The sequence below is a fragment of the Triturus cristatus genome, chromosome 7, assembly GCF_964204655.1.
Source record: "Triturus cristatus chromosome 7, aTriCri1.1, whole genome shotgun sequence".
Lineage (NCBI taxonomy): Eukaryota > Metazoa > Chordata > Amphibia > Caudata > Salamandridae > Triturus > Triturus cristatus.
This window is the reverse complement of record NC_140590.1, coordinates 1,682,884,090-1,683,028,268: the sequence shown is the minus strand read 5'-3', so window position 1 is coordinate 1,683,028,268 and position 144,179 is coordinate 1,682,884,090. Positions and strand designations below refer to the sequence as shown.

At 47.5% G+C, this 144,179-nt stretch overlaps 1 protein-coding gene and 3 non-coding genes across 6 annotated transcripts; all 4 read left to right on the top strand.

Annotated features, from left to right (window-relative positions):
• Nucleotides 1-52,009: 52,009 nt before the first annotated feature.
• Nucleotides 52,010-141,016, top strand: NCAPD2 (non-SMC condensin I complex subunit D2). 3 transcript variants are annotated; one of them, XM_085619824.1, is made up of 33 exons: nt 52,025-52,142; nt 54,846-54,951; nt 55,787-55,912; nt 56,003-56,078; nt 62,415-62,473; nt 62,907-63,088; nt 67,174-67,313; nt 67,403-67,530; nt 73,131-73,254; nt 73,940-74,087; nt 75,639-75,836; nt 79,380-79,514; nt 79,973-80,060; nt 80,158-80,341; nt 80,418-80,536; nt 81,381-81,632; nt 82,356-82,530; nt 111,064-111,148; nt 112,987-113,120; nt 113,663-113,795; nt 117,015-117,099; nt 117,282-117,452; nt 117,584-117,798; nt 122,405-122,510; nt 125,302-125,425; nt 125,502-125,657; nt 125,995-126,172; nt 126,272-126,366; nt 127,014-127,094; nt 138,089-138,272; nt 138,576-138,711; nt 139,999-140,151; nt 140,727-141,016. In XM_085619824.1, the coding sequence occupies exons 3-33, from the start codon at nt 55,795-55,797 to the stop codon at nt 140,813-140,815; spliced, it is 4,251 nt and encodes a 1,416-aa protein (XP_085475950.1). In that variant the 5' UTR covers nt 52,025-52,142; nt 54,846-54,951; nt 55,787-55,794; the 3' UTR covers nt 140,816-141,016. The 3 variants fall into 3 exon arrangements, with proteins under 3 accessions (XP_085475948.1, XP_085475950.1, XP_085475949.1); XM_085619823.1 differs by having other exon boundaries at nt 54,846-54,962; XM_085619822.1 differs by lacking the exon at nt 54,846-54,951 and having other exon boundaries at nt 52,010-52,142.
• LOC146812716 (small nucleolar RNA U85) lies at nt 62,527-62,832 on the top strand. The gene has a single exon (XR_014967133.1). It is a non-coding gene; the product is annotated as a small nucleolar RNA U85 (small nucleolar RNA).
• On the top strand, nt 68,238-68,520 carry LOC146812715 (small nucleolar RNA U85). The gene has a single exon (XR_014967134.1). It is a non-coding gene; the product is annotated as a small nucleolar RNA U85 (small nucleolar RNA).
• LOC146812714 (small nucleolar RNA U85) lies at nt 73,329-73,630 on the top strand. Its single transcript, XR_014967132.1, has one exon. It is a non-coding gene; the product is annotated as a small nucleolar RNA U85 (small nucleolar RNA).
• Nucleotides 141,017-144,179: the final 3,163 nt, after the last annotated feature.

Below are 144,179 nucleotides of genomic sequence, written 5' to 3'. Positions count from 1 at the left end.
GTCAAGCCAAGGAATGCCCTGACTTGGGTCTGGGTTGTTGGAGCTACCCAGTCCAGGATGGCCTGGACCTTGGGTTGTTAGCCTCCACCTACAAGGTGGCCCAAGTATACCACAGTACCCTGCCCTATCTGGCATTTGGATGCCTTGATAGTGAGCCCTGCATTTTGCAGAGCCTCTAAAGCCTTCCCAAGGTGGATCAGGTGATCCTGCCAGGTGGAGCTAAAGACAGCAATATCATCAAGATAAGCTGCACGAAAGGATTCCAACTTAGCCAGGACATGGTTCACCAACCTCTGGAAGGTGGCAGGGGCATTCGTTAACCCAAAAGGCATCACAGTAAACTGATAATGCCCATCAGGTGTGGAGAATGCTGTTTTCTCTTTTGCACCTGGGGCCATGCCAATCTGCCAGTACTCTGCAGTTAAGTCAAAGGTACTGAGGAATGTGGCTGCCCCCAATTTATCTATCAGTTCATCTACTCTTGGAATAGGGTGAGCATCTGTCTTGGTGACAGAGTTGAGCCATCTATAGTCCACGCAGAACCTCATCTCTCTCTTTCCACCCTGTTGATGAGGTTTGGGGACCAGAACCACTGGGCTAGCCCAGGGGCTCTCAGAGGGTTCAATAACCCCTAACTCCAGCATCTTGCTGACTTCCGATCTGATGCTTTCCTTGACTTGGTCTGACTGACGATAGATCTTGTTTTTGACAGGTGCACTGTCACCAGTGTCCACATCATGGGCACACCAGTTTCTCAGACTAGGGGTCAGGGAAAAGAGGCTAGCATACAGTTGCAAGACTTGCTTGCAGGCAGTCTGCTGTTGGACAGAGAGGGTGTCTGAAAAGACTACACCATCCACTGACCCATCTTGTGGGCTGTAGGAGAGGAGATCAGGGAGAGGTTCACCCTCTGCTTCCTGTTCCTCATCAGTCACCATCAGCATGGAGATGTCAGCCCTGTCATTGTGGAGTTTAAGGCAGTTCACATGTATAACCCTTTTGGGTATCCTGCTAGTGCTCATGTCAACTAAGTAGGTGACCTCACTCTTTTTTTCTGGGATAGGGTAAGGGCCACTCCATCTATCTTGGAGTGCCCTTTTTGCCACTGACTCCAAAACCCACACCTGTTGCCCAGGTTGAAATTCAACCAGTGCAGCTTTTTGGTCATACCAGTGCTTCTGAAGCTCCTGGCTGGCCTCAAGATTTTTGGATGATTTTTCCATGTACTCAGCCATTCTGGACCTTAGGCCAAGCACATAGTCCACTATGTCTTTTTTGGGCTCTTGGAGAGGCCTCTCCCAGCCCTCTTTTACAAGACAAAGTGGTCACCTCACAGGATGACCAAACAAAAGTTCAAATGGTGAGAAACCTACTCCCTTCAGTGGCACTTCTCTGTAAGCGAAAAGCAGGCATGGCAACAGGACATCCCATCTCCTTTTGAGTTTTTCAGTGAGTCCCATGATCATGCCTTTCAATGTCTTGTTGAATCTCTCAACAAGGCCATTGGTTTGTGGGTGGTATGTTGTAGTAAACTTGTACTGCACTCCACACTCCTTCCACATGTGTGTCAGGTAAGCAGACATGAAGTTGGAACCACTGTCTGAAACCACTTCCTTAGGAAACCCTACCCTGGTGAAGACACCCAGGAGGGCCTTGGCTACTGCAGGGGCTGTAGTAGTCTTAAGTGGAATTGCTTCAGGGTACCTAGTAGCATGATCCACTACTACTAGAATGAATTTGTTCCCTGAGGCTGTGGGAGGTTCAAGTGGACCCACAATGTCCACACCTACCCTTTCAAAGGGCACCCCCACCACTGGTAGTGGGATTAGGGGGGGGCTTATGGTGGCCACCTGTCTTGACAGGTAAAACAGGAGCTGACAAACTCCTTCACCTTTTGGTGCATCTGGGGCCAGTAAAAGTGACTAACTAGCCTTTCCCAAGTTTTGGTTTGCCCCAGATGTCCAGCTAGGGGGATGTCATGAGCCAAAGTTAGGAGGAACTCCCTGTACTTCTGTGGCACTACCACTCTCCTGGCGGTTCCAGGAGTGGGGTCTCTTGCCTCAGCATACAGCAATCCCTATTCCCAATAAGCTCTGTGGGTACCACTGACATCTCACTTTGCTTCTGAAACAGCTTGCTGCCTCAGGCTTTCAAGAGTGGGACAGTCTTGCTGTCCCTGGCACAGCTCTTCCCTAGAGGGTCCCCCTGGGCCCAAGAGTTCAACCTGGGAAGGGTCAAGCTCCATGGGCTCAGTTCCGTCAGGGCTATCCAAGTCCCCTCCCTGTGGAGAGGGGTCCTGAGTGGTCTGCTGTACAGACGCTGGTTCCCCAGTCTTCTTACCTTTTCTCTTGTTTGGTTGGGCCATTATTTCAGGCTCCAGACCTACTTTTTCACCCTTCCTCTTGCTCTGTGCTATGGTTTGCACACACACCAATTCAGGGATGCCCAGCATGGCTGCATGGGCCTTTAGCTCAACCTCAGCCCAGGCTGAGGTTTCTAGATCATTTCCTAGCAGATATGCAGCTGGTAACTTTGGAGAGACCACTACCTGTGTTGGAGAGAGATTTATTGAGGGTCAAGAGGGCAGGGGGCTGAGCCCAGGGCTCAGGGAACCTTCCCTGTATGATCGAGGGAGTGAGTTAGGGACAAAAGGGGCACCTTAATTTGAGCCGGGGTGTCTGGGAACGCTCACTCTAAAAATGAAGGAAACAGACATGTGAGCCATGGAAACTGATACTGAGAGTTTTAGCAGTTTAATTAAGAGGGTGCAACTTCAAAAACTGCAAGACAAAGGCATAAAAATACAAAATACAAATATAGTGACCTTGCATGAATCAGAAGGCATTGAACTCGTTTGAAGAGAGACACTTCAGAAAACCTCAAAGACATATTTATAAATGCATTATGAAAAACATAAGTTAAATCAAGGAAAATGTTCTCCGAATGCAAAACACACTTGATCTAAAATACTGAGAATACTCACGTACTACCTAAAACCTAAAAGAAAGCAGCCTTGCAAATGTAATACAAGTATGAAATGCTCAGTAAGAAAACACCAATTTAAGGACAAAATAGCATAGCAAAATAGCATACATAGCATATACAGCAAATATATTGGCAAGTTAAATTGTATTTTAAAAACAAAAAATAGGAGATCTTGGGGAGCACCCACACCCGCCTGCCATCTACTAACAGACGGGTGGGGTAGTCCGCCGAGGACTGTGTGAGCTCCCTTTTTATACATTTTAAGGCTATGAGAAGTGCCTACAGTAACGTCATCTCATGCCACTTCTACCCACGTCACCTAGTGCATGGTTTGCAAATTTTATCAGACGTGTCGTGTCTATCCTACTAAATGCGGAACGTAGACTAGGTGAAAGGTTATATTCTCAGGCCAAGCGCTCGTCGTAAATTGCATAGGGCAGGCAGAAAATATGTAATGCAAAGGAATAAAATATACATATATGGATATGTGTCTTGGTTATTCATCACTCCAGCTTGACGCGGCTGCGGTGGGAACTTCTCTATTTCTCATGTACAGACCCAGGATGTGATGTGCTATATGTCGACAGAATAGAGAAATGGTGAACTCTACGCTAGTGAACTTTGCACATGGGTAGGGTGGGGGCTCTTTAGTTTGGAGCAGGAGGCCTCGCTGAGAGAGGCTGGCAGTGATTTTGGTCAGACAAGCCTAGGGCCTGCTGTTCAGTAAAGATGGTTACAGGGCTTTGGTCAACTTAACAGAAGGCTTACAAATTGGGCTGGCAGGGCCTACGCAGGTGGTTCATGCTTTGCTGAGTGACAAGGGTGGCTCAGGGTATTAGTTATATAATAACACAGGACTCTCCGGTCAATTTAACACGGCCTACAAATTAGGCTGGCAGGGCAAGGACGAGGGTCTCATACCTCAGGTGTGGACAGAACGGGCCTGGGGCACCCTATGATATAAAATAGACCATCTCTCATTCCCTCCTATTGTTCACTCTTGAACAAAATCCTTACAGCATACCTTTCAGGTCTTTGAGGTATTTGGTAATGGTAGCAGGCTGCATTTAGTGTAGTCCTATTGTTACTTCTACAACTTCTATAAGTGCTAAGTTATTCACATTCCCTGTTCTATCCTTGTTCTCCCTTTGCTAATTCTGCTTTACCAGGAGGTGCAACTGCTACGTACTCGGTGTGCTTACTGAAGAGCACATTGTACATTAGGACAAACAGGTATGACATTGTAACACATGCTACTTTGTGTCGGTAGGCCGGTGTGGGCAAACATAACATCCTGCTCTGTCAACTGTCCCCCTGTCCCATCTTTATCAATGGCAATTTATTCATTTTGGTACACTATCTCTTCTTCATGTAAGCAGTATCTCAGGTATAACACTGTGATCACAATACACTATAAGGAGCGTAGTCATTACAGTGGTAGCAATGGGGGTCAATGCTGCTAGTAGCACCCATGATCATTTTCTCTAATTGTTCTGAAAGTCTTGAGCAAGTCTTAAGGCGTTGGTGCGTGTGGCTAGTGTTACTAGTTATATGAATGTCTTATCTTCTGCTGAACTTTTAATCCATAAAAAAAGTCTGCTGAGTAATAATGTAGAGCCTCAGAGATGATACCTGTAAACAGAAAAAGAAACCGTTGGTGCCTGTCTTCAAGTAATTTGAGAGGTTTGCAAGCACTTCTATTACTTAGGCACATTCGATATGAAGAAAAGAAAGTGAAGAAAAGGTAAAGATGTCTCGTTGTCACAACTTGTAGACTGAGGGGTTGGGACGTCGATGTTTCCAGACGTTCTTTAGGTGATGTATCCTTGGGGCCCACTTACACACTCGTCCTTTCTCTTCTGTGTAGCACGTGCAACCCTCCAAGATGAGCTTGGGATACCATTCCCACTTGGTAGTTTCCGTGGAACACATGTAGTTTATGTGTGGCTCTTTGCCCCTTGCACAACCCCTCAATCACATGTGAGATGAATGCCGGTCCATTTTCAGAACCCAAAAGCATAGGTACTAAAAAGCGCAGTATGAACTCTTTCAGGAGGCATTTGGCAATAGTTTGTGCATTGCTGTTCTTGAATTGGCATGCCTTAGTCCATTTGCTGATCATGCATACAATAACCAACACGTACTTGTAGTTTTAGTAGGGGGTATGTTGATGAAGTCCATTTAATGTGGGGAAATGAAGTGGCCTGAGGCAGTGGAAATACAGCTTTAGGAAAACAGTTTGATCTTCCTATCACGTCGTACAAGGGATGAACCATGAAAAAGACGGGCCATGGGAGCAAGCATTATCGTTGGTAAACATTTCTTTCCATTTGGGCACAGTCATATCCCTTTTCTGGTTGCATACATCCTCCCCTGTTCCCTTCTTCCTTTTCTGCCACCCAGCCCTTTAATAATATATTTAGTGTAATATGCTATTCTTTTTTGTACATCTGCATCAATAAATTCTTTACCAATTGATACACAGTCCTTGGGGGAGGTGTGTGTAGCACATTCTACAATTGAAACTTTGGTAGTAACAGGCCTTGCAATAGTTGAGCTATTAATGGTGCACGCTGCATGTGTTGTCTAGCTGAGGTAAAGAGGGAACTCCAAATGAAGGAAATAACCTAAAAATTATATTGGCATCCCTGTACAAGACTTTAAAAAGAAATTCATTATCTCCAAAAGCAAAAGAAGAATTAAATGATTGTACTATAGCTTGACCCAACAGCAAACACAGATGAAAATCTCTGTCACAGTAACACCTTTAGGAATCAAAACACTCATAGTTGTCAAACTGTGCCCAGGGATGTGGACTCCCCGTAGCCCCACTCCCAGGACATATTTTCTTTTAGGTCAAGGGCGACAAGTTTTCATGCTTATTTCGTCTTTGGGACAAGTAGTCCCAATCCCTACAGCACAAACCCTTTGGCTGCCATTTTAAAGTACCACATTATGGATCAGGGAAAGGCATTGTCTGCAATAAAGGTAATATTTGTGTCCATGTGTTAATGCTGTTCAAACTTGTATTTTTTGTTCATTAACACAAAGGCTTTATTATTAGGGTGAGCGCTGTAAGTAAATGTTGTAAGCTCAGACTGCACTACTGACTTTTTCAATTTTTAGCAATGTGAGGCTATGTATACTGCTCTCAGAATGCTCTCCAATTAGATGCAAATATTTGCAGAAGCTTGAAAGCAAAACTGATAATTCCTTGCTTTTAAAATAAAATGTTCACAAAAAGAATGCAAAACATTTAGCTAAACTACTGGAATAACGTAGGTACCATTTCTTTGCAACATAAAAATAAACAAACATTGGTAAAGCCAATGAAATTGTTGTTCAGCCTTTTGGCTTTCTCAATGCACAACTTGTTTTGGCAATATTTTTGTGAAACCTCATTGGTGTGGGAGCTGCTGGGCCCTCACCACCATAACAAACATTGGCAAAAGCAGAAATTGTTGTGGTCTCAAAAATCACACATTGCACAGTAGTTCCTGGCACTGGATAAAACAACTGTGTGTGGATATGCTCCTTGTGAAAGAACAGAATGAAGTCACTCACAGTGAAGCTAGCCACGAGATGGAAGGAGAGACAACATTTTACTAAACATAAAAGGTCATTGTTAATGCCAGACCTAATTAGGGGCCAAATCATGAAATAAAGTGCACCCATGTCCTTGCATTAAGTGCAGATATACAACTGTTGTAAATTCACAAAACTACAGTAGGCCAAGAAATAGTACTCCTAGAAGATATTTGTGAGCTGTATTTAAGCATGAGCAAATATGCAGGTGTACTATATTGCTCCAAGCAAAAATATGAGCTATTACAAGTTCACTTTTCCTTCAGCCACCTTTTTTTGTTGTTGTTTTTTTTGTGAGCCAGAACTGTTGCTTACCATTACCTTCAACCCCAGTATGTAGATCTGCGGAAACGTGGCAACATAAGTGAATCATTAGTATTCAAAGCCTACTATGGAAGGAGTCCTAACATAATCAGAGAGGCTACTTCAGAGCTCTCATATAATGACATTGCTGCCATAATTTGTCGCTGCATTACATGCCACAAAAGGGACAAGTGTATTTCGTTACAGGACAAGTATATTTAAGAAGCAACCTGCCCCATGAACAAGTAGATATTTCATTAAATTCCACACCCCTTTGTGCCAATCCCTACACCTTGAAACCTATTTTCAAACACCCTGAAATATTGCACCTATATATCAAAACACACATTAAATCTGCACACATTGTATCCTTGAAACATTATAATACGAAGCACATGATTACAAATGATCAATACCTAAACATAATAAAAACACAACATTACTACTTTTCTTTACTACTATCCTCTGTGTCCCTGACGAATGCACTGCATTTAGAATGCATTTTAGCACATTCCACCTTACACTGTAATTTATTACTCCAATAGTCTCTCCAACTCTAAAGAACATCTGCTTGTGAAGATGGCGTTCCTGTTGTGGCTGATCACCTGTCCTCTTCTTCTTTGGACTCAGGGATGATGGGGCCCTTCTCCTTCTGCCTGAATACCTTAGTAGAAAAACACTTTGCAGCGGCTGTTCATTTATACAAATATATGCCTTCTTACATAATTTCAATGCCATTTGTGAGTGAAAACAGAGTGATCAATGGGCAATAAACTATTTTTGCTTTCTCTCAATTTATTACCTTTAAACAGTTCGTTCAGGCATTGCTGAAAGTTGTTGCTGCTTTTATATCATAATGGACACATGGTTTAGCTGTCATCCAAACGTGTGGGAAAATGTGGTAGGCCTGAGCCTGCGGTATGATAAATTTTCCTATTTGTATTTTATTTCTAACCAGACACGAGGTGATGAAAACAATAACATTCAGCCTATGTAAGCAAACATCCCGAAGACAGGAAATCCAATACACTTCTTGGAGACGCAGGGAAGAATCTAATAATAATAACCTCTAATCATTCATTAACTAAGAAAGCGAACGAAGAACCCAAACAGAAAATAGAAACTTTTAAGAGAGATAAAAACTGGTAGTGGTCGAACTGCGAAATATATGCAACCACCTCTAAAATCTGCAACTCTACTTTTAAAAGCCCTCTTTAAATTCACACCTTTTATTCTGACAACACTGCAATACTGAGCAATGCTTACTCTATGCATACCGTCCTTTAACATTGAGATCTACTTTATATCTGCACGTATTATTTATTCTTTTGTATTTTCCTAGTACTGGGGCATGTGGTGGGTACCTGAGGTAATCTTATTCCTACGAGTCTCTGATTGTCTCATATTTTGAAGGCTGCACACAGCTGTGCATATCCGAAAACTTATTCCTCACTTCCTCTCACCCATCTGCATATAAACACATACATATTCCTTCACTGAACTGCACCACATGAAGCCTGAAACACTGTATTCAATCTCGGCTTCCACCGTTACTAAATTGTGTGATTCTAGGCAACTATTCCTCTTACTTCACTTCCACAAACACAAATATATTTCTACACATACATTTCCTTTCTACTAAATCCTGTGTTCACTGCCAACCACAGGAAGTCCCTTTCCTGCCTGGCTCAACGCCCAGAATCTGTGGTCGGCCAGGAATGCTACTTCTGAAGGCAGCCTCAAAAATCTGTTAACCCTTCAACACTATGTAATATCCAGACACGTGTTGTCTTTAATTGTACGTAAAATATAGCTTATTTTAAAATAATATGGCTTTTTTGTAAAGCGCACTTTTACTCAGAATGGTATTGTGGCACTAAATAGCAAATCTTTATTGTTCCCCTGACTCAATGGTACTTATTTTATCCAACTTGGAAAGGTGAAAGGCTGTGGAGACCTAGCAGCATTTGACGTGTGCCCATGAAGTCAAGCCATGGGTATATCTAGCGTGCATTCCACTCCATCATTTTATCTCCCCTATTCTGTGCACAAGAAATTGGAAGGGAACAGTCTCCAGTGTTAACTTGCTTATTCCAATCTTCTGTCTAATGTTCACCATCTGCTCCGACATTTACGTTGCTCTAAGTCTAGTGTCACTAACTTTCTTGGCCGTGAGACACAATTTCAAATTTTCCCTATTGACTAACCCCAACTGTGTGCTCTTTGTGGCAGCACTTACTGGATCTGCCCTAGCATGATGGGCTACTGCTTGTGCCTGCTTCAGTTGCTGCTGAATTTGGAACGCAGGTAGGAGTAAATTATTCTGTACTTTGTTGCTCAGTACTACAGCATTTGGTATAATCTTCAGTGTGAATTATAATTGGCCATCCAAATAGAGAGATATTAATATGCATTTGAAACTGAAAGTATCTCCTTTTCCTGCCAGGAAACTATATTACTTATATTGATGGCATTCTTAGTCTTTTTAATATTGTGGGCCATGATCCAAAAATATCAAAAGGAACAGCTCCATTTAACCTGGTATTACATCTTCTATCATTGTGTTCTGGGTGGTAAGGGACGGCAGTCCCTGACCTCACCCTATTATGTCACTCTTCCTTTTGTGTGGCTGGTCTATCATTTGACGCTGGGCCTAGTCTAGGGTGTAATAGCAACCAGAAAACGCAAAAAGGTGCTGTGTGTTGTGGCGAGAAATGCATGCAAAAAGCCCTCCTCCCCCTCTTCCTACCACTTTACTGAATATTCAAGTGGGAGGATCCTTTACTATGGGTGCAAGCACGCCAGAAAGGTGAGATGAGAAGCGTGAGGTGTCACTGTCAAGGAACAGAATGTACTTAATTTAGCGTGTAATCACTTAAAATAGGGGAGCCCATTTAAAACTGTGCTCAAAAAGACGCAATTAATAGTCGTGAAGGCAGCTACTTGGAAGCTAGACCCAGTATTCACTGGATGTACCGCGCACCAGTTCCTTGGTCTCTAGTTGAACCTGTCTCAGTTAAAGTGGGTGTGCTTGGCACATACCCAGATGCTCCTGCTTATCACTTCTTACTGTAGTGCACAAGAGACGTACACCTATATATAACATCTCCTGTGGTACCACTATGAGAGAAAGAGATGAGGAGGGCCCATAAGCAAAATAAGAGATGAATGGTAAGTATTTCCCTTCTAAAAACAAAAGTCTTACGTTGAAGTGCCACTTCTATTCATCAAATCATTAACACAGCAGAGAATATATTCATCAGTTTGTTAGCTCCAGAAAGACTATTCAAAACTACAATTGTAATCCGCCAAAAATAGTAACACAAGAATAGATGTTTATGACGCACAAGTATCTAGAAGGCAAACCCTTAAATGAGAAAATGAATCGTGCAAGTATTTACAATTTCAAAATACATTTAAAGGCAATGAAAGGGTGAAATTTCATGGTCCTGGGGCACTGGACCAAGGCAGCATAATTTGAGGGGGTGCTTCTGCAAAAGTATGACAAAATAGACATGTGAACGATAGGGAAAAATAGCTGTCTGATTTATATGAAAGAAGAACCCCTTTTAAAAAAAAGAAAATTCAATATATAACCTGGAAGTTTTAACAAAGTCCTGGCATTTAAAGACACATTTCTGGAGCGAAGCACAAACTCATGTAATGCAAATATATTTTAAGTCAATGGAAATACTTTCAAAATGCAACATACACTTTACTGCAATGCTAGGAATGCACACGTCAAGTTTAGGAGGGACAACCATTAGTGCTTTTCAATAATGTTTTAGAATAAGGACAATGCAGAGGAGAGAGAAAAAGACCATTTCAAAGTACAATAAGAAATTAGAGCTTCAGCCAAAGATGCTTAGCTAGAGGGCTAAAGGAGACCACACAGGCGTCAGTGACCAAAGGGGTCACTGCAGCAGGGTAGTCCGTCGAATGGATTAAGGAGCATATTTTTATACTCTTTTAATGATGAACTATTGACCACAAAAGGACAACATTATCAGGTGCCTCTGACCTATAGGACATGACGCATTGTGGTCCCTTCTGGGCCATATTTAAGAAAATAGAAGTGCCACCCATGCTACAAACACTTTCTCAAAGGTCACAGGATTCTTGACCATGGATCATAATGAAATTGAGCACCTATTGAACAGGATTTACCTCACTTCAGGGAAAAAGGCCTATAAGCCTGGTAAGAGAGGGAGAGACGCTAAATTGAAAATCGAGAGAAGGTATCAAACATTATATCTATTAAAGTACACCGCATGTAGCTGAAAAAGGAGAAGAACAGAGGACACCCATTACAATATGGAGAGAGAAGTCGAAAGGCGTTGGCCACTGCCAGGCCTGAGATAAGAAACCACAATGCGATGTGATGAAGAAAAATAGCTCCCCTGTTGGAAGCACGCAGTTGAAAAAAAAAAGACACTGTTAAACTCAATGCGATAAGATGCCTCCCATTCCCTGCAGAAATAAAGTTCAAACAATACAATTTACACCAAATAAGTAATCAAAATTCAAAACAAATGTGAGCTGCCAGACGCAGTCCCATAAACATGTATTTGTTGCACAAAGTGAGAGACGCCAGACACAACCTCCTGTCACCAAGTACATGCTTCAAAATATAAATGTGAGGAAATAGTTAAACTATTTGAGATATATTGTTGTGCACTACGTGGTCAGTTATCTGAAAATGATTTGTACTTATTAAATGTGGTGCTGCGCCACATAGGTCAGACAGGGCCTGGGGGGGCAAGGGGCAACTATATATTCACAAAAAGGCAACAGCTTTGCCTTAAAAAACAGTTACAATCCTAGTTATTATTGGTCTTACCAAATACAAGAAAGGTTGGTGCGCCAGGCACAGATGCTTAAAAAGACAACCATAATGCATGCTAAAAAAGGCCCATAATAAAAAGACATTTGACCGTAAAAGATTCGCACTTCAGTTATACAAAATGTGAAGCATATTATGTACACGTCTATTTATATATATAAACCCACAGCGCTAATTGCGCATTCTCCTCTGCTGGCCTAAATGCGTACAGAAGGGTGTATTAAAATAACATAGCAAAAAATAAACGTCTTTACATTTCATTTTAACACAGGAAGAGAACAGAAAACCACATTGGAAGGTGTTCTGTTCATAAACCATAATCACACAATACTCATGTTGACTTTCTTTGGAAATAAAAATATATACTGACAGTCCCTCGCAAAAGCAGAGGAAGTCTGATAACTGCTTATCATAAATCCTCATGTGCCAGTCACAAGACGTATAGTGGCACATCTTATCCGGGACTCGGAATCGCTCCTGAGCCCGCAAAAAGCTGAGATTTGCATTATGCAAACTCCTTGCCTTCCGGCACAGGCGTTAACTCTATCTCCGTTACACAAAATACATCTCCATAATATTTAAAAAAACCATAATGTAAGTCCTAAAAGAAACCAATGCTTAAGCTAGCGAAAACATAATAGCTAATAAATCATCCCGGGGAAACCACTTGTAATCCACCCTAAAACAGGAGATACCCCTAAGCTCGTTAGCTACGCGAGCCAGGATAATCAGCCTCTTCCCTATTGGTACTGAAATAGGGGCCCCCACTGAATTATCAGTGGAGCACTGGAAATAAAAACACATAAATAATTACTGAAAGATTGTAAATGCAACCCTTCCCTCCCTGTCAGGTGGTCCCTTTTGACCTCCTGGGACAGAGGCCCTCTCTTGTTTACTATATGTCAAGAGGCACCATAACATGCTATAACAATAATAGTAATAAAATGAGCACCACTGAAAGACGCCAGACGCAGTCTTTCCCTTGGCTATTTTTTTTTTCTTTCTAAAAAAAAGGCACGGTAAGAACTTATAACATCAATGAAGCAAAGTGAGCCCTTGGAAGATGCCAGGCGCAGTCTTTCCCTTGGCTCTACGAGAGGCACAACAATAACAAACGTCTATTCATAGCAAGAAAAACACATAAATCACCCAACTTCCTAACTTTACTCTCTAGCTCAGAATTCCATTTCGCACACAAGCTTCCTCAGCTTTAGAATGTCCTTTAGCGAGACCAGCCAGACAGGGAAGAAAAACTGAAAGGGAGAAGGAACGCAGAGGTCTCACAAGCGCACCTCTCCTCTCCTAAACTGTTACCAAAAGACACAATCACGGCAGGCAGCACTCATAGTCTTACCCGAGTATTGTTCTCTGAGGCTTCAGTCAGAAAGGAGTCACGAGTGTTTAGTCTGCGTCCTCTCAGTCCCAGCTGTCTCAGCCGTCTGCTGGTACTGCCAATCCGAGTCACACGGCACCAAAATGTTGGAGGGAAGATGTATTAAGGGTCAAGAGGGCAGGGTGCTAAGCACCGAGTTCTTGCCGCCTTCATGGAGTGAGCAAGGGAGCGAGTTAGGGAAAAAGGGGCACCTTAATTTGAGCCGGGGTGTCTGGGAACGCTCGCTCTAAAAATGAAGGAAATAGACATGTGAGCCATGGAATTCGAAGTAAAGTACTTTGGCAGTTTAATGAGAAGGTACAACTTCAGAGAAACTGCAAGACAAAGGCATAAAATACAAAATACAGATAGGCACATGGATTAGTTGGTATTTCCGTATTAAAACTATTGTACTGCCTGAGAGAGAGAAAGACTAAACCTCAAAGACACAATTATAAATGCATTATGAGAAACATAAGTTACATCAAGGAAAATGTTTTCAGAATGTAAAACACTTTTACCTAGGAACACTCACGTTTACCCAAGAGTGAGCAATCCTGCAATTACAATACAATACATTTTAAATGCAAAACTGAAGCGAACAATGGTTAACATCACATGACATTTCATATAGGTAAAATAGAACAAGATACTTTAAGCAAAGCAGAGCAAGACACTTTAAGCAAGACAAGACAAGAGCTCTTAGCTCTTGGGGAAAAACCTACACAGCCTGTTACCTACATACAGACAGCGAGGTAGTCCACCGAGGATTGTGTGAGCTCCCCTTTTATATGGTTTTAGGCTATGAGAAGCGCCTATAACAACGTCATCTCACGCCACTTCTACCTACGTCAGTCTACCCCAAAAGCTTGGCCTGTAATTTTTATCAGATGTCTAGACTAGGTGAAAAGGTCAGTTTCTCAGGCCAATCGCTCGTCGTAAATTGTATGTGCAAGCAGAAAAATGTGTATTGTAAAGGGATTCTGTATCAGCTTGACACATCTGCGGTGGCAACTTCCTTAAAAGTATGTACCAGCCCAGGATGCAGTCTGCTGCACGTCGAAAGAACAGGGGGATGTTGAACTTTGCGCTAGTGAACTTGGCCCACGGGTAGGGTGTGGGCTCTATAGTTTGGAGCAGGAGGCCTCACAGAAAGAGGAGCTGGATACGATTTGGATCAGACCTGCCTTCAGCCTGTTATACAGGAAAATGGCAGAACTATGGTCAACTTAACAAAGAGGCCTACATATTGAACAGAAGGGCCTACACAGGGGTTTTATGCTGGCTGAATGGTAAGGATGTCCCAGGGTATTTGTTATATAGTAACACAGGACCGGTCAATTTAATACGGCCTACAAATTAGGCTGGCAGGGCAAGGACAAGGGTCTCATACTTCAGGTGTGGACAGAACGGTCCTGGGGCACCCTATGAAATAAAATCTACCCTCTCTCAAGTAGATATTTCATTTAATTCCACACCCCTTTGAGCCAAACCCTACACCGTGAAACCTATTTTCAAACACCCTGAAAGATTGCACCTATATATTAAATCACATATTAAATATGTACACTTGTATCCTTGAAACATTATAATACGAAGCACAGTTATTCAATGCACACTATCCTTCTGTTTTGGCATATACTCATTACTAATGATCAATACCTAAACATAATATAAACACAACATTACTACTTTTCTTTACTCCTATCCTTTGTGTCCCTGGCGAATGCACTGCATTTAGAATGCATTTTAGCACATTCCACCTTACACTGTAATTTATTACTCCAATATTCTCTCTAACTCTGAAGAACATCTGCTTGTGAAGATGGTGGTGTTCCTGTTGCGGCTGATCACCTGTCCTCTTCTTCTTTGGACTCAGGGATGATGGGGCAGGCTCTTCTCCTTCTGCCTGAATACCTGAGTAGAAAGAAACTTCGCAGCGGGTGTTCATTTATACAAATATATGCCTTCTTACATAATTTCAATGTCACTGTGATGGCTAGTTGATGTGACCTATACACATATTAATTGTTCAGGGAGAAGTATATGGGGCGTTACGTTGTTGTCAGAACATTGTAATATTTGTGAGTGAAAACAGAGTGATCCATGATAATAATGTTGCAAAATCTCTAATCATTGATTAACTAAGAAAGCGAAAGAAGAACCCAAACAGAGGATAAAAACTTTTAAGAGAGAGTAAAACTTGTAGTGGTCGAACTGCAAATTATATGCAACCACCTCTAAAATCTGCAACTCTACTTTTAAAAGGCCTCTTTAAATTCACACCTATTATTCTGGCAATACAGCGATACCGAGCATTGCTCACTCCATGCATACCTTCCTTTAACATTAAGATCTACTTTATATCGGCACGTATTATTTATTCTTTTGTATTTTCCTAGCACTGGGGCATGTGGTGGCTACCTGTGGTAATCTTATTCCTACGAATCTCTGTTTGTCTCATATTTTGAAGGCTGCACACAGCTGTGGATATCCGAAAACGTATTCCTTACCTCCTCTCAACCATCTGCACATAAACACATACATATTCCTTCACTAAACTGCACAACGTGAAACCTGAAACACTGTATTCAATCTCGGCTTCCCCCGTTACCAAATTGTGTGATTCTAGGCAACTTATTTCTTTTGTTCACTTCCACGGACACAAATATATTTCTACACATACATTTTCTTTCTTCTAAATCTTATGTTCGCTGCCAACCACAGGAAGCTCCTTTCCTGGCTGGCTCAACGCCCAGAATCTGTGGTCGGCCAGGAATGCGACTTCTAACAGCAGCCTCAAAAATCTGTTAACCCTTCAACACCATGTAATATCCAGACACGTGTTGTCTTTAATTGTATGTAAAATATAGCTTATTTAAAAATAATATGTTTTATTTTTGTAAAGCGCACGTTTACTCAGAATGGTATTGTGGCGCAAAATAGCAAATCTTTACTGTTCCCCTAACTCAATGCTACTCATTTTATCCAACTTGGAAAGATGAAAGGCTGAGGAGACCTAGCAGCATTTGACGTGTGACCATGAAGTCAAACCATTGGTATATCTAGCGTGCATTCCACTCCATCATTTTATCTCCCCTCTTCTGTGCACTTCCGTGCACAAGAAATTGGAAGGGAAAAGGCTTCAGTCTTAACTTGCTTATTCCAATCTTCTGTCTAATGTTCACCATCTGCTCCGACATTTACGTTGCTCTAAGTCTAGTGTCACTAACTTTCTTGGCCATGAGACACAATTTCAAAATTTCCCTATAAACTAACCCCAACTGTGTGCTCTTTGTGGCAGCACTTACTGGATCTGCCCTAGCATTCTGGCTACTGCTTGTGCCTGCTTCAGTTGATGCTGAATTTGGACGCAGGTAGGAGTAAATTATTCTGTACTTGGTTGCTCAGTACTACAGCATTTGGTGTAATCTTCAGTGTGAACTATAATTGGCCATCCAAATAGAGAGCTATTCATATGCATTTGAAACTGAAAGTATCTCCTTTTCTGCCAGGAAACTATATTACTTATATTGATGGCATTTTTAGTCTTTTTAATGTTGTGGGCCATGATCCAAAAATATCAAAAGGAACAGCTCCATTTTACCTGGTATTACATCTTCTCTGCGCTCTGGGCGGTAAGGGACGGCAGTCCTTGACCTCACCTTATCATGTCACTCTTCCTTTTGTGTGGCTGGTCTATTATTTGACGCTGGGCCAAGTATAGGGTGTAATAGCAATCAGAAAACGCAAAAAGGTGTTGTGTGTTGTGGCGAGAAATGCATGCAAAAGCCTTCCTCCCCCTCTTCCTACCACTTTACTGAATATTCAAGTGGGAGGATCCTTTACTATGGATGCATGCACGCCAGAAAGGTGAGATGAGAAGCGTGAGGTGTGACTATCAAGGAACAGAATGTACTTAATTCAGTGTGTAATGAGTTAAAATAGGGGAGCCTATTTAACCTCTACTATGCCCATGACGAGATAGTCTCGTCATGGAGCACGGTTGCGCTGTGCCCATGACGAGACTATCTCGTCATGGACCCTGCCCGCTAATGAAAGGCCCGGCACAGGAGGGGGAAAGGGCGGGGCACTGAAGGGGTTAAAACCATGCTTAAAAAGACGTAATTAAGAGTCGTGTAGGCAGCTACTTGGAAGCTAGACACAGTATTCACTAGATGCACCGTGCACCAGTTGCGTGGTCTCTAGTTGAACCTGTCTCAGTTAAAGTGGGTGTGCTTGGCACGTACCCCGATGTTCCTGCTTATCATGTCTCACTGCAGTGCACAAGAGACGTACAAAATTTACGTGAGAAAATTAATCATGCAAGAATTTACAATTTCAAAGTACATTAAAAGGCAATGAAAGGGTGAAATTTCATGGTCCTGGGGCACTGCACCAAGGCAGCTTAATTTGAGAGGGTGCTTCTGCAAAAGTATGACAAAATAGACGTGTAAACGATAGGGAAAAATAGCTGTCTGATTTATATGAAAGAAGAACCCCTTCTTTTTAAAATTCAATATATAGCCTGGGAGTCTTAGCAAAGTCTTGGTATTTAAAGACACATTTGTGGAGCGAAGAATAAACTCATGTAATGCAAATATATTTTAAGTCAATGGAAATACTTTAAAAATGCAACATACACTTTACTGCAATGCTAGGAATGCACACGTTAAGTGAGGAGGGACAACCATTAGTGCTTTGCAATAATGTTATAGAATAAGGGCAATGCAGAGGAGAGAGAAAAAGACCATTTCAAAGTACAATAAGAAATTAGAGCTTCAGCCAAAGATGCTTAGATAGAGGGCTGAAGGAGACCACACAGGCATCTTGGGTCACTGCAGCGGGGTAGTCCGTCGAATGGACTAAGGAGCAGATCTTTATACTCTTTCAATGATGAACTATTGACCACAAAAGGACAACATTATCATGTGCCTTTTACCTATAGGACAAGACGCATTGTGGTCACTTCTGGGGAATATCTAAGAAAATAGAAGTGCCACCCACGCTACAACAAAATTTTTCTCAAAAGGTCACAGGATTCTTGACCATGGATCATAATGAAATTGAGCACCTATTGAACAGGATTTGCCTCACTTAAGGGAGAAAGGCCTATAAGCCAGGTAAGAGAGGGAGAGACGCTAAATTGAAAATCGAGAGAAGGTGAGAGACATTATATCTATTAAAGTACACCGCATGTGGCTGAAAAAGGAGAAGAACAGAGAACAACCATTACAACATGGAGAGAGAAGTCGAAAGGCGTTGGCTACTGCCAGGCCTGAGATAGGAAACCACAATGTGATGTGATGAAGGAAAGTAGCTCCCCTTTTGGAAGCACACAGTTGAAAAAAGACACTGTTAAACTCAATGCGATAAGATGCCTCCCATTCCCTGCAGAAATAAACGTTCAAACAATACAATTTACATCAAATAGGTCATCAAAATTCAAAACAAATGTGAGCTGCCTGACGCAGTCCCATAAACATGTATTTGTGGCACAAAGTGAGAGACGCCAGATGCAATCTCCTGTCACCAAGTACATACTTCAAAATATAAATGTGAGGAAATATTTAAACAATTTGGGGTATATTGTTGTGCAAAACGTGGTCAGTTATCCGAAAGTGACCTGTGCTAATTAAATGTGCTGCGCCACATGGGTCAGACATGGGCTGGTGGGGGGGCAAGGGGTAACTATATAATACTACCTATACACAAAAAAGGCAACAGCTTTGATATAAAAAACAGTAACAATCCTAGTTATTATTGGTCTTATTAAATACATGAAAGGTCGGTGCGCCAGGCACAGATGCTTAAAAGGACAACCACAATGCATGCTAAAAAAAGTCCATAATAAAAAGACATTTGACCGTAAAATATTCGCACTTCAATTATACAAAATGTGAAGCATATTATGTACACATCTATCTATCTATATATATATATATATATATATATATATATATATATATACACTGACGAAAGCTACGGCTGAAACGCGTCTGTTTGCACCAATAAATCCGAACTGGGATTGAATCTGACTGGAGTGCTGGTCCTTTGTTCTGGTTGTGGAACTTTTGGAGCGTTATATATATATATATATATATATATATATATATATATATATATAAAATGCGTACAGAAGGATGTCTTACAATAACATAGCAAAAAAATAAACGTCTTTACATTTCATTTTAACACAGGAAGAGAACAGAAAACCACATTGGAAGGTGTTTTGTTCACAAATCATAACCACACAATACTCATGTTGACTGTCTTTGAAAATAAAAATATATACTGACAGTCCCTCGCAAAAGCCGAGGAAGTCTGATAACTGTTTATCATAAATCCTCATGTGCCAGTCACAAGACATAGAGTGGCACATCTTATCTGGGATTCGGAACCGCTCCTGAGCCCCCAAAAAGCTGAGATTTGCATCATGCAAACTCCTTGCCTTCCTGCACAGGCTTAAACTCTATCTCCGTTGCACAAAATATATCTCTATAATGGCAAAAAAACCATAATGTAAGCCCTAAAAAAAAACAATGCTTAAGCTACCAAAAATATAATATCTAATAAATTATCCTGGGGAAACCACTTGTAATCCACTCTAAACAGGAGATATCCGTAAGCCCGTTAGCAAGGCGGGTCCGGTAGTCAACCTCTTCCCTATTAATATTGAAATAGGGGCCCCCTCTGAATTTTCAGAGAAGCACCAAAAAAACACATAGATAATCACCGAAAGATGCCAAACGCAGCCTTCCCTTCCCTGTCAGGTCTTTGTGACTTATACAGAGGCCCTCTCTTAGCTATATGCAGAGAGGCACGGTAACAACTTATAATAATGAATACCACTGAAAGACGCTAAACGCAATCTTCCCTTCCCTGTCAGGTCCTAGTGACTTAGACAGAGGTCCTCCCCTTGCTATATGTAGAGAGGCATGGTAACACGTTATAACAATAATAAAGCAAAAATGAGCACTGAGAGATGCCAGTCACAGTCTTCCCTCTGGCTCTAAGAAAGGCACAGTAATAACCTACGTCTATTTATAGCAAGAAAAAGTACGTAAATCACATAACTTCCTAACTTCACTCTCTGGCTCAGAATTCCATTCCGCACACAAGCTTCCTCAGCTTTAGAATGTCCTTTAGCGAGACCAGCCAGACAGGGAAGAAAACTCAAAGGGAGAAGGAACACAGATATCTCACAAGCGCTCCCCTCAAACTGTTACCAAAACAAGACACAAACACTTCAGGCAGTCAACATAAACTTACCTGAGCGTTGTTCTCTGTGGTTCAGTCAGAAAGGAGTCACAAGTGTTTAGTCTGCGTCCTCTCGGTCCCAGCTGTCCACTGTCTGCCGGTACTGCCAATCCGAGTCACGGCGCCAAATGTTGGAGGGAGATTTATTAAGGGTCAAGAGGGCAGGGGGCTGAGCCCATGGCTCAGGGAACCTTCACTGTATGATCGAGGGAGTGAGTTAGAGACAAAAGTGGCACCTTAATTTGAGCCGGGGTGTCTGGGAACGCTCACTCTAAAAATGAAGGAAACAGACATGTGAGCCATGGAAACTGATACAGAGAGTTTTAGCAGTTTTATTAAGAAGGTGCAACTTCAAAAACTGTAAGACAAAGGCATAAAAATACAAAATACAAATATAGTGACCTCGTATGAATCAGAAGGCATTGAACTCGTTTGAAGAGAGACACATCAGAAAACCTCAAAGACACATTTATAAATGCATTATGAAAAACATAAGTTAAATCAAGGAAAATGTTCTCAGGATGCAAAACCTAAAATACTAAACAAAAAAAATCTAAAAGATCTAAAATACTGAGAATACTCACGTACCTACCTAAAACCTAAAAGAAAGCAGCCTTGCAAATGTAATATAAGTATGAAATGCTCAATAAGAAAACACCAATTTAAGGACAAAATAGCATAGCAAAATAGCATACATAGCATATACAGTAAATATATTGGCAAGTTAAATTGTATCTTAAAAACAAAAAACAATAGCTCTTGAGGAGCACCTACACCTGCCTGCCATCTACTAACAGACGGGTGGGGTAGTCCGCCAGGGACTGTGTGAGCTCCCTTTTTATATACATTTTAAGGCTATGAGAAGTGCCTACAGTAACGTCATCTCACGCCACTTCTACCCACTTCACCTAGTGCATGGTTTGCAAATTTTATCATGTTGTGTCTATCCTACTAAATGCGGAACGTAGACTAGGTGAAAGGTTATATTCTCAGGCCAAGCGCTTGTCGTAAATTGCATAGGGCAGGCAGAAAATATGTAATGCAAAGGAATAAAATATACATATATGGATATGTGTCTTGGTTATTCATCACTCCAGCTTGACGTGGCTGCGGTGGGAACTTCTCTATTTCTCGTGTACAGACCCAGGATGTGATGTGCTATATGTCGACAGAATAGAGAAACGGTGAACTCTGCGCTAGTGAACTTTGCACATGGGTAGGATGGGGGCTCTTTAGTTTGGAGCAGGAGGCCTCGCTGAGAGAGGCTGGCAGTGATTTTGGTCAGACAAGCCTAGGGCCTGCTGTTCAGTAAAGATGGGTGCAGGACTTTGGTCAACTTAACAGAAGGCCTACAAATTGGGCTGGCAGGGCCTACGCAGGGGTTCATGCTTTGCTGAGTGACAAGGATGGCTCAGGGTATTTGTTATATAGAACCACAGGACCCTCTGGTCAATTTAACACAGCCTAAACATTAGGCGGGCAGGGCAAGGACGAGGGTCTCATGCCTCAGGTGTGGAAAGAACGGGCCTGGGGCACCCTATGATATAAAATAGACCCTCTGTCACTTGTTTCAGGCCAGTAACCCCCCCCCCCCCCAGCCTAATGTCACCATGACCATGGGATGACTAGTGGTGACACTGTCAGCATTGGTGACTGGGTAAGTTTTCCCAATCAAATATTGCTCAGGGGAAACCAGTGTGTCTCTCACCAAGTGACACTGGTACCTATATCCCTCAGAACTTCTACCCTAGTTCCATTCACCCAGGGGTATTGCAAATATTTCTTTAAATTGGGTGGCCACACAGCTACAGTGGCAAACTCCACTTCCCCCAGTGAGACTAGACTTGCCTCAGTGTGTCCCTAGATCTGCTCAGGGCACACTTCTGATCCCATCTGTAAACTTGCTGCCCCAGGAGTAGCTGTATTGGGTGCCTTAGGGGCTTTGTTGTGGGGGCAAGATTTATCTACAGTTAGATGTCCTGACCTCTTACAGTTATTACACCAGGCCTTCAAGGGATCACAGTTCTTCCCCCTATAGGGTTGAGGCGCATAGGCAATAGTTTGGGTCCCATCCCCCTGAACAGGTTTTTGGGGCGCTTTGAAAGACTCAGACTTTTTATCTTGGGGATTCTCACCACCTTTCCCCTGGGGAGGTTTTGTGACCACCTTCTTCTGGTCACCCCCAGTTGCTGTCCTTGTCACCCTAGTATTGACCCAGTGGTCTGCCTTCTTTCCCAATTCTTGGGGAGAAATTAGACCTAGGTCTACCAAATGCTGATGCAACTTTTCGTTTGTGCAATTACTTAATATATGTTCCTTCATGAACAAATTGTACAATCCAGTAAAATCATGCACACCATATCCAGTTAACCAACCATCCAGTGTCTTTACTGAGAAGTCCACAAAGTCAATCCAGGACTGGGTCTGGATTTTGTGAGACCCCTGAATCTAATTCTATACTCCTCAGCAGTGAATCCAAATCACTCAATCAGAGTCTTCCTCATGAGGTCATAGGACCCTGCATCTGACTCAGAGAGGGTCAGACACCTGTCTCTGCAGTTACCAGAGAACAGTTCCCACAGGAGTGCCCCCCATAGAGGTTTCTTTACTCTTCTTATTTCACAAGCCCTCTCTAAGGCTGTGAACCATTTGGTGATGTCATCACCTTCCTTAAATTTAGGGACAATCCCTTTGGGGATTTTAGGATCAGACGTTTCCTCTCTATCCTTGTTTTTATTATTGCTGCCACCATTGATGGGTGCTAAACCCATCTCTCTCCTTTCTTTCTCTAGTGCCAGGAACCTGGACTCTAGACCCAACCTTTTGGCCAGCTTTGCTAAAAAGCTGTCCTCTTGACTGGTGGGTTCCCCAGTGAACTCTCTGGTATCTGGTTCACCTGTGTGATCTCTAGGTTCCCAGATGCTGATTCTTGGATTCAAGGGTGTGGAGGCCCTTTCTTCCCTAGGGATTAATTGAGGGGGGTTATTATCCTCCTCCTCCTCTTCCCTTTCCTCATCTGACTGGCCATCACCATGTTCAGATGGGTGGTCCTTATCATACTCAGCCAAGAGCTCCTGGAGCCCTAGTTTGGTTGGATGCAGGCCCATTGGTATTTTTTTAAGTTTGCATAGGGACCTCAATTCCTCGAAAGACAAATGTAAGTAAGGTGAGAGGTCGAGCTCCTCCACCAGGTCCTGCATGGTAACATTTTCACTAATAGCTGGGTTTATTTGAGTCATTCTAACCTGACAGTTTTACTCCTCTATCCTGACTATAGTGACTTTTATTTCTCTAAAATTCTAATGGGACTTTAGCAAGGCCCTGACAAGACTTTTAGTATTTTGGTAAAGACCAATCAGAATTCTAAAGGCAATTTTAAGAGTTCTGTTGTGTGATCAGATGGTAACCAAGTAGTCCAACAAATGCAAGTTTGTATCCCACCGCTGATCCACCAATGTAGGAAAGTGGCTCTGTATATACTGTTCCCAAATAGGTACAGTGTGTACAGAGTCCACAGCCCCCAGAGGTTTGGCAGAGGATAAAGTTAGATATAACCTTACTCTCTAAAGTGGTAGCTTGGTCGAGCATTTGTTGTACACACTCAGCCAGCAAATGGTCTCACACACTCAATAACTGAACTCTAGTCCAATGGTTTGCAAGCGGCAATTGACTTGGAATGTAAAAGGTACAGTTTGCTGCAATAGGCAACACAATTTCAAACACAATAATACATTGAGCTCAATGGGAATTTTAAGTTATATGCAATTGATTACTTTCAGTACTACTTTTCTAACTCCAGGACTGGATCCTAGATTCAGTCCTGGGACAGTTCTTGGAAACAAGTGAGTAAATATGTTTTAGTTACTGTTGTGATTTTTAAGCAATATCTTGCTACTTTAAAAGTTGACACTTGGAAACGTTTTCTAATCAAATTACCAATGTTATCCTATGGGAGGAAATTCACTTAGCAGGTAAGTAGGGTTATGGTTACTTTTTCTAGGTCAGTGTTGGATCCTGGATCCAGCACGAGTGTACCACCTGTAAGCAGTTGAGAAACTGCATTTAAGTTATACAGGCGGTTTTTAACGAATATTTATAAGTTTGCAAAATCAACACTTAGAAGAAATTTCACAGAAAAACAGTCAATGGTTTCCTATGGAAGAAAATTCAAATCACGGGTAAAGTATGCTCTCGTTACTTTTGTAATCCATTGCTGGGCTCCTAGGCTCAGTACTGGGACATCTATCTAAAATAGGTAAGTAATTGCGTTTTCACATGTTGGTACGATTTGTAAAGAATATTTGTAGTTTGCAAAAATCGACAGAAGAAATTTCACAGAAAAACAGTCAATGGTTTCCTATGGGAGAAAATTGAGTTAGAGGTAAGTACGGTCGTAAGTACTTTTCAGGGTCAGTGCTGGGCACCAGGATCCAGCACTGGGATCTCTCCTAATAGCAAGTGAGTATTTCCGTTTTCGTTATTCGGTTGATTTTAGGTGAATATTTTAAGGTTTAGAAACTCCACACTTAGAAGAATTTCCAAGTGAAACCAGTCAATGTTACCCTATGGAAGAAAAGAGAGTTATCGGCTTTTGGGTAAGTACTCGACTGGCAGAGTTGAGGTTCTGGACATAGACTCAGGGGTCTTCCAGGGTCAGGTAAGTATAGTTGTTACACCCTCAGTGGCACGGGGGCAGCCGGGTGCAGAGTGAGTTAGGCCCAATGTTATCCTATGGGAGGCAGGGGGCCCTTGGTTGGTGGCTGCTGGCTAGCAGGCCACGCGGCTGTGGGAGCTGGGCTCCTGGTCACTTGCTCAGGGCAATTGGGGAAGTAGGTAGGAGTAGAAGTTGCACTGCCAGGGCCACTCGGGCGGCTGGGTGCAGGGTGCTTTTGAGACCTTCGGGCGCTCAATGGATTGCAATGGAAAAGGTCAAGGACGAACAAAGGCTGCAAGCTCGGGGACGAAGATTCTTCCGGTGTGACCACCACTTCGAGACGTAAGTTGGGTAGTTGGAGGATAGGTAGTTACCCAGGAGTCGGGCAGAGGGGGCCGGAGGGTGCCGGGTGCAGGGGTGCCTTTTGGTGTCGGGAAATCTATCGTGGTTGGGGGGGGTTCCTGGTTCTGAGGCTGCAGGCGTCGTCAGGAGCATCGAGGTGGGTCCTTGGGTGCCGTACTCGGGGTCACAGTTGCCAGGGGGACATCCTCGGGGTCTTTGTCCACTCCAGCACAGGCCAGGCTTGGCGGGTGCAGAGTGTGCATGGTTCGCGGTTCCGGGCTGATGCCAGGGGTTAGATACTTGCTTTGAGCAGAGCCACTGCTTGTGGGAGTCCCAGGTGCTCAGAATGACAAGGTAGGCAGGTCCTCTGAGGTTTGTGAGGTTGCTGGCCACAAGAGGTGCCGGGATTTAGCAGGATTAGGTTTGAGGGTCGACAGGCCAGTAGGGCTGGGGCCAAAGCAGTTGGTGTCTTCCTCTTCTTAGCAGCTGCACGGCAGGTCTTCTTTCTTCTTGATCTTCTTTGCTGTTTTAGAATCTGGAATCTGAGGAAAGAAGGTTTAGGGTGCCCCCAAATACTAAATATAGGGGTGTTTACAGGTAGGTAAAGGGAAGAGACCACTGGGTCCCTGTCCTGGGGTGGGTACACCCCCTATCCTGCCACTCTCCTGTGGGAGGGGGGGGCAGTGGCCTAGTCCTGATTGGGCAGGGCTCCCCATCTTCAAGATGGCGAGAGCCCGGGGATGTGTTTCACCTTGCCTCCCCACCTGAGGGGTGGGGTTGGCAGAGGCTGGCACACCTTGGCGAACCTTCCTTGGGGTTTCTGGCCAGTCTCCCTGCCAGAGTGGGGGTTTAGAACCGGTAAGGGCCAGTTGCTGAGTACAGCAAGTGGCCTGGAAAAGCTCACAAAGGCAGCATGCCTTTGAAGATTCCCCTGCCCATCCTGGGGGAGGAGACTGTTGTATATGTTTAGTATTATCTATTCTGTTAGCCCTTCCTTTGTAAATCTAACCTTCAATCTAGACATAGCATCTTTGTATACATCTGGTGATGATTGGCCACTAGCTTGTAATGCTTGAGGGAGATATTTGAAAATTCCTTGTGCTTCTTTACGAAGTGCGCTTAATAATAATGCTTTCTTACGCTTTGCAGGAAATTCTTGGCCATCCATTGCATCAAGATAGTTATCAACCATAACTATCCAGTCTTCCCACGGAATTTCAGGTGTACCTGGCTCACGTAGAAAGGGTGGGGGAAGTGCAACAGTGACTTGCTGTGCCATTTTTATACAATTACGACATTATACACACCTCAGTGAAGTCAATGAATATTAATAACAATAATTACCCCAAAACTATATATAAATAGTGAGTCACCAGTTTATCCTGTAGATTTCAGCCGAAATCGCTGTGTAGGCGATGTACTTGAAGACGCTACAATATAAGCAAAGATGAGCACATCACCGTTCCTTTCGTTGCGCACCAACCGATAAACAGGAGTCAGCGTTTTAGCTATTGGATGTCAAAATGGCTGCCACACGTGACGCTCTGACGTTACAGCCTTACGCTGAGTCCGGCGTGGGCGTTCTGTGATGAATGTGCATGAGCAACGCGAATCCAGGCAACCCTCAACTCGCGTAAACCTTCGCGCATGTGCTGAAGTCTTCCTACCGTTGATGACGTGGATGCTGCGCTCCTCGATAAAATATGACACGCCAAAGCCCTTGCAAGTGCGGAAACAGGCTCCGTTGAAACAGCGCTACGAGTCAGGCACCGTGACGCGCGGGATCCGTTGTTGGAAAGAAGCTTCCGTCCTGCCGATGCTCTGAACCACACTGTAGAACACGCTGGAGTCAGGGTCCGGTAAGCTGCTTAAATCGTCGTCAAAATGATGTAAATGAATTCGTCGGAGACAAGATGTCGTCTACAGGTAAGCATGTGGATTTATTCAAGAGCACAGGAGACAGCAACCGCTTTCCAGCTGACCAGACACATAACTGCCAATACTAGAATACAGCTGGGTAAAGGAACACGCTAAGAACACCGTAAAGCTCTAGAGTGATACTAGGGGAAGGACACAAAGGAATGGCTAACAGAATAGATAACACTAAACATATACAACAGAGACCTAGCACCTCGCCCAGGATGTGCATTGTTGCAGGCCCAGGAGAGCGGATGGCTCTCTACCCAGGGGTCCAGCAACATGTCTGCTGTGTGGCAGCCTAGGCAGCCCCTCAGACAAGACATGGATTGTAGGTTAGGTTCAGGGGGGCATCTCTAAGATGCCCTCTGTCGTGTATTGTACATTAAATCCCACACTGGCATCTGTGCGGGTTTAATGTGCTGAGAAGTTTGATACCAAACTTCTCAGTTTTCAGTGTTGCCATCATGGTGCTGTGGAGTTCGTGTTTGACGAGCTCCCAGCACCATATACTGTTAAATGGCAGCACTGCACTTACAGTGCCCAGGAATGGACCTGGGTACTGTAGGGGCACAGGGCTCATGCTCCTGTGCCCACACCACTGGCATAGGGCACCCAGCTAGAGGGGTGGCTGATGTATGCCAGGGCAGTGTAGGTTGTGGGCATGGCACACAGGGATGTGTGCCATGTCGACTCTCTGTTTTGTCCTGTGCCCAGACACTCAGCCTGCAAGGGCAGTGTGTTTGTGTTAGGGTACAGGGCCTGTAAGGGTGGCACAATAAGTGCTGCAGCCCTTAGAGGCCTTCTCTGGTCAAAAGGCCCTGGGTACCTAGGGTACCATTTACCAAGGGCTGACATGTGGCAAGGGTTTTCCAATTTGGGTTTTAGGTTTCAGGGAAGGAACATAGGCCCTAGGCACCTGATTGGCAGGAGTCCATGGCACACTCAGTCAAAGTACATTCAGCAATTCAGCAAAGAGTGGGGGCATACCATGCAAGAAAGATGGCACTTTCTCACACAACCCCCCCCCCCAAACGAAAGGTGATGAGACTAACCTTGCCCTATGGAGTCTTCATTGTCTAAGTGGAAGAACCTGGAAAGACCATCTGCGTTGGCATGGGCAGTCCCTGGTCTGTGTTCCACTTCAAAGTCCATTCCCTGTAGGGAGATGGACCACCTTAGTCGTTTTTGATTTTCACCCTTCATCTGCATTAGCCATCTGAGAGGTCTGTGGTCAGTTTGAACCAGGAAGTGAGTACCAAACAAGTATGGCCACAACTTCTTCAGGGACCAAACCACAGCAAAGGCCTCCCTCTCAATGGCACTCCAACGCTGCTTTCTGGGGAGTAGCCTCATGCTTATAAAAGCAACAGGTTGGTCTTGGCCTTCATCATTGGTCTGGGATAGGACCGCTCCTATCCCTGGCGCAGAGGCGTCAGTCTGCACTATGAACTGCTTGGCATAATCTGGAGCTTTTAGAATTGGTGCTGAGCACATTGCTTCTTTCAGGGTGTCAAACGCCTTTTGGCAACTAACTGTCCAGTTAACCTTCTTGGGCATCTTCTTGGAGGTGAGTTCTGTGAGGGGAGTCACAATGGACCCATATCCCTTCACAAACCTTCTGTAGTACCCAGTCAAGCCAAGGAATGCCCTGACTTGGGTCTGGGTTGTTGGAGCTACCCAGTCCAGGATGGCCTGGATCTTGGGTTGTAGCTGACCTCCATCTACAAGGTGGCCCAAGTATACTAAAGTGCCCTGCCCTAGCTGGCATTTGGATGCCCTGATAGATAGTGAGGCCTGCATTTTGCAGACCCTCTAAAGCCTTCCCAAGGTGGATCAGGTGATCCTGCCAGGTGGAGCTAAAGACAGCAATATCATCAAGATAAGCTGCACTAAAGGATTCCAACCCATCCAGGACATGGTTCACCAACCGCTTAAAGGTGGCAGGGGCATTCTTTAACCCAAAAGGCATCACAGTAAACTGATAATGCCCATCAGGTGTGGAGAATGCCGTTTTCTCTTTTGCTCCTGGGGTCATGCCAATCTGCCAGTACCCTGCAGTTAAGTCAAAGGTACTGAGGAATTTGGCTGCCCCCAATTTATTTATCAGTTCATTTGCTCTTGGAATAGGGTGAGCATCTGTCTTGGTGACAGAGTTGAGCCCTCTATAGTCCACACAGAACCTCATCTCTCTCTTTCCACCCTGTTGATGAGGTTTGGGGACCAGAACCACTGGGCTAGCCCAGGAGCTCTCAGAGGGTTCAATAACCCCTAACTCCAGCATCTTGCTGACTTCAGCTTTGATGCTTTCCTTGACTTGGTCTAACTGACGATAGATCTTGTTTTTGACAGGTGCACTGTCACCAGTGTCCACATCATGGGCACACCAGTTTGTCAGACCAGGGGTCAGGGAAAAGAGTCTAGCATACTGTTGCAAGACTTGCTTGCAGTCAGTCTGCTGTTGGGCAGAGAGGGGGTCTGAAAAGACTACACCATCCACGGACCCATCTTGTGAGCTGTAGGAGAGGAGATCAGGGAGAGGTTCACTCTCTGCTTCCTGGTCCTCGCCGGTCACCATCAGCATGGTGATGTCAGCCCTGTAATTGTAGAGTTTTAGGCAGTTCACATGGATAACCCTTTTGGGTGTCCTGCTAGTGCCCAGGTCAACTAAGTAGGTGACCTCACTCTTTTTTTCTAGGATAGGGTAAGGGCCACTCCATCTATCTTGGAGTGCCCTTGGTGCCACTGGCTCAAAAACCCACACCTGTTGCGCAGGTTGAAATTCAAACAGTGCAGCTTTTTGGTCATAGCAGTGCTTCTGAAGCTCCTCGCTGGCCTCAAGATTATTGGATGCCTTTTCCATGTACTCAGCCATTCTGGACCTTAGGCCAAGCACATAGTCCACTATGGCTTGTTTGGGCTCTTGGAGAGGCCTATCCCAGCCCTTTTTTACAGGACAAAGTGGTCCCCTCACAGGATGACCAAACAGACGTTCAAATAGTGAGAAACCTGCTCCCTTCTGTGGCACTTCTCTGTAAGCAAAAAGCAGGCATGGCAACACGACATCTCCTTTTGAGTTTTTCAGGGAGTCCCATGATCATGCCTTTCAATGTCTTGTTGAATCTCTCAACAAGGCCATTGGTTTGTGGGTGGTAGGGTGTAGTAAACTTGTACTGCACTCCACACTCCTTCCACATGTGTGTCAGGTAAGTAGATATGAAGTTGGAACCACTGTCTGAAACCACCTCCTTAGGAAACCCTACCCTGGTGAAGACACCCAGGAGGGCCTTGGCTACTGCAGGAGCTGTATAAGTCCTAAGTGGAACTGCTTCAGGGTACCTAGTAGCATGATCCACTACTACTAGAATGAATGTGTTCCCTGAGGCTGTGGGAGGTTCAAGTGGACCCACAATGTCCACACCTACCCTTTCAAAGGGCACCCCCACCACTGGTAGTGGGATTAGGGGGGCCTTTGGGTGGCCACCTGTCTTGCCACTGGCTTGACCGGTTACACAGGAGCTGACAAACTCTTCACCTTTTGGTGCATCTGGGGCCAGTAAAAGTGACTAACTAGCCTTTCCCAAGTTTTGGTTTGCCCCAGATGTCCAGCTAGGGGGATGTCATGAGCCAAAGTTAGGAGGAACTCCCTGTACTTCTGTGGCACTACCACTCTCCTGGTGGCTCCAGGAGTGGGGTCGCATGCCTCAGCATACAGCAATCCCTCTTCCCAATAAGCTTTGTGGATACCACTGACCTCTCCCTTTGCTTCTGAAACAGCTTGCTGCCTCAGGCTTTCAAGAGTGGGACAGTCTTGCTGACCGTGGCACAGCTCTTCCCTAGAGAGTCCCCCTGGGACCAAGAGTTCAACCTTTTAAGGGTCAAGCTCCATGGGCTCAGTTCCCTCAGGGTTATCCAAGTTCTCTCCCTGTGAAGAGGGGTCCTGAGTGGTCTGCTGTACAGAAGCTGGTTCCCCAGTCTTCTTACCTTTTCTCTTGGTTGGTTGGGCCATTATTTCAGGCTCCAGACCTACTTTTTCACCCTTCCTCTTGCTCTGTGCTCTGGTTTGCACACACACCAATTCAGGGATGCCCAGAATGGCTGCATGGGCCTTTAGCTCAACCTCAGCCAAGGCTGAGGTTTCCAGATCATATCCTAGCAGACATGCAGCTGGTAACTTTGGAGAGACTACTACCTGTCTCAGGCCAGTACCCCCCCCCCAACCCTAATGTCACCATGGCCATGGGATGACTAGTGGTGACACTGTCAGCATTGGTGACTGGGTAAGTTTCCCAATCAAATATTGCTCAGGGGAAACCAGTGTGTCTCTCACCATGGTGACACTGGCACCTGTATCCCTCGGAGCTTCTACCCTAGTTCCATTCACCCAGGGGTATTGCAAATATTTCTTTAAATTGGGTGACCACACAGCTACAGTGGCAAACTCCACTTCCCCCAGTGAGACTAGACTTACCTCAGTGTGCCCCAGATTTGCTCAGGGCACACTTCTGATCCCATCTGTAAACTTGCTGCCCCAGGAGTAGCTGTACTGGGTGCCTTAGGGGCTTTGTTGTGGGGGCAAGATTTATCTACAGTTAGGTGTCCTGACATCTTACAGTTATTACACCAGGCCTTCAAGGGATCACAGTTCTTCCCTCTAAAGGGTTGATGCACATAGGGAATAGTTTGGGTCCCACAGGTTTGTGGGGCCCTTTGGGGGACTCAGACTTTTTATCTTGGGGATTCTCACCAGCTTTCCCCTGGGGAGGTTTTGTGACCACCTTCTTCTGGTCACCCCCAGTGGATGTCCTTGTCACCCTAGTCTTGACCCAGTGGTCTGCCTTCTTTCCCAATTCTTTTTTTTTTTTTTTTTTGAAACCGTTTATTACAAATCTCAATAAGATACAATTATGGGCCCACAACCTTCCGGCCGGCCGCTAGGAATGGCAGAAACATATGGCATACGTTCATAGAACCCTTGGCATTACAAAGGAGCATAATCAGGAGTCATCAACATCATGGGCCACAGCCATAATACGTCACAGTGCGGTTTCATTTTATACAAACAACAAAAAAACAACACCCACAAGGCTACCCTACAGTCGAAAGTAACAGCACGTGCTCCCAAAAGGGGGAACCCCAACTATTAGAGGAGTCCAAAGAGGGGAAGGGAAACAGAGCGAGGACTGGGGGAACCTGTACCCGGGGCTAGGGGAAGGGGTCAGCTAAGGGGACGGGGCTGGTGAGGCAGCAGGCAGCAATGGTGGCGCGCAAATACTCCCACGGTAGGCGTTCCAGGGGCCCCACACTTTCACCCATGTCGCAGGCTTACCCCTCGCCACATACACCACCTTTTCTCGAAACATGCACCAGTCCATGTGCTCTTTCCAGGCCGACACCGTCGGGGGGTTCTGGGATCCCCACAGTTGCGCAATGTCACGCTTAGCAATCATATATCCCAGAGTCACCCACCACGTTTGCGGAGCCGAGTAGTCAGTTGGTTCCCACACATTCAGCAGGCATCTCCTCGCTTCCGGCAGCAGCGCAACACACGTAACCACTCGCAGGACCTCGTGCACACCGCGCCAGAGTCGCTCCACCCTCGGGCATTCCCATAAAATGTGCAGGAAGGTCGCCACGGCACCACAACCACGCTTACACAAACCATCCACAGTGTAGCCCATGCGCAGAAGCCTTGGCCCCGTCATGTAGACCCGGTGGAGTATTTTGAGCTGGACGAAGCGAAGGCGAGCCGGTATAGCCACCTCCTTCGGAGAGGCCACCGCGGAGATCCAGTCCTCATCGTCCAATTCCAGACCGTCAGCAACCCAAGCCTCGCGAAGGCCAACCAGCAAGCCCGATCGATCATTAATCAATTTTTTATAAATAAGGGAGATCGTACTATCTGGGACGTGGCCATCTAGCACTCTATCCTCCAGGGGGGAAGACTCCGGGATGGAGGCGACGTCTGGGAAGACGGAGCCCAGTGCATGACGGATCTGCAGGTATCGAAAGTATTCACTACCCTGCAACTGAAACTCCGTCTGCAGCATCTCGAATGTTTTAAATCCTCCCCTCGACCAGAGATCCCCCACTTTACTGATGCCTATCATGTCCCATTTCGCGAAGCCCTTCGAGGTCCAGAGAGAGCCCAGCTTCTCAGACGCATACAGCGGTGACGCCCGGGTCAAACGGTCCTTCCACCCCATAGCTGCATTAGCCGCATGCCATACTCTGATCATGACACGCGTAGGTCCCGTCAAGCGAGCATCGGGCGCGCCAGAGTAGAGCGCTCGATTGTAGTCGCCACCGGGCAGTAGCATCTTGTCCATCTCAAACGCCGGGTTCAAGGCGGGCCCATAGAGGCCATGGTTAATTGCAGCTAGCTGGGAGGCCCAGTAATACCGTTTAATGTACGGGAGGGCAATCCCCCCGTCATACCATGGGAGCGTCAACTTCGCCAGAGCAATCCGCGGCCTCCCGTCCCAGAACAGGCGGCGCTGTAAACTCTCCACCTCACGGAAGTAGCGCGCCGGGACTGGATCCATAGTGTTCTGGAGAGCGTATAAGAAACGTGGCAACGACATCATCTTAAACAACGCCGCCCGGCCGAGCGGCGAAAGCGGCAGGCGCCGCCAACGCACGACGTCCTCCTTCAAGCGCTGGAGAGGGGGAAGCAAGTTCCGCTCGTAGCGAGCCTCTGGGTCCAGAGTAATGTAGACACCCAGGTATCGAAACCCCTGAGGGGCAATCTGAATCGGACAACCCCGCGGAAGGACCGGAGCCTCCCCAGTGAGCACATACACGCATGATTTAGCCCAGTTGATGACAAGGCCTGAGTTCCGGCCGAATGAACGTAAAACATCAACCAGGACTATGAGTGACTTACGTGGGGAGGCTAGATACAAAAGGATGTCGTCAGCGTATAGGGACACACGGTCCTCATACTCGGGGGTCCAACGGAGACCACGGATGGAGGGGTGCCACCGCAGCCACTCCGCCAGGGGCTCCAAGGCCAGCGCAAACAGGAGCGGCGACAAGGGGCAGCCCTGTCGCGTGCCCCGACCCAGCTCGAATGGGGCCGAAACTCTTCCATTCACCACCACCTGCGCCAATGGGCCCGAATACAACAGTTTGACCCAACTGATGAAGCCCGGGCCGAATCCAAACTTCGCCAGCATCGCCCAAATGTATGGCCACTCCAGCGTGTCAAACGCCATAGTGGCGTCTAAGGACGCCAAAATGGCCGGCTCCCGCACGAATGGGACACGTGCGAGCACCCCGTGCAAGCGCCGCAGATTAAGGGCTGTGTTGCGATGGGGGATAAAGCCGGACTGGTCTTGGTGGACCAGGTCGCCCACCACGCCGACCAGCCGATTGGCCAGCACTTTGGCGAGAATTTTGGGCTCCGCATTCAAAAGCGAGATAGGCCGATAGGATGTGACCCGGTCCCGAGGCCTCCCCTCCTTGTGGATCACCACGATAGTAGCCAGACGCTGGTCCGGCGGGAGGGAGCCCAGCGAGTGGGCCGCCAGGAACATCGCGCGGAGGTGGGGCGCCAGCACATCTGGTCGCAACTTATATAACTCGATAGGGATGCCATTTGGGCCCATGGCCTTGCCAGAGGCAACCGAACGTATGGCGAGGGCAATTTCGTCGGATGTAGGAGCGGCATCCAGCGACACCCTGTCCTCCTCCGAGAGGGAAGGCAGCGCGATATCCCTAAGCAGGGAATGGGAGTTCTCCTCCGAGCAAGGAGAGACCGGAGAATACACCTCGCGGAAATAATCCGCGAAACAGGAGACAATTTCTTCTGGCTCGGTGACACTCACACCATCCGTCCTCTCAATCAGCGGGACCACACGATTCACTCTCTCCTTTTTATCCAACCACGCTATCAGCTTGCCCGCCTTATCACCCACATCATACAGTCGCCCCTGCTGCTCCCTACTGAGGCCCCTGGCCGCCTCCGTAACGAGGGCCCTGTAGGCCGCCTGCTTAAGTTGTAGGACATGCAGTGCAGCATCCGTCACTCCGCCCTCTAAATCACCCTCCAATTCAGCAATTTCGGCCTCCACCCGGGTAACCTCCTCCCGCTCGCGCCTCCGGGCATGGGAAATGAGGGACAGGGCCTCTCCTCTGAGAACTGTCTTGAAGGCTTCCCACAAGGAGATAGCCGAAGGAGTGGACCCCACATTCTCATCAAAGTATCGCTGCAGGGATTTAATCACAGCAGCGCGAATAGTGGGGTCGCGCAGGTACCAGGCATTGATGGGAACTACCCTGCCCTCACCCCTCGGAAGGACATCAAAATGGAACAGGAGCGGGGGGTGATCTGAAATACCCCGCGCCAGATGGCGCACCTCCCCCATACTCCCAGCATAGGCCGCCGGGACAAGGACATGATCAAGCCGTGAGAGGCTACCATGTGCCCCCGAGTGGAAGGTGTACTGCTGCTGCGTGGGATGTTTTAAGCGCCAGCAGTCCACCAATCCCAGTGTATCCAAGAGGCCAGGTAGCCACGCCTGGGCCCGGGGGAGGACCCTAGGGGGGTGACGATCCAGAGTCCCAGAAACCACCGCATTGAAGTCCCCCCCAACCACTAGGAATCCCCCCGGAAGGCCCAGGAGGAGGCGCCCCAGGTCTGCAAAAGTGGTCGCCTGCAACCCCGGTGGGACGTATACCGATACAAAAACCACCACTTTGCCTTCCATTCTCCCCACTAAAACAGCATAGCGCCCCCTATCATCATGGCGCACCTCATCAATTTCCAACGGGAGCGAGTTCTTCACCATAATGCCCACACCCCGTGAGCCCGACGTGAAGCCCGAGTGGGCCACCAAACGATAGCCACGCCGATTCATGGCGCAGAAAGAGTTTCCAATAAGGTGTGTCTCCTGCAGGAAGACTACATCGGGTGAGATTCGTTTCAAATACAGCAGGACCACACCTCGCTTGATCCTATCCCCCAGTCCATTGACGTTCCAGGACAACAAAGTCAACTCCCTACCCCCCATAACACACAGAAGCCATCAATCGTCCCCCGGAGAGCACCTTAAAAACAATACAGAAAAGGGTTTGCCTTGTGGTGAAAACGAACAACAACACCCCACCCCAACTCCCCCCCCCCAACAGAACTCCCCCCTCCCTGCACCCCTGCATGAGCCCAAACAGCCCCCCCAAAGTGCAGTGTGCCTGTCGCCCCATAGATGGTGAAACTAACTAAACCCCCAGAGGAGGAGGGAGAACCCCCAAGAGACCCCACACGACCTCCACAGGAGGAGACTTACTCAAACAGGTGAACAGTCTAACGTGACATCAATGTTGTCCAGAGCGAGGCATAATATTAGGCCCTCAGTCCTGATCCGGCGGGCCCTCTCCCCCCACCGCTCCCCCCCCGCCCCCCCGATCCCCAGGCAAAGTATCTAACCAGTCCCCGGCTGCTTCAGGACGATCAAAGAAGTGCGTACGGCCATCCAACTCCACCCGCAGCTTAGCCGGGAAAAGCATAGCGTACTTGAGATTGAGGTCCCGTAGACGACGTTTGACTCCGAGAAAGCTTAGTCTCTGCTTTTGGACCGCTGGGGTGAAGTCAGGATAAAAATTTATATCCATATTGTCGAGTCTGACCGGCCCCTGTAGTCTGGAGGATTGCAGGATAGCGTCTCTGTCTCGGAAGTTGAAAATCCGGGCGATGAGAGGCCTCGGGGGGGCTTCGGGCTTAGGCCTTCCCCCGGGAACCCTGTGGGCCCGCTCCACCGCGAAGAGTTTACTCAGTCCCCGGGGCTGGAGGTGGGTAAGAATCAAGTCTTCCACGAATAGATCCGCCGCCGCCTCCTCCCGCCCCTCAGGCACCCCGAGAATACGGACATTGTTCCTCCGGGCCCGACCCTCAGAATCCTCCAGGCGACGATCCATCAGCGCGCTCGCCTGGCCAAGCCGGCGCACCTCCTTTTGGAGGGCTGCCACATCCGTCGTGAGGCCCGATGTGGTGTGGGCCAACGAATCAACCCGGTCATTAGTCTTGGATAAATCGGCCCTCACCAGGCCAACATCCACAAGGACCGAGTCAATTTTCTGCGCCAGTGTATCAAAGCGCTGGTCCACCGAGGCCTTCATCTCAGCGATGGCGCCCATCACGTCTCGCAGGGTCAGGTCCGCGGGCAGAGCAGGAGCATCAGTCGGGCCCTCCGGGGACTTACGCGGCACCTCGGGAGATCCCTTCTGGAGGGTGTAGCGGTCCATGCTGTTAGACTGGGGGACTGCGCCACGTCGGGTCGATTTCACCTTTGCCCGATCTCCATCTTGCTTTGTGGACATGGTTCCAGTCCCACGGTCGTGCCAGGCACGTCGTAAAGGGCGGGCAAGCCGGTTCACGGGATCCGGGGGGGGGTTCACCACAGGGCCACGGGGCAAGTCACAGCCGGCGGGCCGGCAGGGCACCCCAACGGGGCCACACTACCTCACAGTGCCCCGCAACCCAACCTCGCCGAAACAGCAAGGAGGGTGCAAAAGCGAAAGTGAAAGTGCGGGGTACGCGAGCCGCCGCGCCCAGCCCGCCGCTGTTGTTGACTTTGCCTCCGGATCACCCCACAACTCCAATCCGGGGTCCGGCGTGGAGAAGGCCGGAAATCTCAAACAGCGCTACCGCCGGAGTCCGAGGTCCAATTTGGAAGCGGAAAGCAGGTGCCACCTCAGCTCTGGCTCACCAACACAGTCCCCTCATCTAGAACAGGATATTGTCAGGATATATGTAGGAGGTCGCGGAGGTCCTCGGGAGCCTCGCACCTACGCGGCCATCTTGGTTGCGCACTAGGCTCCTCCCCCTCTTTCCCAATTCTTGGGGAGAAATTAGACCTAGGTCTACCAAATGCTGATGCAACTTTTCATTTGTGCAGTTACTTAATATATGTTCCTTTATGAACAAATTGTACAATCCAGTGAAATCATGCACACCAGGTCCAGCTAACCAACCATCAAGTGTCTTTACCGAGAAGTCCACGAAGTCAATCCAGGACTGGGTCTGGGATTTGTGACCCCCCTGAATCTAATTCTATACTCCTCAGTAGTGAATCCAAATCACTCAATCAGTCTTCCTCATGAGGTCATAGGACCCTGCATCTGACCCAGAGAGGGTCAGAAGCCTGTCTCTGCAGTTATCAGAGAACAGTTCCCACAGGAGTGGCCCCAAGAGAGGTTCCTTTACTCTTCTTATTTCACAAGCCCTCTCAAAGGCTGTGAACCATTTGGTGATGCCATCACCTTCCTCAAATTTAGGGACAATCCCTTTGGGGATTTTAGGATCAGAAGTTTCCTCACTATCCTTGTTTCTATTATTGCTGCCACTATTTTGATGGGTGCTAAACCCATCTCTCTCCTTTCTTTCACTAGAGCCAGGAGCTTGGACTCTAGAGTAAACCTTTTGGCCAGCTTTGCTAAAAAGCTGTCCTCTTGACTGGTGGGTTCCCCAGTGAACTCTCTGGTATCTGGTTCACCTGTGTGATCTCTAGGTTCCCAGATGCTGATTCTTGGATTCAAGGGTGTGGGGGCCCTTTCCTCCCTAGGGATTAATGGAGGGGGGTTATTATCCTCCTCTTCCCTTTCCTCATCTGACTGGCCATCACCTTGTTCAGATGGGTGGTCCTTAGCATACTCAGCCAAGAGCTCCTGGAGCCCTAGTTTAGTTGGATGCAGGCCCATTGGTAATTTTTTAAGTTTGCATAGGGACATCAATTCCTTGAAAGACAAGTGTAAGTAAGGTGTGAGGTCGAGCTCCTCCACCAGGTCCTGCATGGTATTATTTTCACTAATAGCTAGGTTTATTTGAGCCATTCTAACCTGACAGTTCTAATCCTCTACCCTGACTATACTGACTTTTGTTTTTCTAAGATTCTAATAGGACTTAAGCAAGGCCCTGACAAGACTTTTAGTATTTTGGAAAAGACCAATCAGAATTCTAAAGGCAATTTTAAGAGTTCTGTCGTGTGATCAGATGGTAACCAAGTAGTCCAACAAATGCAAGTTTGTATCCCACCGCTGATCCACCAATGTAGGAAAGTGGCTCTGTATATACTGTTCCCAAATAGGTACAGTGTGTACAGAGTCCACAGCCCTCAGAGGTTTGGCAGAGGCTAAAGTTAGATATAACTTTACTCTCTAAAGTGGTAGCTTGTTCGAGCAGTAAGGCAGTATCAGAGGACAGTGTAAATCATCGGTTGTACACACTCGTTCAGCAAATGGTCTCACACACTCAAGAACTGAACTCTATGCCAATGGTTTGTATATAAAAATATATGGTTGTTTTACTTTAGAACCAACAATAGGTATCAAATATACTTTCTCAGAATGAGATGCTGTAGTTAAATACTTTGCAAGAGGCAATTGACTTGGCATGCAATAGTTACAGTTTGTTGCAAAAGGCAACACAATTTCAAACACAATAATAGATTGAGCTCAATGGGAATATTACGTTATATCTAATTGATTACTTTCAAGATTACTTTTCTAACTCCAGGACTGGATCCTAGATTCAGTCCTGGGACAGTTCTTGGAAACAAGTGAGTAAATATGTTTTAGTTACTGTTGTGATTTTTAAGCAATATTTTGCTATTTTAAAAGTTAACACTTGGAAACTTTTTCTAATCAAATTACCAATGTTATCCTATGGGAGGAAATTCACTTAGCAGGTAAGTAGGGTTATGGTTACTTTTTCTAGGTCAGTGTTGGATCCTGGATCCAGCACGAGTGTACCACCTGTAAGCAGTTGAGAAACTGCGTTTAAGTTATACAGGCGTTTTTTAACGAATATTTATAAGTTTGCAAAATCGACACTTAGAAGAAATTTCACAGAAAAACAGTCAATGGTTTACTATAAAAGAAGAAAATTCAAATTACGGGTAAAGTATGTTCTCGTTACTTTTGTAATTCAGTGCTGGGCTCCTAGGCTCAGTACTGGGACATCTATCTAAAATAGGTAAGTAATTGCGTTTTCACAGTTGGTGCAATTTTGAAAGAATATTTGTAGTTTGCAGAAATCGACAGAAGAAATTTCACAGAAAAACAGTCAATGGTTTGCTATGGGAGAAAATTGAGTTAGTGGTAAGTACGGTCTTAAGTACTATTCAGGGTCAGTGCTGGGCACCAAGATCCAGCATTGGGATCTCTCCTAATAGCAGGTGAGTATTTCTGTTTTCCTAACTCGGTTGATTTTAGGTGAATATTTTAAAGTTTAGAAACTCCACACACACAAGAAATTTCAAGAGAAACCAGTCAATGTTACCCTAGGAAGAAAAGTGAGTTATCGACTTTGGGTAAGTACTCGACTAGCAGAGTTAAGGTTCTGGGCATAGACTCAGGGGTCTCCCAGGGTCAGGTAAGTACAGTTGTTACACCCTCAGCGGCACAGGGGAAGCTGCGCAGAGTGAGTTAGGCCCAATGTTATCCTATGGGAGGCAGGGGAGCCTTGGTTGGTGGCTGCTGGCTAGCAGGCCACGCGGCTGTGGGAGCTGGGCTCCTGGTCACTTGCTCAGGGTGATTGGGAAAGTAGGTAGGAGTAGAAGTTGCACTGCCAGGGCCACTTGGGTGGCTGGGTGCAAGGTGCTTTTGAGCCTTCAGGCGCTCAATGGATTGCAATGGAAAAGCTCAAAGACGAACAAAGGCTGCAAGCTCGGGGACGAAGATTCTTCAGGTGTGACCACCACTTCGATAGGTAAGTTGGGTAGTTGGAGGATAGGTAGGCACCCAGGACTCGGGCACAGGGGTCCCGAGGGCACCTGGTGCAGGGGTGCCTTTTCGTGTCGGGAAATCTTACCCTCTGTTGATCGCGGTTGGAGGGGTCCCTGGTTCGGAGGCTGCAGGCGTCATCAGGAGCGTCGAGGTGGGTCCTTGGGTGCCGGACTCGGGGCGACAGTCGTCTGGGGGACGTCCTCGGGGTCGTTGTCCACTCCAGCACAGGCCAGGCTTGGTGGGTGCAGAGTGTGCAGGGTTCGCGGTTCCGGGCTGATGCCAGGGGTTAGATACTTGCTTTGAGCAGAGCCACTGCTAGTGGGAGTCCCAGGTGCTCAGAGTCACAAGGTAGCCAGGTCCTTCGGGGTTTGTGAGGTTGCTGGCCACAAGAGGTGCCGGGATTTAGCAGTAACAGGTTCGAGGGTTGACAGGCCGGTAGGGCTGGGGCCAAAGCAGTTGGTGTCTTCCTCTTCTTAGCAGCCTCACGGCAGGTCTTCTTTCTTCTTGATCTTCTTTGCTATTTTAGAATCTGGAATCTGAGGAAGGAAGGTTCAGGGTGCCCCTAAATACTAAATTTAGGGGCGTTTACAGGTAGGTAAAGGGCAGGGACCACTGGGTCCCTGTCCTGGGGTGGGTACACCCCCTATCCTGCCACTCTCCTGTTGGAGGGGGGGCAGTGGCCTAGTCCTGATTGGGCAGGGTTCCCCATCTTCAGGATGGCGAGAGCCCGGGGATGTGTTTCACCTCGCCTGCCCCACCTGAGGGGTGGGGTTGGCAGAGGCTGGCACACTCCCTGTCCTTCCTTGCGGTTTCTGGCCAGTCTCCCCGCCAGAGTGGGGGTTTAGAACCGGTAGGGGCCTGGAGAAGCTCACAAAGGCGGCATGCCTTTGAAGCTTCCCCTGTCCATGCTGGGGGAGGAGACCTAGCATCTCGCCCATGATGTGCATTGTTGCAGGCCCAGGAGAGCGGATGGCTCTCTACCCAGGGGGTCCAGCAACATGTCTGCTCTGTGGCAGCCTAGGCAGCCCCTCAGACAAGACGTGGATTTACGTTAGGTTCAGGGGGCATCTCTAAGATGCCCTCTGTCATGCATTGTACATTAAATCCCACACTGGCATCAGTGCGGGTTTAATGTGCTGAGAAGTTTGATACCAAACTTCTCAGTTTTCAGTGTTGCCATGATGGTGCTGTGGAGATTGTGTTTGACGAGCTTCCTGCACCATATACTCTTAGATGGCAGCACTGCACTTACAGTGCCCAGGAATGGACCTGGGTACTGTAGGGGCACAGGGTTCATGCTCCTGTGCCCACACCACTGGCATAGGGCACCCAGCTAGAAGGGTAGCTGATGTATGCCAGGGTAGTGTAGGTTGTGGGCATGGCACACAGGGATGTGTGCCATGTCGACTCTGTTTTGTCCTGTGCCCAGACACTCAGCCTGCAAGGGCAGTGTGTTTGTGTTAGGGTACAGGGCCTCTAAGGGTGGCACAATAAGTGCTGCAGCCCTTAGAGGCCTTCCCTGGTCACAAGGCCCTGGGTAACTAGGGTACCATTTACCAGGGGCTGACATGTGGCCAGGGTTTTCCAATTTGGGTTTTAGGTTTTAGGGAAGGAACATAGGCCCTGGGCACATTGGCAGGAGTCCAGGGAACACTCAGTCAAATTAAATTCAGCAAAAAGTGGGGTCATGCCATGCAAGAAAGATGGCACTTTCTCACAATACCCCCACTTTTTGCTCAATTGCTGATGTACTTTGACTGAGTGTGGCTCCTGCCAATCAGGTACCCAGGGCCTATGTTCCTTCCCTAAAACTGTGTTGAAACCTAAACCCAATTGGCATCTCTGGCCACATGTCAGCCCCTGGTAAATGGTACACTAGGTACCCAGGGCAATGTGACCAGAGAAGGCCCCTAAGGGCTGCAGCACTTATTGTGCCACCCTTAGAGGCCCTGAATCCTGACACACACACACACTGCCCTTGCAGGCTGAGTGTCTGGGTGCAGAACAAAACAGAGAGTAGACATGTCACACATCATTGTGTTACAACATCATATATGGACAGGTTGCACTCCATTCTTCCTAGAGTTATTCCAATTTTAAACATCAGTTTCTTCATGTTGCGTGCTCACTGTCGACGTGCAAAGCCCAAACAGCACGCTTAGAACCAAACAACATCAAATTTAGGGGCAGCTTGTTGCCCCTACCAGTGGCGACAGCCATTTTTTTATTTCTGCATTTGCATCTATTCTTTAAACTTAATGTTCTTTCCATCATTTTGTAATCCGTTATCATCTCTCTTATTTTAAACGTTCATATCCTCCTGCAAGGTTGTGCAATTTTCCAAATTTCTCATGTTATGGTGGGCCATCCGAACCTCTCTCCAAAAACACGTACTGAAGCAAAGTTCATCAAGAGCAGTTTATTGTAACCCAATGCATTTCAGACCCCACTGGTCCTTCGTCAGGGGTAACTGTAAATAACAATCAGACATACTTTAAAACCCAATATACGTACATCACCTCCTTTTTATATACTTTAACTGTGAATTACGCCGCTCATTTGACCCAACAGTCACCAGCATGTTATCAAATATTTTTCAAAGGATGACCCTCTTTTTATATAAGGCAAAGCTCTCCCCTCTTTCTCCTACCTACCCATTCTCTCTGTTTTACTACGTTACTCAATCGTTCATTTCCTCTCTCCTTTCAAACTAAACGTCACCTAAACCTTTGAAACCTCCTCCCTGCATACCAACTTATACCTAACTGCATCTATGCTATTCACCACCGCATCGCCCCTATTCTGTCAACTAAACGCACATACGTTCATTTTCTTCCTTCCCAGAATTCTCAACCACTCACACTTAACTGTCAATACCCCCTCGTCTACCTGCCGAGACAAAATCATCCTCCTTTCCCTTACAGCGAAGATTTCGCCCTCTTCAAAACCACCCTCATTCAAACATATGCGTGCAGTTAACTCCTTCCTAAAATCCTCTCCCCTTCTCGCTAAACTATCGTTTTCCCTCACATACCTGCTAAAACATAATCATCCTCGTCTCTCGTGCAGTGTGTTTCACTTTCTCCATTAACGCCCGTATTTAAACGAACCTTCCACCCTCTCTCATTTCTTGTTCCCTCCCCCTTCTCCCACTTCCTCAGTTTCACCTGGGCCTCCCAAGCCACCCTGATACACTTCAACTCCCATGATGCATTATAATATGCCATATACAATTGTAAGACGTTCTGTTGGACAAATGCTGTGCGTTTTTTAAAAAGACTGTACTTTCAATTTACTACTTTTACATCAAAACTCATAAAATACAATAGTATGTCCTAAGTTTCATGTTGTTATTAAGTGTCCATTTGACTTCCTTCAAAATAAGCGTCCTTAATGAACCAGGATGTTTAGCCTTGCAGGGAGACCACATGATCATCTTCACAAAGTTCTCAGTCACTGTGGGAGCTAACCCGATAGGGCAATTTATACTACAACATCATATATGGACGGGTTGCACTCCATTCTTCCTAGAGTTATTCCAATTTTAAACATCAGTTTCTTCATATTGCGTGCTCACTGTTGACGTGCAAAGCCCAAACAGCACGCTTAGAACCAAACAACATCAAATTTCGGGACAGCTTGTTGCTCCTACCAGTGGCGACAGCCATTTTTTTTATTTCTGCATTTGCATCTATTCTTTAAACTTAATGTTCTTTCCATCATTTTGTAATCCGTTATCATCTCTCTTATTTTAAACGTTCATATCCTCCTGCAAGGTTGTGCAATTTTCCAAATTTCTCATGTTATGGTGGGCCACCCGAACCTCTCTCCAAAAACACGTACTGAAGCAAAGTTCATCAAGAGCAGTTTATTGTAACCCAATGCATTTCAGACCCCACGGGTCCTTCGTCAGGGGTAACTGTAAATAACAATCAGACATACTTTAAAACCCAATATACGTACATCACCTCCTTTTTATATACTTGAACTGTGAATTACGCCGCTCATTTGACCCAACAGTCACCAGCATGTTATCAAATATTTTTCAAAGGATGACCCTCTTTTTATATAAGGCAAAGCTCTCCCCTCTTTCTCCTACCTACCCACTCTCTCTGTTTTACTACGTTACTCAATCGTTCATTTCCTCTCTCCTTTCAAACTAAACGTCACCTAAACCTTTGAAATCTCCTCCCTGCATACCCACTTATCCCTAACTGCATCTATGCTATTCACCACCGCATCGCCCCTATTCTGTCAACTAAACGCACATACGTTCATTTTCCTCATTCCCAGGATTCTCAACCACTCACACTTAACTGTCAATACCCCCTCGTCTACCTGCTGAGACAAAATCATCCTCCTTTCTCTTACAGCGAAGATTTCGCCCTCTTCAAAACCACCCTCATTCAAACATATACGTGCAGTTAACTCCTTCCTAAAATCCTCTCCCCTTCTCGCTAAACTATCGTTTTCCCTCACATACCTGCTAAAACATAATCATCCTCGTCTCTCGTGCAGTGTGTTTCACTTTCTCCATTAACGCCCGTATTTAAACGAACCTTCCACCCTCTCCCATTTCTTGTTCCCTCCCCCTTCTCCCACTTCCTCAGTTTCACCTGGGCCTCCCAAGCCACCCTGATACACTTCAACTCCCATGATGCATTATAATATGCCATATACAATTGTAAGACGTTCTGTTGGACAAATGCTGTACGTTTTTTTAAAAAGACTGTACTTTCAATTTTCTACTTTTACATCAAAACTCATAAAATACAATAGTATGTACTAAGTTTCATGTTGTTATTAAGTGTCCATTTGACTTCCTTCAAAATAAGCGTCCTTAATGAACCAGGATGTTTAGCCTTGCAGGGAGACCACATGATCATCTTCACAAAGTTCTCAGTCACTGTGGGTGCTAACCCGATAGGGCAATTTATACTACAACATCATATATGGACGGGTTGCACTCCATTCTTCCTAGATTTATTCCAATTTTAAACATCAGTTTCTTCATACTGCGTGCTCACTGTCGACGTGCAAAGCCCAAACAGCATGCTTAGAACCAAACATCAAATTTCGGGGCAGCTTGTTGCCCCTACCATTGGCGACAGCCATTTTTTTATTTCTGCATTTGCATCTATTCTTTAAACTTAATGTTCTTTCCATCATTTTGTAATCCGTTATCATCTCTCTTATTCTAAACGTTCATATCCTCCTGCAAGGTTGTGCAATTTCCCAAATTTCTCATGTTATGGTGGGCCATCCGAACCTTTCTCCAAAAACACGTACTGAAGCAAAGTTCATCAAGAGCAGTTTATTGTAACCCAATGCATTTCAGACTCCACGGGTCCTTCGTCAAAGGTGGCGTAATCTTGAATAGGCTAACAACATGGGCGTCCGAGAACAAAGTCATATCCTCTATACAATATGGTTTCAGACCTGGTCATTCTACAATAACTCAATGCCTGAACTTATACCTGATTGTAGGCAAATACACTCTGGCCCGGCAGGGAACCATTCACATGGCTTTTATGGACCTATCGTCCGCCTTTGATTGTGTTGATAGAGGTAAATTGTGGGACATCATGTTAAAGATGGGTGTTGAGCAGAATCTAATTTATGTTTTGGCTGACTTGCACTCAGATACTAGAGCTAATGTCCGTTACACTCAAGATCTGAAAGTAACAAGTGACATTAGAATCAACCGGGGAGTCCGTCAAGGGTGTATCCTAGCACCATTTTTGTTCAATTTATATATTAATGAGCTAGAGGATTACCTGATAAAAACAGGAGCTGATTACCCCTATGTCGGCCGAAAAGGCGTCCCGGTTCTGCTCTACGCGGACGACGCCGTCCTTATTTCCAGGACGGCAAACGGCCTTCAGCTACTTTTAAACTCATTTTATGATTTCATGAGTTCTCGAGGCTTGAGTATTAATAACTCAAAGTCATACGTCATGAAAATAGGCCAAGGGTCGCGAAAGCCTAATTTGTTCTCCATAAATGGGGAAAAAATTCCAAACTCTAAAACCTTCTCATACCTTGGGGTTCTACTTGATAACCAATTAACCTGGGGCCCAGCTGTTGTAAAAAAGAAGGGCAAGGTAACACGCACCAATGCAGCCATACTCGGGTTTGGTAGAAAAATGGGTAACAGCCCGGTGGCTGCTTTACTTAAACTTTATCAAGCTAAGAGCGTCGCAATTGCCTGTTATGGCAGCGAGCTCTGGGGCTACAGTCAAACGCAAGCCCTGGAGATTGCAGAAAATAATTTTTTAAAGAAGGTTTTGAGGCTGCCAATGGGAACTGGTGCATGAGGAGCTAGGAGTACCTTTTCTCAGTGATAGATTAGCAGCAAGCCCCCTGTTATGCTGGCTGACCTCCTGGCTAAACAAAGATATACCTCTCACACATGATATATTAAAAGAAGCCTTAACTTGGGACGGCAGGTTCAAGGTCCCATGGTTGAGGTATATAAATGACCGCCTCACGGAACTGGGACGGACTGACCTGTTCTCAGCCCCAGAGATTATAACTAGAGCTGATGTTACCTTTGTGAAAAAATCATTTTCGTCCATTAGGTATTTTTCCCGGGAGGAGGGCGAATTGTTGAAAGCTAGCGTCAGGAAACATGCCTTACTCCAAACAAGCCTATGTATGGAACCGTATCTATCATGGCCTATGTCTGGCTTTGAACGCTATTTACTGACAAGGTTCCGTTTTGATTTATTTCACCTCCTGTTGGCAACTCCGAAAGGGGCACACCGAGGTCAAGTGCTTCCTGCTTGCGGCTGCGACGGGAAGTCTCCGCAAGACATGGTGCACTTTCTATTTATTTGTCCTTATTACACAGTACCGCGGAAGATATATTTAAAGCCTTGCTTAAAAAAGTTAAATTTCACACAGATTAAACCAGCTCTTTATTACCTTCAACTCTTAAATAGCGACTGCACTTTATATATATGCAGCTTCTTGAAATTAGCCATTATTTTCAGGAAAAGTATGGAGGGATAATTTTGCAGCTTTTAACATTGTACTTCTCCTTTATTTTTTAACTTTGTATACTTATTTATATTTTTAACTTGTTCAACTTGTCTGCTGTTCTGGTTTTATAATAACTCTGTATCTTATCTTGTCTCATAACTTTGCTGTCCAAAAACGGAACTGGATGATGTGTCTTCTGTATTGTTTATCTGTGAAATCTTGCTTATGATTGTATACTTGTGACATGAACTTTTTTATTGTTTATCTGTGAAATCTTGCTTATGATTGTATATCTGTGATATGAACTTTTATGATTGTAAAGATTACAATCGAATAAAGATATTTGACTTGAGAAGTATCAAACTTCTCAGCACATTAAACCCGCACTGATGCCAGTGTGGGATTTAATATACAATGCACGACAGAGGGCATCTTAGAGATGCCCCCTGAACCTAACCTACAATCCACGTCTTGTCTGAGGGGCTGCCTAGGCTGCCACATAACAGGTATGTTTCTGGACCCCTGGGTAGAGAGCCATCCGCTCTCCTGGGCCTGAAACAATGCACATCCTGGGCGAGGTGCTGGGTCTCCTCCCCCAGGATGGGCAGGTGAAGCTTCAAAGGCATGCAGCCTTTGTGAGCTTCTCCAGGCCACTTGCTGTAATCAGCAACTGGCCCCTACCGGTACTGACCCCACTCTGGCGGGAAGACTGGCCGGAAACCCCAAGGAAGGAAAGGGGGTATGCCAGCCTCTGCCAACCCCACCCCTCAGGTGGGGGAGGCGAGGTGAAGCACATCTCCGGGCTCTCGCCATCTTGAAGATGGAAAGCCCTGCCCAATCAGGTCTAGGCTACTGCCCCCCTCCCACAGGAGAGTGGCAGGATAAGGAGTGTACCCACCCCAGGACAGGGACCCATTGGTCCCTGCCCTTTACCTACCTGTAACGCCCCTAAATTCAGTATTTAGGGGCACCCTGAACCTTCATTCCTTAGATCCAGATTCAGAAACAGCAAAGAAGATCAAGAAACAAGAAGGCCTGCCGTGCAGCTGCTAACAAGAGGAAGACACCAACTGCTTTGGCCCCAGCCCTACCGGCCTGTCGACCCTCGAACCTGCTCCTGCTAAACCCCGGCATCTCCAGTGGTCAGCAACCTCACAAACCCCAGAGGACCTGGCTACCTTGTGACTCTAAGCAACTGGGACTCCCACGAGCAGTGGTACTGCTCAAAGCAAGTAACTAACCCCTGGCATCAGCCATGAACCGCGAACCCTGCACACTCTGCACCCGCCAAGCCTGGCCTGTGCTGGAGTGGACAAACACTACGAGGACGTCTCCCCGGCGACTGTAACCCCGAATCCAGCACCGAAGGACCCACCTCAACGCTCCTGACAATGCCTGCAGCCTCAGAACCAGGGACCCCTCCAACCGCGATCAGCAGAGGGTAAGATTTCCCGACACCAAAAGGCACCCCTGCAACCGGCGCCCTGCGGCCCCCTGTGTCCAACTCCTGGGTGCCTACCTATCCTCCAACTAACCTCTTGAAGTGGTGGTTGCACCTGAAGAATCTTCGTCCCTGAGCTTGCAGCCTTTGTTCGTTCTTGAGCTTCTCCATTGCAATCCATTGAGCGCCCGACGGCTCAAATGCACCCTGCACCCAGCCGCCCGAGTGCCCCTGGCAGTGCAACTTCTACTCTAAACTACTTCCCCATTTGCCCTGAGCAAGTGACCAGGAGCCCAGCTCCCACAGCCGCGTGGCCTGCTAGCCAGCAGCCACCAACCAAGGGTCACCTGCCTCCCACAGGATAACATTGGGCCTAACTCACTCTGCACCCGGCTGCCCCTGTGCTGCTGAGGGTGTAACAACTGTACTTAACTGACCCTGGGAGACCCCTGAGTCTATGCCCAGAACCTCAACTCTGCCAGTCGAGTACTTACCCAAAAGTCGATAACTCTCTTTTCTTCCATAGGGTAACATTGACTGGTTTCACTTGGAAATTCTTCTGTGTGGAGTTTCTAAACTTTAAAATATTCACCTAAAATCAACCGAGAAACGAAAACAAAAATACTCACCTGCTATCAGGAGAGATCCCAGTCCAGGATCTTGGTGCCCAGCACTGACCCTGAAAAGTAATTACAACCATACTTACCGCTAACCCAATTTTCTCCCATAGGAAACCAGTGACTGTTTTTCTGTGAAATTTCTTCTGTGTTGATTTTGCAAACTTACAAATATTCGTTAAAAATTGCGTGTATAACTAAAACACATTCTTTCAACTGTTTACAGGTGATGCACCAGTACTGGATCCAGGATCCAACACGGAGTTAGAAAAAGTATCACTAACCCCACTTACCTGCTAAATGAATTTCCTCCCATAGGATAACATTGGTGATTCTATGAGAAAAAGTTTCTGTGTCAACTTTTAAAATACTAAAATATTGCTTAAAAATCACTACTGTAACCAAAACGCTTTTACTCAATTGTTTACAGGAAATGTCCCAGGACTGAATCCAAGATCCAGTCCTGTGGTTAGAAAAGTAATACTTAAAGTAACTAATTGCATTTAACTAGAAATTCCCATTGAGCTCAATGTATTATTGTGTTTGAAATTGTGTTGCCTATTGCAACCACTGTAACTAATATATTAAAAAGTCTATTGCCTATTGAAAAGTATTTATCTAAAGCATTTCAATCTGAGAAAGTATATTTTGATACCTATTGTTGGTTGTAAAATAAAACAACTACATATTTTTATACAAATACCATTAGCCTAGAGTTCAGTTCTTGAGTGTGTGAGACCATTTCTTGACTGAGTGTGTACAACAAATGCTTTACATTGTCCTCTGATACTGCCTTACTGCTCGACCAAGCTACCACTTTAGAGAGTAAGGTTATATCTAACTTTAGCCTCTGCCAAACCACTGGGGACTGTGGACTCTGTACACCCTGTACCTATTTGGGAACAGTATATACAGAGCCACTTTCTATTGGCAAAGGCAATTGCTCTGGCTAAACACTTATAAGGTCCCAAAGGCGAGACCTATTGGCTATGCCAATGCTTGTTTTCTCTTGCCTGTTGTACAATGCACCCCTGTACTTATGTTGGTTATCCATTTACTTACTTATATACTTTTTAGTGACCTCCTCTGATGTGTCTGTAAACCATACCTTTTGTCCGAAATTTTGGTCCTGAATTTTGACATTCTGTCCTGAATTTTGAACCTTCGTCCTGCATTTTTACACTCACTGTCCTGAATTTGCACCCATGCCAGTTGGTGACGCTACCCAAAGCGCGAGTGACCCCCCTACAGTTGGCTAAGGAGAGCTTTATACATACTGTCATACTAAAACCCTTGGTAAGTTGACTTCCATATTGGTGGATGAAGTAATTGTTGTGACTGTCCTTCATTTGTGTCCATCAACGCTGCCATTTGGTTGTCCTTCTTCTTTGTCTTCAGGCACTATCGTCTTTTAGTTTTATATAACAAAAATACGGTCACCCTCGCTGTTCTACATTGGATACGCAGTGAGTATTTTTGCACTTCTTTGAAAGGGAGTTTTACCAATAAGTCAAAAGTGGAGAACATACTTTGGAGTGGGAAGGTACCAGCGATTCTCAGTAGCTAACATGCAGGTTGGAATAGCGTGCACCGTGTTTCCATGTCAAGCAATGGACCCTAGCCTCCGATTAAAATATTTTTATCATAAAAAAACGAACTGTTTTTTTTTTTTTAGCCGATGCTTTTAATAGTAAGAGCTCGGGAATGGAGTCGGGAACACCATCTCAGGACTAAATACGCCACCATTTTACAGGTAGTCCGGGACCATGAATTTGCAGAGGCTTCTTATATAAACTAGAACGCTTGTCATTATGCGAAATACCGTGTTTAGGTAGGCTGGAACAGGAAATGATGTCCCCCTCCTACATGAAAGTCTTCATTTAAGGGACGTTTAGACGGAGAATGTGATTGGTTTGTACCACAGCCGCCACTCTAATTGGCTGGCATGTTTTTTAGTAAGACAATCTCATTGGACATTTTGTGCGCTCTACTTTCGGTTGGTTGTGCCTCCCTTCCTCATCGTTGTGCTGGGACCGTTGCTCAGTTTCCTGCGCGCCGGATTTGAACAAGGTCTTGTAAACTGCTGCGGACTGTTCGAATAATTGTGTCTGAACGAGGTGAGTAGTAGCGCGAGGATGCGTGACGTCGTTGCTGTACGGTGGTGATACCTGTCTGAGGTCTTTCTGTGGCACTTTGGTGATGGTATAATTCCGCTGAGGGGAGAGACAGTGATGCCCACTGCGAAGGGTAATGTATCGACGTGAAACTGACCATTATTTGGATGCACAGGGGCTTCTTTGGTTGGTTGGAGTTATAGGCAGGTAGCGAGTTTCCGAGTCGTATTTATAAATGCTGGAAGCAGAACAGCCTCGCGCTCTCAAGTTCTCTGGCTCCGTTGTATGTGATTCTGGGCTCTGCAAAGATTGCCGTGTGTCTGTCTGAGAAGGGCCATTCTCTTAAACATATAATATAATCATCCCTTGCCCTAAGTTTGGGTAGTTGAAAGTGCGCCTCCAAAGTTACTTTCACGTGCATAGTAACGCGTCCGAGGCTTTGTTTTAACCTTTAGTATTAACAGCCGTAGGTGAGAGTGCTTCAAGTTGAGGCTGGACTCGAGCAGGGATATTCAAAGCTCTTGTATAAGTCGATACCAAAGGGGATGATGGACGGAGCGTTAGAGCAAAGCAAACGCCCCCAAACCAGTCAACTGATTTGGGTTTAATCCATCATCTTTCTTTAGCTCACTCCACCTCCCCAGTTCAGACGTGGCCATATGCAAATCAGTCTGACCCTGTGCCTCATGGGAACTGCCAAGCCATGTCTTCCCTGGACCGGAAACAAGCATCCTGGGACCGGTTTCGGTTTCATAACCTTCGTCAGCCAGGCTATCTTGAATCTTGTATGTCAGCAGACGACCCGGCCACTTATGGAACTCGCCATCACCCAAGTGATGGCACCACCTTACCATCCCCCAACAATCAAGTCGCCACACACTCATTGGATGCAATAACTTACTCTATTCACCGTGATACTATTGCTTGGGCGGGTGTTTATTGTACTGACGCAAGCAAGCCTGTAGTGTTGGAACAGCGCCACGTTCACATAAATTATCTATTGAAAACCAAATACATGTAGGCGCACCTCTCTAGTTTAAGTCCCATTCATTTGTAGATTAGGGTCCTGACACGTTACTTTAGAATAGATCGTCTGACTTAATAAAGGACAAGAAACATGTTGACTAGTTGTAGAGAATAAAAAGGAACATTACCTACCTTTATATCCCACTCTGTTTTTATTCATTAACCAGGACCGCCAAAATAATAATTATGGGAGGGTTCATTTTATTTCCACTTTCCTCATCAATTTACATGTTCATAAAAAGCCTTTCGCATTCAAGTAAACGTGATAAACTGCCAGAAAAGTAAAAACTCCAGCAGGGAGACCCTTTCATGGGCCCGTTGGGTATTTCAGCGCCTGCTCCACGGGGAGATGCCTGATGATGAAGCATACCACCCTTGTTGGTGGGTGAGGGCTCTTGCTCTGAAACTTATATATTTTCACCGACCTGTATTCCACCAAGGTGCACTAGTGGTGTTTACCTGGAGTGTAAATATGCACTACATATTCTGCATTTGATTGTGCCCTGTAATGGTCCATGAGGGCTCACTCCATGCCACAATTTTGGGATAACTAATTTAAATGTAGAGGAGTTGTGGGTTGCTATTAGCAACTCCGGAGAGCAAAATGTTTATGGAGCTATGGTAATGAAAAATCTAAAGTGTTGGGAATTAGAAATGGAGAATGTGTCTTGGGCCTACTGGGTGACGCTTTAGTTGACTGTGTTCAGTCCTTTTTAAGTGAGAGGTAGGGAAACGTACATCAAAGATGACGGAAGCGTAACAATTGAAATCGTCTCCTGCGGTTGTGAAACAAGCAAGCATTGGCAATCTCAAAAGGTCTCACCTTTGGGGCCTATTGGCTTTGCCAATGTTTTTGGGCAATGCTGAAGCACATGGGGGCAAAGGGAGAAGCACATGGGGGGGGGGGCAAAGGGAGAAGCACATGGGTGACAGAGTAATTCAAGTGTTGGGGGGGGGGGGGGGGAAGAACCACACAGGCGAGAGCAATAAAAGCCTGAGTGGAGGGGAACATGTGGGGAACAGCTGGAAACCACATGCACTCTCAAGGAGTGTTTAAGATACATGGGGAAAAATGTTTGCTAAATGTCTGCAGCAGAAGGTATGACGCTGGCCAATTAGAGGGGTGGTAAAGAATCTGTGCTTCAGGGAGAGACAAACACAAGGTTGACAAGACGCAACGCCATGTCATTTAGGAAGAAGCAAACCAATTCATGACACAGCCAAGCAATAATTAGCACTGGCTGGGTTGTAATCTCTGGGTAGTCCCACAGTAGATCTTCTGCAACCAGATAGCTGCATTGTCTGGTAGACTTGACCTGAAAGATGTCTGTGTGCAACTTTCTTGGGGGAGACCCTTGAGTTGATACTAGTCAGCCGGAGACCTCTACGCCTCCCACCCTGAGAGGCTGAGGGCTTCTTGCAGCATCAATTCATCAGTAATGTCTGTAAATGTCTCAGTGGAGGGGTCATTTGTTCATAGTAAAAGAACCCCTGCTGTCTGACTGTACTTGTGATAAAATGTCATTGGCTGCATCTGGTACAGATTGGTAACCTCCCTCTGTCCTTGGAACAGTAAATCTCCGACTAAATTCAATAATTGATCATTGAATTGTTTTATTTTTGTACCTCTTCAGACCTGGAAACAGTTTTATAGCTCTGATATCATTCCTGTCCCTGCAGTGGGATATTTTCCTCACTTCTAACCAGAAGTTCGTGGGAGTCGTTGTAAAGACCTACACTGAGCATTGGAGAGAGCAGCGCTCGAGGGACACAACTGCAAAAATAAGTACTCTTATGGTGTGCTTAAACAAAAAAGTTCCCTGAATGTTATCAGTGGAAGGGCACAAAGAGGGTATGCTCGGTGGGAGGGACAAACTAAAGATACACAGGACAGGTCACGCCATTGAATGAGTGACAAAGCCAACCAATGGCAAATACTGGGTGGGCTTTATGCCCATTGTACAATCTTGGTAAATGCTGGGTGGGCTTTGTGCCCATTGTAAAATCTTGGTAAGCTGCTGTTTTCTATCAGGCAGCTGTGCTGTCTGGTAGACTTGTCCTTAAAGGGGCACAACAAGAGTACTCTATGATGAAACACATGGGTTTAAGAAGGGGCAAAGGTTACAAATTAGAAAGAACACTAAAATCCTACAAGGGTGGTGATAGTTTCCGAACTGTTGAACGTAAGTGTATATAAACTGTACATTTAAGTGAATGGAAAGTGTGGCCTATCAACTGGTGTTGATAAGAATGTTCAGGGGAAGAGTCAGTGTAGATGATTGGTTGTGGTTGGAGGATGAAGAAATGCCAGAGGTGGTGAAGGACGTCTGTGGAGCAAGGATTAGAATCTAACATGGCCTAGAGAAAGGGAGGATAAGAGTAAGATGAATCGAAGTCTTTGTGGTATTGTGCAGTGAGAGACGGTTAAAACTAACTGAGTTGGTCCTCCTACAGCTGCCGTGGAAGAGGAATGGCAATTTTGCTGAGTGTGAATTGGGCATTGTGGGTGAGGGTCGGCAAAACCGTAGCCTTAAGGGTGTGGGTTCTCCCAGGGTAGAAAGAATTCCAGTGAAAAAGGTTTGATAAGTTATTGGTGTGTATCATTCTGCTTTCTAACATAGGTGTCAAGATGCCATTCGAATTTGATATCCCTTTGACGTTTGGGGAGCTACTGCACAGTGGGGGCATCGATCAATATGTGGTACAGGAGGTGCTGCCAGTCAGACAGCTTGGCACTCAGCTAGGTGGTGAGTCAATGGGGGCTTTGTTTTGTTTGGTAACATGGGTCATCTGCTGACTGGGTTAGTGTGACTGACCTTTCTATCATTCCCCTTCAGCTTTTCAGTCTGCCTTCAGAGCGGCGGGTCCAATGGCCATCTTGGAGCATTTTGACACTATCTACAGCATCCTACAGTAAGTACTCGCCTGTCTTGCACATCCTCCAACTTAATGTCAGTGTGCTTGCTACAAGAATGTATTTTTTAAGTCACAGGTTTAGACCTACCTGTGCTTTTAAAAATAGTTACATGGGCTGCTGCTGAGTTTGCTAGGATATAGTCAGTTCTGACAGCTTAAAGATGGTGACGTTTTGCAATCGTGACTATTTTCTCCTGGTGTCTTTTTGATTGGCCATTCCTCATTGGAAATCTAAGTTTAATCGGGAGTACATGGTGGCAGAAGGGGATTGCGTATTAGAGATCAGGCTGGGTAACACATAGGTCGCCCAACTATTTTGTTAATGCTCTGTTACAACACTTTTTATCCGTGAGCAAGATGGCTCTTGACTATTTCCAGGGCCAGCTGATTCAAATATGCGCTCCAACCTTCACGTTCCATGTCACTGTAAAAATTTGATTTATCACAATACATTTTTTTTTTTTTTTTTGCGCTGAAAGATAACTAGTTAATTCCACAGATAGCTAGGACTTTTATATTATGTTACTACTAACAAAACTACATGGTTCAATGACATTGGCTGACTGGCTTTGTTAGTCTGGAATCGTAAAGGACGTTTGCTTTGGTCTTTTACTTTCTTCTGCAGATCTTACTTACAGTGTAAAACCAATATTTATCTACTCTTTATTTAAATTCTTCCAATTCGTATATAACTAGTTTGTTGCTGTGTTCCATAGCCACAAATATGCTTACTTGTGTTGGTATATTTTGCTCCAGGCTACCCTGGCAACATTGTGTGTTAATTTGAGTACGAGTTATGCAATACATATTTCTATTCCATACTGCTGATACATTGCTGTGATTTTTAGCATGGAAAACTTGCTCTGTTCTTGGTCTGGATCTGAAGGACAAAAGGTTAAGCCAACAACTCCGTTGATAAACTGCTCTCCGGGAGCTACCAACCCTATTCTTGAATCTGTCATGCCCCAGTTTTATGACGCAAGAACTCTTACTGGAAATTGTGATCTTTGTCCCTCCGGAGCTGCCATTGAATTTCCTCCCAGGTACCCGAAAAATTGTTTGACTGCTCAATTTCTCTTGATAGTTTAGGTGGTGGACAGATGACAGAAAAAAATTGTTTGGCGCTTCATGGTAGAGATTAAGACAATACATGAAAAAGGAGTAACCAGGCGATTGTCTAGTCACTAAGCAATTTTAGTATTCACAATTTGAGACGGTCAACCTAGATAGGTGACCTTTGAGATGGGATTAAACAAGACTCCCCTTTTGTGACCTGATCACAAGTAGCTCATTAGTTATAAATCCAGATTTTGATTGTTGAATAGTTTACATATTTCAAGACACAAACGTTCCTCTCAACCCTGCAACCACAGGTTTCATGGTATATGAGAGACACTGAGTGGGCTGCAAGGCAAAATCACTTATTGGAAGTTTTAAGTAGCGCCACATGTTGCCTCCTGGATAGTGCAGCAGTGTTAACCCTCATGTATACTTCATATCATATGAACTACTGAATCTCTATCCAATATGGTGGATCATAGGCCATGCCCGCCAAATTTTTGGTTGGAATGGACTAGACCATTATGACTTTGTAACTGCCTCTTTAACATTCCCTAAAAAGACAATCCCTTCGCTCTTCAATTCTAGGCAAAGGTAAACATGTTAGTGTGTGTGTGTGTGTGTGTATATATATATTATAGTCCAATACCCGCTCACATTCAGAAAGGGTCTGACACAGCTAGGGTAGCTTGACAAGTGGTTTATTCTCCCCAAGAAAAAGAGCAAAGTCCTTGAGAGACGTAAAGTGGTCTGAAACATCCGGCAAACGCGTTTCAGCGGTCAGCTTTCTTCAGTGCCGGTTTCATGCTGAAATTATTTCACCTGGGGTCCTTTTGAATATTCCTGCCGTCACTCCCATTGAAGCAAAGGCTCGGCCCCACCTACATCTTAAGGGTGTAGTATCCAATTTGCACTTCCATCTAGTGCGCAGCTGCACCTTGCTCCCGTGTCGCATGCCAACGCCGATGGGAGGGCCACATTCCGTGATTGGCGACTCTGACACACAATGGCATCCCAACAGAAGTTTGGTTAACGGGCAGCACACTGAACACGGCTGCCTGGTGAGTAGATATCAATCTGCACGGTGAGTCCACTCGGAAGTCCCTCTGCATCCCTCCCCTTGGCAGAGAAATAAACACACAGTGGTATTAGACGGCTGGGGCGGGGGGGGGGGGGGGGGGGAGGACCCGTGTTGTATCCTTAAACTCCTCCAGTTGTGCTGTCAGACGCGGTGCTCTAGACCGGAAAGGCGTGTCAGTAAACGGTGGCAGCGTACCGTTTGAAACAAAGTCCAATACCCCCTCACACTCAGATATTTTTTTTTTTCGACTTTGGCAGCCTTTTGGGGAAAAGCATGCTAACACTTGCGTACCTTTCTGTGACCTTAGTACTCCAGCAGAAAGTAATTTCTAGATCGGGTGTCTCCAACTAGTCGATTGCAAACTACCAGTAGCTCTCAGACCCCATTAGAGTAGCTCACAGCCTGGAGCTCATTTTTAGGTCTCGCCTGAGCCAGCGCATGTGTTGCTCTGGCGAGACATTTAGTAAGAGGGCTTTTAAAAGTCCGACCACACGCTTTTGCTGGCCTCAATGCTTGCGGTTGTGCGAGAGCACGCGCACAGCCGCCATCTGGCTTTCCTTGCGGCACCCTTACAGCACGCCTCGCTCCGCCCCTCCCCCATTACAGAGCGCGTCATCGCGATCACTTAAGCGGCCGCGTTACTTTTACGGCCGTGCGGCCAATGCTTGTTTAGCAGAGCACGTCAGTAGCATCAATCTAATGCTAAAATGATAAAACTAGCACTTACATGTCCATTCCTACAGTTAGAGGTGACCTGGAATAGTTACAAATATCACACGTGTTTGAGTGTGATATTTAGTGGTTAAAAGCTGCCGCTTGCATTTTGTAGCGGTGGCAGGAGCTATTGATGGTGACTCCTGGGAAATATCCCGGGCCCAGGCACTTGAGTGGTTTTGCAAATTAAGCCTTGGTTGATGGTGACCTTGCAAGGCTGTCTGCACTAGTCTGTAGCGCCGTAAATATCAAGTGCTTCCATTAGTCAATTCAGTGATATTAACTTTAACAATCTCAGAAGACTGAACGGCGGAGCAACCTCTGCTTAGATTAAAGCCTGTGCCCAAATGCCTCCTATAGAAAGAGGGCCTCATTTATAATAATGGATACAGTGCTTAATTTATGTAAGAGACTGCTGCTGCTCGAAGATCTGCTCAGAAGCCCGCAGTCCATGCAATACATTTTTTTGCAGATGTACGCAAACTCGACACGAAGGTATCTGAGCGCTTTACCAGTTGCATTACAGATGGACACATTCGTTTTTTTAAGTATGATTTGGCCATAATCACAAAATGTTTCTGCCTCTCGCCAGACTCGAACCTGGCTCCTCAGCTTCCAAGTTGGTCGCTCTAGCCGTTTACACACGTCGGTAAACTGAACTCGCTGACTGGTATTCTAAAATCCACCTCCATGCTAGTTTATTTAGCTTTCCTACGTCTCTATGCGTGTAACCATAGACAACAATACAGCATAATTTGAATCGCTGAATACCTGCTCTTCAAGCTAGTCCTGGGGAATTGCTCAATTAGCATGTAAACAAAGAGGTTTATCACATTTCAGATCTAGAAAGAGAAGTCGGTTTACCCTTGGGCATAGGTTAAACGAACCACCATCTTGGAAAACCTAATTCGCAGTCAAGATAAAATAATTTGAAAAAATGCACAGTAGTAGAGTAGCATTTTTAAAATCTTTGCATTACATGCTCAAATTGCATAATATATTTAACGTGAAATGTTTGTAAGAAAGGTCATTTGCACTAATTACAGACTTGTAAAATATGCGCTTTATTTTGTCTTACCACTCTGATTTAAACATTTCCTTTTACGTTCGAAAACATGCTGTATTTAAAAAAAAAAAAATCGACTATGAGCTGAGGTTTTTTTAAGCGCCGTCCTATCTCTAGCAGCAGCTTTTCCCTCCCCTATTGTGCTGCGTGACTGCTCAAAGCAGTGATAGCGCTGTAGCTTCATTTTCGCGAATCTACTCGGGAGAAACTTGTTCAGCTGGAAACATGTCTACCTCGATCCGCGACATAGTGCCTGAGAATTTTGCATATGTCATTTTTACGTTTTGTTATAGCCAGATTATGTTTTACCTGTCAAGACATGTAATGAAGGGAAGGAAGAAATACGATGTCAAGGTAGGTGCTGCGTGTTTATTCGAAAATGAATGGTTAAAGTCTGTTTTGTTCTGTCTTTAACTCAGTTTTAAAATATAGTGTGGATGTTCTGTGGTAAAGTCTTTTTAATTCTACTGCACATTTTGTATTAGACTAATTTCATTTTGTTTAAGTATCTATTTGTAATTCTGTATTTACAGAAATGCTGAGATTACACCAAACAGTATTTAGGATTAGCATTAGTGCACAAAACAGAGTGTTCATTTGCACGTCTGTACACATGTGACGGCTACACATGCCCGATAGAAACCCATATCTGAACTTTGAATAACTTGTACGAACACAGTCAACCTCGCTTGTGTTTCAGACAATATTATTCTATATCAAATTGCCCTGGAGTTATTAGGCGATCTGTTTTAGTACTTCAGAATATGTAACAAGTAAAATAGATCCATGTTTAAATGCTTCAAGCTATGGTTAAAGTCGATGTGGTGTACAGCCTATACATTGAAAGTTTGAAAAGGGGACAGACACTGATCACATTACAGAAATATATATTACAGTTGTATGTAGTGCTTCACCCCTTACGAAGCGCATTTGTAAACAGATTACACTCCACTGCAGGGGCTTGCACGCAGATGAGGTACCAGTGTTTTGATGCTCTGCACGAGGACCAAAGCTTGACTCCTAGTTTGCTTTTATTGTCAAGCCTTGGTGTGTGGCCAAACTAAAATGTGTGCAAGATAAAACACAGTCTTATAGGGTGCTAGGGCATCAGTGGAAAGTGTCCGACTGCGTGGCTGGCCCATGTGGGAAGTGTTTTAATCTGTCAAAAGAGAACATGGATTCCCTGATTACAAAAACCAGCATTGGCATAGCCAATAGGTCTCGCCTTTGGGACCTAATAAGTGTTTAGCCATGCAACAGTTGATGTTGCATGCATATTATGCTGCATAACTTAATACTTATAAGGTCCCAAAAGCGAGACCTATTGGCTATGCCAATGCTTTTTAAATGAGCATAGGGTCATGTTTTCCTTTTTAAAGTTAAGGGGAGGCAGTGTTTATTTTACATTATCAGGCTGCTGATAGCAGGGCCTGATAATGAGCAGTGCTCGCTCAGTCAGATTTAAGACCCAAGGGGCACTGAGGTGAATAACTGAATCACTGAGTTATGTAATGCAAAGTCCTTGTCGACTCCACGTTGGAGCTGACAACAAAATGCTGTTTCTGAATGGTTTTGAAAGGAAAATAAAATGAAGTTACATTTATAATTTTATCCCATTTTCAAAATGTTGTATTTACAGCAGGCCGCCTTCTTCCAGTGGACACTGCTATTTGTATACCTGGAAAAATACAGGAATTTTTAAGTGTAGAAAATGTTTCATGCTTTGAACATTCTTCTGCACTTCAAATTTCTCCCAAGAAACAAAATGGTTGTAGGTTTGTGTTATACCTGTAATGGTGCCACATATGGTGAAAGGAACGCCCTGTGCCACAAGTACAAACAACATAGGCTCTGTCACCCATACACGTGTATCCCATTCATACGCATACATGTTCATACATCCCAAAAGATCTTGCTCCCTGATACACACGGAAGCCCCATCATAGAGCCCCCAGTCCAAGTATTTTTTCAAGCCATAGGTTTTGGCTTGACTGACAGCCTTAAAGTTAATGAAGCTGGGTGTGGGGGGTGTCTGGTAACAATGCACGAGTTGTTTAGCCATCAGTAACTCACAAAGATTTTCCCTGATCAGAAGTAGCTCACTTAAGAAAAGGTTGGAGACCCCTGTCCTAGATAGTTACATTTGTGTTCAGAAAAGGGAAATGACAGCATTGAAGGACGTTGGAAGTTGTGGTATTTGTGTTTTTTTTTTTTTTTTTATTTTTTATTTTTTTTTAAATATATTTATTATGTATTTTGAATGGTTCTTAGGCGTTAGTAATGGTAATTGAAGCGACATAATTTATTTTAGTTATATTAGTGCTGTAAAATAAGCCTATCTTGTATTCATATTGCATGTGGTGTTTTGTAATTCAGTCTGTCACCTCTGGCTTTTCTGTCTTACACCCCACAGTCATTTTAGAACAATTAACCTTGAGCTGAAGGAGGACACATTGGAACTTCTAGTTAAAGGTTTGTTGTAGATTTCGTCTCTTATTCCCTTGCACTCCCTTCCACTGTTCAAGGCTAAATGATGAAACTTGTGGCTTCTGTGACCTCACTTGACAGGCTATACTCCTGTATCCTAACCTCTATATTGGCCCGTAATCTTGGTGGGTGATACTGAGCTATGTGCACTCGCTGTAAGGCCGGGCCGACAATAAACTGCAGTCTCCACTCCCTTTTTCCTGAGCTTTCAGAGGGAGGGAACTGGTTCCAGAGAGTCTGGGTCTGCAAACAAGGTATATCCAGTTCCAAAAGGTTGGGTTATGGGAGTGTGGCTCGAAAATGATCGGTGTGGCATGATCCTAATACTTTGGTAATCTGATGCTGAACAACCCCTTCTGATGGTCATTAGCTAGTCAAACTTCAAGTGTTTACAGTATTGCTTGATCTCTCCTCCCAGTGGTGTCTCGTCATGCCAGTGAGCTGCCCGCTGTTTTGGAGGACCTGACCCTGAGCTCTGCTGATCGCTGTGCCCATCTCAACACTCTCAAGATGAACTGCTACCTTCTCACTCAGCTAGTGGAAGCATTTGAGGCAGAGACTTATAAGACTGGGCTGGTCAACCTGGAGGCAGGTGGCCGGGTGAGTTGAGGGATAGTGGTGATCTAAAAGGTTTGGTGGGGGGGGGGGGGGGGGGGGGGGCTTTAGCAAATCATATGCTGTGAAGGGGACGGAGCATTAAAGCGGGGGGGGGGGGGGCAAGAGACTGATCAAGGTTTAAGCATGCAGTCAAGTGTATCGTCCATTCCTCCAGACACTATTTTTTTTTCTAGCAAAACACACAAGATGATGGACGGAATGTTGCACATTGGCAAAACCTTCACCCCCAGTCACAGATCTGGGCTTAATCCATCGTTCTTTTGCTCACCACGCCACCCCAGTTCAGACATGGCCATATGCAAATCAGTCTTGACCCTGTGCCTCATGGGAACAGTCCAGCCCGAACTGCCAAGCCATGTCTTCCCTGGACTGTAATCAAGCATCCAGGACCGGTTTTGGAGTTTCACCCCTCTTCAGCCAGGATAGCTTGACTCCAGTGGCGTAGTGAGCACGAGACTCACGTCTGGGCATACCCTGCCCACATAGGGCGAACAGCAAAACACACAAGATGATGGACGGAATGTTGCACATTGGCAAAACATTCACCCCCAGTCACAGATCTGGGTTTAATCCATTGTTATTTTGCTCACCACTAGTACAGAGATCTGGGCCAAAATCCATTGTTTCTTTGCTCACCATGCCATGTTTTTGCACTAATTGTTTTTTTTTTTTTTTCTATTCAGGAATTTGAAGTTTAAATCGGTCTTGTCCATGAACGTCCTAAGACGTTTTTACTGAAATACACAACCACTCTAGATGGGTGAAATGCACACTGCCTCAGTTATCCTTCCCTGCGGACGGGCTGTAACAGTCTTCCGTCTCCCAAACTGTCCAACCCGTGACTTTGGGGTTTCCACCTGGCTGCGTTTGTCAGGTTCTTCCTGTAGAATTAATGGTTTTTCTCTGACTCTCTGAATCTATATCCACTGAGTCTCGGGCGTGAGCAAAGAAGTCGTGTTACCAAAACAGCCCTTGTAGGCTACATCAAACCAATCATATCAACTAACTAGCACAAGCCATATTGCTGTTTGAAGTAGGTACATGAAATTAGTTAATTGTCTCTCCGATTCTCCAGTATTGGTATCTTTATATAATCACATGCTTGAATCCTTCCCTGTCTTCAGGCTGGGAATCCCCATTAACTTATCAAACTGTGTACTATGGCCCTAGGCCCCCGCCAACAGTGTTTTGGTAGTACACCCACCTAATTTGAAACAACCCACACGTCTTACAATGAAGTGTAGGTGCTAAGCTTCCATCCACAAGATTCGTTTTCAGTATGGTTTTGTGCCTTGTACAGTGGAGGAAAGGTCTTTTTTCAGTAGAGGAAGTGCTGTCTTTCAAGAGAAACTTTAGATGTTCTCTATTCCCAAGGCACCATAGGAGGTAATGCTGTAAAAGAAACTTCATAAACTGTTAGGGTTCCTTGTGGTGGGGTTTGCTGTTGTCCATCTCTACATAGCTCATAAGTGTAATCTTGCCTATGGGTATTTGAGGACACTTTGCCGGGTCTAGCAGGTATGGAAGTTTTCGATGTGGATATATGGGCACTTGGTGGAACACTGTCTTTACACCACACACGCTATCATTTGACGCTATAAGTCTTTTACATTTGTGGCAGGATGCTCATGGTGAGGGTAGAAACGTCCAAATGTCTGAATTCCAACTTAACAGGTATCTGGCTGTTACTCTATCATAACCTGATGTCACTGAGCTTATCTCTGTGGTACCTAGGATGCATCTTTGGTTTTTCTGGATATGCGCACAGTCTCAAGGATTTGTTGTGCCAGTACTGGCATGGTGGCAATCTGAGTACAGTGATCTGCCGTCCATAATACCACCAGACATGTTTCTGGACACCTGGGTTGAGGGCCCCTGCTCTAAGGTCAGATACAAAGCCCATCTTGGGCGGAGGTGTGCCTTCTCTCCCAGGCTGATAACTGTACTCGAGGGAAGCTTCAAAGACCTTGCTACCTTTCTAATGGTGATGTCGACTCCAACATGGGTCCCGGACAGGTGTCTTCGCTAGGTCTTTGAGCAGGAAATTGGCCCGTAGGGCTGGGGCCAAATCCGTAGACTTATTTCAGGCTCAGCTGCACAACGTCTTCTTTGTCCTTTTCTTCTTGGGTCACAAGAATCTGAGGATCAAGGTTCTGGGGTATCCCTAAATACTGAGCTACTTGCCTTTAGGGTGACTACACCCTCAGAATGTCTCCTCTCTTTGGGGAGGGGGCATCCCCCTAACTTGATTGGGTTGAATCCTTCCATTCAAGGTGGAGGATTTCCTAAGGAGGGGTCACCTTGGTCCAGTGCACCTTAGGGGTGGTCCTGGCAGAAGAGGGGAAACCTGACTACTGATTTTCCTGCTGACCGTGCCACCACATTTGGGGCTTGGTTAAGGGGCGGGCATCTCTACTAGCTGGTTTGTGGAACCTCCACACCAAGCAGCCTTTTTCCCTGACCCACAAGAGCACAAGGGCTCCCACCTCAGTGGGTCAGAGGGGTGTGTGGCAGGCTGGTGCGTCCCAGCTAGCTGGACACAAGGGCATCTCTAAGATGCCCTCTGAGTGCATTTTGTAAAGAATCTAACGTAGGCATCAGTGTGGGTTTATTATGGTGAGCAGTTTGATACCAAACTTCTTAGCATTCATTAAAGCCATCATGGAGCTGTGGAGTTTGTAATGACAAACTCCCAGCCCATGTACACCATACGGCTCCACTGCAATTACAATATCTCTAAATGGCACACCCTGTAGGGGCACATTGCTCATGCAGCTGTCCCCTCACCTGTGGAACAGGGCACCCTGCCTTAGGGCTGTGAGGCTTGCTAGAGGGGTGACTTACCTATGCCATAGGCAGTGGTTGGTGGGCAAGGCACACAGGGATGTGTGCCATGTAGACTTTTCAGTTTTGTTTGCACCAAAACAGGGCATTGGTAGTGTGTATGTCTTTGGTGAAGGGTCTCTGAGGATGGCACAATGCATGCTGCTGCCTTTAGAGACTCTGGTCACAAGGCCCTTGGTACCACTGGTACCTTTTACTAAGGACTCACAGGTGAGCCAGAGGTGTGGCAATTGTGAAAACAAAGGTACAGTTTTAGGAAATAACACAGGCACTGGGCACCTGATTGGCATTGACCCAGTGCACACTCAGTCAAGGTGCATCAGATATTTTTACAAAAAGTGGGAGGTAACCATGCTAACAGGGGCGCTTTTCCTACAAACTGTGTCTTTGTCCTTCCAGAGCTTACAACCTTTCTTCAAAACCGATTTGGGCAGGACTATGCCTACTGGAGCATTATAAAGTCTGATTTGTGTAGGACTAGTTCAAACTGAGGTGATATGGTGTGCAAAATGTATTTATCCATCACTTAAAAAAAAAAATATTATATACACTGTTACCCGGATTTTAAATCTGATGTTTGTATTCCTTAGTGTAGCTAGTTAAAACTGGACTAGTTTATTTAAGCCCTCGGATGGCAGACTTGAATTTTTTTTAATGAGCCCTTGGTATTGATCCTCCTGTTAATGGTTTTTGTCAGTCTCTGAATCTTTGGCTATTTCAAGATTTGTGGCACAGCCTGTGTGTAGTCAGTGTACCCTTGATTAATCCTAAGAAACCATATGCCCTTTAGCCCATCCTGTTTAAGCCAACACGATGCATTCTTTTGGAGGCACATGCTTGTTGCCAGCAGTACTGATGGGGATTGTGCCTCTAGAGTTTGTTTGGGAATATAAGCCCAATACATGTTCTGTTTTATGCTACGGGTTTAGAAGAACTGGTTGCAGTGATTTATGCTCCCTTTAGCTGTGAATTAACTGCTGCAACCCGTATGTCTTCTCACTGGCACACTGCTCATATTTTTGAGGTACAGCGGGTTTTGTGGCTTAATACCTTCCATCGTGCAGGGCTACCTCTTTTGTATGTATTATGAAGGCTCTATTAAGATTGAAGTATTATCCTTCTTAGATTAGGCCATTCCTTCTTGTACACCCTTTGCTCCAGCAGAGGTTCACGGTCTAATTGTCTCTGTGTTCAGCTCTAGTGACGTCTACCTTCCCTTGCAGGGTAAGAAGGGAAAGTTAAAGGCTGGTGGTTTTGATTGGGAGGCAGAACGCGAGCGAGTACTGCAGGCCATCCTGAATCTGGTGCAGCTGGAGATCCGGCGCCTCTGGAGCCTCTCTGTGGTGGAAGAAGAGTTTGTCAGGTCTGCAGCAGGGAGATGCTGTTTTGTGGGTGGGAGATATGGCTCTTTTTCCTAGCTTTTATTCTGATGTTGGTTCCCTCCTCCTGCAGCCTGGTGACTGGCTCCTGCTACAAGATCCTGGAGAATCCCAGTGTCTCCCAGGCCAAGAACAAGCCCACACGTGATGTGGTGTCCCATCTCCTGGGGGTGATGGTTAAACGCTATAACCACATGCTGAGTGAGTGGCCGCTTAGTCTTCTGTGCTTTTGTGATAGCAACTCCTTCCCCCTCAACCACATCTGTTTAGTGTAATCCCCTTCCTATATGTGGCTCTGCGTTTTTCACTACTGTAGTTGGGTCTCCAGATGAATTAGGGGTCTTGGAATAAAAACCTATGTACAGGGCCACTGAAATTGTGAGTGTGCGGCCGCTGCTACTTCGCATATTTGTAGATTTGCCGCATCTGTCATAATCCATAATCTGCAGATTAAAACAAAAAAAAATTCTAGCTCAGAGGCACATGTTGTCGTGCAGTGGAAGGTCCTTAGTAACGGTTGACTGGTCACCTTGCTGTAGACTTTTACGACAATTGGGTATTAAACTGGTGTTAATGAGGTGCAACTAATACCCTGACAGTGTTAACAAGTATAGAAATGACAAAACAATGATGTAATACTATCACAAAAGATGCCGCATAATTTGCCTTTTCTTCTGCATAATTTACGCTGGATGAATAACAAATTTTGGTTACTTGTTAATTGGGAAGGTATTTTTTTATATTTGAGTAGTCTTTACTTAAGATGCGCCATGCTCCCTTTAAAATTTTCTCTGGTGCACTCCCTCTTGATTCCCACAGAAGCTTCTTATTTTATTATTATTTTCGGTCTGCATCTCTCGTTTGTTCATGCTCCCTTAGTCATGACTGTTTTGGAGATGCCAAATTGCACACCATGAGCAAAGAGGACAAACTCTCTTCGGTATGTCCTTGGATTCAGTGACTGCTCCTCTGGTCTGTAATCTTGGCACGTGGTGCTGAGCTGTGTGCACCTGCTGTAAGGATAAAAAATAAACTGCAGTATTCCTTTTAAATTAGGTGCTGTACGACCAAATTTTATATCGGCCCTGGCCAGGTTGAATACAATGTGCAGTAAAGCACAGTCTGAGCCATGGGCCAATGCCACAGGACTGCCACTTGGTATGACCACTTATCTTTGGTAACCTGATTGAGAGTGACAACAGAGTGTAATCTGTATTTGTGAAGCCCCTTTTTAATTTTTTTTTTATTTTTTATTATATAGGTTCTCTTATTTTAAGAGATATTGCCAAAAACATATAACCAGTGTTGCATATAACCTCACATAGCTACACAGATTATATCCTGGTGAATGTCAGTATCCCATCTAGCTCCTATAAAATTTCTCTCCTGTGCACAGATCTCTTCCCCCTCTCCCCTCCCCACACACACACTGTTGGACCTAACGTCCTTGGGGTAGCTTGACTCAGGCCAAAGGGCTTTTACTCCAGAAAGGCATAACGTGCTTGCACCACACCCAACTCGCAATCTCACTCAACACCACTTAAAAAGGACGCTACACCGCTTTTTGATGAAGTTTAGAAGAAATCTTTCTCCCTCTTCAATATAACCAGTCAGTTACTTTTCATCCAGCACATTTTAGGGCAAAACATTTCATTACATTAGATTTGACAGTAACATTCCCCTGATGTTTCACTTTAGTACAGCAGATTCTTAATCACTCCCGGAGGCTTCCACCCTGTCTTAATACCGGAGTGCCCATTCAAATCCCTTCAGATTGCGCTCCAACGAATATTTATATAATACACGACTTCAGATGTTCACCAAAGTCTATCCGGCGCTTGTCTGATAAAAGGTCTCCCTAGCTGCTATACTTTCTAACCCTTATACCGTCATTTTGAATCAGCCCTTTACATATTGAGGTCAACAATGTGGTTGGCAGTTGATTAGCCACCTCAAGACAATTTACATGCAGGTTCCCTTCTCACCAATGCAGTTCCATTACAGTTAAGCAGCACATACAAATTATTCAGTTGCTAGGCTTCGAGCTGCTATCTCCGGCGCTATACTTGAAACTGTAAATGTATTTACTTCAGTCACACAGGGGGGGAAGCTTTACCACAGCGCCTGTATAATTAGCTGGAACCGATATTTCTTCAATACATCAGTACTTTGCTTTAATAGACCCTCCTTTAACCTAGAACGTATACTCTCCAGCACCTTTCCCCTGTTCTCACACCCAGCTTACTGCGTGCACCCGGAATCCTCCTCATGCAGCGGTGCTCGCCGGTCGTCCAAGAGGGAGCCTTCCTTAACGGGGTTGAGGATAATGTACACCCTCCGACCACCTCCCCCCCCCCCCCCCCCCCCCCCCCCCAAGGGCTTCCCCGTGAGGTGATTTCCCCGGTTGGCGCACTCCTGCCGATTCTTCTCGGACAGGCGCTCCCGCCGCCGCCGGTAGGGGCGTGGCCTCGACCCACGGCTGGTAAAAGGGGGCGTCGCTACAGGGATGGCTCGGCTCACATGACCTGTACATCAGCTTCAAGGCCAGTCCCGACCCGGGCTTCCTGGCTGCAGCTCTCCCCTCAACTGACAGGCGCGATGCTTGCGGGCTACGCCGAGGAGTCCCGACACCTTGCCAGACCTCACGGCGCTCTTAAGCCACCACCGGGGATTCTCAGGAAACCCCACAACTCGGAGCTGCGGCGGTGAGGATACTGGGTAGAGTTCAGTGGCAGGGGGGCGGAAATTAAGGGTGCAAGGCTCTCAGTCGAACAGATGAGTAGGCCTGCCAGTCTGTGGAGTATTGGGCACGACCCCTTCCCTTATATCCAGGGAAGGTGGACAGTCGCTAGGGCCGCTGGGGGGTCGAATTCCCAGGCAACACCCAGGATGAGGGCAAAGCAGTCCCAGACGGCGATTCTTCCCCCTGGTTCTACTTCAGGGTTTCTGACTATGCTGAGGGCTCCACCGATGACGCTCAGAATCAGTGGCTGTGTACAGGGACCGGTCAGAAGGTTGAGGGTGGTGTCAACTGATAGGTGAAGTCGCGCAGACCCTAGGACCTGTCCAATCCCTATCTAGCGCAGCCACCTCTCCACTCAGGTGCCTTACTCCTGACTACCTCACAGCCCAACTAAATCCTAAAATGGCCGCCCCGCTCCCACCTCTATTTCCTGGGGCCTGACTGGCCAGAGTGGCCCAGAAGCTTCCGGAACCTCTCATGGCAGTCTATGGCCCAGGTGCTGAGGTGACAGTTGGGAACCACCATTTTGTGACACTAACCTCCCTCTTCTAGTTTCCTCATCAAAGCACCTTGCGCCTCCCCCTCAGATAGTAAGAAGAGGGCGCCCAGAGCCTCTACACCAGCACCCAAAAAGTAGTTAGTGGACAGAAAAAATGAGAAGGAAAAGGGGGAAAGAATACAATGAGGAGGGAACTGCCAAAGGGTTGACAGGTCTAACACACACACACACACACAAACCTGTCTTTATATTAGTGGCACATCATTAGCCAAGACTGTAGAAAAATTAATCCAGGATACCCATGTGTTCTTGTGCTTAGTTGGACAGCCGCAGACTCTACAATTGTTCCACTTGTACATATCTATCTGTCCCTCTCAGAAATTTGTGGTGTATTCTTACTGAAGTGATATAACCTTTCACATTTAAGCAGCCCTGACCAATCATCATCTGCCTATGATAGCAATGTGTCCTCTCCTTCCCTGAAATGCTGTTTGTGGTGTGAGTATAATTGGTACCATGAGTACCCAAGCCAGTAGCGCCTGAAAGTTAATCCAGTATTTTTTCATTACTTCTCGGACATCAGTCATCACTGCATGGTAAATACTTTTCACCACTGGTTCAATGATGACCTTTGCTTCCAGATGGTTGGATACAAGAAGTATTTAATTTCGGGCTATATACACAGAGCCACACCTCAATTGTAAGAATCTAAAAATTGCTCAAGCATTGCACTTGGGGGAGAATTATTATTTTAACAAGGAGGACTCTCCTAAATGGTACTCAGCATATCCGTTTCTTTTTGAAGTTTGGTTAGTAGCTGTTGGGTTGAACTCCTGGCATTAAACTTGTTTACAAGTAATATTCATATCCATTGTTTGAACAGACAGTGTTGTATTTTGATCTCTTGGAGATTTGGGTGCAGTGTGTCAAATTGGCGACCACGTCTGATGGAAGTTACAGTAACATTGTCTGTGTACCAGGAAACTGTCTTCTGTGGCACCCTCCTACTGGAATCTCTCGATCAGGCCACCTTTCCAAATTCACACTGCAAGGCGGTCTATAGTAAGTGCGTACAATAGGACAGGTAGTGGTCATCCCTGACGGCGCCCATTACACTGGGGAAAGGGTCCTAACCTGGGCCCACTGCTGTGTATAGGAAACGTACAGTTTATAAACTTGGGGCCAAACTTCAAGTTCTCCATGACCTGCTAAAGGGTTGTCCGTTTACGGAGTTAAATACTTTTTTCTGTTGACGAGCACGTTTTCAAATTCTTAATACTAGCTAGCGATCTGTACCCACCTGAGACAGTTTATCATGCCTCTGCCAGGCATGAAACGTTTCTGGACCCTGTGGACTAGTGTGTGGCTAACACCCTGGCCAGCCGTAAAACTAGTAACTCTGCTAGCTAATTTGGCCCCGTGTTAGAGACTGGGCACATGAGGTACATAGTTCGGGATATTTTCCAAGTTTTAGAATGACTTGAGAAAATGAAACCACAAAGATTGTACGAATCTTGCATAATTGTATGGTATCATTATGCATTCAAAGCAAAGGTTGCAAAAGAGGTGATGCCTGTTAAACTCTACTGGTAGCCCGTTGGGGCCTGCAGTCTCGCTCATCTGAGAAGCTTCCAGTTCCTCTCGATCTGTAGTGGCAAATAAGGAATTAAGTCAGTAGGAGAAGGCCTGCTGGGGGAAAGCGTTTGTGGCACTGCCACCCATTTTGTGTCTGCACCACGGTTTTTGTTATGTCACAATTCACGAACCAATATAAAAGCTTCCCACATTTATTGCCCATGTTATATAGCCGCTCTTGTCAATCAACCTCAAATAGGTAGTTTTTTTAGGTCTCCACCTAGAGAACCTTTATGCTCCGGTCGTATAATGAGCTCTTCCAGGGCTATTCCATCTGCCTCTTGTGCGCTCCTTGGCTACTAAAAAGCACCTAGCACGCATACTTATTGTATGCTTCTCTCTAATTCATAGTAGGAGTTAGTTTCCGCTCTGACAAAGTCCGATATTGCCTTCTAGTAACCAACAAGCATTCATGCACCAGACGCCTGACCGCTGCATCACGTGGTCCTGCATCGATCAGGGAGGTCAGAATATTAAGACTTTGCTGGGCGATTGTAGGCTCAGTGTGCTGTTGGCATCTTCCCCGGCCTCACCCGTGAAGCAGTCTGTATAAATTGTCGCTTTTCAGTACTTTCCACTTTACTACTTCTATGCGCTCTCATTCTTATGCACAACCTTTAATTCCTCTTCTCTTTCGTTATCTTTAGTGTTTTGTTTTCAGTAGTTGTCAACATTCTAATTGCAACTTTTTCATCTAATTTTTATTTGCTCTTTTTCATCCGCTTTTCATTTGCTCTCTTGCTCTGTATATTTTCCTGTTTGGTGTCTATTGCAAATTTTTTTTTTTTTGTTCTCAATGTTAATCTTACTGTTTTTCCCCTGGATACCTTTTTCCTGTTTATAGCTTCCTTCGTTATACTTTCTTCTCTACACATCTGTCCCCCTCCCTGTATATTTCTTTTCATTCTTGTTTCTCTTGTCCAGGTGCCAGCTTGAAGATTATTCAACTACTGCAGCATTTTGAGCACTTGGCTCCAATCTTCGTTCAGGCTGTTAGCCTTTGGGCAACAGACTTTGGAATGAAGACAATTGTTGGGGAGGTAATGAGGTAAGACGAACCAGGGTGAAAATGGGTTTCTCCACAGTGTTGGGATCTATATTGCTAGCATTTATTCACCACTTGCCAAATGATGAATTCGAGGCTAATGTGACTCCACTGGCTAGGTCCTGTTCTTTGACCTCAAACATGGTCCGTAATCTTGGTGGGCGATGCTGAGCTGTGCTCGCTCACTGTAAGGCCGGTCCAACAGCAAACTTTGCAATATCCACCTTACTTTTCACAAGTCCTTAAGGTACAGGAACTTGGGAACCAAGGCAGGGTCTTTGCAAACAAGGTACACACAGGTCCAAAAATTGAGGGCGCAGAGCAGTGGCCTGTGTTAGCCAGTATGGTGTGATCACAAATCTTTGGTAATCTGATGGCAATTAGCATCTTTTTTCTTGTGGTTAAACATTCTCCCGTTAGGTGCCTACTCTCGTTTGAGTCCCTCCGCTCTTTATGTGTAATGATGTCTGTCTTCCTGATTGGCATCTTTGTTTCAAAATGTATTCGTGACTTTCACGTTTAGTAATGGAAGATAAAAGGTTTGTGTTGACATGGTAAATATTTGGGTGGGGGGGCACAGGACATCACTTGAAGGCTGTTTTTTCTGAACTTTGGTCCTCTTTCTTAGTGACTTAAAGTGTTCTGTACCGATCTTTTCCACTGATCACCTCTACCTTTCTTACTACAGAGAGATTGGACAGAAGAGCCCTCAGGAACTGACTCGGGAGACATCCGGGGTGAAAGCCTATGCCTCCTTCCTGACTGAACTTGGCGAGCAAATACCAGCCATCATGATTCCCAGCATCAGTGTCTTGTTAGACCACCTGGATGGGGAGGTAGGTTTTGTAGTTGGGGAGTGGAAGTGGCTAATACGAAGAGGCAAGAAGCGAGGTCTGGTGATGAAAGGTTTTCCTTGATGCTGAAGCATATGTGACCGAAGTTTTTAGGGAACCATTGTTGAGAGCAAAAGATGTTGGAAAGCTTACCGATTTCGCAAGATTCTCTAACTTTTGTAAAATGGCAGCCTGGAGAAGCCTCCTTACATGCTTTCCTGGAACGTTGGGTTGTCTCTGCAAAGCATTCTTTTCTGTCAGTAGCATTTTGCTTACATATCTGGCAGCTTCTTTGTTCTGGATAAGTAGGTTGCAAGAATATTTAGGCGCAAGACGACCAATATCTAAACCCTTTCTGGGTACAGTTTCTGTAAATTGAAGGCCATGAATTTGACTCTTTAAGTCAAGCTTAAGGTTTCCATAGTCTCAAATAAAGTCCTCTCATGTGTTTAAACTGCAAACCTTTCTGTACGAAACCATGTGTAATTATTATTAAATGTGAGCAAGTTAGGACAGTCTATTTGGAACATTAAGTGATTAATTCTGCGGTACTTCTCCCTACCACAGTGCTTATACTACTTTTATAGCTTCTTTAACCTCTACATTACTTTTTCGGCATTAGATTAGATATGTAGAATAATATCATTGCCTCTGCAGGCCTGTGGATGTGATGCCCATTGCTCTGCTCAGTTGGGAGAGAAAAGAGACCACTTTGTTCGAAGATCCTTCATGAAATTCTTAGAGTGGGCTAGGCTTGGAATTGATGATTGATCAGCAGAATAGTTGCTGGTGTAGGTGGCTAATTTAGGTGAGCGCTGGTCAATAAGCAGCCGCTGCCACCAGTCACTACTTTAGGTCAAGGGGTGATCAGTGTGAGGCAAGATTGATGTGTGGTATTGACAATGAGTGACCTAGCATGGTCTTGGTTAGGTCCTTGTTGGCCTATGCGCTTTAATGCACATGGTTGGACTTTGTGGAATTGTAGTAAATTTCTTACCTGGACTAGCCTTACGATGGTGTATAGCGAAGTAGACACAGCTTCGTAAATGTAGCGAAACACTTGGAGGTTCAAAGTATTCAGATCAGGTCTAATGTGAGCACCACTGATTTACAGCAAGTATTAAAGCGCTTCCATCTGTGCACATGTCGCTTTATATACATGTGAGGGACGATCTCTTAGCACTTACAACCTACTAGTATCTATTTCTGGGCTGTGTGGAGCAGAAACTGCAACCATATTAGGAAATGCAACATCTGCAATTTTTTTTTTTTTTTGTACTCCATCCAAGGATAGAGCATCTCTAGGTCTAAAGATATTTTATATTCGACTGCTGGTGTTGATATCACTGTTCTGTAAGCATCCATGTAATGAGCCTTATGAGGTGACTGAAAGACGAGTAGAACCTGGATGAAGCTTGTTATAGCGACGGGTAAACTGTTATCGGGCTCCTGCTGTATTTCTGGGCTTGTCACAATTCGAAAGAGGCTGGGGTGGGGGCGGAGCAAGCCTGCCTCTACTACCTATCCCACATGTGCCTGTTTTACTCTTTGCAGAGTTATATGATGCGCAACGCTGTCCTGTCGGTAATGGCTGAAATGGTTATCCGAGTACTAAGTGGTGATCAGATGGATGAAGCAGCCAGGCGAACCCGTGACCAGTTTTTAGACTCGCTGCAGGATCACATGCACGACGTCCACGCCTTTGTACGCAGCAAGGTGCTGCAGATTCTTGCTCGTGTTGTGCAGGAGAAGGTTGGTATATCTAAAAGGCTCATGGGACTGAGCATTGATCACTGTCTCCCTGTGAGAAAGTGCCATCTTTCTTGCATGGTATACCCCCACTTTTTGCTAAATTGCTGAATGTACTTCGATTGAGTGTACCCTGGGTTCCTGCCAATCAGGTGCCCAGGGCCTATGTTCCTTCCTTAAACCACACAAACTCCAAATTGGCAAACCCTAGCCACATGTCAACCCCTAGTAAATGGTACCCTAGGTACCCAGGGCCTTGTGTCCAGGGAAGGCCTCTAAGGGCTGCAGCACTCATTGTGCCACCCTCAGAGGCCCTGTACCCTTACACACACACTGCCCTTGCAGGCTGTGTCTGGGTACAGGACAAAACAAAGTCGACATGGCACACATCACTGTGTACCATGCCCATCACCTACACTGCCAAAGCCTATGTCAGCCACCCCTCTAGCTGGGTGCATTACGCCTATGGTGTGGGCGCAGGAGCCCTGGGCCCCTACAGTACCCAGGTCCATTCCTGGGCACTGTAAGTGCAGTGCTGTCATTTAAGAGTACATGGTGCTGAGAGCTTGTCAAACACGAGCTCCACAACACCATATTGGCAACACTGAAGCCTGGGAAGTTTGGTATCAAACTTCTCAGCACATAGAACCCACACTGATGCCAGTGTAGGAGTTAATGTACTAAGCACCCCAGAGGGCATCTTAGAGATGCCCCCTTACAGCTAACTTCTAATCCACGTCTGCTCTGAGGCTGCCCAGGCTGCCACACAGCAGACACGTTGCTGGACCCCTGGGTGGGAGAGCCCCTGCTCTCCCGGGCCTGCAACAATGCACATCCTGGGTGAGGTGAGAAATCTCCTCCCCCAGGATGAGCAAAGGGAAGCTTCAAAGGCAGGCCGCCATTTGGAGTTTTCCCAGGCCACTGCAACCCCCCACTCTGGCGGGAAGCTTGGCCGGAAACCCCATACAAGGACAGGGGATGTGCCAGCCTGCCCACCCCACCCCTCAGGTGGGGGAGGCGAGGTGAAGCACATCTCCGGGCTCTCGCCATCTTGAAGATGGGAGGCCCTACCCTATCAGGATTAGGCTACTGCCCCCCTCCCACAGGAGAGAGGCAGGATAGGGGGTGTACCCACCCCAGGACAAGGACCCATTGGTCCCTGGCCTTCACCTACCTGTAACGCCCCTAAATCTAGTATTTAGGGGCACCCTGAACCTTCCTTCCTCAGATTCCAGATAGAAAACTACAAGAAGAACAAGGACCTGCCCTGCAACTGCTAAAAAGAGAAGACACCAACTGCTTTGGCCCCAGCCCTACCGGCCTGTCGACTCTCGAACCTGCACCAGCGCAGCATCTCTCGTGGCCAGCAACCTCACCAACCCCGGAGGACCTGGCTACCTTTTGGCTCTAAGCCCCTGGGACTCCCATGAGTAGAGGCTCTACTCAAGAAACCTATTTTTAACCCCTGGCAGCAGCCCGGAACCGCGGACCCAACACACTCTGCACCAGCCAAGCCTGGCCAGTGCCGGAGTGGACCAAGACCCTGAGGACGACCCCACGGCGACTGTGACCCCGAGTCTGGCACCCAAGGACCCCCCTCGACATCCCGGAGGAAGCCTGCAGCCTCAGAACCGAGTGCCACCCCAACCGCGATCAACCAGAGGGTAAGATTCCCGACGTCAAAAGGCACCCCTGCACCCGGCGCCCTGCGGCCCCCTGTGCCCAATCCCGGGGTACCCACCTGACCTACAACTACCCAACTTACCTCTCGAAGTGGTGGTGGCACCTGAAACCTCCTCGTCCCCGAGCCTGCAGCCTTTTTCCAAACCGGAACATTCCCATTGATTTCCATTGAGCGCCCGAAGGCTCAAAAGCACCCTGCACCCAGCCGCCAGAGTGGCCCTGGCAGTGCGCTCTCTACACTAATCTACTTCCCCACTTGCCCTGAGTAAGTGACCAGGAGCCCAGCTCCCACAGCCGCGTGGCTTGCCAGACAGCAGCCACCAACCAAGGCCCCCCTATCCCTCATAGGATAACATTGGGCCTAACTCTCTCTGCACCCGGCCGTCCTGAAACCGCTGAGGGTGAACCAACTGTACCTACCTGACACTGGGGGACCCCTGAGTCCATGCCCGGAATTTCAACTCTGCCAGTCGAGTACTTACCCTTAAACCGCTAACTTCATTTTCCTCCTAGGGTAACATTGACTGGCTTTTTCTTCAAAAATCTTCTAAGTGTGAACTTTTCAAAACTGCAAATATTCACCAAAAATCAGCCAAGTGACAAAAACGAATTTACTCACCTGCTCCTAGGCGAACTCCCAGTGCTGGATCTTGGTGCCCAGCCCTGACCCTGAAAAGTGTTCAACTATACTTACCTCTAACTCATTTTTCTCCCATAGGAAACCATTGTCTGCTTTTCTGTGAAATTTCTTCTGTCTATTTTTGCAAATTTGAAATATTCTTTTAAAATCGTACCATTTCTGCAAACGAAATTACTTACCTGTTTTTGATAAGGACCCCAGGCCTGGGTCTAGGTACCCAGTCCTGGATTACTAAAGTAACAATAAAGTACTCTACCTGCAATTTGAATTTCTTGCCATAGAGATCCATTGAATGTTTTCTTTGAAATATTTTCTAAGTGCTAACTTTTGAAATAGCTAAATATTATTTAAAAATCATTACAGTTATTAAGTCGACTTTCATCACTTGATTCTGAATACTGACCCAAGGCTGGATCTAGGAGCCAGACCTGGAATTCCAAAAGTAATCTGAAAAGTAATTTATTACAAATAACCTGAATTTACCATTGAGCTCAATGCATTGTTATGTTTAGGAAATAGGATTGTTTATTGCAACCAACTGTGACTGTTTACACAAATTTATTGCTTAAGACAAAAGTATTTATATTCAACCTCTCATTCTGAGAAAGTATATTTTTACCCCCTTTGTGGTTCTAAAAATAAAACAAGCATATATTTTATATATATAAACCATTGGCCTAGAGTTCAGTTAATGAGTGTGTGAAACCATTTGCTGACTGAGTGTGTACAATAAATGCTTTACACTGTCCTCTGGTACTGCCTTACTGCTCGACCAAGCTACCACTTTTGAGAGTAAGGTCATACCTAACTTTGACCTCTATCAGCCTCTGGGGGACTGTGGACTCTGTACACCCTGTACCTATTAGGGAACAGTATATACAGAGCCACTTTCTCACACTCCCTAGATCCAGCGGGAGATTTGGACTTCTAATTTGTTTTGTTTGTTTTTAAACATTTTTCATTGCATTTATTTTTTAATGAAGCTAGTTTGTGGAATATTATAATATTGGCATGGTGCTCGTGAATAGAGCTCCAGTTCCTCCTTTCTTCAGACCGGTTGCATATTTTTGTTTTGTTTAACCCTTTCTCACCCCCCCACAAAAAAAAATCTGGTTACTATCTCTCCTGAGGTGTGCTTTCTCAGGCCACTGCCCTTCCACTGTTGCTGGCCTGCCTTATATTGCATTGCTCCCTATCCTCAAGCTTACTCTTTCCCTTTCCAGGCCCTTCCTCTCTCACGATTTCATGACGTCGTAACTCTAACGGTTGGCCGGCTCTTTGACAAATCTGTGAATGTTAGTAAGAATGCAATCCAGCTCCTTGCCACTTTCCTGGCCAACAATCCCTTCACCTGCAAGGTAAGATCAGAGCATCGGCTAAAACACACATGGTGAGCATTTACACAACTTCAGTACTACAGTCAAATAGAGCTGGGGTGGTACACTACATAGCCCACCCTTGTTGCCGTGTGATTCAATAACACAGCAGCAATTGAGTGAATTTGAAGCACTGCAGCACATCCATTTTGTGTTGTTGGGTGCATGGCCTCTGATCTTTTTGAGTTAAATTATGCTTGTTTTTTGGCACTCCCATTTTCTAATTGCATTCAATAAAAATTGCACGCACTCTTATGAATATTCCAAAATGGTTCCATGTGTTGATGGTACTTGGTTGAGCGTCAGATTCCTTGGTAACCTCTCCAAAGAGTACATCATGCATGTCTCAGTTCTTCACTGTCGCAATGTGTTAGCCATTGCAACCTCTGTAGGTAGTGTGTGTGTGTTCTGCTCAGTTTACATTCCTACTTTGTTTGCAGCTCAGTAGTGCAGACCTGAAGGAGCCATTGGAGAAAGAAACACTGAAACTGAGGGAGCTGAGAGAGAAAGTGAGAGCTGCAGCCCCCGGTGAATTTTTAACTTTAGCTCAGCAAACCTCAATATGGTCTTTTATTAGTAGCTGAGGTCTTCAACTTATTTAAGATATGTTTTCTCCCCTTTGCAGTTGTGGTGATTACTCCTGAGGAAGAATGGGAGGCAATGTTTCCAGAAGTGTGCTCCAGCCTGCAGGCTGTCCTACAGGGGCCACCACAAGAGGAGGAGGAGCAGGTTGACCGCATTGGTGAGGACGAGACCGCTGAGCAGGTCGCTGAGCGGATCTTAAGTCTTCTGAAGAAGACCAATTATAAGTAAGTGCCAGCCACTCAAAAATAAATTATGCTAATTTGATGGAACCCAGGGTAAAAACTCAGTTTCCTTCCTTAGGCATGCCATTGCGCTTGTGCAGGAAGCCACTGAGCACTTCAAAGACAGTGCTGCCTTCTCAGGAAAGGATGGACCTGAAGATCAGTGCATCCTTGAAATATTACGTAAACTTTTTACAGGTAAATGACTATCTACCTGGTTGAGAATGTCCTGTACTGTCACTCCACTCTCGCTACCTTCACTCACAAGCCTATCCTTTGTAACTAAGATTCACAATACACCTTTTGTAATTTATAATATTTCTTAGTTTAGGTAAAATGTCTAAAGTGCAATATCACAATATTGTGCAGATTGATCCCCCTGCAATTTACATATTGACTCTGCCAGTCCCAACTGCCTTGTTTTCCTTCACCAGTAGCAAGGAGTGGTGGGGCAAAGCGAGGTTGAAAAGATAACAACTGCTCTCGTTGGCGTGGTGCGAGGATGGAGCAGGGAAGGGTTGGTGGCTCCTTCCTGGAGTAGTGAGCATCTAATGTTCAAGGTGCCACTAGTTGCAAGTACTTGGTGTTCTCAGGCGTTAATTGTGTGTCCTAAATTACTTTCCCATCTTGTTCCAAAGATATGTGCCCAGACACTACTGTGAAAAGTTGATCCCTAGAAATTTTAATCCATGTGCACTCACAGTATATTGGGTGTCTTGAAAATCTGCTGTGTTGAAGGTTAATGTCAAACCCATTCACTAGGAGTCCTGCCCAACCCTGCTCCCCCGCCTTTCCCACAAGCATGGAGTCCTTTTTGGATTCTCAAATAGCAAACCATTTTAAATGGTTTTGATAACTTCCGTTTAGCAATAATCAAAGCTTGTGCTTGATTCAGGCACTTGCCCTGGAAACAGGAAAATAACATGTTCTGAACTTATTCCTGAATTGTTTCAAACCCACAGTAAAGTTCTTGCTCTCTTAATCACTTTCTTGCCTGTTCTTGACTTGCGTTATTTGGTCTTTTGATCTTGCTCCTCGGCAGGACAGTGGGGTATTGGTGAGGCTGCTGCAGGTGAGCCAGAACAGTCTGAAAAGCTGGATACGACTGAGAAGGAGCCTGATGTCTGTCATTCTCCCAAGGAGCAAAGCACTACTGCTCCTGCAGTAGAACAGTCTGATTTAGTGAAGCAAGAAATGTTAGTTCAGTACCTCAAGGACGCTTACAGCTTTGCCCTCAAAATTGAAGAGGCTATCAATGTAATCAGCAAAATGATGTATGAAACAGCTGTGTCAGGTAGGACTCTTATTTTTGCTTTTCTGTTTTGGGGTTTGGGGAGGGAAATGCAGGTGCAAGCATATTGTGGGTTCAGTTCTATTCCCTACACAGCTTGGTCTTGGGTCAGAAACTAACTTGTGCCTCAGCAACGTGCAGAGTTCATTAGTGTGCATTGTGGAATGGGGTGGGGGGGGGGGGGGGGGGGGGGGGTTATAGGTGCTAATCTTGTGTGAAGATTATAGTATTCCGACTGCTTGTTATAGAAAACTGCAAGATGCCTTCTAAGTGTCCCTTCATCTTGAAAGAGTATGAATTTGTTTCTTTCTGTGATTGGAACCACAAAGTTATGCTGATTGGCTATTAAGTGAAAGGATCTTCGCCCCATTCATCCATAAGAAATTGCATGTTTCTTACGGTAGGTGGCATATATTGTCCTCAGTTAATCCACATGCCATGTGATTCCCCTCATGAATTTATTGTATTGGAATGTCCTCCATTGAATGTTGGACGCACACCCCTAGGCACCAAGTCAAAGGACACTTTGAAAATGCTCAATGAGATGGATACAATGTAATTCCTCTACTTACTCTTTTGCTACCTCTATTTTAGTGACTCTCGGTCAACCGCTCCACACGTGAAAATCCTTCTGTTTTTGTTTTCTCGAAGTACCCTGTGTGTATTGCTTTTCCATAATCTCCTTCCCTAACAATTGTATGATCTGTCACCTCTCTTCCCTTATAGTGGTGCAGGAAGTGATTGACTTCTTTGTGACAGTCTCCCAGTTTGGAGTGGCGCAGGCTCTGCTTGGCGTCCGCAGAATGCTGCCTTTGGTGTGGTCAAAAGATCCAGGAGTTAAGGAGGCAGTGCTGGGTGCCTATCGCAGACTATATCTAAGCCCCAGCGGTGAGTCTGAGAGGTATGGTGACATCAGACATACTTGATTATTGGGCGGGCCAGGTCAGATGTTGGGAGTTTTCAACTCTCAGCAACTTTACAAAGGGTTTACTAAATGCCAAAATGTAACTCCTGCCTTACACATAACAAAGCTGTCTGCTTATTCGCACTCAACATATCTGTACACATGACACCCCATCCTCACCATCTTGCATTTGTACACCACTGGGACACCCATGCTTGCAAAACCCAAACAACTCATTCCTTCCACAGCGAATCGTAAATACGCTATTATTCCTGTTAATTAACACGCACTCTGAAGCCATGCATGCACCAGACCTAGCAGATGTCACCTCTTACCTTTATGCCAATTTGTCAGAAGCCTAGCTCCCTTACTCTGAGGGCCTCCTCTGTGATCAGGGCCTCCCCTGCCGCCCAGACTCCACTGCAACCTGCTCCAGTTTTCTCCTCTGTCTACCTAGCATCTTCTACCCCATAGGTCCTCCACCTAATTACCATATTCCAAACCAGCTACTACAACTTCAAACTGCCAGGCAGCACAACAAACGGGACTGTGCAGTAGGTCTCTTGTTCCTAAAATCATGAAGATCAAGCAGCAAGCCCATTTACCCACTTCCAAAAAAGTTTCCCCTTTGAACAACATCTGTGTATTTGGTTCAGTCGAGGAATTAGGATTGGCACCGAACACAACCACCTCCTTTTTGATATTCTACATCCTGTAGTGGACAATTAAAACTACTCAAGCAGTAGTTTTTCTCTTTCAACTTTTTGCAGAGTTTTATATTGAGCGAACTTGACCCGAATCCAATCGGGTATCAGAGCGCTTTACTTAGCACCAGTTACATTACATGAGGACTGTTAGACCTGTCAGCCCTTTGGGTGGTCCCTCCTCATCATTATTTATTTTGTCCCACTTTTGCCTCAAACCCTGTTTGAATTTTTCCTTTTTGGGAACCACCAGACTTTTTCGTGTTGCTGCAGATTCAGGGAGCCATTTTAGCTACCCCTGAAACTTCTGTCTGAGGGCCTGGAGCACAAAATGGTGGCCCCCTGTGACATCACCAGCATCCACTGGAACCTACCAGCACCTTCCAGAACATTCCAGAACCCTGTGACCGTTGGAGGCGGTTTAGAATGTTGGGAAGCTAAGACAGAGTTGGCAGTTGGAGCTGAGAGTTGGCACCTGACTGGTGAAGAGTGAGCAGCACAAACTTGAAGGAGGAAGGAGTGAAGCAGCAGGGGTGGAAACTTGTGCCTGGAGTGGGGTCCATAAACCCACCCTTGATACTAGTCCCTACTGACGGAGCCCAGCCTAGAGCCCTGTGTGGGAAGAAGTCAGAAAAACCATCTTAAGGACCTGGACAGCAGGAACAGGCCTTAGAAACCAAGAACAGTAAGATCCTGACCTGGATACTGGTTTCCCTGGAGCCGGACGTCGAGTAGCCTGGAGACCTGGAGCCTGAGGTGGAGAAGCGGCGCTGACTGGAGAAGCAGACGTCGTACCCAGAGCCGCCAGAGATCGTGAGAGGGCGCCGACGGAGGACGTGAGGTGTACCAGAGGTCGAGGAGGAAGTCAACCAAGGTCGAGTGAGCGGTGTCCACGGGGGAGTGAAGTCCGCCCTCCGGAGTCGCCGGAGACCGAGGTGAAGTGTACCGGAGGTCGGGAGTGAGGATCGCACTCCGGAGTCGCCGGAACCTGAGAGAATCGTGCCGGAGGTCGGGAGTGGAGGTCGCACTCCGGAGTCGCCGGAAACCTGAGGAAAGGAGCACCGGAGGTCGGGAGTGAGGATCGCACTTCGGAGCCGCCGGAAGTCGACATCGAGGCAAGGCCGGCCGACGTCATCGAATCCGAGGTCGCCATCGGACCGGAGCCGCCCGAAGTCGACATCGAGTAAAGACTGCCCGACGCCATCGAATCGGAGGTCGAGATCGAACCAAGGCCGCTGACATCGAGACCGAAGCCGCCTGCCGGCGTCGTCAGGAACTGACATTGTGCCGAGGCCGCCGACGTCGAACCGGATCCGCCTCACGGCGTCGACACGACTCCAGCGGCGTCGGAACATCAGAAAAAGGGCAGTAAGTGGAGTAGAGGGCGCCTAAGGCCCTGTGGAGACCTGAGAGACTGCTCTAAGGGGCTAGGGAGGTGCTGGAACCAACCTGACTGTGCCAGGGGTGAACTGGGACTAATCTAGAGAAGTTGTGTGGAGAGAGAGAGCCAGGTCTCTGGTATTCCCCCCTTGACCTACCTCAGTTTAGGCCTCAGCCTTGTCCAAACCAGGGAGTAGACACCCCCAAGCCTTCCACATCCCCACAAGCTGTGCCTGGGCCAAATCAGCCCTTCGGAATCAAAAGTGATCTGATTCCAGGAGTGTCACTGTCAGCTTTTAAGTATTTATTAGGGGCATTGTATTTATTGTATTTAACCTATTTATTGTTCCACTGTATTTATTGGTCCACAGTATTTATTGATGCACAATATTTATTGGTTACAGTATTTATTGCCTCAGAATATTTAATTGCCTGTATGTATTGCACTTTTATTTATGCCTTCAGTATTTATGATCACCCCTATTGATTGAATCATTAAGCCAGTATTTATTTGTCCTGCACTTTCTAAAAAGTTTGTATATTGTGATTGTTATTTATTTTCTCCAATCAGCAACTAAGGGAAAAAGCAGATAAAGAAAGATATTTTCATAATTTTTACGGTGTAGAGTCGTTTTTGGAACGGATGCACGCATGGTTATTGTTTGGGTATGTTGTATGCTTAGCACGAAGCCTGATTCCTGACCACTCGAGCCAAGCTACCACAGTGTGTCCGGAAGACCACCACCACCCCTTCTAGTGTGGGAGTGATTTTCCAACAATGACACACATTCATATTTTGTTGGGTACGGGGAGATTAAGTGATTTGGCCAGAATCGCAGGATGTTCAGCGTCATTACCGAGACTCGAACCCAGTTCCTGAGGTCGAGCGCCCTAGCCGTTAGGCCAACTCCTCTCACCAGTGACTTCACCATCAACTTAAAACTGGAATTGCAGTGCACAATGGTGTATACATATCCTGCAGGAATCTTCTTGGAGAAGCCAATCTTAACTAGTACATCCCAATCATCAGTGGAATCCAGTTCAGGATGATAACTCTGCAAAACAATTGAGCACTGCTCAAATCCCACCCATCATATATTCTAAGGAGAAATGCCAGGCCGTTACCTTCTTCTAAAAGAACATTGACAGAATGAGAGGATGCTGACCACTTAAAGCCCTAGCCACATGCCCAATATGTCTACCTCTGGACCATCTAAACTAACTGACGCATGTTACTTCAGTAATATCCCTTAAAATCATCCTAACATCAGTGCAACCTTCCCGTGGCATCCTCTAACTCCTTTTAGATTTGCCAAAGGTATCTATTCAGTACAGAATACTTTACCATCGCCCTACATCGAAAAAGCATCCCTCATGCTGGAGTGTTTAAGTTTTGCAGGATTGAATCTTTCTGGATTCACTATGCTGTGCATTATTCCGCGGTCTAGTGGTTGTGTCCGGAATCGGTGTTTTTTTTCTTTTCTTTTTTTTTTTTCTTTTTTTGTGGTCTAGGTGGGCGTCGACATCCCACCATTTGGTGTCCTCCCGTGACGTCAGCGTGCTTACTCCAGAAGCTCCCACCTTTGGACGCCATCTTCAGATTCTTTTTTCTGCCGTTGGGTCTGGATCGTCACCAAGGAGTTCCAGAGTTTTTAGAAAAGAGGAGAAGAAATCAAGCAGAAAACCACCAAAGTTGGAGTTTTGATCTCGCAACCAGAAACACAGAGCCGGGACTACGAAGGAGAGGAAGATAAAGAACTTCGACTGAGAATGCGCTCACATGGGGCCCCCTGAGCGCAGGAATGGACAAAACCCCATTCAAATTTTGCCGTAACTGCCACCACACATGCGCGCAAAAGGACCAGCACCCGGTCTGCAACCTCTGCCTGCCAATCGACCACGAAAACAAGCATTGCAACGCCTGCTCGGCATTCACCCCCAAGACCCTCCGTGAGGTAAAGACTGAGGAGAGCGAACTACGCCATGCAAGGCCATGGACAACCTGTCGCTCCGGGACTTGGGCCTGTCCAGCGGAGAAGAGGACAACATCGAACTTTAGCCTCTGCCAAACCTCTGGGGACTGTGGACTCTGTACACACTGTACCTATTTGGGAACAGTATATACAGAGCCACTTTCTCACACCTCCAGAGGAAACGTTTTTGAATAACGGATGAGCAGATACACCATCCCTTCGAAGCCCTCGACGGTTGTAGAAGTCAAGAAGGAGTTTGCCCCCACCGAAAACTCCAGAACCAGCAGAGCAGCAGGACGAAGGGGGAGGAAAATAGAGAGGAATGCAGCAATTCACAGGCGCATTGCGAACTCCAATGCCCTAATAAACAGACATGCGAATCAACACTGGAAATAGGTCGGACAGCTGCTCAAACATCTCCCAGAACAATACCAGCAGAGGGCAACACACCTGGTGGAGAAGGGCAAGAACATGGCCAACACCTGCCTAAAATCGTCCCTGGATGCGGCAGACACATCCAGCAGGCTTAAGATGATTGGAGTGACAGAGGAGGCATGCCTGGATAAGGTTTCAGGTTTCAAACCGGAGGTCCAGAACAATATTCTGAACACAGCCTTTAATGGGGATCAACCGTTTGGCACACCAGTGGACGAGAAGCGGACACAGCTCAAAAAGGATAACTGTCAGGTCCATGGGAGCACTACAGTTCAGAAGGGTGAGAAGGGGCACCCCCTCAAGGAGACCGAACGGCAGAGGAGGAAACCAGCTTGGAACGTCGCACCAGTCCTTCCAGCAAAGTCGTCAGGGTAACAACCAGGCACAGCAAAGTCAGCAACAGCAAAACTGGCAGTACCAACCTAGGGGCCAGTCCTTTCGGGAGCGACCAAACGGATGTGGACAAACGAGAAGAGGTGGGCAGCAGCAGCCCACCTCAAAGTGACTCCGCTGTATCTAAAGTTCCCACCCACACATCTCTACAGGGGCGGCACAACAAAAGACTCAAAACAATTAGACACACACAAAGGAGAAAACAGTGACCATGTAACACCGGTATGAGGCAGAGTAAGACACTTCCAGGAGTGGAAGAAAATAACAGACAAATGGATACTGAACATCATACAGTTCAGATACTGTATAGAACTGGGGAAAAAGCCGCCAAACAGGAGGCCAACCAACAAAACGCGCATAGCAAAAGAGCTCGCGCCCCTCCTGCAGGAAGCACAAGAACTCCTCCACAAGGAGGCAATAGAAACAGTGCCGTTCAAGGAAAGAAACAAGGGAGTGTATTCCAACTACTTCCTCGTACCAAAAGTGGACGAAACGTTAAGACCCATACTGGACCTACGGTTCCTAAACCAATACATAAAAACTCAAATTCAAAATGACGTCCCTACAAGAAGTTATACCACAAACAAGTGACTGGGATTTTATGTCCACTATAGACCTCAAGGATGCCTACCTACACATTCCCATGAACCGAAAACACAAACCTCTACTGAGATTTGCCATCAACAAAGCGCACTCCCAGTTCACGGCTCTAGCCTTTGGACTAAAATCCGCACCAAGGGTCTTCACAAAATGCCTAGCTGCGGTAGTGGCGCACTTAAGACAGGGAATTCATGTATATCCCTACCTAGACGACTGGTTGGTAAAGGCGAATTCCTACAACCAACGCAAACTACATGCTCAGCGAGTCACGCACACGCTGACAGGACTAGGGTGTTCGATACACTGGGGGAGGTCCTCGATAGAACCAGAACAGGTGAAGATCTTCTTGGGCGCACAGATCGACACCATTCAGGGAAGGGTGTTTCCCAGCGAGAAGAGAACCTTCGCAGTGCTGAAGGAGACGCGTCAATACCAGAAGGATCAACATCAGACTGTGAGGACAATGAGCAAACTCATGGGGATGATGGCGTCCTGCATTCACCTAGTCTCCAATATCCGACTCCACATGAGACCATTCCAGGAATGGCTAGAGCAGCAATGGTCACAGGCAACAGGGAGTTGGGAGGATCTATTGGTTATAATGCATGCAGTGCAAGAAGAGATGACCTGGTGGAACAAAGAACATAACAAAGGGGAAACCATTTACACCACCAACTCAAACAGTGACCATCACAACAGACTCATCCCAAATGGGATGGGGAGCACACATGAATCAGGTCCAAGTGAGGGGTTTGTGGACACAAACTGATGCGATGAGACACATCAACTACCTGGAAATTAAGACCGTGTTCCTTGCCGTAAAAGCCTTCAGAGACAACTGTACGGGCAGAGAGTGTTGATGCAAACCGACAACACCACAACCATGTTCTACATCAACAAGCAAGGAGGTACACAATCTGTGGCGCTATCCTGCCTAGCGCAGGAGATTTGGATGTGGGCCATCCCACTACAAATAGACCTCCTGGTGATCAATCTACCAGGTAAGGAAAATGTGGAAGCAGACAGACATCAGCATCCCACGAGTGGGAGCTCAATACACAGGAAACGCAAAAGCTATTCAAGAAGTGGGAGACCCCACAAATAGATCTGTTTGCAACACACCAAAATGCAAAATGCCAAGACTTCGCATCCAGACAGCCAGGGCAGCAATCCCAAGGAAATGCCCTATGGATAAGCTGGCCGAAGACATTTGCCTACGCTTTTCCCCTGATACCACTGATACACAAGGTGCTCAGCAAATGCAGAACAAGCAACATGACACTGATACTGGTAGCACCACAGGGGGCCAGGCAGTCCTGGTTCTCACATAGTGGAGATGGCACAGGGTCCACCACACAAGTTCCCATAAAGAAGAGACCTGCTCTCAATGCAAAACTGAAAAGTGCTCCACCCAGAACCAGAGAGCCTCAGCCTAGCAGCTTGGCTCCTGAAGTCTTAGAGTTCACACACCTAAAACTCCCAGAGAGCACGCTGGCGGTGCTGCGGGAGGCAAGAAGACCTACCACATGGAAGGGTTATGTAGCAAAATGGAAAGGTTCACCCAATGGTGCTTCAAGGAAAAGCTATGTGAGAAAGTGGCTCTGTATATACTGTTCTGTAGTAGGGGATCTCTGTGTATAGTCATAATCTAGTGAATAGTCCCGCCCATGTGCGTGGAATCCGGAGCAATAAAAAATAATCTCTAAAAGGTGACAAATCATGCAGACCTGCATACACCTTTAAGAGAGAATTTAATTTAAAGACAGATAATGCAGCCTATACCCACAGGCTACACTGTCCAGTACTTCAACTAGAATTCCACCAACATCCACAAACAGCACTGCCTGTCTAGTTTTTCTCCACATAGGAAAAAACCCTGCCTCTACCAGCAAAAGCCTCTGGAAAGATAGAGAGGAAGGAGTGGACAGACAAGCCCCATAGGCTGCCATTATGTGGCTTAGAACAGGATACTGTGCCTTTAAAAGAACTTTCCAGATTTCCAGAACTTTTCCCCAGTATCACAGAATGCCCAGCAGGTCCCATTTACTTTCAGTTCTTTTTTCCGGCTCCTGCTAGCAGGACCCTGGAGCATTGAGCTCTCCCCTTTTCAAGGGTTTAATTGAGATTTTGGCAATTGTTGTCACTTTTTCTTGTGTTTAGTAGCTGGTACTGTCAACATGCCTGGCTTGTTCGACAAGTGCCCGGAATGTGGTCGAAAGAAGGCTAAAACTGATCCACACGAGGTGTGCATAGGTTGCCTTCCCCAGTCCCACGTGCCTGAAAGCTGTACCATCTGCCACTCGTTCTCAGCCAGGACCCTGAGGGACAGAATGAAAATCAGGCTTCAGGTTCTGGAGGAGCGAAGACTGAAGGCACCAGGTGGGTCTAGAAGGGCTGATTTGGCCCATACTGAGGCCTCTGGGGGGCTCCCCAGGGGCAGGAAGACCAGTAAGCGCTCCCACTCCCCGTCGAGGGCGTCGACGTCGAGGAGTATGACCACCGTCTGTTCGCCGTCCCCCCGGGGCTCTGGGGAGAAGCGCAGTCGACGATCGCCATCGAGGGACCTGAATAGGCCGCCGTCGACTATATCGGCATCGGCGACGACGCCGTCGTCTCCTCCGTCCAGCAGTCGTCGTCGAGATGGGACCCGGCGTCGGCATTCGCCGGCGAGGGATCGCAGCTCGCCATCGATGAAGAGGAGAAGGAGATCGTCGTCGAGACGCTTGAGGTCGCCGCCGAGGCAAAGGTCGACGCCGAGGCGGAGAGTCACCGGGATCGGTGTACTCGGTGGTGTATACGCCTCCTCGGATGCCTCCGTCGCCGCCTCCGCCAACACCTCCACCTCCGTCACCGCCACCTCCGCCACCTCGGCCGCGGACGCTGCCTCCGCCGCCCCAGCCTCTGTCGCTGCCACGCACCCCTGTGGGACCGCCGCCGGTTCCCCCGCGGTCGGTTTCCCTTCCACGGTACCCGACTCCGCCGCAGGGGACCCCGAAGCCATGACGCCCACGGTTGCCTGGACCAGCGAGACCGGCGGACAGGCCGAAGCCGAAGAGGTCGCGCTCCCGCTCTCACAGGAGGAGAAGATCACGGAGCCGTGGATGGTCCTCGTCGGACTCAAGACGACGCCGTATAGGTCCAGGTCGCGCACGCGCTCCTCGGACAGAGACCTTTCCCCGACGAGGGTGTCTCCGGTGGACGACTTGGTCTCGTTCCAAGAGGTGCTGTTGCGAGGGGCTGCAAAGTTGGGTATCACGGTGACGGTTCCAACACCCACGACGTCCGTGATATTCGAGACGCTTCATAAAAAAACGCCTGTCTCGCCACCTACTGCCTCTTGTACCAGGACTGGTGGAACCCGCCTTGGAGCTGTTCCTCACTCCCGCGACGACGAAGGCCGCTCCTTCCAGGCTCATGAAAAAGTATAGGGCCCCGGAGTCGGATCCGTCATTTTTGAGAGTGGACCCGAAGCCGGATTCGGTGATCGTGACGGCGGCAAGAAAACAACATGCGACCACCCCGTCCTCCACGGTTCCACCCGACAAAGAAAGCCGCTGGCTGGATTCTGCGGGCAGGAAGGTGTGTGGTACCGCCGCCACCACCATGAAGGCGGCGAGTGCAGGGGCTTTGTTGGGCCGTTACGACAGGGCCCTGTGGGAGTCCCTGCAGCAATATGCAGGCCTCCTGCCACGGGACAAGAAGGAGGACTTCTTGGAGATGGTGCGCGAAGGTATGCTGGTGTCGAACCAAACGATCAGCGCAGCGGCGGACGTATCTTTATTGGCCGCCCACGCCTACTGTCATGGCGTCCACCAGCGGCGCCATTCGTGGTTGCGCCTGACATCCCTCAAGCCAGAGGCGCAGCAAAGAGTGGCCAATCTGCCCTTCTGGGGGGAAACCCTGTTCGGGAAGCATGCGGACGATGAGATGGCCCGCATGAAGGCTGAGGCGGAAACCCTGACGGCCGTCGGGTTGGAGAAGGCCGAGAAAAAGAAGCGCCCGTTCCAGAGGAGGTTCGGGTCTTCGGGCAGAGGGCGTGGGCAGGGCTCGGGACAGCAGCAGCCACAACAGAAGCAGTTCCGCAAGCCCTTCCAGAAGCGCCAGAGGGGTAGAGGAGGCCAGCAGGCTACTACCACAACCAAGGGCCCGGCCGGGTCTCGGCCCTGAGCGGTTACTTCCCCCTCAACCGTTACCCACTCCAGTGGGGGGAAGCATTCAATTTTTTCCGACAGAGTGGAGAAAAATTACTCAGGACAAGTGGGTGCTGAATATTGTTTGCAATGGATACAGTCTTCGGTTTATCAGCCCGCCTCCAGCGATTCCGCCGGTCAGCTCTCGATTCCAGCTGAGAGAGCTCCAGGCGGAGGCAGACATCTTGTTGAGCAAGAAGGCGGTAGAAGAGGTACCTCTGTCTCAAAGGGGAAGAGGTCTGTACTCTCGGTTCTTCCTCGTTCGCAAGAAGGACAAGAACGTGTTCAGGCCCATTCTGGATTTGCGACAGGCAAACAAATGGATTCGCAGAGAAGTTTCGCATGCTATCGTTGCACCAGATTTACCCTCAGCTGCAACGGGGAGACTGGCTCTGTGCCATCGATCTACAGGATGCGTACTTCCATGTGCCCATAGCACAGGAAGTTCCTGCGATTCCAAGTCGGCGCCAATCACTATCAATACACCGTACTGCCATTCGGGCTAAAGTCTGCGCCCAGGACCTTTTCGAAGTGCATGGCGGTGGTAGCGGCACACCTGCGGAGGAACAAGGTGTTTGTCTACCCGTATCTGGACGATTGGCTGATGAAGGCATCATCCTTCGCGGAAGCTCAAGAACACTTCCGATGGACGTGCGAGCTCTTGCACAAGCTGGGGTTACACGTCAACATGTCCAAATCGGTTACGACTCCGGTCCAGCTTCGCTGCTGGGATCGATGGCCTCCTGTATCTTCCTCACGTCTCACGCTCGGCTACACATGAGACCACTGCAGGAGTGTTTGGAGGATCAGTGGGATCAGAGGACAGGCTCCTGGGACGACAAGATACGATTGTCGCTGCATGCTCTTCAGTCTCTGAAGTGGTGGTGTTCGGCGGAAAACCTCCTCAAGGGGGTTCCCTTCCACAAGGACATTCCCACGACGAGTGTCGTGACGGATGCGTCTCTCCAGGGCTGGGGAGCGCATTCCGGGGACTTGCAGATTCAAGGAAAGTGGTCTGCGTTGGAATCGACATACCACATCAATTTCCTGGAACTCAGATCTGTCTTCCTGGCGCTGAAGGCCTTCCTTCCGTCCTTCCAGACCAACTCGCTGCTGATACAGACGGACAATACAACTACGATGTATTACCTCAACAAGCAGGGGGGGTCGAGATCGCGCACTCTGTCGCAGGAGGCGCAGGCGATCTGGCGCTGGCTGCTGGCCAGAGGACTGACGATTACGGCCACGCATCTGCCAGGGGTGCAGAATGCTCAGGCGGACGCCTTGAGCAGGCTGCTTCAGGAAAACCACGAATGGGTCATAAACGACGAAGTACTAGGAGAAGTCTTCGCAAGGTGGGGGAGTCCAGACGTAGATCTGTTCGCCACCGCCGAAAACAGCAAATGCCGAGACTTCGCATCCAGGTACTACCAGCAGGGGACGCTGGGGAATGCGCTATGGATCGATTGGTCGAACAGCTTTCTGTACGCTTTTCCACCCATTCCCCTGATTCCGGCGGTGCTCATCAAGCTGTCCCAGTCCAGGGCGCGGATGATCCTGATCGCCCCGGAGTGGCCCAGGCAGTGGTGGTTCACGGACCTTCTTCACCGGTCTCTCCTTCCTCACATGCGGTTGCCGTGCAGGCCGGACCTTCTCACGAAGTTCGGGGGGCGGATGGTGCACCCCAACCTCTCGTCTTTGAGTTTGGCGGCATGGCTCCTGAAATAGTGCAATATGGCCATCTGAATCTACCAGACGATTGTATGGACATACTGAAGGAGTCTAAACGACATTCCACTAGGACATCCTATGCTTACAAGTGGAAGAGGTTCTGTATCTGGTGTCAGTCCAAGAACTTTGATCCGAAAACATGTAAGGAAGATGTCATCCTTCCATACCTTTTACATCTGGCGCAGTCTGGCCTTAATTTCCATTCCATTAAGGTTCATCTGGCTGCTTTGACTGCTTACAGGAAATGCCCTTCACAGACTTCCTTCTTTCAGATCCCTGTGGTCAAGGATTTTTTGGAAGGCTTGAAGAAAGTGTTTCCTCCTGTCAGACTTCCCTCGCCTTCCTGGGACTTGAATGTGGTGCTGTCCAGATTGATGAAGGAGCCTTTTGAACCCATTCACAAGGCCTCATTGCAGCACCTATCCTGGAAGGCGGCGTTCCTAGTGGCCATTACATCGGCCCGCAGGGTGAGTGAACTTCAGGCATTATGTTGTCAAGAACCTTATACTGTATTTCATGCTGCTAAGGTTGTGATGCGTACTCACCCTAAATTTCTTCCTAAGGTTATCTCTGATTTTCATGTCAACCACACCATAACTTCACCTACGTTCTTTCAGTATCCCTCTTCGCCAGCGGAAAGGTCTCTCCATTCCCTGGATGTTCGGAGGGTGTTGCAATTTTATCTGGATAAGACCAAGGATATTCGTAGGTCTGACCAATTGTTAATTATGGATCAGTCAGGACTGGTCTTGCGACCTCTAAGCAGTCCATTTCTAGGTGGATTGTGTCCTGCATACAATTGTGTTATCAAAAGGCTAATAAGACCTTAGGGGGTAAACCTAAGGCTCATTCCACCAGGGGCAAAGCTGCCACGACTGCTTTGCTGCGTAATGTTCCTATTGCGGAAATCTGCAAGGCGGCCACTTGGAAGTCGGTCCATACCTTTGCTGCGCATTACTGTCTGGACTCGGATGCCAGGGCAGATGCTCAGGTTGGGCAGGCTTCGCTGCGAAATTTGTTCGCACAGTAGTGGGTTTGTCTTGTTTGGTCTCCACCGCTGCTGTTGTGTGGGGATGGGCTTGCCATTCTATTCACTAGATTATGACTATACACAGAGATCCCCTACTACAGAAGGAGTAGTTTCTTTTCTGTAACTCCAGTTCTGTAGTAGGGGTATCTCTGTTATAGTCATAAGCGCCCGCCCTCCTCCCCGGTGGAGAGAGATTTTTTCATATGAAGAATGCTACAGGTCTGGCGTGCTACGCCTTCAAAAAGAACTGAAAGTAAATGGGACCTGCTGGGCATTCTGGGATACTGGGAAAGTTCTGGAAATCTGGAAAGTTTTCTTAAAGGCACAGTATCCTGTTCTAAGCCACATAATGGCAGCCTATGGGGCTTGTCTGTCCACTCCTTCCTCTCTATCTTTCCAGAGGCTTTTGCTGGTAGAGGCAGGGTTTTTTCCTATGTGGAGAAAAACTAGACAGGCAGTGCTGTTTGTGGATGTTGGTGGAATTCTAGTTGAAGTACTGGACAGTGTAGCCTGTGGGTATAGGCTGCATTATCGGTCTTTAAATTAAATTCTCTCTTAAAGGTGTATGCAGGTCTGCATGATTTGTCACCTTTTAGAGATTATTTTTTATTGCTCCGGGGTCCACGCACATGGGCGGGACTATTCACTAGATTATGACTATAACAGAGATACCCCTACTACAGAACTGGAGTTACAGAAAAGAAACTACTCCTTCCCAAATAGGTACAGTGTGTACAGAGTCCACAGTCGCCAGAGGTTTGGCAGAGGTTAAAGTTGGCTATAACCTTACTCTCTAAAGTGGTAGCTTGGTCGAGCAGTAAGGCAGTATAATCCACTCGGAGGACAGTGTGAAGCACTTGTTGTACACACTCAGTCAGCAAATGGTCTCACACACTCAAGAACTGAACTCTAGGCCAATGGTTTATATAAAAAATGTCTGTTTTTATTTTAGAACCAACAATTGGAATTAAAATGTACTTTCTCAGAATGAGATGCTTTAGTTAAATACGTTTACAATATGCAATTGAATTTTGTAGGTAATAGTTACAGGTTGTTGCAATAGGCAACACAATTTCAAACATAATACATTGAGCTCAATGGAAGTTTTAAGTTATTTGCAATAGATTACTTTCAGGATTACTTTTCTAACTCCAGGACTGGATCCTAGATTCAGTCCTGTGACCGTTCTTAGAAACAAGTGATTAAAGTCGACTTAGTTACTGTTGTGATTTTTGTGCAGGGGGAAGCCTTTGAAGCTTCCTCCCTGCCCATCCTGGGGGAGGAGATTTAGCACCTCGCCCAGGATGTGCATTGTTGCAGGCCCAGGAGAGCAGGGGCTCTCCTACCCAGGGGTCTAGCAACATGTCTGCTGTGTGGCAGCCTGGGCAGCCTCAGAACAGATGTGGATTGTAGGTTAGGTTTTAGGGGGCATCTCTAAGATGCCCTCTGGGCTGGCTGGTACATTAAATCCCACACTGGCATCAGTGTGGGTTTAATGTGCTGAGAAGTTTGATACCAAACTTCTCAGTCTTCAGTGTTGCCATTATGGTGCTGTGGAGTTCGTGTTTGACGAGCTCCAAGTACCATGTACTCTTAAATGGCAGCACTGCACTTACAGTGCCCAGGAATGAACCTGGGTACTGTAGGCCACAGGGCTCCTGCTCCTGTGCCCACACCATTGGCATAGGGCACCCAGCTAGAGGGATGGCTGATTTCTGCCATGGCTGTGTAGGTGATGGGCATTGCACACAGGGAGGTGTGCCATGTCGACTTTGGTTTGTCTTGCACCCAGACACCCAGCCTGCAAGGGCTGTGTGTGTGTGTGTGTGTGTGTGTGTGTGTGTGTGAGGCTACAGGGCCTCTAAGGGTGGCACAATGAGTGCTGCAGCCCTTAGAGGCTTTCCCTGGTCACAAGGCCCTGGGTACCTAGGGTACCATTTACCAGGGGCTGACATGTGGCCAGGGTTTGCCAATTTGGGTTTTGTGTGTTTAGGGAAGGAACATAGGCCCTGGGCACCTGATTGGCAGGAGTCCAGGACCCACACAAAGTATATTCCGCAATTCAGCAAAAAGTGGGGGCATACCATGTAAGAAAGATGGCACTTTCTCACCATAATCACCAGGGAATCAACCGTGCTAAGATGTATAACACACGTGCTAAAGAGCAACCTAAGCTACGCCTCGCTAAGGGTACACCTAGCAGCAATAGTAGCCTACACAAGAGGAGAAACGGGGAAAAGTTTCTTTACATCCCAGGTGGTAAAAAGATTACTGGAAGGGCCCAAACGAATCCCGCCCCCCCCCGCCCCATCCCCCAAAGGGTACCACCACCGGCATGGTACCTCAATGTAGTTCTCGCGCAACTTATGAAGGCGCCCTTCGAACCCATTCACAAGGCCTCTACATATGCTCACCATAAAGACAGATTTTCTGGTAGCAATCTCCTTGCTACGCAGGGTAAGCGAACTGCAAGCGCTAACTCTACAAGAACCCTACATTCAAATTCACAATGACAGGGTGGTAATGAGAACAGACCCACACTTTATGCCAAAGGTGGTGTCAAGGTTCCACTTAAGCCAGACAATACAGATACCAAGTTTTTTCCAGAAACCATCCACAAGCGCAGAAAGGGCACTGCACACTAGACGCTAGCAGGGCAGTGATGCACTACATTGAAAGAACTAAAGATTGTTGGAAAACAAAGCAATTCTTTGTGTCTTTCGCTAGCAGTTTCTTGGGCAGACCGGTAACAAAAGGCACCATCGCACGATGGATCGCAGAGACTTAAACTTCTGCCACAAGCAGGCAGGCCAAGAACTACAAGGAGCGGCACAAGCCCACTCTACCAGAAAAAAGGGAGCAACAATAGCCTTCCTGGCAAACGCACCCATCCAAGACATTTGCCTGGCAGCAACATGGGCCTCAGTACACACGTTCACTAAGCACTACTGCGTAGATATACAGATGAACAAGGAAGCACAAGTAGGGCAAAAAGTGCTTCAACATATATTCAACAACCAACGCTCATCTTCCACCCAGCCGCCACAAACTTAGCAAACCGCTACAAAGACTATGCACAGCATAGTGAATCCAGAAAGATTCACGCTGCAAAACGAGTAGTTTCTTACCTGTCGGTGTCGTTTTGCAGCTTGTAGACTTTCTGGATTGACTAGCGAACCCACCCACCTCTTCCAGAAAGATGAGACCGGAGGAAGGGAATCAAAAAAAAAAAAAGTAAAAAAAAAATGGAAAGACTTTGATAGTGGATGAACAAAAATAGCACAAGACAAGAAAAAAAGAATCCGAAGATGGCGCCCAAAGGTGGGAGCTTCCAGAGGAAGCACGCTGACCTCACAGGAGGACACCAAATAGTGGGACGTCGACACCCACCTGGGCCACAAAAAAAAGAGAAGAAACACTACGATTTCGGACCCAACCACTAGACCGCGGAATAATGCACAGCATAGTGAATCCAGAAAATCTTCAAGCTGCAAAACTACACCGACAAACTATTCGATTCACAGGAACTCAGATCTTCAAGTAACTGCACTGACTCACCCTTTCAGCGCATGTTACCTATGAATCTCTAATTTCGAGCACTCACATGATGCTAAGCAAGGTCCTTCTTCCCAGAGAGGCATCCCTGTTCAAGTTTGAAAACAGAAATTCAGGTAGGAAGGGCTTGCAAAAAGTCTAAACCAGAGGCAAGCGCACTCCTTTTGTGAGTTTGAAGATAAGACCTGGGGTGCTCCTAGGATCTGGATCTCTCTCCCAATCCAAGTCCGGCAGGCTCCCGCACTTTTCCTGTTAAGGAAAGAATTGAACAAGAGTCTTCAAGCAACTGCTCGCACACATGTAACACTCTAGATGAGGGTCCTCATCTGGTATATGCACTCCAACTGGTAATTGTAGGAAGGTGGATATCTGACTATGGTTACCCCCAACTTTTTGCCTAGTGTCTAGCTGGTTTTTCGACTTAGTTGGCCTGAGATCCTGCCATTCAGGGTCTCAGGCTGTCTGCTCTCTCTTTAAAATGGACTCCATGTACCCTAGGTACATAACCAATTGGTAAGGATCACCTTATTGGACCCTGTACAGTGTACCCTAGGTACCCAGGGCATAGGTGTACCCTAGGCCTCCCAGGGGCTGCAGCATGTATTATGCCACCCCTGGCCTGGCCTTCCATTCTGACACAACTGGCTGATCACTCAGCTGGGGCAAGGTCGTGTAATCACCCCTTGCTTAGGTGTAGTATTCCTATACCTAACTTACATATAGACACATGTGTACCTATCAGTCACTCCTATGGCAGGCCTTAACAATCCTGGAGGCAGAGTGCTTGGTAACATGTGAGATGGTGCTCTAGCATGAGCTGAGCCTGTCTGCAGCTTTCGGAACTAAGTCCTTATAGCTGTTCTATGATATAGCCTACCATATACTCTTAAAGTGCCTTATAATCTTAGACGGTTATGGTAACTATGGTTTGGCTTTATCAAAACATGTCGTGTAAGGTGTCTAACACTGTGGAATAATACCCCAATGCCATTTCTGGACATGAGGATATTATTCCCCCCTTCTAGAGGGAAAGACATGTTAAAATCATACTTCACTGTTAGCCTCTGACCAAAGCCTCAGCATCACAAAATTGATGCTGCTGCCACGACACAAGTCTGACCTCCTGCAGCTGGGAGTGATCCCAGCCAGGGAGGCCTGGACAATAGGTTTCCTGCTTGGGGAGGTGCTAGCACCTCCCCAGACAGCCTTTAGTGTATTGGGGCAGGGTGGGCTGAAAGGAATGAGACATGCCTGGGGCACACAAGGTGTTCCTTGCATAGTCCAGTTCAAACCGGCGCTGGGGCACTCCAGCCCCAGCTCTGGCGCGAAACTGGACAAAGGGAAGTGGGTGTAACCACCCCCTCCCAGGTCCCACCCATAAGGCGTGACCTAGCAGGTATCCCAGCCCCCCAGATTAGTATAAGAGTGGGAGTTGGGCCTCAAGACTTGAGATTATCCTGAACCTGCAAACTTGAACAGAAACTCTGGACCTTCGACATTCGACGAAAGAAGAAGACTGAAGAATCTCCCTTGTGGCCAAGGAGTGGCTACCCTGTGCAAACAGGCACCATCAAGAGACTACCCTTTGCTTTGCCCACGTTCTACGAGGAACCGACTGCAGAGCCTTGACTTCCAGACTTCTCCGACCCTGATCCACATCCACAGCAAAGCTGAGATCCGTGGAGGCGACGAGCGACGTGGGACCGGCTACCTGGGAAAAGTGGCTAGTAACTTAAAGCGCAGCTTCTGAGGCACCCTCTAAGTTGTGCACCGGGGATTGAGAAGCCCCAACCCCAAGCACCATCTGCACCGAAGATCAGCCCCCCACACTCCACGAGTCCTGCGTGGGGCCCTTCTGCATTTTCCTGCTTGCCGCGTCTGTCCGGTTGCTTGCCCGCTGGCTAGTGGCCTTTGTGACGACGCACCCTGAAATCTTCTGCGCTGGTTTGGCTCCTCCAGACTGGCTCCCGCTTCTCTGCAAAGAAGAAGCACCCCAGACCTTCCTGGTCTGCACCAGAAGCAAGTCCTCCGTTCTTCGTGGGTTCCGCTTGCCAAGGCTTGGTGAGTCCTAGTCCAACTTCGCCGCCGCCGACAGCAAGAGCCTTCGTGGGACAGCTCGCCTCCTGGTCCCGGTCGTCCTCGACGCTTCCTGGTCCTCCTGGCTGCAGCGACAAGCTTCACCTTCACCTGCAATCTTCACGACATCGCCTGGTTCCTTCCTGGTTCCACGTGGTCACTGGCTAGTGACCTTGACTCTGTCCCTTCTGCTTGCAGGTTTCCTCTCTTCTTGATCCCAGCCTTGGGATCCACCGGACACTCTTCACGGACTGCCTGTCCGCATCTTTCTTCAGGCATCCATAGGAGTCGACGACGAAAACCGACGCATCTTCACCCCTATGCACCCGCAGCCTGTGGGCTAGGTAACTTGGGTACTCCGGTGCTCATCAGGATAGTGACTATCCTAGTGTCTAGTTTTCCAGTCTCAACTTCCTAGCTACTCCGGAAGTGTCCTAAATCTACCGTTTTCTAAACTGTACTATTGCTATTGACTTTTACGCATTACGCGTGAGTGTTTCCACTCTGCACACGAATCCCGTGGGCCTCCCACTTCCTAACTAACGCTAGTATAGTGTAGCCCCAGCGATTCCCTAGGCCTATTCTATTTCCGTGACAGTGGTCCTTATACCACTTACTTAGTATATGGTTTGCGTGGCCCCTAGGGCCTAACTGTATTACTTACCTGTGTGACTTAATGTATGCTTAAATAAGACTGTGTTGTACTTACCTCTAATCTCATAAAGAGTGCTGAGGGTTTGACTAGAATAAATACACTTTATTTTATATATATATATCTGTTGTGGTGTCCTTTCATTTGGTATTCAAGGGATTATATATGGTATCACAGCTGGCTTCACATGCCATTCAGAGTTTAGCCTAAGACTGCTCTTGTCCATGCTACCACTAGGATAGGTGGTCTATAAGGTTGACTTTACAACCAATCACCATAAGGGTATTTGGACTGATATAAGGTGTACACTAGAACTAGTGACATCATACATCAGGCCAACTTCTCACAGTAATTACCCTTGAATTGGCTTCACCCTGTAGCCTCTTTACTGCACCCTTCCCCCCCCCCCCCCCCACACACACACACACACACAGTGCATTGTAGTGGTCATGCCTTTTAAAATTATTTGATATAAATCTACCTACACTAATGGCTACTTCTACCAGCAGATTTCTCCCCTTTTGAACATTTTAAGGCACCAGTCTGGATCTTGAAGTTTTCGCAGCAGTGCTCATACATGTGACTATGTGGTGTCTTGAGGCTCTGCATTGACTTAATTTTGCCCTTGAAGTGACAGTGGAGTTGCATATAGGGGCCACCCTCGCACGCAGATCCAGAGCTTTGCTCCACTTTGTCAGTTGGTGAATCTTTTCTAAAATCTCCTCCAGTGTGCAAGGGATGATGTCCCCTGCCAAAGACTACAATGCTCAAACATGCCTGGACTGTTCAAAACCGGTCAGTGAAAGACCTGCCCAACGTCTGTCCTTGCTGTTTTGGCAAGGGGTACGACCAAGATGTGTAAAGAATGCCCTCGTGCACCCGAACGCGGGGTAGGGGAGCCAAGATGTATGTTGCCAAGCACTGAATTAAGTCATGGCGTTCACACAAGTCCTGCTCCACATTGAGGGTGTGGACCTGCCCCGCGATAGGTTGTCTTCGCAGTCGAAGTTTTCCAGGAAGTCCAAATCAACGAAGTGCATACAAAGTCAAAGTGGGACCTGACCTCGTCCCGCCTCTGTCCAAAAATAAGTTTGCAGGGTGCCAATCTATCTTGCGCTAGATTCTTGTCCCAAGAGCAGATTCTACAACTTGTCCTGCTCCCTGAATTTCCCAAGCCATTGGTGAACCACAGTAGGTTGAGGCCTTCAAGGAGGTCATTCTGCATACTTTCAGCACTCCTCTGCCCACTTCTGGCATGCCTTCAAGCCCCATACGTCCTTCGGGGTCTCCAGACAGGTTACTGCCAGCAGATCTGCCCTTTGTGTCCTCTAAGCCCCTGGAACCTGCCTCTGGTTCCGTACTTCCCCTCCAGCTCTATGACCTGCTTGAGTCAAGCCCCTGCTGTCTACTCTAGCTGCACGCCATCAGTCTGGTATTAAAGGCGTTCTAGCCATACATCAAGGGAAAGCCAGTGCAGGTTCTCATGGACACACCACCATCATGTGATATTGCAACAGGCAGGGTGGTGAGGGTCTTTGTTCGTGTGCCAATGCCTCTGACATTGGCTGGAGCGATGGGGCACCTCCCTTGTTGCCAGCCACCTGGCATGATCTTTGAACACCCAGGTGTGTGCACTTGGCTGGCGACACCAGGTGGATCATGAATGGCAGTTGCATTCTATGGTGGCACAGGAAATCTTCTAATTGTGGGAAGAGCCCTAGCTGGATCTTTTCACCATTGTCAAATGTGCCGTGTCATAACTTCTGCGCGTTGGAGTTTCCAAGACTACTCCCTCAAGGAAATGCAATAAGGTTACAGAAAGCACACCTTCTACTCCTGCCCCGAGTACTGTAGAAGCTTTGGAACAACCAGACCCAGGTTATCCTAATGACTCTGGACAGGGAGTACCGTTGTTGTGCCTGGAACTGCTTGCCTGGAGCATCTAACCTCCAATCAGGCTACAGCTTCAGGAGTATCTTCTGTCTCGGAAGCAGGGTGGGGTTCTAAATCTGAACCGCACAATTTACACCTCCATGCAAGGAGGAGTTTGAGTGGCAGCAGTTGACTACGTTCTACCTTCTGAAATTGTGGATGTCATCCTCCTGGGCAGGAGTCCCACTAAAAACTATTTACGCTGGGATAAAGTTGTGACCTGGTGTGTACCTCCAACACAAAACCCTTAGAAGCCAAACTCGTCTGTTTTGATGTTTTTCTTTGTCTTAGTAAGGTCTTGCCATGGGCACCTTGAAAGGTTATTTGTCAGACCTTCTGGCCTTTTCTTTGCATTTCCGAACCAGTTGTCCTTGTTTAAATCCACAGTTGTGCTGCACTTTATTAAAGGTTTGCCACATGTTCCTGCCTAAACAGTTTGATGCCACAGTTCAACCTCAGTTTGGTCATGACGTTCGTGTGTAACTCCTCAGAGCAAATACACAGCTGCTATTTGAGCCCATGGACTCTAAAAAAAACCATCTTCTCATTCCGATCACTTCAGCTCGTTGTGTGAGTGAGCTCATGGCGCTGCCTCCCTATTCCACCTTTTTTTTGCAGACAACTTGCGCTGAGGACCAGAGCAGCCTTTTTCCCTTCAGTCCTAATGCCTTTTTTGGCCAAGTAATCACCCTCCCAGTTTTCTTTGCTCTGCCTAACTTGTTGTGGTGGATAGTCCTCTGCATTTAAGATCTGCTACACGTTGACTGGGAAACAGCCTCCTTAAGGGCTGAGGACTCATTCCACCAGTGCTACTGCTACTACTACGGTGCTAGCAAGTGAAGTGAGCGTCTGTGTACACCAGGGGTCTCCAACCTCTTGTGCAATAACTACTTCTGTAGTAGGGGATCTCTGTGTATAGTCATAATCTATGAATAATCTCCGCCCATGTGCGGGGACCCCGGAGCAATCAAAAATATCTCTTAAGCTGTCCCGCATTTGCAAACCTGCAAAGACACTTAAGAGACAGACAAAATAATACAGCCTAATCACAACAAGGCTGCACTGGCCAGCACTTCCTCTGAAGTGAACACAAAAGCCAAAATAAAGTTTAAATGTCATTTTTATTCACATTTGACATGTTCCTTTATTATCTCACACTCCCTTCACCAAAATCCCTTTAAACAATAGAGAGGAAGGGGTGGACAGACAAGCCCTATAGGCTGTCATTATGTGTCTGCTAAAGGGATACCGTGCCTTTAAGAAACTCTCCAGAGACCCCCGGTATCCCAGGATGCACAGCCAACCCAAGTTACTTTCAGTTCTTTTTTCCGGCTCCTGCTGGCAGGACCCTGGAGCATTAGCTCTTCATTTTGTGAGCTTTTATTCATTTTGAGTGATTTTTTTTTTCTGGATTTGAAGTTTCATTCGACGTCTTTGGCCTTTCTCTACATTCTGCTGTGGTTTTTTGGCAGAATTTCTGCAGTTTGCTTGCCTCTATAGCATCGGATTTGAACACCTGTTTAGCAAGTGCTTTGACTGCGGTAGGTCATAAAGGCCAAAGCTGAAGCTCAGAGTTTGTCTTCTGTGCTTGCCTGTGTCTTATGTTTGACACCTGTTTAGGTTTCTTCTTCAGCCCCTGGGTAAGGAGAGGGTAGGTCCTCTACCACGTCCCATGCTGTGGCCTCGGGGGCTTTCCCCCGCCGGTCAGCATCGAGGACGGCGACGTCGAGAGCAGGTGTGACGCCAATGCTCTCCGTCGACCCAAGAAAAGGCCCACGTCAAGGAGGCTGCTGAGCCATGACGTCGAGAGCCATGACGTCGAGAGCCATGACGTCGAGAGCCATGACGTCGAGAGCCATGACGTCGAGAGCCATGACGTCGAGAGCCGAGGCTTGACGTCGGCGCTGAGGCTTGACGTCGGCGCTGAGGCTTGACGTCGATGCTTGGCGTCGACGCTTGACGTCGATGCATGGCTGGACGTCGAGACGCTTGGCGTCGCGGCGCAGTGATGCGTGACGTCGATCGCCGTCGAGGCGCGGTGATGCTCGACGTCAAGGTGCAGAAGGAGGTTCGACACCGCTGTGGTGGTGCCGTCGCAGTGCTGATGACGTCGCAGTAATGGTGAGGTCATGGTGACGTCGAGGGGTCATTACTGGCGCTCGATGGCTAGGTCCGGTTCTGGACCTCGCTCTGTTGTGGGCCTACCATCATAGGCGGGGACTTCGTTTTCCCGGCAGCGTCGACTCTCGACGCTGAGCTGGCGCCGAGGGACCCTTCGGTGTCTGGGGCTACTTACACGTGGTCCGCTCGGAAGCGCGGGACTTTGGTCCCCTCGCTTAGCAGTGTCTGCGCACCGGCTCACCATCTTGGTCGCCTCCTGCTCCGCCCCCACGGGTGATACCACGGGGATGCCGCAGAATTCTCTCCGGCTCATCTCCCACTCACCGGGGGGCCTGTGGCGCCTCGGCCGGCGACCCGTTCCCCCCCCCCCCCCCCCCCCTCCCTCCGTGGAATCTTGATGTCCCTACCACGAGGTCTCGTGTGGGGGCGTCGGTCCCATGGAATCCGCTGTCTTCCATAAGGTCCCGTCGTCACTGTTATGGAAGTTCTCGGGTCAGGCATGCCAGGGGGGCCTCTTACGTGAATAGGGAGAGGTGCTCTCCTGTTCTTACGAACCTCTGGCTGGGCCGTTGTGGTGATCCCTGTGTGCGTTCCTTCACCGACGTGTGGATCTCCGGCCCAGAGACAGGGATAGTCTACAGGGCATGATGGTTGCGGATATATATATATATATATATTCTTAGGCTCTGCAGCAGATGTTTCGCTTCAGGCGCATCCCGGGCTTTGCCGTGGGTTTGTTCTACGGCGACGTTCTTGTCTTCGACGGAATCTCTGCAGCCTGCGCAGCAGTGTGTTTCTACTCTCCTTCTCTGCCGCAACTCTTGTGCTCCCATGCGGATAGCGAGGCGCCATTGAGTCATTTTGGGGCTGACCGCCGTGCGACTCTTCCGGTTTCCCTCCAGCTCTCCCTCCACCTCGCTCGCGCTCTGTGCGCGAGTTGTAGAAGGAGGCCACCTCCATCTTCCAGTAAAGGAAGATAGACTCGGCTCCTCTGGGATGAACTGGACAGGGATGGTACTCACCGTTCCTTCTAGCGTGCAAGGGAGACATGACCGAGTTTGGACCCACGTTCGGCGGGCGACAAGCCGACTCGTGGGATCAAAGAGTAGTACATTCCGGTGGGGGTCTCTGCCTTAGGTTTCCCCTCAACCTCCTCAGGGTGACTGACTATGCAGCGGGGAAAATATCGCGAGTTCCTGTTTTTCACAGTGGGCAACGGCCATTATCATTGCTTTGTGCCTCCTTTCGGCCTGCAGCCTACACCTTGGAATGTTCCATACGCTAGGCCGTGGTGGCTGCGCATATGAGAGTCACAGTGGCTTTGTCTCTCCGTTTCTGAACGGCTGGTTGATCAAGGCAGCTACTTTCGGGTAGCGCGCCTGCATTTCACTTGGACTCTTTCTCTCTCTATCTCGCTCTCTCTCTCTCGCTCTCTCTCTCTTACTTCGTTTGGGCCTCCGCACCGACCTCACAAGGTCTGTCGTGACTCAACGGCTGTGTGCCCTTCGGAGGGGAGACTCTCTTCGATCCTTCGTAGGGCTCGAGTTCTTGTATTATTACCCCCCCCCCCCCCCCCCCCCAACGGTGGGGCAGGTCTCGTCTCTGACGGTTGGTTGGTCAGGGCACACTCCTTTCAGAAGCGCAAGCGCACTCCCTCCAGACGTGCGTTCTCTTGAACAAGCTGGGGTGGCACGTCACCATGTCCAAGTCGTTCCCGGTGCCGTTCCAGTGCATATAGTACGTGGCGGCCTCCATCTCTACGCTGTCAGTAAGCGTGTCTCCTTCGGCGGAAAGACGATGGTCACTCCTTCGGTAGGCTCAGGCCCTTGTGACCGCTCCATCGGAGGGGCTTGTGACGACGAGATTCGGCTGTCGCTGCATGCTCTTCAGTCGCTGCAGTGGTGGTGTTCGGGGGACAATCTCCTCAGTCGGGCCCTCTTCACAGGGGGTATGGTCGCAGACGGAGATGACTTACCACATCAACTTTTTGGGAAACTCAGAGCGGTACCCTTGGCCCTGCAGGCGTTCCATTCCTCCTTCAAGGCAGACTCCCTGCTCGTTCAGACGGACAATCCTACTTCCATGTATTGCATCTACAAGCAGGGGGGCTCCCGTTCACGCATGCTGTCTCGGGAGGCGCAGGCCATCTGGTATTTGCTAGTGACCAGGAACCTGCCGATCACGGCTACCCATTTGCTGGGAGTGCAGAATGCCCAAGCCGTTGCGCTCAGCAGGCTCGTTCACGAGAATCACGAGTGGGTGCTAAACGGCGACGTGCTGATAGACGTCTTCGCAGAGTGGGGCTCCCCGGATGTCGATCTGTTCGCTCGGGCAGAAGACAGCAGAGGCTGCGACTTCGCGTCCAGGTGCTTCCGACCAGGGACGCTGGGGAAAGCTCTCTGGATCAGCTGGTCTAACGGCTTCTCTACGCCTTTCCACCCTTTCCCCTGATATCGGCGGTGCTGATCGAGCTGTCGCGATCCAGAGCCAGGATGATCCTTTTGGCTCTGGAGGGGTCGAGGCACTGGTGGTTCACCGACCTTCTTCACCGGTCTGTTATTCCACGCAGGCGCCTGCCATGTCGGCCGGACCTTCTCACGAGGTTCGGATGACAGATGGTTCCCCCGATCTCTTGTCCTGGAGTTTGGCAGCCTGGCTCCTGCGTTAGTGCAATATGGACACTTGATTCTGCCTCGGGACTGTATGGATATACCTATAAGTGGAAGAGATTTTGCTTATGGTGCAGGGCAAAGGACGTTGACCCTACATCCTGTAGAGAAGATGCTATTCTGCCTTATCTGCTGCAGTTGGCTCCCTCTGGGCTTAATTTTCAGTCTATCAGGGTTCGTCTCGCAGCTTTGACTGCGTAGAGAAAGGGCCCTTCCCAAACCTCATTTTTCCACATGCCTGTGGTTACGGATTTTTTGGAAGGTTCGCGTAAGGTGTTCCTCCCTGTTAGACGACCTTCTCCACCATGGGTGTTGACTGTGGTGTTGTCCAGATAATGAGGGAGCCTTTTTGAGCCTATTCATGAGGCCTCCTTGCAGTATTTGTCCTGGAAGGCTGTTTCTCCTGGTGGCGATTACATCAGCCAGGAGAGTAGGTGAGATTCAGGCTCTGTGTTTTTCAGAGCCGTATACTGTATTCCATGCTTCTAAAGTGGTAATGCGTACTCAGCCTAAGTTTTTACCTACAGTGATATCTGATTTCCATGTGAATCACATGATAACTTTGCCTACGTTTTTTCAGCATCCCTTCTCTCCGGCGGAGAGGTCTCTGCGTTCACTTGCTGTGCGTAGGGTGTTGACCTTCTATCTCGATAAGACAAAAGGAATCCGCAGGTCGGATCCACTGTTGGTGAATTATGGTTCGGTAAGAACTGGTCTAGCTACCTCAACACGGTCCCTCTCCGGATGGATGGTGTCCTGTATTCAGCTTTATCAGAAAGCTAATAAGACGTTAGGGGGTAAGCCTACAGCACATTCGACTAGAGGCAAAGCAGCGACTGCAGCTTTGCTTCAGAATGTTCCAATTGCTGACATTTGTAAGGCTGCTGCCTGGAAGTCGGTCCATACGTTTTCAAAGCATTACTGCCTGGATTCTGATGCTAGGGCAGATGCGCAGGTTGGACGTGGCTTCGCTGAGGAATTTGTTTGCACAGTAATTTGTTGGTGTCTGGGTTTTTACTCCACCGCTGTTTGTTGGTTGGGATGGGCTTGCCATTCTATTCATAGATTATGACTATACACAGAGATCCCCTACTACAGAAGGAGTAGTTTCTTACCTGTAACTCCAGTTCTGTAGTAGGGGTATCTCTGTTATAGTCATAAGCGACCCTCCCTCCTCCCCGGTGGAGTAACCTGACGGTATCAGGCCTGTTGTTATACACCTTCAAAAAGAACTGAAAGTAACTTGGGTTGGCTGTGCATCCTGGGATACCGGGGGTCTCTGGAGAGTTTCTTAAAGGCACGGTATCCCTTTAGACACATAATGACAGCCTATAGGGCTTGTCTGTCCACCCCTTCCTCTCTATTGTTTAAAGGGATTTTGGTGAAGGGAGTGTGAGATAATAAAGGAACATGTCAAATGTGAATAAAAATGACATTTAAACTTTATTTTGGCTTTTGTGTTCACTTCAGAGGAAGTGCTGGCCAGTGCAGCCTTGTTGTGATTAGGCTGTATTATTTTGTCTGTCTCTTAAGTGTCTTTGCAGGTTTGCAAATGCGGGACAGCTTAAGAGATATTTTTGATTGCTCCGGGGTCCCCGCACATGGGCGGGGAGTATTCATAGATTATGACTATAACAGAGATACCCCTACTACAGAACTGGAGTTACAGGTAAGAAACTACTCCTTATGTTCAGTTAAAATAGTTGCACGCTACGAATATCAGTGTTGGAATAGTGACCTCATCGGGACAGTTTACATTAGTGGCCATATGTAAGATTACCAGTAGTGATCACCATGGTGCATTAGGCAGCATTGCTAGCAGTAGTTTAAAAAGGCTTTTGCAATTTGGAATCCCTCTGCAAAGCTAATACATGCCAGCCACAGATGGAGTGCCCCAGCACGAAAATATTGGTAAGAAGTCTCTCCACATGACTGATCACTCAAATGTCCGCTTTAAATATATTTGGGAAATTTTATATATATTTTTTGTTTCTCCAAACACCTGAGTTCTGAAAATACACACCCTTATGTCTTGAATTCATACTTATGGCATACAGATGAGTTCAGCCAAACAAAAGGTTCCAATTGTGTGTACTTGCAGGTAGCTGGAAACCTACCAGTAGCTCACAAGCTATTCGTTGGGGAAGCCTGGTGTACACCTCAAAGCACCACTACCTTGATAGCCAGGTCCAATGGGGAGGACATTTCAATAATCCTGGTCTGCACGACTTTTTGGTCAGAGCGCACTCCACAGACCCTCCAACTTGGTAGGCACTGCTCTGTTCTCTATTCTAGAGGTGAGGAAGCTGCGGTAAGAAGTATTCATCAGACAAACGGGGTACTTCTCTCTAACTCTCTGGATACCATTACTACGGAATTCTTACTGTCCTCGTCTCCCTGTTCTGTGGAGTGTTCTCTTTTTTTTAACGCATAAAAAGGCCCCAAATTACAGATATGCACACTTGTACCTCCAATTGTTTTGTGCTCTGCGTCTGAGGGCGCAGAAGAGGCAGAGCAAGACACTGACACCAGTGCTCAGGGGTGGAGCTTATATGTGGCTTCCATCAGTTCTAGGTGAAAAAGTCAACACTGAAATGAATGGTGCCACAACGCGCCATGTGCTCACACTGCTGTGAACTTCTGGATCCAGTCCGGCACCTGGGCAATATTCTAAAAGTGAGGAATCTGCAGTTAGACTACCCACCAGAAATCACATCATCAAAGGAAAGTAACTTGTTTGTTCTGCTCTTTCATCAAAAGAAATTAATCTGTGATGGGTTGAATTGGCAACAAGTAGCATAAGCCAGGTTATATGCAGGGTGAAGAAATTTGTTTGTATGTGTAAGACTGACAGTTGACGTGCGTGCAGTCTATAATCCACAATTGTGAGAAGGTGGATTGTTCATGCATCTATCTGTGACATTCAAAGGGCCTCCCAGTGCATTGTCTCCCAATTGCCATTTGTAATCTGGATAAGACCACCATTAGCTAGCATGCAGTTGTCTGACGTCTTGTGAGTGTGGGCTAGCCTATTGGTTGTGTACATTTAGTATTGCATTCTGCATCAACCACATTTTTTATTCTTGCAGGGCGAAGGCTCAGGCTCTGGTGCACAACCTCTCCCTTCTCACTGTAGATGCTTCTCTGTCAACCATCCAATGCCTTGAAGAGATTGTAAGTGGATAAGTGGCTTGCTTCATATTATTTATCCTGGGGTTTTCTGTTCAGACTGGTCCTTTGTGTGAGTAGCTCAAATTGATTTCGCACCCTCAAGTCCCGATGTTAAGTGAAGCTAAATGGGTGACCTGAAAGCCTTTAGGTAGACTAGAGAAATTTCAGAAAGCTGCACATACAGGAAATCTGGGTGCTTCAGATACATTAAGAATGTTTTGCCTGCCTGGCAAATGACTCGTAGCAAACATTAAGTCAAAGAATTCTACTCTTGAACGTTAATGTTTTGAGTTTAGTCCCTCTGTGGTTAGGTCTAGCTTTTAACTGAAAATCAGTCTTGTTTTGCTAGTATAAGCACTGCTCAATGCATGAATATGTAGAAAACTGCCTGGGAAAAATACTTATCCGATTTGTTTGGCACAGCATGTTTCATCCAGATCTGTCAGGGACAGTGGTGGCAAAAAAGCGACACTTGCTATCTTAACATCCATGGCAAATTTCTGCTCGAGCTACAGGAAAAATGGCTTAATGCAATTGTAGTGAATTTCGCATGAAAGTATAACTTTTCTCAAGGATGTGCTTTTGCTGGGTTTGGTGTAAATTTATTCAGTGGTGTTCAAGAAATTGTGAGGCTTATGTTTTTTTAAGCCTCAAATCAAACTGGCATGGCCTGTCCAATTTTGGGAAATGGGTAACTGGACTGTTTATCTGCAGATAGTTTGCGTGCCCACGTTTTTTAAATAATTAACTGAGTAAACTTTCTCCTGCCATCCATTTTGGTCAACAGAACCGAAGTTTAGGATTGGAAGGTCAGAATTTGGACAAAATGTTGCAGCTGCCATTAGAGGCTGTGATGACTCTGTCCCAGTGTTCTGGATGAGGAAAAGGGAAGGAGCCTTAAGGCGGCAGGGAGGCAAAAGGATTCCTGCTGTGAGATGCATGTATGTTTCAGGGCCGCTCTGGAGTTTGAAATGTCCAAAAACTCTGGTCATTGGTACGTGATACCCTGACAAGTGCTTATTGAACCATAGTTGGAAAAGTCTGTGTGGTTCATAGACCTGGTGCCTGGTCTATCAACCTCCCAGAATATCCAACGATGCTACAAGTGTGCAAGCATCTGCAAACCCTTATTTTCATGTATTTTAAAAATTGCGTCTCACCATAGGCCATGCTTTTCCGCCATCCAGTGCTGCACAGGATCAAAGGCCTTAGCAGTGGTTGGCTGCATGTAGCAAGTAACGGAGTCTAGTAGCACAATGTAACCTTAAATTCATACTCCTAGCAGTACGTAATACTGCATTCATCAACCTCTCCGTAGTCTTACTATGTGTACTCCTGTAAAGATTATTTACAACCTTTCTAATTGCATTAGTCACATCACTGGTGAGGTCGTGAGCATTGCATTTAATGTGACTTATTGTTTGCTCAGTTGAGTTATTGATTGTGGTCCTTACAACATGCTGAAAAGGTCAATGGTTGTAATTTGCAACAATTAAATGCACTTAAACTGTTTTATTTACTGTTTCTGTAAGTGATATGAAAATATACATTTTGAATACGGAAATAGCGTTAGAGTGTAGATGTATGGCCATGCCTTCTGTTCACTGACATCTCAAGCCAATTGCTGGCCTTGGCTCAAATTAGGGTGAATTTACCTAATTAGTGGTCACTGTGCTACTGTGATTTTATCAAAGTGTTAAGTCTCTCAGAAATCCGTCCATCAGTGGTTTGCCCAATTCCTCTTTCCAATCCTTTTGTGTGACTCACCACCACCCTGAATCTTGTGGTTGCCCCCTGAATGTTTCTAGTGTCTCTTCCTTACAGTCTTTACCCTTCTGTAGGTTTCAGAGTTTGTGCTGAAGAATGAAATCCGCCCAGCTGTGATCCAACATCTCTGGGAGCGCTTCACCGAGAAGTCTTCATGCTCTCCCCTCGAGCGCAGGGCTTCCGTTTTGTTGCTGGGAATGATGGCCAAGTACGTAAGATTCGCATTACTTTAGTTAATGGGTGTAGCTGGAGTGGTTTCCAATTTGTTTGGGTTAATGAGATGCTGTTACGTTGCAGCTTCTTGCTGTGTGTAAAGTGTTTAGTAGAAGCTGTTGCTCTCCAGTAGTTTCACAGTTGTGTCTTTGCTCATCTGATGGAGCCACCTGTTTAGCTGCATTGGCTTGAGATTAAACCGTGCTTCAGTTCTCCTGAGTTTTCCACCTGCGGCTGATGGAATGAGTTGCATTGAATGTAAAGCCATAGGTCCCAGTGCTTTGCTGCTGTTGAGCAAGGAGCGTCTCAGTGGTTCCAAAAGGGGTTTCATTTAGCTCCCTGGGGCATCCTTGGTTCACTTCTTCTGAACCTGTAACAAATCTTTAATCTATCGGAGAGCGTCGGTTTAGGAATGTTCCTGCTGTGGAACCAACCGCTTATACTGTTGTCCACAATAGCCATTTGCACAAATGCTGTGCACTGCAGACTTGTAGGTCTTCTGCACTTACTTGAAACACCTTTTGCCTTCCACTGCAGAGGGCGCCCTGAAATTGTTGGCAGCAACCTGGATACCCTGGTGACTGTTGGGTTGGGTGAGAAAGTGCATGAGGACTACCGGCTAGCACGAGCAGTCTGCAACACTATCCTGAAAATTGGAGACGGCCAGAAGGTAAGATGTGGGGCATGTGGGAGACAGGTTGCAGCTACATGACCTAGATGACGTGTCCTTTGGCATAGCCTTGTTTCAGTGAATGAAAGTTATGTAATGGTGCATGAATTTAGTTTGCCAGCATTTTGGGCGACTTTCTTAGATGTGGATCCCTCTCCACTTGTGGCACTGCCCCAGCATATGTTGAGGCCTTAACCTAGGGGATGGTGGCTGTCTTACACAGAGACTTCACTCTGGCTTCCACTAGTGCACGTTACGGCCTCCTAAGCTTCAAACTCTGCACCAGTCAACCCCATTGTGATTCTTCAGGATACTATTGTGCACTGGCTGAACCAATCCCTCAGCCAACCGGCCTCAGTTATTGCTCCGGTGCTCTTTGGCTGCTGGCAGCTACTTGGACCTGCAGAATTCTAATAGTCTGGATCCCTTCACCCCAATCTGGACATGCACATTCATCTGCAAGTAGAAGTACAACATGCTGTCTTTGATGTAGGTTTTCTTGGCTGTGAAGATTGTATAGTGAACCTTGAACTACAGGACTTTTATTTTCATATGCGATCCTGTAATTGCACAGGTGATACCTAGGCTTTGGATTGTTCCACCCACTACCAGTTCGGTCCTCCTGTTTGGACATCTGCACTTCCAGTCTTTACAAACGTGATGTCTGTGGTTGGTACTTCTTGCAAGCTTGTGTTTGCTTTGTTCCTGTACATCAGTAAAAGCCCTGTGCCTTTTGGGCCTGCTTGCATCTTGCCGGTGCTTCATGCATGGTCACATGCATGCACTCCAGTGGGGCCCCTGCTTCCAGTGGTCCCAGCACAGGTGAGTTCTCAGACTGCATCTGTATTTCCATGGGAGCTACTCTGGACCTGCAGTGGGGGCTGCTGTCCTGTACTCGCATGTGAAAGCCTTTCTACCCTTTGCCAAAGTTGGCCCTACTAGTGATGGAGGGCCCCCTCCATTGCTTTGAGTGGACACCTCAGTGCACTATTAGATCTAAATCCCCCTTTGATGCAGAGGTCTGACACAATCAGATCAAGCTTTGTGATTCACCTGACTCTTGGTGTTTCTGTTCTACATCCCTGGCATGTTCATCCAGGTCCTGATGGGCAAATGACCACGATGTGGTGTGCAAACTGGGTAGTGGTGACTTGCCCTCCTATGCCACCAGGCACTGTGGTTGTGGGTGCACTCATGATGAATAAGCCGGTTGTGAACCACCTGGCGAAAATTAACATGCAGGCGGACTATCTCCGCTCTATCCTGCCAACTACATGGGGCAGCTTCACCTGGGTTTGTCTAGTCCACATTGTCTTCAGGGCTACCAGTGTCCACTTGTGGGCACACTATTGGCTGTTTTGTGATTATTTTCTACTGCAGGGAGCCTTGTTATGCCTGAGTTGGTCTTCCTTTTCTACTACACATCCACCAGTTTCTGATTCCTTACGCTCTGAGGAAACTGCACCAGTCCTGTGTGCCGATCTTGAATGTGTGGAGAATCTGAAACACATATACCCTGTCTGCTTCAACACATTTTTTATATCCAAATTGATCAGCTCTCTGAATTTCTATTTCATTATTAATTCCTATTCCAGATATTGGTTTACATACAGCTATTAATCGTGCTTCCTAGATGTCTTTAACAAATTGCAGAGAAGTGCGTTTCACAATGTCTGCATTGTCTTTTGCTTGAATAATGTTTCTTGCCGCAAGCTCTAGCTAGTGTCAATCGTGAAACTATTGGTATTGGTCTGTATTTTTAATTTGTGCAACTTGTTATACAAAAAAACTTTGAAACACACGTTGAAATGGATGGCCCCTCTGTGGTAGTATCCCCTGAGTAAGAGGCAATGGAAATCCAGGGCAATTGATGTGATTATGGTGCAGCAGGTTTATGAAGTTTGTGATGAGGGGTGTATGTCTAGCTTCATGGCACTTGTGAAATCCCAAAGAGTGTTTTTACGCTAGAAACCCAGCTTGTTGGCTTATTGCTGTCAGGCGCTGCTCAACCTTTAACCGGTTTGGCAAGTGGCAAAAGTAAACTTTAAATGTTAATAAAATCATTCTTAATTTGAGATGTGGCTAAAAAAAGTTCCAATAAAATGAATTGTGTGGTAGACCTAATCATTTCTCAGTAGATCTCTGCCAGAAAGCAGACTATAGTGAATGGTATGTTTGGCTTGCCAGCCACAAATACTAAAGGCTGTAAAGTAGGACATTTACACGTGTATTTTTAACAATTTGATAATGCATACATGTCCTAATGTTTTACTTTTTGAAATTACTTTGTTAATTACTACTTTTCCAATTTAAAGTGGTTAAATTCCATTGTGGAGCTTGCTGCTTACAGTCATTGGGTCTTGGGTCTGAGACCCTTTCAGACTGGGTTTTGATGATTTTGATTTGTTGGGCACAGTTGCACATCAATGGTAGGGGTTTTGGTCATGGTTGCTCTTTATGGTTGCATGGAAATGAAGCAGATAAGAGGAGTGTCTGACGATGTTTGATGCGACTGAGCAGGTTTTGGCGGTCAACCATGCTGAATGGTGGAATGGTGAACAATGGTCGAATAGTACAAGGAAGCATGCTCCTATATCATCCACTTTGCTGCATCCGCCCTGTTCTTGATAATCTTGCTTCTGTTGCCCAGGTGGATAGGTTGATTGGACGGTTGTCATCTAGGTAAGTTGATATTTGTACTACCACAGTTCTCTGGGATGTTGAGAATGGTGCAGGAGCAGTTGCTGGACATGTTGGTGTGAAAGACAGGATTTTTGTGCAGAGATGATAGCTGGTTTACACTGTACCAGGTTGATACGCTTTGTTTTTAAAGGCCGTTTTGCATTATTTGTGATGCTCGGAAATATGCTTACTTGTTAAGGTGTTGCAATACACCTGAAGATTTTTGCTTGTAGGTTGAGTTGTGTCAGAGACACTGGCTGGTTAAAAGATTTGGGTTATTGGTGTGTGTGGTGCTTTCGCTTAAACTTTCCAGATGTCACTATTTTTCATCGCCTTGTTTCTGTTAATGTCTTGAATTGTGTTCCACAGAAAATTGGGTTGGCTAGCTTCTCTGCATTGGGTGCATTCCTTGAACGGTTGCTTGTGCATTTGACTAGGTTAGCTCAGGCTCTTGTGTAAATGCTTCAAATTTGTGGCTCGTTGCTTTAACTTGATGCATGTCATAGAATAACTGTTTTACGCTATTTTGCTTTGCAGCAGACGCTTGGGAAAAGCAAGGAGCCCTTTAGGTTGCCTGGAGAGCACCAGCTCTTTGACCGGCTCACTGAGGCGGTGGTCGGAGGTAAGACAAACTTTGAAGTTGTCTAAAATTACTGCACTAAACTACACTTTTTAAAGGCAGAGCTGTCGCCCACAATGTACATGGTATCCTCGCTCCTGTCCGTGTCCTGGCAGTATTTTTTTCCCCTTTAAGTTAATATGCAGAATCTGGCACTTGTTAATATTATTTTCCTAATTACCTAGGCATTGCCAGCCCCAGTCTGCTCTGGCTTCCCTTCACAGAGACTGCGATCACAGTCATTTATCAGCTGGCTGAGGAGCCAGAGAGGGTCTGTGCCCCAATCCTGCAGCGATGCTCCAAGCTAGTGTTGGACCAGTTGGACAGTGCAACAGCTGAGAAAGAAGAGGCCACAGGTGAGCGACTTGTTGAATGGCAACTTGGTCAGTAGACTTGGTGCAGTATTTGTCATTTTTCAAAGATTCGTTGTGGGGAATGAAAGGCAGGTGGGTTTCAATTTGCATCACTCAAAACAGTCCTATTTCAGAGCTTCCGACAGAGACTCCGACTTCAGACGAAGCCCTCGATTGCCCTACACTCCCCACGTTCCTCCTAACACACCTACTGTCCCTGGCTGGGGACGTGGCCCTTCAGGAGGTTGTCCACCTCGAGCGGGCAGTCAGTTCTGAGCTGCGGCGGCGCCGCGTCATCAAGGAGGATCAGGAAGCCAAGAAGAGTGCGGACAAACAGAAGAAGCAGAAGGTGAGCCGCGCTGCCGGATCCTGCACGGTATCTTGGGCAGAACACCTACACATTAGACCTAGCCTCCTGGCCGAGCAGAGCTGCTAGCATCCCACAAACCTTCAAAGCCCCGTCTGCACTTAAAAAGAAAGATGGAGCTTTTTATACTGTGCCGTCCCTGCAGATGGCGCTGGTGTATTCACCTTAAATGAGAAGTGTAAGAAGCCCTAGCAAAACTAGCATTGGAAATGCAATAGGTCTTGCAATTGCTTAAGTTAGAGCTATTGGCGTTGTAAAAGACTGTCTTTTATCCATAATGTACGAAACGCGAGCAGGTCGAGCAGAAAGAACATCGCCCACTCCTGCGGCACCCTGCTCCTGCCAGAAAATATGCTGCTTTGAAAGCTGTTTTTTAAGACTCCTGCATGTGTGCATTTTCTTGGCATTTGTGGAAAGTGCAGTATATGCAAGGGCCAATCAAACCGTAAATCGGAACCTTCCCAACTCCCTCCAAAAATGTTGCTAATGGAGTCTGGTATACTTTGGCAAAGTTCGAAGACTGCCAGCCTGCTGGATGATGGTGTGGCTAATGGATATGACCGCATGACTGGGTATGTTACCCCCTCGCCTACCACATAGACACCCTCCCTCTCCTTTGAGGTATGGCTGCCTGGGGGATGCGAAGGACCGTGTTTGGAATGAATCCATCACTCTCAGGGCGGGAAACGTCATGGACGCCGCATCTGCACCGCATAAGAAGTCCGCGCACTGCTCTCCCTTGCTGATGACCCCCTGCAGCCGGTGAAAGTAACGCCCCAGGCAACAGCCACCTTTCCCACCAAACACACAAGCTGCAGGTCCAGGGCGTAATCTGTAGTGTATTTACACTGACTGCCCTTCCCCTGCTGCGAGGACCACACCAGCCATGCCCAAAATTAAGTTACTTTATTACAAGTGACAGAATCTGGGGAGACCAGACAGATGTCTGCGGGGAGCAGCCCTGCCCTGTCCCAACTGCGAGCAACGAAAAACAAAGACAGCGGGAATCGCGGCAGGGCAGCTGAGGCTGGGCTATGACACCTGGGACAGGAGTTCCACATACAAAGTAGAGCTCACGCTGCATGTATCTTTATAACTATGCGGTCACTCACCGGCAGACGCCAATGCTCCATCTGCCTTTTGGGTAGCCTTCTCCTTAATCCGTGTGCCCGAAGCTCACTGTCATCGTGACAAAGGGCACCGAAGCTCTAGACCCGCTTTTTGAGCCGCGCCAGCTCCTTGCCGGCGAGGGCAGCGGGATCGGGGCTCAAGGTGCTGCCGGCGCTGTTCTTTTGTTGTGCCCTGGACTCAGCGAGTTGCACATCTCGCGATGTGCAAGGGTTGTAGCTCTGGGAGCTACGCAGGGTCCCACGGGACAGGAAGCGCTTGAAATGGTCAAGCAGCGCCGCATTGGTAGTCTGCCGCCCGGCACAGGAAGTCCAGCACCTCTTCCTGGCTGAGTTCTCGAGCCATCATGCAAGAAACGGCGCCTGGCCATTTAATTGAAACAAGCTCTCGCCATTGCGGAATGGCAGACGCTTGTTTACATCACGCTTTCCCCTCAATGAAAAAACAAAGTGCCTACACCAACTAGAAGGAGGAGAGGTCGCAGTTGCTCCACTCTGACTCCTGCTTGATGGCGGGCCCAGGCCTGCGGTACCGCGCCGCAGCTCGTCCGCAGCATGGAGAGCGTGCTCATGTACAAGTCCACATGGGCGGGGCCTAAAGGACACCGGGAGGGTACAAACCACCTTCACTTTTAAATCAAAAGCGAGCGTTTAACATAGTGACACGCGCCAATGAAAAGCATAGGTGGAGCTTCCACCCCACTTGCAACTTCAACTTGACAATAGATCTCGCAGAGCGAGCAGCGCATGCGCTGCAACGCTAGCCGAGACCTAAAAATAAATAGGGGAAGGAGATTTACAGCATACACAGCAGTTTACAAAAGGTGCACTCAAGCAAAACTTTGTTAAACTAAATAGTTACTTGTGTTTTTTGGATTGGTGGAAGTGCAGCACAATCACTTTTTTGACCATGGGAGTGAGGGAAAGTGATGTACAGTTGCATCCTACTTACAGGGTAGATCAGTGGAGAAAACGGAGTGCAATAGATGTGGCACAACGAGTCCTACGTCTACCCCTTTCATAGTTTCAACTGCATTTCATGCATTTCTCCCCAGTGAGCCAGCATGATTTAGCTGTGTTCTCTCAAAGAAATGCTGGGTTTAAGTGCACCCACTGGCCTGATAACCAGCATAATGTAAGATCTTCCTGGATTTGTGCTAAGGACGAGCGGTTGTAGAGAGGGCACGGAGTAATGTCTAGGGCAGGGTCTCCAAACTCTTCTAAAATAATAGCTACTTGTAGTCAATGAGAATCCTTGCGAGCTACCTATCATTAGTGTTGGAATCATGACCACATCAGTAAAGATACATGATTGGTCAGTAAGCAAGCTTACCAGCAGCGGTCACCTTAGTGCATCAGGCAGGGCTGCCTGCTGTAACTTAATAGTCTTTGTCAATTTCAAATGCCTCAATATGAGAAATACAGCAGTCCTAGCTGTAATGTCCCTTGCACGGAGGAAACCATAGTAATAAATCTCTCCAGTCCTAATTATTTAGCACGCCAATATCTGTTTTAAATATAGTTTCGAAATTCAACAATTTTTCGCCAAACTGAAGGTTGAGTTTTCAAAGTAGACAAATATTCTTGAATACATCCTTTTTCCAGTTTTGGGATATTATTATTATTATTATTATTATTATTATTATTTGGAGTTTTTTATACCGCGCACGGTTACCCTTGGGCATCCCAGCGCTGTCAATAGATCGGAGCAGCACCCAGCGCATGTCATCTCAAACCGGGAACAGGTGAGTTTTTAATAGTTTGCGGAAACGCAGAGTGTTGGTTTCTGCCCGCAATCTGAGTGGCAGGGAGTTCCAGGCGGAGGCCGTATTCACTGAGAACCTTCTCCCTCCGGTACGGGCTCGTCTTACTCTATAAGACTGGAGAAATTTATGATCAGAGCGAAGAGCCCTTGCTGCTTTATAAGGTTGGATCATGTTCCTCAGGATCGCTGGGCCCTTCCCCTGCAGACTCTTCTGTGCCATGCAGAGTGCCTTAAAGGTTACTCTTTCCCGCATCGGGAGCCAATGCAGTGCCATCAATGCTGGTTTAGCAGACTGCCTTCTGGGGACATTAGTTAGCAGTCTGGCTGCTGCATTTTGCACCTGCTGCAACTTCTTGAATGTGGATTCCGGAGCACCCAAGAAGAGAGCATTGCTGTAATCCAGCCTAGAGATGATGAGCCCCTGTATAAGCAACTTACGAGAGGTCTCAGGGAGGAGTGACAGAATCTTGCGGGCTGACCGGAGCATACCAAAACGGACACCCGCGGTCTTTTTGGCGTGTGTTCTAAACGTCAGGTCTTGCTCCAGCCACACCCCCAGGCTCTTAATCTCCTTCTTTGGGCTGGGAAGAGCTCCCATGCAGTCAGGCCAACTACTGAGAGACAGGGAGACGGAAGACTGACCTAAGATCATAAGCTCGGTCTTAGAGCCGTTCAATTTCAGGGATGAGTTACACATCCACCCGAATACTGCCTCCAGGCAGGAATGGAGCGCCGCTGGTTGCTTCTCTAACTGAGAAAGCCCCACCACCAACTGCGTGTCGTCCGCATAGCTGATGATATTAAAGCCGAACGGAGACACCACGTCCTCCAGGGGGGCCATATATACATTAAATAATGTAGGGCTCAGCGACGAGCCCTGGGGAACCCCCCACTGGAGGGCGAAAGGGGGAGACTTCTCGTTTCCTTCCCAAACTTCAAATGACCGTCCTCCTAAAAAGGAGGCAAGCCATCCCAGAGCCTTCCCTGTGACACCCAGCCCTTCCAGTCGCTGGAGTAATACCTGATGATTCACGGTATCAAAGGCCGCACTCAGGTCCAGGAGGATCACTGCCACTGACCCTCCTGAATCCAGAATGCATCTGGCCTCCTCCACCACGGCCAGAAGGGCGGTGTCTGTGCCCTGTCCAGGCCTGAATCCTGTCTGGGAGTCCCGTAGCCGGCCATTAGCCTCATTCATTCAACTAGTCACAAGCTTCTAGTTTAGTAGGCTGGGCTGCACATAGGAGAGCTACTAAAACGTAGATGGAGAGCTATCAGTAGTTCACGAGCTATTCGTTGGAGAGGCCTGGTCTAGGGCATTTGAAAAGCCACTTTGATGTACAAAAGGATGCAGTCAGTGCAGATCTGTAACAGTCCAGTATGAGCTCTGTGCTTGCGGCTAGAACGTCCCACTGTCATTGTTAGCCGCTTCTGTCATCCAGACTGCTCTTCGGAGTGTTTTTGGGAGCAGATGGGGGTCTGAGGTTGGAGTTGCCTACACCTTGGCAGGCTGCCTGTGATCATTTTGGGGTGGTCTAGGATCTAGTTTGAGGCTTCACCCTGCAGAAAGCTCTTTTTATGTATATTTTCTTTCCTGATATTGGAGGGTTGCTTCTGCCTGCCAATGACAACATTCTGCCAAAGGCTGATTTAAGGGTCACCCTTTCCAAAAGTAAAATCTGTAATTATTCTTTAGGGAGACGAAAGCACAATGGAGGAGGAGCTGGGGCTGGTTGGGGCCTGTGCTGACGATACAGAGGCAGAGCTGATCAGGAAGATCTGTGAATCTGAACTGCTAGCTGGTGAGTGATTCAACCTTACTTTGCTCTTTGCTATCCCTTCTAGGGGGTGACTAGCGTCATCAAGGGAGTAACCAGAAAATGTAAATGCCCCCCACTTTGCACCAAACATCTAACGCAGAGTTGGAGAAACCAGTCCGACCCATCCTGGAACAATTTTATTCACCCATGTATCTTTCAGTTCATTCTTCCTCATACCTGCCCTCCACTCATCCATATTTCAATTTTGTATATCTCCAGTCATCCTTTCACTTTAATCTGTTCACACATTCCCCCTTTCACCCACCTATCCATCATTTGTCTTCAATCCGCCCAAGTTTGACTATTCTGTCAATCCAGTCTTTCACCGATCCGTCCATCTAATGCCCATTCTGTCCACACATCCATCCATTCATTCATCCACCCATATCCATTCTTTCACTTTCATCCATCCTTTCAAGCATTCTTGGGCCCATCCATCCTTTCTTCCATGAATCCTTCCTTCCTTTGCTCTTTTCAACCTACCACTCTTAATAGTAGGGGCTTCTACGGGACTAGGTGGGAGGGGATCCTACAATTACAATACCCCTTGTGTGGCGAACAGGGTTTCCACATAAAGCTATTTTGATTGTTGCTACGACTCTTGCTGCCAACATTTAGAGGGGTCTGGTAGGCATCTCTGGAGCTCAATAACAGGCTTCCAAAGTAGGCGGGCGCCCTCCATGAGATGGACCCCTCGCTCTGGGTAGAAAGTGGCGCTGAAAATGATTTAGCTGGGGAGTTCCAGCTGTAAATGCCATATTAGACTTTCCTGTTCTACAGCAGCTCGCCTGCCTTGGAGGCTTCTGTTGTGCGGAGCTGTGCCTTAACCCACGGCACAGCTCTGCTGGGAACAGCAGCCTCCAACATGAGCTAAAGAAGCTTAGAACAGCAACAAAACCAACGAGCTAGCCCAGTGATGAAGCATGACACTCATTTGGGAGTATGTGTGCCCGTGCTGCTATTGGAGCATATTCCTTTCCCTGGAACCTTTGACTTTAAACTTTCTTCATGAGGAACTGCACACCAGGTTTATAAATGGATTTAAGCAAGGAGCACGTGTGCTAGTCCTTTATCACTCCTGGTTCCTCTAATTTACAGAGTTCCATGTTGATCAACAGGTCACCTCATCAGCAGCCTTTACTCTTCTTCACATTTGTAAGGAGGAGAGAACTCCACTGTTTGGATCTCAAATGAGCACAGAGCTTTTATATTGAGTGTACCAAAGAACATTGAGTAGTCTATCTGCTCTTTGTGTGGTTCACTGGAGCACAAAAAGCAGGTAGGGCCGTGTTGAAAAGGAAAATCTCCTGCCAGATCATGCTCTGCGTTAATATCTGCTACACACTGGCCGAAAAGCAGACTCCGGAAGAACAGAGCTCATCTCCCCCAGGGCCAAAGATGCCACTGGAGTCAGGCTATCCTGGCTGATGAGGGCTGAAAGCCCAAAACCGGTCCTAGGATGCTGTTTCCAGTCCAGGGGGGACCTGGCCTGGCAGTTCGGCTGGACTGTTCCCATTGGACACAGGGTCAAGACTGATTTGCATATGGCTGGGTCCAAACTGGAATGGCATGGTGAGCAAAAAAACGATGGATTTAGGCCCAGAGCTCTGTACTGGGGAGAATGTATGACATTGTTCTGCATTCTGTCCATCAATTGTTCTTTTACCTTTGTGCTGGCACGTGGCTTTCTGTCCTGGGCGTTTGCCAGGAAGCTACATGGGAGTCACTCCATAGGTTCATGAAGCACTGCGGTCTCGGCAGCTGGGTTTGCTGAGAGGCATTTCGCTGCTTGGTCCTACAGGCCTTTCTCTTTTAAGTCCAATGACAGACCCACCTACCGATGGGTACTGCTTTGGTAGCTATTCAAAAGGTGAGCAATCTGTGGGTTTAAGTCTCTACCAGAAGGACCATTACCGAAGGTAAGAAACTTGCTCGTCTGATAGACTCTAATTGCAGGGTCCTCACCGACTCTGAATTGTCATCTGTCCATTAATTAGATCTCCAGTCTAGTAAATCTGCATATTGGTCACAGCCAATTTACTGTTGGGGCTCTGCATCTGGACACGCGGACAGCCTCGAAAGCAATTGATGTCTGTGGGAATTGCGTCTCTATACGCTCTGCACATCCTTTTATGAGCAAAGCAGCTTCTGTGCAGAGCCTCATAGAATCGCCCTTAACCGAAGTCTAGGTATCTGCACACTGGCCACAACCAATATGCATTTGAGGCTCTGCGTCTAGGGTCGTGGACTGCCTTGAAACTAACTGAAGTCAGTGTGCGGGATTGCAGTCCATATAGACAGTACAATAGTCCTTTTAATCCTCTATTATGGCAATCTTCAATTAATGAGCAAGTGACCCCATCAGAAACCATGAAAGTGAGCTTGGGTCCACTGTAAGATCCAAATGGATCCTCTGCGTCAGAATGATGGCCAGTAAAAATGCGAAAGCCGGTTGTGGGCTTAAATGCACAGTGCAGTGTCTGCTTGTAAAGCACAGGCTTTTCTGGCCATTTGATTTCTTTTCCATTAAAGCTTCATAACTAGAGCTTTGGTGTCTCGCCTGACTGTGCCGGAAAAGGCCAAATGTACAGTATGTCACACACCTGTGGATCCAGTGCCTCCTGCAGTAACACCGAAGGGTTCCCAACCAGTTTCCTTAGGCGGTTACATTGCCTTAACAGACCCTTAGTCTGGCATGAACTTGTAATTGGGTCTAGATGGATCTAGCTAGAGAATGTAGTACTGATAAACTGTTCTTTTTCGTTTCCACCAGATTCTCAGTATCTCTCGATGTTTGTCCCACTGATTCTGAAGGTTTGCAACAGCCCTGGCAAGTACAATGACCCGGACCTTTGCACTGCGGCATCGCTGGCGCTTGCGAAGTTCATGATGATTAGGTAAGGCGAAAAGACATGGGAGCATCCATTTTCCATGCCACAGCCTGCTCTAACATCTGCTTCTCCCTCACTGCAGCTCTGACTTCTGTGACACTCACCTCCGCCTACTCTTCACCATGCTGGAAAAGTCTCCCCTCCCTAGCGTCAGGTCCAACATCATGATCGCCTTGGGGGATCTCTCCATCCGCTTTCCCAATCTGATTGAGCCTTGGACACCGCACTTGTATGCAAGGTAAAGGTGGGAAGTTAGGGCTTGTCAACCCTACCTCCTGGGGGCTTGTGGGCAGTGCATGGGTGGCATTTGTTTCTTTTTTGCTCCACCCCATCAAACCTATAATGCCTCTCCCATGCATTGGTAGTACATTCTGTCCTCTGTTCTCCCTTAAGTCTGTACCAAATTGTACTTTGAAGTGGGTGAGGGGCGTGAGCAGAGTAGTATTCTGGAAATGGCAATCTTTGGCATGGATTGTGCCAAAGGATTACTTCTGGGTGGTGGGCACTAGTGCCTTTTTACGACTACTTTCTACGTTGGTGTGATTTCAACTTGTACAGTGCCGCCCTCTCTGCAGGTTACGGGATGATTCCTGCAGCGTCCGGAAGACAGCCGGTATAGTCATGACTCACTTAATTCTGAAAGATATGGTGAAGGTCAAAGGTCAAGTGAGTGAAATGGCTGTTTTGGTGATCGACCCTGAAGCAGAAATTGCAGCACTGGCTCGGAACTTCTTCAATGAACTCTCCAACAAGGTAGGCAGGCTGATTCGTTGTCTTTTCAGCTCTACCTACTGGAGACTGGGGTGCAGGGCTCCTCTGTTCTAGATCTCTAACCACATCTCCTCCCTTTAGGGCAATGCGGTGTACAATCTCCTGCCAGACATCATAAGTCGACTCTCGGACCCGGAGTGTGGGGTGGACGAGGAGCCTTTCCAGACTATCATGAAGTGAGTTAGTGGGGTGAGAGCCATAGTCGTGGGTGGATTACGGACAGCGAGTAGGCCCAATTCAAGGTTATGGGAAGTTAAGACTGTACACATTCACTATGTCCTTGGCTAACTAGTGTATGTAAGCAAACGTAAGGAGGTGGTGGACGGAGCGCTGAAACTTTGACACTCACCCCAGTCACAGATCTGGGTTGAATTCATCACTGTACTTTAGCTCACTTCGCCACCCCAGTTCAGACCCAGCTATATGCAAATCAGTCTTGGAAGCTTGCTTCCTGTCTGGGGAAGACCTGGCTTGCAGTTCGAGATGGACTGTTCCCATGAGGAACTGGGGATTGATTTGCATATGGCTGGGTCAGAACTGGGGTGGCGAAGTGAGCCAAAGAATGGTGGATTCAACCCAGATCTGTGACTGGGGCGTAGTGTCAGTTTCAGCGCTCCGTCCACCACCTCATTGTGTTTGGTAACTAGTGGATGTGACTGATTTCTCCAACAGTTGTATGGGGGCTGCATGAGGAGTTATGCCAAGAAGCGGTTTAACCGTTTTATTAAGTTTGCTGCCTTACTCTTTCAGTTCAATGTTTCCTTAGCACAACTCTTTCTCTCCCCTCTTCTTAAGTACCATCTCATGTTATTGTCTTTTGCAGGCAGCTTCTCTCCTACATCACGAAGGATAAGCAGACTGAGAGCCTGGTGGAGAAGCTGTGTCAGCGGTTCCGCACCGCCAGGTAGCTTTGCTGCTTGCAACCCCCCCTGTAATAGCTGGTGTTCTGAGATCTGTGCTTGATTGGGGTCTGATGCTGTGCTCGTAAAACTACATTCAAGGTCGGGGAAGCAAGGTGTCCGAGGTCTGAAGAGCTGGCTAATGTGGCTCTGTTGTATGAGAGAAGGGGGAATGGTCGCCCTCTGGACTCTACGGTCTATTGTGGCTCTGTTGTATGAGAGAAGGGGGACTGGTCGCCCTCGGGACTCTGCGGTCTATTGTGGCACTGTTGTATGGGAGAAGGGGACTGGTCGCCCTCGGGGACTCTGCGGGCTATTTTGGCTCTGTTGTATGGGAGAAGGGGACTGGTCGCCCTCGGGACTCTGCGGGCTAATGTGGCTCTGTTGTATGGGAGAAGGGGACTGGTCACCCTCGGGACTCTGCGGTCTATTGTGGCTCTGTTGTATGGGAGAAGGGGGACTGGTCACCCTCGGGACTCTGCGGTCTATTGTGGCTCTGTTATATGGGAGAAGGGGGACTGGTCGCCCTCGGGACTCTGCGGTCTATTGTGGCGCTGTTGTATGAGAGAAGGGGACTGGTCGCCCTCGGGACTCTGCGGTCTATTGTGGCTTGTGAGAAAGTGCCAACTTTCTTGCATGGTATGCCCCCACTTTTTGCTAAATTGCTGAATGTACTTTGACTGAGTGTACCCTGGACTCCTGCCAATCAGGTGCCCAGGGCCTATGTTCCTTCCTTAAACACAAACTCCAAAATTGGCAAACCCTGGCCACATGTCAGCCCCCAGTAAATGGTACCCTAGGTACCCAGGGCCTTGTGACCAGGGAAGGCCCCTATGGGCTGCAGCACTCCTTGTGCCACCCTTAGGGGCCCTGTACCCTTACACACACACACACTGCCTTTGCAGGCTGAGTGTCTGGGTGCAGGACAAAATGAAAAGTCGACATGGCACACATCTCTGTGTGCCATGCCCAACACCCACACTGCCAAGGCATATGTCAGTCACCCCTCTGGCTGGGTGCCTTATGCCCATTGTGTGGTCACAGGAGCCCTGTGCACCTACAGTACCCAGGTCCATTCCTGGGCACTGTAAGTGCAGTGCTGCCATTTAAGAGTACATGGTGCTGTGAGCTCGTCAAACACGAGCTCCACAACCCCATAATGGCAACACTAAAGACTGGGAAGTTTGGTATCAAACTTCTCAGCACATTAAACCCACACTGATGCCAGTGTGAGATTTAACGTACCAAGCACCCCAGAGGGCATCTTAGAGATGCCCCCTTACAACTAACCTACAATCCACGTCTGCTCTGAGGCTGCCCAGGCTGCCACACAGCAGACACGTTGCTGGACCCCTGGGTGGGAGAGCCCCTACTCTCCCGGGCCTGCAACAATGCACATCCTGGGTGAGGTGAGAAATCTCCTCCCCCAGGATGAGCAAAGGGAAGCTTCAAAGGCATGATGCCGCCTCTTGGAGTTTCCCCAGGCCACTGCAACCCCCCACTCTGGCGGGAAGCTTGGCCGGAAACCCCATACAAGGACAGGGGATGTGCCAGCCTGCCCACCCCACCCCTCAGGTGGGGGAGGCGAGGTGAAGCACATCTCCGGGCTCTCGCCATCTTGAAGATGGGGGGCCCTACCCTATCAGGATTAGGCTACTGCCCCCCCTCCCACCGGAGAGAGGCAGGATAGGGGGTGTACCCACCCCAGGACAAGGACCCATTGGTCCCTGGCCTTCACCTACCGGTAACGCCCCTAAATCTAGTGTTCGAGGCATGTGGGCTGCTGAATTCATATCTGTGCATAGATCGCCGCCTAGTGTTGGGTCCGGATGATTGCACGTTGTTGTTCGAAGTATCCTGGGATAGGTGACTCCTCCCCTGGACTACAGTGCGCATGGGCATCCTCTCCATCCTCAGATTGTTTTTTTCCGCCATTGGGTTCGGATGTGCTTATCTTGACTCAAGTTAGGAAAAACTTTTTCTAGGCCAAAAGGCCTTTAGTTCGCGTCGGTACTGTTCCCGATCGGTATCGATAATATCTTGTTAGTTTACCAACTTTTTCGCTTCCTACCCGACCATCGACGATGGAATCGAGAACACCATTCAAGCGGTGTCCGGTATGTAATGCGAAATATCCCCACATCGACGTCCATCCGGTGTGCAACAAATGCCTTTCACCGGATCACGACGAATCTACATGTATGGCCTGTGCCCGATTCCGATCCAAGAAGACTCTCCGGAATCGACGAGCAGCGAGACTCGAAGCGCAGCAAGCGGCACCGGCCCCGGCCGACATCTTCAGCGCTGAGACCGAAGATGTCGAAGACGTGGAGAACCTACCCTCCAGCCCCGTTTCCGAACACGACTCCGGCTCGGAAGACGTCGAAGAAAGCCTCTTTCGCAGAGACGAAGACGACACCGAGGTAGGAGACTACAATGAGGCCTTAGGGGCCGAAGAGAGTAGCTCCGATGACGAGCAAGGCCTACCCGTACAGACTGACGACATCCCAGTGCGCCAGTCTATGGCTCCGGTCGAGGGATCGCCTTCGGGCCTTACCCAAGACCTATCCCGCAGTTCTTCGGCCCCGCCCTCTGGCCCGGCCTCGGACATTCAGCGGCAGCCATTAATACCCAAACCGGCTGGTTTCCCTTCTTCGAAACCGAAAGCTGTATTGGTTCAACTGAAACCGAAAGTAACGCTGGTCGGATCGAGGCCCACCACACCTTCGACGCCAGCAAAACCCATCGGCACCGAGCGCACTATACGAGACTTCGGTGCCGAGCTTGCAACGGCCGACGTCGGCGTCGACATACGGAAGAAGACCTTCGGTGCCACCAAACCTACTCGGCTCCCGGCACCGACGCAATCAACTCCGACCCCAAAGGTCAAACTGCCTGCTGCGTCTCACACCGCTTCGACAGCACCACCAAAGGCACACTCATCGAAGACGTCGACGGCCATTACCGCCCCTCGACTCTATGACTCACCGGCGCCGAGAAAGTCCACGCCCGCTTCTACGGAACCGGTCGGCGCAAAGGAATCAATGGCGCTCCAGGTGTGGCCCGTTGCTGCGCAACGCACCAAACACAAAACAGTCCTCCAGGACACATCGGGCTCCGAGCCAATAAAAGCTCCAACAGCCTCTTCGGCACAGGCCAACATTACTTTTGGCCTGCCGCCATCCACGGCCCCGAAACTGTTCCAAATCAGGACACGGGTCACCCACACCACGATCACGCCTGCCGAACGTTCTCCTGCGGAGACGTCTCCGTCACATATCATCGACGCCGACACCGGCAGGATGCTGCTCCACAAAAGGAGAATAACTTCAGAGCCAGCTTTGGACTCTTTCCGGATCCCACTTAAAAGAAAGCTGCCAGTGGTTTCGGAACCGGTTCTTTACGAACCTCTCCATTCCCCCTACCAGGATCCACAGTCCTTCTCTCCCACACACTCCGACACAGATGTTTTGGAGGACTACATGGGTGACCACGTCCCCTACCCCGGAGAGATGGACCCTCAAGGCCAACAGGACCCTGATCAAGCTTGGGATGACCCTGTCGACTCCGGTGCACCTATAGATGCACAGGACCCGCAACTCTATGGAGCAAAAACATCTCCCACAGAGGACACTGCCGCGTTCAACGCCTTAATTGAACGTGCTGCGGCCAATCATGGGGTGCAACTTCACTCTGACACCGTAGAGGACGACTTTCTCATGGACACTTTCGCAGAAAGGAACATTAAAACTCTACCTATGTTGAAGGGTGTCCTCAAACCAGCAAAGGACATCTTCAAGGAACCCACCAGGGCAAGAGTAATAAACCCCAGGATCGACAAAAAATACAGATCGGCGCCTGGGGACCCCACCTACATTAGAGGCCAGTTACCTCTGGATTCAATTGTAGTTGCGAATGCTCGCAAGAGGGCACACTCGCAAACAACAGGTGATGCTCCTCCCCCGGACAAAGAGTCCAAGGTGCTAGAGACCTCCGGCAAACGGGTTGCCGCACAGGCGCCTAACATATGGCGTATTGCCAATACTCAGGCGCTCCTCGCTCGCTACGATCGAGCACACTACGACACATTAGAACAACTACTCCAACATCTCCCTGACCAATACAAAGAAGGTGCAGAGATCCTCATCAGGGAGGGACAGCTCCTCACAAATGCATCCATTAAGTGTGCACTGGATGCCGCGGATACAGCTGCCGGAGCCATAAACACTAGCGTCATGTTGCGACGACATGCCTGGTTGCGAATCTCCGGATTCAAACCTGAGGTACAAAATAACATCCTCAACCAACCTGTCAACCCCGACTACTTATTCGGGCCGGAGGTTGACACCACCCTAGAGAAAATAAAAAAAGACACGGACACTGCAAAGTCCATGGGGGCTCTACAAACGCAGTCCTTTCGGAGCGGCTCCTTTCGTCGCCCCGGAAATAGAGGAGCAGGTAGAGGACAGGGGTCACAGCAAACATACAACAAAGGCAACACACAGAGCACCTACGACAAAAACACCCGGGGTGGATATCGTGGCTCCAGCACAAAGGGCAGAGGACGCGGCTACGGCAACACCAGGTCCTCCCCCAAGAACAAGCAGTGACGCCCTCTCCTTTCCTCCCGACCACATAACACCTGTCGGGGGAAGGCTACAAAGGTTCCTGTCCACGTGGAACTCCATCACCACGGACAGGTGGGTCAAAGATATTGTCAAATACGGTTACTGCCTAGAATTAACCTCAACTCCACCCACAATACCTCCGAAAAACCGTCCTATGTCCTCCGAGCACTTAACGCTCTTACAGCAGGAGGTGCAAAGTATGCTACTAAAAGGTGCAATAGAGGTCGTACCCGTCCACGAGCAAGGTACGGGGGTGTACTCCCTGTACTTTTTAATACCAAAAAAGGACGGGTCGCTCAGACCTATATTAGACCTGAGACCCCTAAACCGGTACATTCTCTCCGAGCATTTTCACATGCTCACTTTACAGCAAGTCCTCCCGCTGCTCAAGCAGGGAGACTTCCTGGCCACACTGGACCTCAAAGATGCGTATTTCCACATACCCATTCACCCCTCACACAAAAAATACCTCGGGTTCACTGTTCAGGGGCAGCACTACCAGTTCAAAGTCCTTCCCTTCGGCGTGACAACAGCACCCAGGGTTTTCACAAAGTGCCTAGCTACTGTAGCGGCACATCTGCGGAGGCAGCACATACACGTCTACCCTTACCTGGACGACTGGCTCATTCAAGCAAAGTCAGCCCAACAATGTGCCAGCCACATGTCCCGCACCATTCACCTCCTTCACAGTTTGGGGTTCTCACTAAATTACCCAAAGTCCCATCTCCAGCCCGCACACGTACAACAGTACCTAGGTGCGACCATAGACACTCTGGCGGCCACAGCTCAGCCAAATTTAGTGAGAATCAACCGCATACAGATGCTGATTTCCAAGTTCAAACCACAACACTCCCTGCCCGCGCGAGTGTTCATGCAGTTGATAGGCATGATGGCCTCCTGCATTTTCATAGTCCCACACGCGAGACTACATCTGCGCCCGCTTCAGGAGTGCTTAGCACGTCAGTGGAATCAGGCTCAAGGACTGTTGAAAGACCTAGTGTTGGTGAGCGGTCGGGCATACAACTCTCTGCATTGGTGGAATCCACAAAACCTTTGCAAGGGCCGACCGTTCCAAGAGCCTGTTCCACAAATAATACTGACAGCGGACGCGTCTCTCCAGGGATGGGGAGCTCATGTACTCCGTTACACAGTGCAGGGACTATGGACAATACAACAAAAGAAGATGCACATCAACCTTCTAGAACTGATGGCAATCTTCCTAGCAATGAAAGCATTCAAAGTACACTTGTGCAACAACGTCGTGTTGATCCGGACTGACAACATGACCGCCATGTACTACATACAAAAGCAGGGAGGAACACACTCTCCACAGTTGTCTCATCTGGCTCAGAGCATGTGGAAGTGGGCCATTCAGAGGAACATGTTCCTCATGGCGGAACACCTCCCCGGCAAGGACAACCAGATGGCGGATCTGCTCAGCAGACACAGCCACCAGATGCACGAGTGGGAGTTACACCCATCAGTTCTCCAACCGTACTTCCAGCAGTGGGGTCATCCAGACATAGACCTATTCGCCACAAGCGAAAACGCAAAATGCCAAAGCTTTGCCGCCAGGTTCCCACATCCGCAGTCGCAGGGCAATACGATATGGATGAACTGGTCCGGCAGATTTGCGTACGCTTTTCCCCCAGCACCACTAATACCGCTGGTGGCACGCAAACTCAGACAACACTCTCTGACACTCACCCTGGTTGCTCCAACGTGGGCACGCCAGCCGTGGTACACCACCTTTCTCGAACTCTCCGTGGTGCCGCATCAACGGCTGCGGGTCAAACCCGAGCATTTGACGCAGAACCATGGAGAGGTTCAGCACCCAGATCCGCAACAGCTGAACCTGGCAATCTGGCTCCTGAAGTCCTAGAGTTTGGCTACCTCAACCTGCCACCTGACTGTATGGACATCATTAAGGAGGCCAGGAGACCCACTACCAGAGCTTGCTATGCAGCCAAATGGAAGAGGTTCGTCATTTATTGCAATAATAATGACATCAACCCGCTAGACGCATCCATCCAAAACATTATTTGTTACCTATTACACCTCTACCGATGCAATCTGGCGTACACCTCTATACGTGTCCATTTGACCGCAATATCCGCCTATCTACAGACCAGGCAGCACCTCTCTCTATTCAGAGTGCCTGCCATCAAAGCATTCTTGGAAGGACTCGAACGAGTCATTCCTCCTAGCCACCCACCAGCCCCAATGTGGAACCTCAACTTGGTCCTCACACGCCTGATGGGTCCACCCTTTGAACCTCTACACTCATGCGAGATTCAATTCCTTACCTGCAAAGTAGCTTTCCTAGTAGCGATAACTTCTTTACGAAGAGTTAGTGAACTCCAGGCACTGACCGTCCAAGAGCCATTTATACAAGTTCACGCCAACAGGGTCGTACTACGTACCAACCCCAAGTTCATGCCCAAGGTGGTATCGCAGTTCCACATGAATCAGACTATTGAACTGCCGGTTTTCTTTCAAAACCCACAGACTGTCGCTGAAAGGGCACTCCATACCCTAGATGTGAAGAGGGCCCTCATGTATTATATCGACCGGACCAAACCCTTTAGGAAAACACAACAACTTTTCGTTGCCTTTGCCCCACACCACAAAAGTAACGCTATCTCCAAAGCAGGTATAGCCAGATGGATCGTTAAATGTATTCAAATTTGCTATCAAAAGGCTAAACGCACTTTAACGATTCCCCCACGAGCCCACTCAACACGTAAGTTAGGGGCCTCCATGGCTTTCCTAGGAAACATTCCTTTGCATGATATATGTAGAGCAGCCACCTGGTCCACTACACATACATTTACCAAACACTATTGTGTAGATGTACAATCAAAACAGCAGGCAGCTGTAGGACAGGCTGTTCTCTAAACTCTTTTTCAGACCGCTGCAGCTGGCACTGGTAGCCGCCGCTAATAGAGGGCACTGCTATGTATTCTATGCACAGATATGAATTCAGCAGCCCACATGCCTCGAACTGAATATGCTACTTACCAGTATGCATCTGTTCTTGGCATGTAGGGCTGCTGACATTCATATCGCCCTCCCTCCTCCCCGGCGCCTGTAGCAGCTGCAGCTCTCAGAATTACTGTAAAGCATGGTCATCACTTCCTGTATCTACTCCATCACTGCCACAATGGCGAAAAACAATCTGAGGATGGAGAGGATGCCCATGCGCACTGTAGTCCAGGGGAGGAGTCACCTATCCCAGGATACTTCGAAGACTCTTCCAGGACAACAACGTGCAATCATCCGGACCCAACACTAGGCGGCGATCTATGCACAGATATGAATGTCAGCAGCCCTACATGCCAAGAACAGATGCATACTGGTAAGTAGCATATTCAATTTAGGGGCACCCTGAACCTTCCTTCCCCAGATTCCAGGTAGAAAACTACAAGAACAAGGACCTGCCCTGCAGCTGCTAAAAAGAGAAGAAGACACCAACTGCTTTGGCCCCAGCCCTACCGGCCTGTCGACTCTCGAACCTGCACCATCGCGGCATCTCTCGTGGCCAGCAACCTCACCAACCCCGGAGGACCTGGCTACCTTTTGGCTCTAAGCCCCTGGGACTCCCATGAGTAGAGGCTCTACTCAAGAAACCTATTTTTAACCCCTGGCAGCAGCCCGGAACCGCGGACCCAACACACTCTGCACCAGCCAAGCCTGGCCAGTGCCGGAGTGGACAAAGACCCTGAGGACGACCCCACGGCGACTGTGACCCCGAGTCCGGCACCCAAGGACCCCCCCTCGACATCCCGGAAGAAGCCTGCAGCCTCAGAACCGAGTGCCACCCCAACTGCGATCAACCAGAGGGTAAGATTCCAGACGTCAAAAGGCACCCCTGCACCCGGCGCCCTGCGGCCCCCTGTGCCCTATCCCGGGGTACCCACCTAACCTACAACTACCCAACTTACCTCTCGAAGTGGTGGTGGCACCTGAAACATCCTCGTCCCCGAGCCTGCAGCCTTTTTCCAAACCGGAACATTCCCATTGATTTCCATTGAGCGCCCGAAGGCTCAAAAGCACCCTGCACCCAGCCGCCCGAGTGGCCCTGGCAGTGCACTCTCTACACTAACCTACTTCCCCACTTGCCCTGAGTAAGTGACCAGGAGCCCAGCTCCCACAGCCGCGTGCGTGGCTTGCCAGACAGCAGCCACCAACCAAGGCCCCCCTATCCCTCATAGGATAACATTGGGCCTAACTCTCTCTGCACCCGGCCGTCCTGAAACCGCTGAGGGTGAACCAACTGTACCTACCTGACACTGGGGGACCCCTGAGTCCATGCCCGGAATTTCAACTCTGCCAGTCGAGTACTTACCCTTAAACCGCTAACTTCATTTTCCTCATAGGGTAACATTGACTGGCTTTTTCCTGAAATTTCTTCTAAGTGTGGACTTTTCAAATCTTCAAATATTCACCAAAAATCAGCCAAGTGACAAAAACGAATTTACTCACCTGCTCCTGGGTGAGCTCCCAGTGCTGGATCTTGGTGCCCAGCCCTGACCCTGAAAAGTGTCCACAGCTATACTTACCTCTAACTCATTTTTCTCCCATAGGAAACCATTGTCTGCTTTTCTGTGAAATTTCTTCTGTCTATTTTTGCAAATTTGAAATATTCTTTTAAAATCGTACCATTTCTGCAAACAAAATTACTTACCTGTTTTTGATAAGGACCCCAGTCCTGGGTCTAGCTACCCAGTCCTGGATTACTAAAGTAACGATAAAGTACTCTACCTGCAATTTGAATTTCTTGCCATAGAGATCCATTGAATGTTTTCTTTGAAATATTTTCTAAGTGCTAACTGTTGAAATAGCTAAATATTATTTAAAAATCATTAGTTATTAAGTCGACTCATCACTTGATTATGAATACTGACCCAAGGCTGGATCTAGGAGCCAGACCTGGAATTCCAAAAGTAATCTGAAAAGTAATTTATTACAAATAACCTGAATTTACCATTGAGCTCAATGCATTGTTATGTTTAGGAAATAGGATTGTTTATTGCAACCAACTGTGACTGTTTACACATTTATTGCTTAAGACAAAAGTATTTATATTCAACCTCTCGTTCTGAGAAAGTATATTTTTACCCCCTTTGTGGTTCTAAAAATAAAACAAGCATATATTTTATATATATATAAACCATTGGCCTAGAGTTCAGTTATTGAGTGTGTGAAACCATTTGCTGACTGAGTGTGTACAATAAATGCTTTACACTGTCCTCTGGTACTGCCTTACTGCTCGACCAAGCTACCACTTTTGAGGGTAAGGTCATACCTAACTTTGACCTCTATCAGCCTCTGGGGGACTGGGGACTCTGTACACCCTGTACCTATTAGGGAACAGTATATACAGAGCCACTTTCTCACATGGCTCTGTTGTATGGGAGATGGGGGACTGGTCGCCCTCGGGACTCTGCGGTCTATTGTGGCTCTGTTGTATGGGAGAAGGGGGACTGGTCGCCCTCGCGACTCTGCGGTCTATTGTGGCTCTGTTGTATGGGAGAAGGGGACTGGTCGCCCTCGGGACTCTGCGGTCTATTGTGGCTCTGTTTTTATGGGAGAAGGGGGACTGGTCGCCCTCGGGACTCTGCGGTCTATTGAGGCTCTTGTATGAGAGAAGGGGACTGGTCACCCTCGGGACTCTGCAGTCTATTGTGGCTCTGTTGTATGGGAGAAGGGGGACTGGTCGCCCTCGGGACTCTACGGGCTATTTTGGCTCTACTGCATGAAGTTTTCTCTCTAGCCTCCTCTCCCAATTGCAGGCCATCGCAGCGTTCCTACATCTGTTACCAAAATGGCTAAGAAATACTTGCAGGGCAGAGACAGCCCAGGCTGTAACTGCGTTTCCCCTCTTGGGTACTGTCCCAAGAATGTGGTTGAGGAGAAAGCAGCTTAATACAAGTCCTGTATCGAGGAAGGCTGTTCGTACATGTTAACTGCTCCAGCTATGCGGGATTTGGCCGGGTGGGGGTGCTCTGTCAGGAGCGCCCTCAATCTTCTCCAGTGGACTCAACGTTGAGTTGGATAAGGCTGTGTCCGTGTTCTAGTGGCAGAGTTTTTCGGCCGTAGCTCTTGCATGGTTTAATTGGTTCATGTATATTTCAGTTTTAGCACCGGAGTCCATACGGCCTTCACTGGCTATCCCTGCTGCACCCCGCGCCAACAGGAGCCATGGGCCAGACAGGACAAGAGCCGCGTTTCAACCAAGCTCTGATCCGCTCTCAGCACACCTTACCCCGTTCATGGGGTCCATACGAACCCCCATGCTGCCATTTCATGAGATCCTTGCCTGACCCCGGCTGCACATTCCACTCCCTCACCTCCATCTCTTTTTTCAGAACTGAGCGCCAGTGGCGGGATCTCGCCCACTGCCTGACGCTCCTACCGTTTTCAGAGCGCGGCCTGCGCAAGATGCAGGAGAACTTCGAGTGCTTCGGGGATAAACTGACCGAAGAGATGGTGTTTAACTCCTTCATGGCCGTCATTGGGAAGATGCGCCGAGGGGCCAAGCCGGAGCTTAAGGTAAGCAGGCCGAATCAGATACTTTCCAAGGCGTGCACGGGAGAAGGGGATTGGTCGCCCTCGTGACTCATTGTGGCTCTGTGTGGAAGATGGGGATTGGTCGCCTTGGGGACTGCGGACTATTGTGGCTCTGCTGTTTGGGAGGGGATTGGTCACCCTCGGGCCTCCATTTGTTCTCAATTGAATGGAAGGAGGAGAATAGCCACCCTCGGACTCTGAGGACTATTGTAGCTCTTTTACATGAGAAGAGGATTGGGGCTGTACTCAGTTGGATTCCTATTCCATGTTTTTCTGTTTTCACAGGCGTTGATTGATGAATTTGAGCAGAAGCTTCGGGCCTGTCATGGCAGGGGGCTGGAAAACATGGAGGGAGCTGTGGACTCGCAAGAGAATGCCATGCCTCCTCCAGCTGCAAAGAGTGCCAAGAAGAACCAAACTGGTGAGACCAGGAGATTATTTATTTGCATCCATTTGCAGTCATGCGATCTACACACTTCTGCTTACTGTAACCCGTCACGCATCCTTTTTGTAATATAGGTAAAGGCTTCTGCTCTGGCCCCCCGCCCTTCACCCTCTAGAATGCTCTAGGGCTACGGCAATTAAGTGGTCGTTGAGGTCCTAGTTATGCAGCACAGTTGATTTAATTATGCGGCAAGAAAAGGCAAATGATGCCTTGTAATGCGGCACGCTTTGTGATCTTACTTTATTTTGTATATATTATCTTTTGCGGAAGTTAAAAATATATGGGCAAAGGTTGCCCGCTATTAGTACCGGTTTAACACCCATATACAGCAATAAGCTACATCCGCCTTTGGAAAGGGCCTTGCCCTTCGTGGCAACGCGCGTGTCTACGTTTTTAGTAACTTTTGATCGGCTTGAGCTAGAAACATTTTTTGTTAATTGCAGATTATGCAGAAGGCACTGGATTGTGGCAAATGCAGCACATTCGTAGTTATGTGAGAAATGCGGCAGCCTCAATCCCATAATCACAGCGGCCCAGAATACATGGCCCACATTTGTGAAGGATCCGCACAGGCCCCTTTGCCTCCCACCCCCAATTTCATTTTATAGACCTTCACTTTGTACCCACATCTACGTGAACTGCGAAATCTTTCAGCTGGTCCAACATTGCTTTTGTCCTCCCAACCACGTATGTGCCCCACACCTTGAGCCCTGAAAGTGTCTGCAGTCCATCCTCTTGTCACTGGGACCTACACTCTTAACCCAGGGGTCTTCAAACGGGGGAGGGGGGTACCAGGCTCTGGCTAAGAGAAGCATCATGCTGATAGTCCTTTTGTTTTAGGCTGAAAATTAAAGATCAGCAAAAAGCCACTCGTAATTTGCCATTACGAACATTTTTTTTGTCATATCTGTCGAGTGTGTCAAAAGGGAAGGGACTCCAAATACAAACCTCCCGCCCCCATTTTGGATAGTCACACTGTGGATACTTTGACATGTTAGTTAAGCCTAGCTAGCCAGAATGTTTGGTAATCATGTATTTGATTGCATTTTTAAAACGTTAAACGTAACTAACGTTTAAGTCTATACATATTTAAACATTGCCCTCCCCAAAAAGCACAATTGCTCTACTAAATTTGCAATGATTAAAAAAAAAAAAAAAAAAACGGGGTGGGGGTGGCATTAAAGTTTGAAGACCACTGTCCTGACGTGTGAGACCTGGGAACTCTGTAATTGGTGTTTAATAACTCATGACCCCATTCTACAGGGAAGAGACGCCCCCTCTCTTCGAGGAATGCGAATGGCCAGGATGAAGAGGCTGATTTCACAACCCCCAAACCACGGGCCAGTCGCCGGGGCCAGGGTACTCGCAAGAAACTGACTGTGGAGTTTTCAAGTGACGAAGAGTCAGCAGAGGAAGGTGAGACTTAAGGGAATATGGCACAGGAGCAATCCCGCTTTAGGTCTTTGGAACCAAATGCACATTTTATTTAGTTCAATAGTGTCTCTTTAGAGAAGAGGAACTGTATCGAGCTAGTCAGAGTGGCTTCTTGTAAGGCAGATGTTGCACTGCTGCAGTTTGAAGGACAGACTTTAAGTTGCTAAAGGTGCTTGTAGTTGAGAGCTGCGGCAGGGGGGCCGAGGCACTGCTTCAGTGCATGTGTTTGAGATGTGTAATAGAATCGTGAAGTTGAAGGGTTCTTGTTCAGAGCGACTTAGATTGCAGAGGTCTGCGAAGACTCAGTGATGCGGACTACATCGTTTAGGGTGTGGCTTGATACAGCATACAATGCTATGGTTCAGTATCTTAAGCACACAGATTTACTGTGTACCTTGCTGGATGGATTAAATAAAGCCGAAATGTCAATTCGTGATGGTAGGGCTTGTGCAACAGGGGAATCGTAATCTATACGTGGTGTATCTGCGTGACTTTTGATTGGTCTGGTAGAACACCTCTCACTTTGCTTTTATCCCAACATGATTTGTTCCCATCAGATATGGAAGCAGAAATGAGTGAAGCAGAAACTCCAAAAAACACCACACCTATCAGAAGAACCTCAAGCCGGACGACCAGAGCAAAGTGAGCACTTGAATAGTTTGGTCTGGAGCAGATGAGGGGAGCTGGTCAGCAACTACCAGTCATACAATTATTGAGCATTTTATATTTGGGACTCTACGCAGTGTGACTTGTGGGGGCACGGTGCCCACCCATTTCTGTGTATTTTCTACCTTGTCTGTCTTTTCTATGTTTTTAATACAAATAAAGATTACTTTTTATTTATTAATTGCAATTTGTCACTGGTTTTCTTGTAATTATTTCGTTTAAGTTCATATAATTATCTGATGCGAGCAGCAGTAGGAGAGGTTGATTAGCAGCCGAGGTTTAAATTAATTCCTTAAGATGGTCACCCAGCTGAATGGTTCTTTGATGTGATGGGGCCATTATCTCGGTTGTGATCCAAATTATCCCACCCCCCCTTGTAAATAACTTCTTTGGCTGTAACTTTGTAAACCTGGGGCAGCGGCAGAACGCTAGAGTACTCTGCCATATGAAGGAAGGGGGTAATGTGCCAAGCTATTGACATGACCTCATCGCACTCATTCATAGATGTGATCTGAGATGAAATAGAACTTGCGACAATGTAGCTGTTATAAGGAGTCATTCACCATAAACTCAGTTATGTAAAGGTGTAGAGCAGTTCCCTTCTAATTTATTGCTGTTCCCTACCATACCTAGTATACACTCCATTACTTCTAGTTGAAAGGGAGTTAAGGCTATTATGCCAACAATGGCATTGCAATGATAATGGTCCCTCCTTTGGGACCTACTGGATTTGCCAATACCTTTTAGCCATGCTGTACAACATCCCCAAGGCTGTGCAGCGAGGCTAAATAAGGGAGGGAGAGCCTATTTCATAATTTTATAGGCACACATTTACAAAATGACACTGCTTTTTAATTTATTTTTATTTGGTAGTCTAACTGATCAGCAATGAAGAAAAAACACTAACGTTTTGGTGGTGGGGGGGGGGGGGTGGCTGGTGGCTGAATTGTTCAAGCATTTGTCAATTTTCAGTTCTATGAGAGACACAGACTAGGATTATGCTTCTATCTTTAATGCAAGACTTGCAGCAACCAATTAAAAATAGTAAAACACAAACTACATGTTCGAGGCATATGAGCTGCAGATTATACACTGCATAGATCGCCATCTGGTGTTGGGCCTGGATATTTGCAGTTTGTTTTTCTTCTTGGACAGTCTTTGGAAGTCACGAGTTCAGGGACTCCTCCTTCGGTCCGTACTGCGCATGGGCTTCGGCTCCATCCTCAGATTGTTTTTTTCCGCCATCGGGCTCGGATGTAATACTTTGTGCTCCGGCTTCAAACCTTTCCAGTTCGACCTTCGATGAAAAATCCTCGTCCATCGAGATTCTTTAGACGAAATCGACTTCTTCATCTCTCTCTTCGGCACTTCTTCGATTGCAGGCAGCGGCCTTCGGGCCTATCTCGACTCCGGTCTCGGGCGATGGAAAGGACTCCCTTCAAGAAGTGCCCAAAATGTGGGTCTAAATTTCCCCACACCGACCTCCATCAGGTGTGCAACCTCTGCCTCTCTCCCGAACACGAGGCCCGAGACTGCCCCGCCTGCAAGTCTTTTCGATCGAAAAAGACTATTCGGGATCGGCGAGCTTGACGCACCATGGCGCACTCATCGACCTCTGCTCCACCTGACATCTTCGGAGATAACACCGGAGCTTCGGGACAGCAGCACACCGAGCAGGAGGACGACGTCGTCAGCGCTTCCGAGGCAGACGACTCCGACGTGGAGGGGATCACACCGGCGCAGAGGGTCGTGAGTACTCTACCCCCTCCCACTCCCGCGCCCATACCGAAAGACTCCGGTTACCCCTTCGCCTCCGGGCCTAGGGAAAGCCAAGCATACTGCTTCCATCACCCCACCTTCGGGCCCGGTGAAAAAGCATCACAAGCCTCCTAGCGGCACCGAAAAACATTCTTCAGCACCGAAGAAAACCAGCTCCGTTCCGAAGCCATCGGTGTCGAAACCTGGCCTCTCGGTGCCGACCAAACACAAATCCCTCAGCACCGACGCTTCCGTGTCGAAGCCTGCCTCGGCGCCGACCAAAAAAATCGGACACCCCGAGAAAGCATGGCGCGGATAAACCAACGAAGCCTTCGGTTCCGAAAACATCGGCACCGATGGAGGGATCTGTGCCGGAGGAGCTTTTCACACCGGATCCTCTTCAAAAGACCTTAACAAAGGATCCAAGGACTGGACATTTAATTTTGTCTTCCAAGAAAAGACTTTTGGACAAACCAACTCCTCCTCCACCACCAAAACGGAAGGACTCTGCCACATCTTCTTTCAGAGTACCCTCCCCTCCACCACCTCCACCTCCTCCACCCCCTCCACTCCCTCCATCTCCGCCCCCACCTTCTCCACCCTTGCCTCATCGCTCTCCAGACCCTGATGACCAAGGGGATCCATATTACGATCCAACAGATGCCCCGCAGGACCCCACTCCTCCGGGAACACCCGACCCATGGGAGGATTATCACAATCCAGATGTGCCTCAGGATGATCTTTATCCATCCAGACCATCTCCACCAGAGGACTCCTTGGGGTTCCACCACCTCTTACAAAGGGCGGCACATTATCATGGGGTGGAGTTACACAGTGATCCAGTTGAGGAAGACTTCCTACTTGACACGTTTGACATAGCAGACAAATCTACCGCTATATTACCCATGCTTAAGGGGGTGACCAAACATGCGACAGAGGTTTTCAAAGACCCCGTCAGAGCTCGGGTCTTAAACCCCAGAACAGATCCTGCCTATATTAAAGCACCTGCGCCCCTAGACTCATTAGTGGTATCCACAGCTAGGAAGCGCTCCAATTCTGTCATCTGGTGAAGCTCCGCCACCCGATAAGGAGTCCAAGCTCCTAGACGCGTCAGGCAAACGCACTGCCTCGCAAGCTGCCAATATGTGGCGCATCTCCAACACGCAAGCGTTGCTGGCGCGGTACGACAGAGCACACTATGATGAGCTGGAAGCTCTTATGCAACACCTCCCAGAGAAATATAAAAATAAGGCTAATTAATTAATACAAAAGGGAAAGATTATTACCAACACCTCTATTAAATGTGCCCTTGACGCAGCAGACACAGCTTCCAGGGCTATAAATACCAGTGTTCTGCTTCGCCGCCACGCCTGGCTCAGGATCTCAGGCTTTAAACCAGAGGTCCAAGCGTCTATACTAAACCACCCTTTTGACCAACAACACTTATTTGGCCCAAAAGTAGACGAAGCCTTGGAAAAAATGAAGGATACGGATACGGCCAAGTCTATGGGAGCACTACAATCACACACCCCTAGATGCTCCTTTCGCCGTTCCTCCTTTCGAGGCTCTGGCAGAGGCTACTCTTC

Bases quoted from the DNA above. Each gene is read 5' to 3' on its own strand.
- NCAPD2 (XM_085619822.1), top strand. From the start codon at position 55,795: ATGCCATTCGAATTTGATATCCCTTTGACGTTTGGGGAGCTACTGCAC. The intron at 67,531-73,130 runs GTGAGTGGCCGC...TCTCTTGTCCAG, and splicing joins ACGCTATAACCACATGCTGA to GTGCCAGCTTGAAGATTATT. The intron at 82,531-111,063 runs GTATGGTGACAT...TTATTCTTGCAG, and splicing joins CCCAGCGGTGAGTCTGAGAG to GGCGAAGGCTCAGGCTCTGG.